The 116,809-nt window shown below is 55.0% G+C and overlaps 4 protein-coding genes across 22 annotated transcripts; 2 read left to right on the top strand and 2 right to left on the bottom strand.

The window, feature by feature from the left end:
- Window positions 1-26,937: 26,937 nt before the first annotated feature.
- LOC123651728 (basic proline-rich protein-like) lies at window positions 26,938-32,500 on the bottom strand. Its single transcript, XM_045576152.1, has 5 exons — window positions 32,476-32,500; window positions 30,513-31,149; window positions 29,287-30,314; window positions 27,470-28,611; window positions 26,938-27,007 (listed from the first exon to the last, which is right to left on the bottom strand). Exons 2-5 carry the CDS (start codon window positions 31,066-31,068, stop codon window positions 26,938-26,940), a joined length of 2,796 nt encoding a protein of 931 aa, XP_045432108.1. The 5' UTR covers window positions 31,069-31,149; window positions 32,476-32,500.
- A 19,530-nt stretch (window positions 32,501-52,030) lies between these two features.
- On the top strand, window positions 52,031-73,481 carry NSMCE4A (NSE4 homolog A, SMC5-SMC6 complex component). Of its 3 annotated transcripts, none has more exons than XM_045576159.1 (11): window positions 52,031-52,345; window positions 52,794-52,874; window positions 53,921-54,051; window positions 55,101-55,252; window positions 56,748-56,847; window positions 57,478-57,568; window positions 58,423-58,517; window positions 59,511-59,559; window positions 60,212-60,306; window positions 60,398-60,483; window positions 73,439-73,481. In XM_045576159.1, the coding sequence occupies exons 1-10, from the start codon at window positions 52,060-52,062 to the stop codon at window positions 60,479-60,481; spliced, it is 1,164 nt and encodes a 387-aa protein (XP_045432115.1). In that variant the 5' UTR covers window positions 52,031-52,059; the 3' UTR covers window positions 60,482-60,483; window positions 73,439-73,481. The 3 variants fall into 3 exon arrangements, with proteins under 3 accessions (XP_045432115.1, XP_036278892.1, XP_036278893.1); XM_036422999.2 differs by lacking the exon at window positions 73,439-73,481 and adding an exon at window positions 61,300-61,465 and having other exon boundaries at window positions 52,032-52,345; XM_036423000.2 differs by lacking the exon at window positions 73,439-73,481 and adding an exon at window positions 61,300-61,465 and having other exon boundaries at window positions 52,033-52,345; window positions 52,794-52,871.
- Window positions 64,088-74,875, bottom strand: LOC118710497 (putative uncharacterized protein ZNRD1-AS1). Of its 2 annotated transcripts, none has more exons than XM_036423001.2 (3): window positions 74,767-74,875; window positions 66,814-66,889; window positions 64,088-65,131 (listed from the first exon to the last, which is right to left on the bottom strand). In XM_036423001.2, the coding sequence occupies exon 3, from the start codon at window positions 64,793-64,795 to the stop codon at window positions 64,154-64,156; it is 642 nt and encodes a 213-aa protein (XP_036278894.1). In that variant the 5' UTR covers window positions 64,796-65,131; window positions 66,814-66,889; window positions 74,767-74,875; the 3' UTR covers window positions 64,088-64,153. The 2 variants fall into 2 exon arrangements, with proteins under 2 accessions (XP_036278894.1, XP_036278895.1); XM_036423002.2 differs by having other exon boundaries at window positions 74,761-74,873.
- Window positions 74,401-116,495, top strand: ATE1 (arginyltransferase 1). 16 transcript variants are annotated; one of them, XM_036422985.2, is made up of 13 exons: window positions 74,406-74,620; window positions 76,875-76,938; window positions 79,603-79,665; window positions 81,691-81,794; window positions 83,804-84,058; window positions 85,767-85,978; window positions 87,758-87,886; window positions 88,732-88,860; window positions 95,199-95,231; window positions 102,572-102,753; window positions 104,689-104,788; window positions 110,701-110,821; window positions 113,630-116,495. In XM_036422985.2, the coding sequence occupies exons 1-13, from the start codon at window positions 74,536-74,538 to the stop codon at window positions 113,806-113,808; spliced, it is 1,656 nt and encodes a 551-aa protein (XP_036278878.1). In that variant the 5' UTR covers window positions 74,406-74,535; the 3' UTR covers window positions 113,809-116,495. The 16 variants fall into 16 exon arrangements, with proteins under 16 accessions (XP_045432109.1, XP_036278878.1, XP_036278882.1 ...); XM_036422983.2 differs by lacking the exon at window positions 74,406-74,620 and adding an exon at window positions 75,000-75,197; XM_036422989.2 differs by lacking the exon at window positions 87,758-87,886.
- The last annotated feature ends 314 nt before the right edge of the window (window positions 116,496-116,809 follow it).

Below are 116,809 nucleotides of genomic sequence, written 5' to 3'. Positions count from 1 at the left end.
TCTCACAGCCGGGGAGGTGGGCGCGGCTGGGCAGGGAGAAGGAGACGCAGGAGCCAGTTCAGGGTCTGCACCCGTGGGGGGCACCAGGTGAGCTCCCCACGGGGACAGGGAGGCCGCTGAAGGAGGAGGAGGAGGAGGAGGAGGGGGAGGAGGGGGAGGAGGAGAAGAGGAGGAGGAGAAGAGGAGGAGGAGAAGGAGGAGGAGGAGGAGGAGGGAGGAGGAGGAGGAGAAGGAGGAGGAGGAGGGGGAGGAGGAGAGAGAAGGAGGAGGAGGAGGGGGGGAGGAGGAGGAGAAGGAGGAGGAGGAGGAGGAGAGCGGGAGGAGCTGGTGGAGACAGACCTGCCACAGAGGCCTGGCTCTGCCCCCCCCCCTCCCCCCCGGCTGGCCTGGCTCAGGGGCTGAGCGCCCACCTATGGACCAGGAGGTCAGGGTTCAATCCCCATCAGGGCACAGGCCTGGGTGGTGGGCTCCATCCTCAGCCCGGGACATGCAAGAGGCAGCCAATCAATGATTCTCTCATGATTATGTTTCTATCTTTCTCTCCCTCTCCCTTCTGCTCTGAAATCAATAAAAATATATAAAGACAAAGAGCCCATTTCTGATTCTAAATCCAGGTGGAGCCTGCAGGGGCGAACATGACACCCACCCAGCACCCACCCCCTGCTCCCGCCGCCCACGTCCCGGTCCCCGCTCTGAGCCCTCGCTGGGCTCCGGCCGCAGAGGCTGGAGGCACTTCCTCCGTCCGGCCTCAGGTGCCGGGCGCCCGCCTGGGGACCACGGCCCCTCCTGCCCCCGTCCAGGCAGCTCCCCTCGGAGCCCACACCCCGCCTCCCGCCCAAGCTGCCTGGACCCTCGGGTGGGACCCTCCGCTGTCCCAGCGTTCCTTCCCCCACAGCCCGACGCCCTCGCTGTGGCCAGAGGAAGGAAACGGAAACAAAAGCGCTCCAAGCGTTTGAACCCGCGGCCGCGATGCGCGATGCGCGATGCGCGATGCTGCGTGGACCGCCCCGAGGTGGCGGCTCCTGAGGGTGCAGAGCTTCCGGTGGCCGCCTGGCCCCGGCCCTGTTCAAGGTCGTCACCACCAGAAGGGACGTTCCGGGACCCGGCGCCGTGGCAGCTCCAGATCCCCGAGGCCGGCTCCCGGATTCGTGTGAAAATGGCCCCCACACGGGTCCCGCAGGAGGAGCTGCCGGGCCCGGGACCTGCTCGGACACACCTCCCGCCCCGGAGTCTCGCTCTGGCCGCACGAGGGAGGAAGGCACGGCTCGTTCCGGACGGGCGGGGCGGACGGCCGGCCGGACCCGCTGGGCCCGGTCCCCCTCCCGTGCGGGCTCCGGGGCGGAACCCTGTCCCCCTCCGCCTTCTCGGGAGGAATTTCCGAGGACAGAGAGTTCCGGAGGCCCCTGGGCGCCCCCGCCCTGCGAAGCGCTAAGCGCTGTGTTCGGTTTACGTATCGGGGTGCGTGCGTGTGTGTGTGCGCATGTGTGTGTGTGTGTGTGCGTGTGTGTGTGTGTCCCCGGCTCCCCCGGAGCTGACACCCAGGCTCCGGGGAGGGGAAGGCGCAGCTGCAGAGGAAAAGCCAGGTGTCAGCACCAGTGAGCGTCGGAGCCGCCGGCCCCAGCCAGGCCTGGCCGGCTTCCGGAGAAGCAGGTGGAGGTGGGAGAGGCAGGGGCCCCTCTGAGCCCTTCCTGGCAGTTCCCCCAGATGACGGCGCAGTCCCCCCAGACGGGCCAGAGCGACCAGAGCACACGTGTCAAACACGAGGCCCGCTGGCCAAATCCGTCCCGCCAGGCCTTGCAATGTGGCCCGCACCGCGCTGTCATCACTGCACTCCGCTGCGTTTCCATCACAATGACAGTTTATGACTGTTCAGTAAACCATTCGGCCCGCGATTTAGGCTGGATTTTAGATTTTGGCCCCTTCTCTGATTGAGTTCGACACCCCTAGACCAGAGGAAGCCCCTGCCCCAAGACGAGCCCCCGGGAGCAGTGCCGGCGCCGAGGAGCCGAGCAGATGGCGTCCGGTCGGCAGATGGCGGCGGCCTTATCGCCCACCTCCCCCACCATCTGGCCGGCATCAGCCTCCCGGGGCCTCTCCTCCTCCTTCTAGGATTTCCAGCGAGGATCGGTAATAGGATCGGTAATAGGGGATCAGCAATGGGGGATCAGCAATGGGGGATCAGTAATGGGGAGGCAGTGGCCAGAGGCAGCTCGGAGGAGGGAGGTGAGGCGGGGGGAGAGGGCGTGAGGTGCTGGCAGAGCCAAGTGTGGGGGTCGGAGCCTGGACAGTCCCCCCCACAGCGGCCCGGGGTTCGCCGGCGAGTCCAGCGACGGCGGACACAGCGCGCACCCCGGAGCCGCCGCGGCCGAACCAGAGGAGCCACGGAGGCCGAGGGGCTGGGAGCCGTTCCCGTCACCCATGACCACCCCAGCACTGAGCCCACAGAGGCCGCACCCGCCCGCTGGGAGGCCGAGGGGCTGGGAGCCGTTCCCGTGACCCATGACCACCCCAGCACTGAGCCCACAGAGGCCGCACCCGCCCGCTGGGAGGCCGAGGGGCTGGGAGCCGTTCCCGTGACCCCAGCACTGAGCCCACAGAGGCCGCACCCGCCCGCTGGGAGGCCGAGGGGCTGGGAGCCGTTCCCGTCACCTATGGCCCCACCGGCACTGAGCCCAGGGAGGACGGGACCGCCAGCACCGGACGCCACGGCGGAGACGGAGCCGGGACACGGCTCAGGCGGCAGGACTGCACCCTCGGTGCCCCCCACCACGCGTGCACCTGCCACGGCTGGTACCTCCGTTCCCGCCCCTCCCAGGGCTCACTCGTTTGGAACGAGGGCGGAGCAGGCTCAGCTCTGCAGGAAGGAAACGTCCCTCAGGCGCCCGGACTGTCCTGAGGGGACACGTACAGTTTACGGCACAAAACCTGGCAGCCGCCTGCGAACCGAGGGCGCACACGTCCTGAGCCCAGTGATTCTTTTGCAAATAATTTTTTTAAATTACTGTACGTCTTTATTGGTTTCGGAGAGGAAGGGAGAGGGAGAGAGAGAAACATCGGTGACGAGAGAGAGAATCACGGATCGGCTGCCTCCTGTACGCCCCCCCACCCGCGACCGGGGGATCGAGCCCGGATGTGCCCTGACGGGAATCGAACCCTGACCTCCTGGTTCCTAGGCCGGCGCTCAGCACTGAGCCACGCGGCCGGCAGCATCACTGGTCGCCGGCGGTGGCTACTGAGGGGCCAGCGGGCGGCAGGAAGTGCAGCAGCGTGGAGTCCCGGACTGAGGGAGGACCGTCCTCCGGGGCGGGTTCAGAGTCTGAATGGGCTATTTCTGGAATTTTCCATTTGCTGTTTCCAGGCCCCCATTGACGGCGGCAACAGGGCCCGTGGGAAGCGAAACCCAGGACGGGGAGGGCTGCGGCCTGGCTGTCCTCTCGTTAGCGTCAGGTTCACGGCCAACGTCCTGAGCCACTCACACCGGCAAGCTCGACCGACAGAACGCTGCCCTCGGCCGGCTGTCCCAGCCACACCCAGAAGCCCTCGCCAGCGCCCAGCACCGCCCTGGCCAGGGTGGCTCAGTGGATAGAGCGCCACCTGCGGGTTCAATTCCCAGTCAGGGCACAGGCCGGGGATGGGGACTTGATCCCCAGGCGGGGGCGTGCAGGAAGCAGCTGGTCCATGATTCTCTTTCATCATCCATGGCCGCTGCCTCCCCATTACTGATCCCCTATTACCGATCCTCACTGGAAATCTTAGGAGGGGGAGAGGCCCCGAGAGGCTGATGCTCGCTCTCTCTCTCTCTCCGTTCCTCTCTGACATCAATAAAAAATATTAGAAAAACAAACAAACAAACAAAAAACACAGCAAAACCATCAACAAAATGCACAGAATTACCAAAACGGCGAGGCCTCCTGAGCCTGGGAAGAACTCGTCCGCGGCACCACCCGGTCAGAGCGCCCGGCTCCCCGGGCTGGGACCCCCGGCTCCCCGGCCGGGCCTCGCCGCCGTCCTGCACACAGAGCCCGAGGACTGACCTTGACCTCAGTGCGAAAAGGGGAGTGCAGACTATCAGCTATCTCTGATGTCCACCGAGGGCGAGGACGGCGGCAGCTGTGGAGGCCGCTGCTGACCAGGCCGGCCCAGCCTCGCTGCTTCAGAACAGCCTCGTCCCCGAGTCCTGGCGGCAGACGCCGGGCCGTAACCTCGTCGCCTTTGACACGGGCAGCCCTTCGGCTTCCAGAACGGGCTCTCAGGCGATGATTCAGCACCAGAGCAGGGAGGCCGACCACGCCAAGGTCATCACAGCAAAACCAGGGCGACGCCGGACAGCCCACGTCCAGCAGGGGGCGCAGCGAGGCCCAGGGAGGCTGCCGCGTGGGCGCGGGGCAGCTGTTTAAAACCCAGTGTGGCTCAGTGGATAGAGCGTCAGCCCGCAGACTAAAGGGTCCCGGGTTGGATTCCGATCTAGGGCATGTACCTTGGTGGTGGGCACATCCCCGGTGGGGGGGCTGTGCAGGAGGCAGTTGATGGATGTTTCTTACTCATCCATGTTTCTAACTCTATCCCTCTCCCTTCCTCTCTGCAAAAAATCAATAAAATATTTTTTTAAATAAAAAAAAAAATAAAACCAAGGTCAACCTCCGGTGCCTGCAGGTGGACATGTCCATGATGCTTAGTGAAATATGCCAGCCTGAGAAAGATAAATATCACATGATCTCACACATTTGTGGAATATAATGAACAACATATACTGATGAACAAAAACAGAGACAGAGAAACATCCGTCAGACAGTCCAACCTCAGAGGGAAGGCAGGGGAGGGTGGGGGTCAGGGGGAGAGATCAACCAAAGGACTTGTGTGCATGCGTATAAGCCTAAACAGTGGACACAGACACCAGGGGAGTGAGGGCATGAGTGGGGTTGGGAGTAATGGGGGATTAAGGACACATATGTAATACCTTAATCCAGTGTTTCCCAAACTTTTGACATATGTGTACCCCTTCTATGATTTTCATAACGCTGAGTACCCCTCGTACTCATGAGTACGTAGAATTAGGCGCAGCTAAGCACAGTGCAGTGCATATCCCCACCAAACTCCAATGCAACGCGTACCCCCACCAGACTCTTCCCGTACCCCTGGGGGTATGCGTACCACACTTTGGGAAACACTGCTAAAGAAAAAAATAAAATAAAATAAAATAAAATAAAATAAAAAAGAACCAAGCATAGGTTTAAAAACTTCAGCAGCTCGACCAGATTTTTTGTGCATTGATATGAGTATGCGTGTGTGTATGTATGTGCATGTGTGTGTATATGCATGTACATGTGTGTATAAACACAAAGAAAGAGAGCACCCGAGGGAAGAGCCCCAAGCAACACAGAGGGGCTTGCCCAAGCTGCCCAGAGTGAGGCCACGAGAGTTTATTCTTCGTTGAATTTATCTCCTTTTTTTAGTTCTGTGCTGACATGTGCCGGTTTCAGAATAAAATAATGAAGAAAACATCTAAGGAGAATCGGAGTGCCAAGGAACAAGGTCATTCATCCCTTGGTGAGTTTTAAGAGCTGGGACAGGCACCCGGCTGGCGTGGCTCAGTGGTGAGCGTCGACCTACAAGCCAGGAGGTAAGGGCTTGATTCGCGGTCAGGGCACAGGCCCGGGTTTCTGGCTTCAGTCCCAGGAGGGAGCGTGCAGGAGGCAGCCGATCCATGATTCTCTCTCATCATGGATGTTTCTTGCCGGGAGCCAATCATTGTTTTACTGATGACAGCTGTAGGCAGGGAGTCCAGAGGACTGGTCAACCTTAACTGCTCTGAAGGGTCAGAGCTAATGACTAGGTATTGGTAGCTGAAGCAGTCCCCACCTGTTATTCCTACATCCACTGATTGGCTGTGATTGGAATTTCCTGCCCAGGGGATATGTGTGTATCCTGTCATTTTAATCTTTAAAAAGGGATGGGCCAAAACCGGAGTGGCTCAGTGGATAGAGCGTCGGCCTGCAGACTGAAGGGTCCCAGGTTCGATTCCGGTCAAGGGCATGTACCTTGGTTGCGGGCACATCCCCAGCAGGGTGTGCAGGAGGCAGCTGATCGATGTTTCTCTCTCATTGGTTTCTAGCTTTCTATCCCTCTCTCTTCCTTTCTGTAAAAACTCAATAGGCCTGACTGCGGGGCGTCTGGGGGAGATGATATTGCTCACCTAGAGCGAAGAAAGGAGGAAAAATACACGAGAAAAGGTGTGGAAAATTCACCGAGAAAAGCGGGGGAGCTAAACCGCACGCAAAGCTCAGGACTGACTGCAGAGGCACGATCTGTGAGTGGAATGGGAACGTCTTTCTCAGCCAGGCTCCTGGGGAAGAATTAATTATAAAATAATGTGGTTCCTTGTTCAAATTAAAATCCTAATTGGTATGTGGAATTTAAAGTCTGTAGTAAGCGAAACTCTATGGATGAAACCGGAGAAATTCAAAGGTGGCAGGAGAGGGCCGGGCTGTCTGCTCTCCACGGTGAGATTGCTGAAGGTGGTGTTTAAAATTATAAAAGAGCTCGCAGGGAAATGCACATTTTGGCCAAACTGGGTGTTATTGCTTCGGAAAGCGAAAAAGGAGGGGAAAATGTGAGATCTGTCTTTATTAAGCATGAAAAGAAACTTGGCCAGATCTGTTGCTGAAACTTCCCTGGAAGTAAGCAGGTTGTTATTAATCTAGGGACTCCTCAATGTTTGGCTTGCCGGTTTTAAAAGTACAAAGTGCAAATTAGATTGGGAGAGGTTATATAGTTGTGGTAATTACAATCATATATGGATATGGATATGGATATGGATATGGATATATACGTGTGTGTGTGTTTGATCGTTTCTTCCATGTTGAAATTTCTAGGCTTTGACAGAGATGATTCTTGGGAAGCCTCAAGGGCCCGGAGTAATACAGGAAATTTGTTCTCTCTTCTTCTCAAGGAAATATTTTTGAAATTTAACCGATCTAATATACTTGAAATCGCATGGACAGCTTTATCAAATAAAAATTAATAGCTATATTTACTTTTAGATGCTATAAAGGTCTTGGCCTCTAAGGAGGGAAAAATATTCCTTAAAACCAATGTGAAAAACCAAAAGGGGGGATGGAGAGATCACCTGTGGGCAGGCTGCACCAAACCTCAGCTATTTGAATTCCTTCACCTGTGATGCTGACAGAAGACACCTATGGAGCTGCATCAGTGTCTGAACAAAGGAAAATGGTCTGGTTAAACGGAAGGACCCCGAGTCTGGCTTATGGAAGGGACCCAACCCATCGTTAACCTTTGGCAGAGGGATGCTTGTATATTCCCAGAGAATGTTTCCAAACCCGTGTGGATTCCTGCTGGAAACATTGAACTGCAACAGGGATCCAAGAGAGAAACTAGCCAGACTAACGAGGACCTTGTGCCTGGAGCCACACCATGCAGCTGCAGACGATCAACAACCTCAACAACCTCAGCCCCAGAGGGCAGTCCACTGAGGATGAGGAGCGGGAGGAGGACGAGCCGGACAGCAAACAGCCCGGAGGGCACCTGGGGCATGGTAAAAAGGGCGGTACAGACCCCTGAGCACGACTTTCTTGCCATGCTAGTAGAGATCAGCTGTTCAGTAATATTACCCGGGGAAAATGGGGCAAACGGGGACGTACTTTTGACTTATGTTCCTGGCCCTTTAACAGTAAGAACCCTTATGTGGGCTGATCTCCGCCTAATTAGTCATCAATTCCAAACTCCTGGGTCATCCCGGAGGACCGTGGGTGGAGCAAGGAGGTATAATCACACAGGTGTCGCCACCCAGCTTCCCTCCTGTATGACACACAATCAAACCACTGCCCCTGTGTGTGTAAGACGAAAGAGAGGCTTCTGGCTTGCATGGATACCGAGGAAGTAGGGAACTATCAGGACTTGCTCCTGGGAGAGGTGCAGAGAATGCAACTGGACCTTGTTTTTACAAAAAGAAATCAGTAGCCAGTTTGAAATGGAATTGCCATGGCTCTGAGCAAAGAATATCCTTACATGATATTATTCTGCAATGTCATTATAATTTTTTATATATTTACAACAGTATGTTGCACAATTATCCCAAACAAATTTACAAACTAATTCTTGGAATGATTGGCAGTGATATAAAAAGGACATGAAATGATTTAATCCCTTCCACTGTGTGGCAGGCCCCCTGGGAAGGCACCTGAGCATTCTATATTGGCCCCTTTTGGCCAGAGGGACCCTCGTCTCACAATCCAATTGCCCACAGCTGTTGCCTGAGCTTTCTGTTTAGGCTGAGGTTGAAGCCTGTGGTGGCGGGTACCATGGATCTCTCACTCAGTGGTATGAGCTGGGCCCTCCCTGGGGAAGAAACCTGGGTTCCCCAACATCTGTGATCAGCGCCGGGCCCCACCCACGGCCACGGTGGGATCCGAGGCAGGTGCTGGGCGTGGAGGCCACGGGGGCACAGACTACCAAGGAGACAGAACTGAAGCTCACATCACCCTGCTTGGCCCCGGAGGATGGCTGGTTAGCCAGAGACAGGTAAGATTCCTCAGGGAAGGAACAACCTAAGACAGGCACAGTCGCAGAGGGGCCATCAGGAGAGAACTTGGGGGTCAACAGAGGTGGGGCACAGACCCTCTTCCCCCCATCTTTGCAGGGGCATGAACCCCATCCCCTTCTGAGGGAGGACTCCTTCTCCATGGCTGCTTTGCTTCCCACACCTAGCTCAGATTGGGACACAGGTGACAGACAGAGGCTTGGCCCAGCTCAGATTGGGGCTTAGGCGACAGACAGAGACTTAGCCGACAGCAGCTGCCCTACATCTAAATCCAGCCTAGCACGGGAATGCTCAGGGCCTGCTCAAGAATGCAAGCAATCCTTTTCACCAATATTTACAGGATAAACTAAGATTGTTATTAGAGTATTAAACTTGACAGTAAAATAGTAATCAAGTTTTCAGATTAATTTAATTAGCTAATTGAAATAAGTAAATATTTAGAAAGGTTTAATTGTACTGGACAAAAAGTTATCTCTAAAGTATTAACTAAAATGTTTATTGGTAGTTCATCTCATATAAAATTGCTTAACATGCAATGAACCTAAAGATGAACCTAAAGCAGTCATATTTTTGTGCAAATTTTTTTTTAAATTTAAAGTTATCAAGACTACGTTATAAAAAAATTTCCAAAAGCCTCCTAATAATTAAATCAAAAAAGGGGGGGAAGTGGAGTAATATTATGTAAGGGAAAATATCCTGAAAGTAAATTACATCGAGAAATGTTTTACTTTGAAAACTAAGTTTCCTTTGTGATGCTAACATCAAGACAACCATGAAAAACACACATGGTGTCAAAATTAGCCAAAGGAAAATCGTTTGGGCAAAAATGAAAAGGATCCCAAGTCAAATTTACAGAAAAGATCCCTTTATTAACTTTTGGTCGAGACTATGTTTGTGTATTTTCGGAAAACAACTCCAAGACTATGTGGATTAAAAGCAGTCCAGACGTGGAAGGCGCTGACGCCGCCTGGCCTGCTAGCGGTCAGCAGCTGTGTGTCGCTGCAGGTCACCCAGAACCAAGCCAGAGGGTGGGACCTGCGTCGCCCCCAGGTGCCCACCATCCAGATATCACTGCTGGCACTGAAGCTGGGACTCACACGTGTTATTGTTCTTATGTTTATTTCTAGCCTGCAGGATTCTTTAAAGACACGGGGGAGATGCCGGAAGACGATCACTGTTTCACTAACAGAGAGCTGTGGACAGGGAATCAGAGGGCTGGTCAACCATAACTGCTCTGAAGGGTCAGAGCTAATGACTAGACGTTGGCAGTTGAAGCAGCCCCACCTGTTAGTCCTACATCCACTGATTGGCTGTGATTGGAGTTTCCTGCCCAGAAGTACAGGCGCATCCTATCATTCTACGTTTTTTTGTGTGTTTTAATTTTATTGATTATGGTCTCACATAATTGTCCTCATCCCCCCATTCCCATCCCAAACCCCTCCCCACATATGCCCTCACCCCCCTGTTGTCCATGGCCACTGGCTAGGCCGATAGGCATGCACACAAGTCCTTTGGTTGATCTCTCCCCCTTACCCCCACCCTCCCCTGCTTTCCCTCTGAGCTTTGAGAGTCTGATTGCTGCTTTTCTTTCTCTGGGCCTGTTTTTGTTCATCAGTAATTTTAATCTTTTTTAAAAAATATATTTTATTGATTTTGTACAGAGAGGAAGGGAGAGAGATAGAGAGAAACATCCACGAGAGAGTCATCGATCAGCTGCCTCTTACACACCCCCTACTGGGGATATGCCCGCAACCAAGGTACATGCCCTTGACCGGAATCAAACCCGGGACCTTTTAGTCCCCAAGCCGACGCTCTATCCATTGAGCCAAACCGGTTTCTGCAGTAATTTTAATCTTAATAAAAGGGATGGCAAAGCCAAATCGAGGAGCAGTCCTCCCACTAGAGTTGGATTACCACCTGGCCCCCATTTCCCACATCAATGCTTTTCTGGTCTCTCTTCGTTTGTGTGTGGCTTCTCCAGTACCCGGACCCTGAACCGGAACCCTGAACCACATGGGGCGTGAAAGGGGCTCCCACATGTTTCTCTCTCAACCTCTCCCTTCCTCTCTGAAATAAAAAATAAAAATAAAAAATAAAATAAGACTCCCTGGGTGGAGCTGCTAAGAAAACGACCAGCACAGAGCACCGTCCACCTGGGCCTCTGCCTCACTTCCCGGGATCCGCCTCCGACCGGGGCCGAGGACGGGGCGAGCCGGTGTCTGCTCCAGGGCGGGACTCACGAGGCAGCTCCCCGGCCGACAGGCACGGCTATAAATGGCTCCTCAGCTGCTGCCAGAGGTGCTGGGACTGAAATAGTTCTCGGAGGAAAAGAATCTGAGCTTTCACCGCCGGCTGCTCCGGCTGCCGCCCCAGAGGGTGGAATTTCCGCAGGAGGGCAGGTGGGGGCCTGAGCCAACAGGTGCTTCCCCGCGGCCGCGAGTCACGCTCAGCGAGCAGAGAGGGCCGCCTCCCCGAGGAAGTCACTCACTCTCTAGTCTGAACACCACGCCTCCGCTCTCCATGGGGCCTGGCCACGGGAGGACACGGGGCTGGCCACGGGAGGACCCGGGGCCGGCGCCCGGACAGATCAGCGGGACAGAAAGTGTCAGTGATGACAGGCGGGCGGGAGGGCCGTGGGGGCGGAGGGACAGGTACGGCCTGGGTGGGTAATGGTTTCACAGGTTCATACTCAGCACCAAAGGCAGCAGTCGGTCGGCAAACCGCGGCTCCCGAGCCACAGGCGGCTCTCTGGCCCCTTGAGTGTTCCAACGCCACTTCTTCAAAATAGACTCGCCCAGGCCAAAACCGACGTCTGCGCCTGGGCCACCAAGTTTCAATCGCACTTATGTGCTGCCCACACGTGGTGTTTTGTGGAAGAGCCACACTCCAGGGGCCAAAGAGCCGCATGTGGCTGGCGAGCCGCGGTTTGCCGACCGCTGCCCAGAGTCATCCAGTTTAAAGATGAAGCAAACACAGCTTCCTGTCTGCCAGGGGGCCCGCAGGGGGTGGCTGGTGCTCTCACGGATCTGGCGTTCCGGGCCGACCAGGCAGAGCGAGGCCGGTCACCAATGCCCCGCCCTGGCCAGCTGCTCAGTGGTTAGAGCGCCGGCCGCTGCACCAAAGGTCCCAGGTCCGATTCCGGTCGAGGGCACGTCCCTCAGCTGCAGGTTCAGGTTCCACCCCCGGCCCCAGCGGGAGGCGACCAATCCCTGTGTCTCTCACCTCGTGTTCCTCTCCTTATCCCTCTCTCCCCTCCTCCCTCCCACTCTCCTCACAAACGGGCAGCCCCTCGGGCTCCGACTCTGCTCTTCAGCCACTGGGAACGGCTCGTCCTTTCTTTTCTTTTCTTTTCTAATATACTTGGATTTTTACAGGGAGGAAGGGAGAGGGATAGAGAGCTAGAAACATCGATGAGAGAGAAATATCCACCAGCTGCCTCCTGCACACACCCCACTGGGGATGTGCCCCCAACCAAGGTACATGCCCTTGATCGGAATCGAACCCGGGACCCTTCAGTCCGCAGGCCGACGCTTATCCACTGAGCCACACCGGTTAGGGCCGGTCCTTTCTTGGTGTGGCGAACAACCAGTGGGACCAGAGTGCCGGCATCTGTGTGCGCGTCCGGGTGCAGGGCCGGGCCGGGGCCAGTGCGGCTGCTCTGCTGCCATGGAGCCGTTTAACCCAATCTACCACCTACGAGCTCCAGGCGTGACAGGAAGCACCTGGTGAGGGCCGGGCGCTGGGCTCCTGAGCCTCGCACGCCCTGCAGTCAGCCCAGGCGGCGGAGTCGGACCCGGGTCCAGAGCGACGGCCCCCAGGGGAGCCGGGGGAGTGCGGGGGCGATGACGCCCACAGGACCGGGAGCCGCGGTGGTGAGATCGCACCGGAGGAGAGGTTTTCCCGCCCAGATCAAACAGTCCTCAATTGGCCCTGCCGGTGCGGCTCAGTGGATGGAGCGTCACCTGAGGACTGAAGGGTCCCTGGTTTGATTCCGGTCAGGGCACAGGCCCGGGCTGTGCATGGGGCGTGCAGGATTCTCTCTCATCATGGATGTTTCTCTCTCTCCCTCTCCCTTCCTCTCTGACATTAATAAAAAATATATTTCTAAAAGTCCACAATTTGAAGATTTAGCCTCCAGCTTTTAAAAAAAAAAAAGTGATAAAAACACGTAACTCCGAGTTTGTACAGCATCTCGGAGCTTCGCCCAAACACTGCCTCCTGTGCCCCGTGCCCGGCAGGCGGCAGGCAAACCCCTTTAAGGAACAGGAGGAAACTTGGCAAAGAAACCGGGTGACGGGAGCTGGCCTCTGCCAGACCTCTCCTCCCCGCCTGGGCCTTCCCCACAGCACGGCCCGCCAGCCCTGAGGGCGGGGGGCAGGAGGGGGGGGAGGGGGGCAGGGGGGCAGGAAGAGGCAGCAGGGAAGGACCCTGCACCTTGCTCCCCGCTCCACCCTCAGCCCGGAGTCAGCAGGGCCAGCGCTCAGGACCCAGGACCCGGAGCGGCAAAGCCCGGGAGGCTGCCGTGTTTACATCACATGACCGCCCCCAAGCGCGAGGGGGGAAGTGTTCCCACGTGAGGGCCTGGGCCTGACTCAGAGGTGTGACTGACTCGCTCCAGGCGGGCAGGTGACACGGGGCGGGTTCTGAGCCAGGACGTTGGTCTAAGTTCAGAGCCTGCCCTCCCCCTCCCTCTCCTCTCTCTCCCCCTCCAGTCCCCCTCCCCCTCCCCCTCCTCCTCCTTTCCCCCCTCCTCCCCCTCCTCCTCCTCCTCCTTCCCCCCTCCTCCCCCCCCTCCTCCTCCTCCTTTCCCCCCTCCTCCCCCCCCCCCCCCCCCCCCCCCCCCCCCGCCCCGGGGAAGTCAGTGCTGAGGGCCTGGCCTCTCATGGGCAGAGGACAGGCTGTGCCGGGGAGGGGCCGAGGGCCGAGGGCGGGAGGGCAGGGTGCAGAGTCTGCAGGGAGCGCCCGCCCGGGCAGTAAGGCCCGTCCTGTCCGGGGGCCCCTCTCCACTTTCCCTACAAACCCTCCCGCTCTCCCCAGGCCTGGCTCCCACGGGGGCCATCATGGCCCTCTGCCCGCCCACAGGGAGCCGCTGGGGAAGGAGGCTGTAAACACAGGCCGGTGACCTGGGTGGGGAGCGCAGACAGACAGACAGACAGAGGACACGGAGACACGGAGAGCAGGCCCGCCCGCCGCCTCGGCTGCTCCCCCTCACAGCTCCCTGAGCGCCCCCCCCCCACCATCGGTGCCTCGGGTGCTGGTCCGCCACCCACACCCGCTGCCCACGCCCCTCGCTCTGGGCTGAAACCCAGCCCCAGCAGCTCAGCACAGGGATGTGAGTGAACACACCACTCACACACATTCTCATGCACACGCATTCTCACAGACACACACATTCTCACACACACACACACACACACACTCACACATTCTCACAGACATTCTCACACACACACATTCACATAGACACACGTTTGCGCACACACATTCTCTCACACACAGTCACACATACACACTCTCACATATACACACGTACACATTCTCACACATGTATACACACATCCTCAACTCACACACACAATGTGCACACATGTACACTCCCAGAGCATATGCCTTCTCTCTCTCTCACACACACACACACACGTGTGCGCACATGCACAGCTCCTTGGAAGCAGGCGTGTCTGACTCCAGTTCACTGAGGATGGGATTACAACTCAGACCAGGCCTCCCGTCTGTCTCCATAGAAACGACAAACATAAACAACCGCACAAAGCGTGAGCCGGGCCCTCAGCCTCAGGAGGAGCTGAGAGCCCCAGGCCAGTGCGGGCCGGGCTGCAGCCCCTCGGCCCCTCGGCCCCTCAGCCTGGCCGGCCGGACCCTGGCCTCAGGCCCCGGTCACGCGGGAAACGAGGCCTGATCGTCCGGCTCCCGGCCGCCCAGCGGGAGGCAGGAGGGCTGGCCCGGGCTGAGGCCGGGGCGGGGCGGCCGGAGGCCGGTGCCGGAGGCCGGTGCCGGAGGCTGGCCTCTGTGCAGAGGGAACCCCAGGTGCGGACCCCACGCCGGGCCTACCTGCTCGGAGGGGCCGGTGAGTGACCAGCGACAAGAAGGAGCCAGGGAGCCGGTGCCGGAGCCGCGAGGCGGGGAGCCGAGTCCTCACAGGCGGCCTGACCTAGTTGGGCTCGAGGCCGCGCCCAGCAGAGCTGGGGCCCCAGGGACTCCACGCCCTTCCCGCCCTCCTGCCGGCCTCGGCCTGGCCTCCCGCCTTCCTTCTCGGAGGAGCCGCCCGGCCCAGCGGGAAGCCTGGGAGGGACCAGCCCCGGCCGCCCCACAGGCCCCGCCCCAGTCCTCCAGCTGGCCACTCGGCCCCAAACCCAGAACCGGGCCCAGAACCGGACCAGAACCGTCCGGACGGAAAGCCAGGCACCAGCCTGCGGCCCCGCAGACGCCCGCGTGTTCTCAGTGCGGGAAGCTCAGGGCTGCAGAGGGACCCGAGGAGAGGGACCCGAGGAGAGGGACCCCGAGGAGAGGGACCCTGAGGAGAGGGAGAGGGACCCCGAGGAGAGGGACCCTGAGGAGAGGGAGAGGGACCCTGAGGAGAGGGACCTGAGGAGAGGGAGAGGGACCCGAGGAGAGGGAGAGGGACCCGAGGAGAGGGACCCCGAGGAGAGGGACCCCGAGGAGAGGGACCCTGAGGAGAGGGACCCCGAGGAGAGGGACCCCGAGGAGAGGGAGAGGGACCCCGAGGAGAGGGACCCCGAGGAGAGGGACCCCGAGGAGAGGGAGAGGGACCCGAGGAGAGGGACCCCGAGGAGAGGGACCCCGAGGAGAGGGACCCCGAGGAGAGGGAGAGGGACCCCGAGGAGAGGGACCCCGAGGAGAGGGAGAGGGACCCCGAGGAGAGGGACCCGAGGAGAGGGAGAGGGACCCCGAGGAGAGGGACCCGAGGAGAGGGACCCGAGGAGAGGGACCCCGAGGAGAGGGACCCGAGGAGAGGGACCCCGAGGAGAGGGACCCGAGGAGAGGGAGAGGACCCCGAGGAGAGGGACCCCGAGGAGAGGGAGAGGGACCCCGAGGAGAGGGACCCCGAGGAGAGGGACCCGAGGAGAGGGAGAGGGACCCCGAGGAGAGGGAGAGGGACCCCGAGGAGAGGGAGAGGGACCCCGAGGAGAGGGACCCCGAGGAGAGGGACCCGAGGAGAGGGAGAGGGACCCCGAGGAGAGGGAGAGGGACCCCGAGGAGAGGGACCCGAGGAGAGGGACCCCGAGGAGAGGGACCCGAGGAGAGGGAGAGGGACCCCGAGGAGAGGGAGAGGGACCCGAGGAGAGGGACCCGAGGATAGGGAGAGGGACCCCGAGGAGAGGGACCCCGAGGAGAGGGACCCCGAGGAGAGGGAGAGGGACCCCGAGGAGAGGGACCCGAGGAGAGAGACCCGAGGAGAGGGACCCCGAGGAGAGGGACCCGAGGAGAGGGAGAGGGACCCCGAGGAGAGGGACCCCGAGGAGAGGGAGAGGGACCCCGAGGAGAGGGACCCCGAGGAGAGGGACCCGAGGAGAGGGAGAGGGACCCCGAGGAGAGGGAGAGGGACCCCGAGGAAAGGGACCGAGGAGAGGGAGAGGGACCCCGAGGAGAGGGACCCCGAGGAGAGGGACCCGAGGAGAGGGAGAGGGACCCCGAGGAGAGGGAGAGGGACCCCGAGGAGAGGGACCCCGAGGAGAGGGAGAGGGACCCCGAGGAGAGGGACTCTGAGGAGAGGGACCCCGAGGAGAGGGACCCCGAGGAGAGGGACCCTGAGGAGAGGGACCCCGAGGAGAGGGACCCTGAGGAGAGGGACCCCGAGGAGAGGGACCCGAGGAGAGGGACCCCGAGGAGAGGGAGAGGGACCCCGAGGAGAGGGAGAGGGACCCCGAGGAGAGGGACCCGAGGAGAGGGAGAGGGACCCCGAGGAGAGGGACCCCGAGGAGAGGGACCCGAGGAGAGGGAGAGGGACCCCGAGGAGAGGGACCCTGAGGAGAGGGACCCCAGGAGAGGGAGAGGGACCCCGAGGAGAGGGACCCCGAGGAGAGGGACCCGAGGAGAGGGAGAGGGACCCGAGGAGAGGGACCCGAGGAGAGGGACCCGAGGAGAGGGAGAGGGACCCGAGGAGAGGGACCCTGAGGAGAGGGACCCCGAGGAGAGGGAGAGGGACCCCGAGGAGAGGGACCCCGAGGAGAGGGACCCGAGGAGAGGGAGAGGGACCCCGAGGAGAGGGAGAGGGACCCCGAGGAGAGGGAGAGGGACCCCGAGGAGAGGGACCGAGGAGAGGGACCCGAGGAGAGGGAGAGGGACCCCGAGGAGAGGGAGAGGGACCCCGAGGAGAGGGACCCGAGGAGAGGGACCCCGAGGAGAGGGACCCGAGGAGAGGGAGAGGGACCCCGAGGAGAGGGAGAGGGACCCCGAGGAGAGGGACCCCGAGGAGAGGGAGAGGGACCCCGAGGAGAGGGACCCCGAGGAGAGGGACCCCGAGGAGAGGGAGAGGGACCCCGAGGAGAGGGACCCGAGGAGAGAGACCCGAGGAGAGGGACCCCGAGGAGAGGGACCCGAGGAGAGGGAGAGGGACCCCGAGGAGAGGGACCCCGAGGAGAGGGAGAGGGACCCCGAGGAGAGGGACCCCGAGGAGAGGGACCCGAGGAGAGGGAGAGGGACCCCGAGGAGAGGGAGAGGGACCCCGAGGAAAGGGACCCGAGGAGAGGGAGAGGGACCCCGAGGAGAGGGACCCCGAGGAGAGGGACCCGAGGAGAGGAGAGGGACCCCGAGGAGAGGGAGAGGGACCCGAGGAGAGGGACCCCGAGGAGAGGGAGAGGGACCCCGAGGAGAGGGACTCTGAGGAGAGGGACCCCGAGGAGAGGGACCCGAGGAGAGGGACCCTGAGGAGAGGGACCCCGAGGAGAGGGACCCTGAGGAGAGGGACCCCGAGGAGAGGGACCCGAGGAGAGGGACCCCGAGGAGAGGGAGAGGGACCCCGAGGAGAGGGAGAGGGACCCCGAGGAGAGGGACCCGAGGAGAGGGAGAGGGACCCCGAGGAGAGGGACCCCGAGGAGAGGGACCCGAGGAGAGGGAGAGGGACCCCGAGGAGAGGGACCCTGAGGAGAGGGACCCCAGGAGAGGGAGAGGGACCCCGAGGAGAGGGACCCCGAGGAGAGGGACCCGAGGAGAGGGAGAGGGACCCCGAGGAGAGGGACCCCGAGGAGAGGGACCCGAGGAGAGGGAGAGGGACCCCGAGGAGAGGGACCCTGAGGAGAGGGACCCCAGGAGAGGGAGAGGGACCCCGAGGAGAGGGACCCCGAGGAGAGGGACCCGAGGAGAGGGAGAGGGACCCCGAGGAGAGGGACCCCGAGGAGAGGGACCCGAGGAGAGGAGAGGGACCCCGAGGAGAGGGACCCTGAGGAGAGGGACCCCAGGAGAGGGAGAGGGACCCCGAGGAGAGGGACCCCGAGGAGAGGGACCCCGAGGAGAGGGAGAGGGACCCCGAGGAGAGCACAGTCCACCTGCCACCGGCCTCCCCCCAGGGCCTCCTCCAGGGACTGGGGGGTGGGGGGGGGAGGATCACGTGCCGCCCAGCCCGGTGACGTCACTCCCGGGGAATCTAAGTTCGAACTCGCTGAGCGCCGCGCCGCTTGGGCCGATCCCGGGGGACCGTCCGCGGCCCGAACCCCAACCGCGGGCCGGGGACCCCCCCGAAACTCAAGGCCGGCCACTCCCCTCCTACCCGCCCCGGACCCCGGACCCCGGACCCCGCCCCCCGCCCCTGGACCCCGTCCCCGGTCCCCGGACCCCGGCGCCCGGCCCGGCGCTGCGCACTCCCCGGCCGGACCGCCTCCCGGCGGCGCGATCCCCGGGCCGAGCTCGGGGCGGGCGCAGGCTCCCCTCCGGCCCCGCCTGGCCGCCCCGCCGCCCGGAGCGCCCGGCCGCCCGGCCCCGGCGGGAGGGGCGGCCCCGCGGAGGCGCGGCCGCGGGTTGCAGCTCCCGGTTCCCGGTTCCCGGCCGCGGTCCGGCGGGTGGACCGGAGGCCAAGCCCGGGCGGCGCCCCCTCTGCGGGCGGGGGCGGGGGCGGCGGTCCGGACCCGGTTCGGCTCGGCCGGGGTGAGGCCGCGGTGCGGGCTCCGGTCCTGGGGGCGCGGCTCCGGGTCCGAAGCCCGTGGGGGGACGGGGTGCCCTCTCCGGCCGCTGTCCCCCCGGAGGGCGCAGGCCGGGCCCGCGGACACTCCCGCCGCCTCCCGCAGCCCTCGTGCTCCTGTCCAGCTGCGGCGTGTTTGTTAGTTTGTAAACTGATCTCAGAGGAAGGAGAGGAACAGCCTGGCCCGGCCCCTCCCGCAGCCCAACCCAGGTCCGAGTGTGACCCCTGCCCCGACCGGGAATGGACCCCCAGCCCACACTCACCCGCACCCGCACCCACACCCGCACCCACTCACACCCACTCCTGCACCCCCACCCGCACTCACACCCACTCCTGCACCGGCCCCACATTCACACCTGCACCCACTCACACCGCACCCACTCACACCCCCACCCACACTCCCACCCACACCTGCACCCACCCACACTCACACCCACACCCACCCACACCCGCACCCACACCTGCTCCCCGCGGGATGCCCACCTGCGGCCCCGCAGCTCCTCGCCTCCGGGAAGCAGGGCCCTGGGAGGCGGAGGGGAGGGGCCTCCTCCTCGCATTCAGGGTCAGAGGCTCAGCTGTTCCATAGTCTTTGGGGACCAAAGGGCGAGGGACTGGGGGTGACTCAGCGCCTCCCTCCCTCCCTCCTCTTAAAGGAACAGGTGCCCGCGCCCAGGGGGCGGACGGAATGCCCGGGAGAGGCCGCAGGCTTTCGCTGCCTGCCACTGAAGTACCGCTATTTTTTAAAACAGCTGCTTCTAAGAGTCACGTGTCTGGTGGCTATTTAAGTGGGTCCCTTCTTGACAGTCTTCATGTACCCGTTTCTCAGATGTGGAACCGAGGCTCCCACAGGCTGATGTCTAACTGGCGCCACCAGCAGGGGGTGTGATAAAAGCACCCTCACCCTGTGCGAGCTCTCGCCCTCTGAGGTGGCCCGAGCTGAGAGGAGGGTGAGGCGCTGGTCCTTTCCGTGAAACCCCTGCCCAGGGCGGGTGCGTGCCCGGACACAGGAAGGCAGCTCTGTGCTTTGGAGCCTGTGGGTGTGGCCCGGCCGGCGGGCTCCGGGGCTGTGACCAGGACGTCAGAGTTCGATTCGCGGTCAGGGCCCCGGCCGGGGTGTGGGCTCCACCCCCAGGAGGGGGCGTGCAGGAGGCGGCCGATCCACGGTTCTCTCTCTCTCCCCCTCCCTTCCCCTCTGACATCAATAAAAAAGAAAAGAAAATGTCTGAGGCAGGACCCGCCTGGAAAGAGGCTCAGGCCGGAGGAGGGAGGGGGCCAGGGGAGGCAGCAGCGGACACAAACCGCCGGAGGGCGTGACGGGTGCGATGGAAGTTATCTCCGACCCTGAAAGGAGCCCATTGTACCAGCTGTATCCATCCTGCCGGTTTGACCTTCTCTGCCCCCTGGCCCAGGGCCCTCCCCGCCGGCCCCGCCCCTCCCCACCAGCCCAGGCCCCTCCCCCGCCGGCCCCGCCCCTCCCCGCCGGCCCAGCCCCCCGTCTCCCGCCGGCCCGGCCCCCGGATCTGGGCAGCGGGCCAGGCCGGAGCCGGGAGGCTGGGTGAGCTGATAGGGGTGTGATGCCGGGCAGCGGCGGACTCTCAGAGACAAAGAACACACTCGCTCCCGGCAGGGGTGCGGGTCCACGGGGGGCTGGGCACCCCGGTGGGAGCCCAGGAACTCGGGGGGCCCCGGGCGTGGCATGTTGTCCTTGGAGAACCACAGGGCACCCAGTTTCACGGGCCGATGTCAGCCACTGAGCAACCCTGGCCAGGCAAGAAACTTTAAAAAATAAAATATAGATAGGTAGATTTCAGAGGAAAGAGAGGAAGAGACAGAAGCATCCACGATGAGAGAGAATCGTGATGGGCTGACTCCTGCACGCCCCCCGCTGGGGATGGGGCCCACAGCCCGTGGGAGCTGAACGGTGACCTCCTGGCTCGTAGGTTGCTGAGCAACCACTGGGCCACCCCGCGAGGACCCAGGTTCACACGCGGCCGTGACTGCACGCCACGCGGGGCCAGCTGTGCCTCGGCTGCGGTGATGCCCCCGAACACACCAGGGAAGAGCACGCGGCGCCCGCCCCGGCCTGGAGCCAGCCCTCACGCTAACAACACGGGCGCTCGCGGGGAGGGCCGAGGAGGCTGCTCTTCTTCTGGCACATTCCAGGAAGGCCGTCCTTCCGGAGCATTCCTGAGCTGCGGCTTCGCTGAGAGGCCGAGAGGAGTGTGGGCCGGGGCGGAATGCCAGCCGAACCCGAAATTCCCCGGAGCGTGTGGGGGCAGCTGTCACCCCCGCCCAGCCTCACCCGCATTCCCAGGCAGGCCGCGGGCTCTCCCTGCCTGCACAGGCCACTCCACGCAGGCCCGCGGGTGTGTGTGTGTGTGTGTGCATGTGCGTGTATACGTGTGAGTATGTGCGTGCGTGTGAGTGTGTGCACGTGTGTGCAGCGGGGCTGTCTGGGCTGGGCTGGCCCCGTGAAGGAAGTCTGACTGTCTGGGGTTGCTCCTGTGCAGGCAGTTGGAGAACTCAGGTCTCGGGTGCGAGAAGCAAATCAAAGACTCGGTCTTTCCTCGTGTGGCCCTGGGAGGGGAGAAGGAACCAAAGGTTCGGAACCGCCCTGACCTTGTGCCGTGGTGCGAACCCGGACGATTGACTCTTACTGCTCTTCTGAGTGAACGGTCAACAGACACGCCCTCTGCCCACCGGACAAGACGGCCATCGGCAGGCCTCCGCTGGGGCCCTCCTGTGCTGAGGAACGGGACCAGGTGGAGACCCGTCCTCACCGGCAGCGGCCAGGTGCTCGGCACCTGCCCGGCCCTGGGCAGCACGTCCCACACACGCTCACACTGAGTCCTCGCCAGGGAGGCGCTGGTTTAATACCCATTTCACAGATGAGGAAGCTGAGGCCTCGAGCGGTCAGCAGCTTGGCCGAGGACCTAAGTGACAGAGTTGAACTCAGATGCATCCAGCTCAACCCGCCTGAACTGTTCGGCACTCGGTGAGCTCCTGCCTGACAGAGCAGCACACCGCCCGTGCTAACACTGTGGTCAGCTTGGAAAAGACGGGGGGGGGGGGGGGGGGGGTTTCCCTGGGCAGCTGGGGTGCGAGGCTTCACGGCCCCGCATCTGTCAGGCCTGTTCATCTCCCGAACAAGAACGTGGTCCCTGAGGGCCGACGTCAGGAGGGCGAGGAGGGTCAGCCGGAGGCCACGCATGGGAGCCGGCAGTGTCGGCCCTGAGCTTCCTGCCTCCCACGCTGGCTCTTCTCACCTTCCCCCGCGTTTCACATCAGAGGGAAAGGGATGTGGAGGAGCCACTGAATGCCCTTCATCGGAAGGAGAGTCCTGGGAGGGAGCGGGGAGGGAGCCAGGAGGGAGCGGAGGGGGTGTGAGGGGGGAGAGGGAAGGTAGGGAGTAAAGGAGGGGGAAGGGAGGGGCAGGAGGTCTGACAGCCATCCCACTCGGGCCAGTTATGAGCCCCAAATGCAAAATGCTAGGGGAGTCCTAGCTAGTTTGGCTCAGTGGATAGAGCATCCGCCTGGGGACTGAGGGTCCAGGGTTTGATTCCTGGACAGGGCACATGCCTGGGTTGTGGGTTCGATCCTTTCCTCTCTGAAATCAATAAAAAAAATTTTTTTTAAATGCAAAGGGAGCTTCTGAGACAAAAAGTCACCCCCACGTGATGCGGGGCCGTGTCCACAGGAGAACGAGTCTCCAGTGAACACAGAACAGGAACCGAGTAAGAGCATCAGGCCCCGGAGCGGGCGGCTTCCAGCACACACCCCGTCTCCTGCAGAAAACCACCTGCCCCCGATGGCCCCTAAGAGCCTCCTCCCGCCCAGGGGTCACGGCCCAGGGGTAACCTCTGAGATCCGGGCCTCAGGTTCCAGCGAACTTTCTCCTGCGCTCACGCCATCGGAAACAGCCTGCCCCACAAACAGCTCCTCCCCCCCCCCCCAATCGCGGGGAATTCGAGAATCCGCGTGTCCCACCGGCTTCCCACACGGTGCTTCCTGCAACCCCATCGCACACGCCCTCGGCCCCCAGCCCGCCGCCTGCACACCCAGAGGCCGTGGTTGAACTCACTCCACAGACAAGGTCACTTTAAGCCACAACTGGCACCCCAAAAACAGCGGGGGGGGGGGGGCACTGGGACGTGTGTAACCTCGATCCCAGGCCACACGCTCTGGCCAGCTCCCAAGCGAGCTCGCTGCTCGGTCAGGCGTCACGTGAATCACCCCTAACGGCCAGCCCCACGATCCCACGGGCCTTCTCCGCTGCAGCCCGGACCTGCCCCCGTCCCCCTCCCCCGCTCTCAGCCTCCGTGTCCCCCGGGCCCCCTGGCGCCCGCTGGCACAGCCAGGCGAGGCTGGTCACTCACCGGGGAGCGGGGCTGGCCGGGAGGGAGCAGGGCCTTGGTGGGGCTGGACCAGGGCCCGGAGCCGCGGCCTGCGGAGCACTCAGCCCCTCTGCGTCTCAGGTGTCCGGGCTGTAAGACGAGGAAGCTGCCGCCCCACGTCCTGGCTCTGGTGTCTCAGGAGCCAGAGCGGGGGGAGCACCAGGCCTCAGCCGCCGGCGGAGCAGCTCCCCCAGGTCCTCGGGGGGGACCCCCCAAGCCCAGCCTGGCGCTGGCCGCTCCCCGAATGCTTCTCTCTCGGCCGAGGCCGGCTGCCCGGCCCCTCCCCAGGCGGCCGCCTCCTCCAGCTGCCGGCTGCGGACTCCGGACGTGGGGCCGGGCCAGACAGCTCGCACCGCGGCCCCGCCCTCCAGGGTCCGGCTCCCAGGCGGCCTCCCAGCTCCACACGTCCGGGGCCAGATCGTGGGCGATGTGTCCGTGAAGGGCGCTCCAAGCGGGTGTCCCACCGCCGGCCGGCTCCCACGCCCGCACCGGCCGCCCTCCGCCCACAGATGGCAGGGTTCAGCCTTTCAGCGCCACTGCGGGCGAGAGGTTAACCCCAAAGCCCGGCTTTGCCAAGGAGGGGACATCCCCCATGGGTGCCCGGGCCCCGCCTCGCTGAGGACACAGTGTCCCCCGGAGGCCCGGGGAGCGGCTCACCCAGGGGTGGGCGGGAGCCCAGAGGGGAGGGGAGGGGAGGGGCTCATCCCAAGGAGCCCAGGGCAGACGCCAACGAACTCCAGCAAGTTCATGGTCACAGCCCAAGCGTGTGCCAGCAGCCTGCCTTCACGGCAATGCGCGAGCATCGTTCCCACGGCGATGATGACTGATGATAAACATAATCACCCTGGTCTGTACGTGCTCACACGTGGCAGGTAGGCAGAAGCAAAGCTTCTGTGCATATTACTTTGTGATTTTTTAAATATGTAGTTTGATTTCAGAGAGAGGAAGGGAGAGGGAGAGAGGGAGAGAGAGAGAAACATCCGTGATGAGAGAGAATCATGGACTGGCCACCTCCTGCACGCCCCCTACGGGGGACTGAGCCTGCAAACCCAGGCCTGTGCCCTTGACCTGGAATCTTACCACTGAGCCACACGGCCGGACACGCATGTTGTTTGTATATAATCTCCATAGTAGCTCCACGCAGCGGACACACGTTACACAGGCCGTGGTGGGCCTCTGGTCCCTGCCTGTCTCTCAGGATGGAAGCCACCCGCACCGAGAGGTACCGGTGAATTATTCAGCGGTGCCAGGCGGGCCTCGGGTGCCGGCGTATCAGGTGCCGGGGACCGAGCGCTGAGTCGGCGAGCCTATCGGTCCAGGGGGACGCAGAGTTCTCTGTCCGGAGGCCGGACCCACTCGGCTGGGAAGACCGCCGACACGCGTCTGAGCACCACGCCTGGACGAGCATGCGAATCCCCACCCACCCGTGTCTCTGTGGGCTCGAGGTCGGGCGAGGCGCTCGGTGGGGTGACAGACGGAGAGGGGCAGAGGTCAGACGCAGGAACGGCTCTGTGCCGCTCCCCTGGGCCTCGGCATTTCCTCCTCTGGCTTAGCTGCCGGGGGTTCTGATTCAGCACCTCCAATATTGAAATAGCAGCGGCCATGTGTATGACGCACTCACCACTCACCAGGCCTGCGATCTCCCCATTGCACAGGCCTGGAGACTGAGGCTGTGCCCGCCCGGGGCCCGGCCGTGGTGGGAGCCTCTGGGAGGAGCAGGCCTGTCCTGGCTCACTCCCCCGCCTCCGGCCCCTCCCCTACGCCCCCCATTCCCCAGAAGAAACTGCTCCCGGTGGAGGCCTGTCTGAGCCGCAGCCTGTCACGGCCCCATATTCCCCAAAAGGACGTTTAAAGTGACAGGAGCGGCTGATAGAGAATCAACCCCGATGGCCTCTGAGCGGAGCCCAGCCGCCAGCTCTGTCTGCTGAGCGGACACCACGGCTGCCTCTCCTTCGCTGGAATTCCCTCAGCTGCGCCTCCTCCAGGCCTGCCCTGCAGCTCCAGGCGGGCGCGGGGTGAGTGGAGGAGGAGGAGGGGAGAAGGAAGAGGCAGGCCGAGTGGGAAGAAGGCGTGGGGGGATAGGGAGTGAGGAGCAGGCCTGCTCCTCCTGGTCCCTCCGGCTCCCGGCTCCTGGCCCCCGGCTCCCAGCTCCCGGCTCCTGGCTCCAGGCCCCCAGTTCCTGGCTCCCAGCTCCCGGCCCCCAGTTCCCGGCTCCTGGCTCCCAGGGCTGGCCAGGCCCCAGCGGCTGTCCTCGGCTCCCCCCCTCCCCTCCGTCACCTTTTCACCCACCTCCCCACCGCCCGCAGGAGCCGGCCCGCCCGCGTCCACACAGACGCTGGGCACCTGGGAGCCGTCCATCCTCTCAACAGGCACTGATCTCGGAAGAGGACATTTTCCAACCATTTTCCCAAGTGGGAAGGAAAACCCTTTTATTTACTTATTAAATATGTTTTTATTGACCTCAAAGAGGAACCACTGGGTGACTGAAGTTCAGTGGCACCTGCACCAGGGTGACAACTGCTGTTTGAACTTTAACCGCTATTCCGGCTCCTGCACCTGCTTAAACAGCTGCCTCAGCTTCCAGATGGAGACGGAGGCTGAGGCAGTTTCCCTGTGCCCGTGGCCCAGGACCACAGGAGATCGGTTCCCACTGACTCAGCAGCTCCAGGAGCAGAAACTGCAGACAACCTTTAGAGATTAACCACTGAGCTCTGCTTCTGTACTGTCTGCTTTTGCAAGAGAGGTCTGTCCGCATTCCAACGTCCAGCAGGATGTGGCTGGGGACGACCCTGCGGGCTGTTCCCGGCCTTTAGAATTTAGAATTCAGAACAAAGGAAAATTCCTGGGGTTTGGACCTTTAAAAGGACTGCCTACACCTGGAACGGGGCCGTGAGTGTGCCCACCTGCGTGTGGTGCTCTCGCGGCCGTCCTGGCCAGTTCAATAAATCCTGCCTGCTTTTTTTAAATCAATCATTAGCCTCTGGTGGTCTTATTTTGAACCCAGGGTTCGACCCCACAAGAACCATGACCTTCTGGAATGGACAGAAGAGGGGACTCGCAGTGGCCTCCCCTCCCCTGTACGCCTTCCTGTACCTCACACCGCCGTCACGTCCACGGACATACAGTCCTGGAACGGAGAGCTGAGCCCCTCCCGCTGGCCCGTCCTCCAGGGAGGGGCCCCCTGAGCACGCTCCCCGCTCTGACGGGATGTCCAGGTCCTCACCAGCGAGGCGGGGGATGACACGCCGAGTCCGCACAGAGCCCGTGTGCCCGAGGCTCAGACCTGTGTCTCCCCCAGAGCGCCGCCTCGGCCGGAGGGAGGACATGGGCTCGTGGGGCCGGAGGCAGCTGCCGGGTGGGGTGCCGGGCGGAGGGAGGAGCAGGTGACGGGCATTCCTTCAGCCCGAACCCAAGCCGCCTCGTCTGCCAAACGCCGGCAGCTGTGCGGGCGGGTCTGCCAGCCGGGCAGGTACTAAAGTCCAGCCCCGCCTGCTCATGCACATCACGTGTGCACGCACATGCACATGCAGGCACACACGCATACACGTGCACACACACGGCCGGAGCAGCTCTCGCTGCACTCTGAGGCGGCAGGCACCAGCCACGGTCCAGCCCTCCACGGCCCTCCAGCCCCGTGTCTCAGCCCCGCACGCCGGCACCGGCTGCACTAACACGTGCTCTGCCTGCAGGAGGAAGCGCGTCTCCTCCCGTCCCTGTTGAAAGCCCGGGTCCCGGTTAGAGCCGTGAGCGACTACGGCCCCCCAATCCCGCGGGAACCGAATGGCTCGGCCGCCGTCGGCTGAGGAGGCGGACCCCCAGGCCGGGGCACACAGGACTCAGACCCTGAAACGGAGGCGGCCGTCGAAGGGCGCCCGGCCAGCCAGCAGCCCGCGCCTGCGAATCTGTCTGTCGGCGAGGCCAAGGACACGGAAAGAGGCGGGAGGGAGGCGTGCCCAGTGGCCCCCATGCCCCACCCCTGCTCCCACGTTCCCCCACGCTCAGCCATCCCCGGCAGCAAGCAAGGCCTCTGCGCCCGCGGCCGGCAAACTCATCAGCCCGCAGAGCCAAACATTAACAACACGGACATGTCTTTGGAGAGCCCAATTCTTTAAACTTAAACTTCCAACGCCACGTCTTCCAAATAGACTGGCCCAGGCCGTGGTGTTTTGTGGAAAAGCCACACGCAAGGGGCCGAAGAGCCGCATGTGGCTCGCGAGCCGCAGTTTGCCGACCACGGGCGCAGACGCTCAGAGATGGAGAGCTAGCTCCTCCCGCCCGCCCGTCTCCGTGACAGACAGACTGACAGACAGACAGAGCGCGGAGGAACGGGGAGGCCAAGGCCCTCCCCAGAGCCGGCTCTGCACTTACCTCTGCTCGCGGGCGGCCTCCGGGGCCGGGCGGGCGTCCCCGGCTTCTTCGGGCTCTGGCGCTGAGGTGGCGCCTGCCGTCCGGGCCCCCTGGGGAGTGGGCCCCTCGGAGCTGCCTGGGCCACCAGGCGGTCCCCAGGCGGCAGCCGTTCCAGAGGGCACGCTCCTGGCACCGGCTCCGGTCTCAGCTGTGCCCAGAGCCGCGGCGCCCTCTGGCTCCCCGGCACCTCCTGCCGCCGGGCCGGGCTCCGGGGCGGCCTTGGCCCCGGGCAGAGCATCGCCACAGGGAGGACGGGCCCCCAGGGCAGAGGTGGGCGAGGGCAGGTCCCCGGGAGCTCCTGGCAGGGCAGGGCCCTGGGCGCCCTCTGCCTGAGGCCGGTGCTGTCCTCCAGCGGGAATTCTGTCGTCCGGGTCCGAGTCCCCTTCCCCGAGGCTCCAGACGGCTGCCTGCGGGCCAGCAGCTTCCTCCACCGGGGCCTCCTGCCGGCCGCTGCCCCCCTCCGGCCGCTCATTGTCCTTAGGCACCAGCGGGCGCCCAGCCACTGCCTCGCCGGCCCGGGCACCGGACGGGTCCTGCCCCATGCCCGTCCCTGCTGGCCGGGGCGGCGGCTCTGCGGCCGGATCCTGGGGGACCGGGTGGGAGGCCTCGGCCTCGGCCAGCGCCTGCTCCGGCTTCTCTGCGTCCGCGCGGAGGCCGGCGGGCGGGGCGGGGACAGGGGCCGGGGCCGCGGCTGGAGTCCCATCCGGAAGCTTCCCTGGGCTCAGCAGCCCGTCGAGGTGCTTGCCGCCCCCGCTCCTGGGGGCCCCCGCCCTGTCCCCAGGGGCAGGTGGGCGCTGGGGCCGGTCGGCTGGGGCTCCGCGCACGGACGCCTCGAAGATCTTGGTGATGTGCTCCCTGAAGTCCGGGAGCCCGGGGGCGGGGCCGCTCTGCCGGGGGCTGGCGGGGTCCCGGGGGGGCCCCCCCGGCCGGGACCCCCCGTGCTCCGGGGCCCGCTCACTGCCGGGGCTCCCGGGGCCCGCGGGGGGCGGGGGGCCGGCGCCCGGAGCTGCGCGCCCCTCCCCCGTCCTCTGCGCGCCGCGGGCGGGGGGCGGCGTGCTGGCCAGGGGCCCCGCGGGCGGGAGCCGCTCTGGGCTGGGAACAGCCTGGGCCACGGGAGCATCCACGGTGCTGTTCACGGGAGCGTCCACCTGGGCCATGGGAGCGTCCACGGTGCTGTTCCCGGGAGCGTCCACCTGGGCCATGGGAGTGTCCGCCTGGGCCATCGGAGTGTCCGCCTGGGCCATCGGAGTGTCTGCCTGAGCCTGGGCCACAGGAGCGTCCACGCTACTGGCCATAGGAGTGTCCGCCTGGGCCTGGGCCTGGGACACAGGAGTGTCTACCTGGGCCATGGGAGCGTTCATGGTGCTGTTCATGGGAGTGTCCACCTGGGCCACGAGAGTGTCCACCTGGGCCTGGGCCACGAGAGCATTCATGGTGCTGTTCATGGGAGCGTCCACAGTGCTGGCCATGGGAGTGTCCACCTGGGCCTGGGCCACGGGAGCGTCCACGGTGCTGGCCACGGGAGTGTCCACCTGGGCCTGGGCCACGAGAGCATTCATGGTGCTGTTCATGGGAGCGTCCACGGTGCTGGTCATGGGAGTGTCCACCTGGGCCTGGGCCACGGGAGCGACCACGGTTCTGTTCATGGGAGTCCCCACCTGGGCCATGGGAGCATTCATGGTGCTGTTCATGGGAGCGTCCACGGTGCTGGCCACGGGAGTGTCCACCTGGGCCTGGGCCACGGGAGCGTCCACGGTGCTGGCCATGGGAGTGTCTACCTGGGCCACGGTAGTGTCCACCTGGGCCGTGGGAGTGTCTACCTGGGCCACGGTAGTGTCCACCTGGGCCGTGGGAGTGTCCACCGGGGCCGTGGGAGTGTCCACCTGGGCCACGGTAGTGTCCATGGTGCTGGCAGAGGGCAGCTCGGCGTGGCTGGCTTCGCGCGGGGCAGGGGCAGGAGCCTGCTCCCCAGGGCAGGGCGGCTGCTCAGGCTGAAGGGTGCCACTGCTCAGAGCGCCCCCTCCTGGCTGGTCTGGAGGCCGCTGCGTCCCTGGGTCCCCTCTGTCAGCGCCCCCAGCGGCCGGGGCAGCCGCACCGTCCACACCCGGCTCCTCCGCAGGCGGGCGGCGTCCGGGCCGGCCCGGGGCCTCTGCGTCCGCCTCCTCCGGCCGTGGGGCGCCGTCCCGGGCTTCACCCCCCACTGCCCTCTCCGGGGCGCCCCCTGTGGGTGCGGGGCCGGGGCGGGCGGGCGCTGCACCCCCCGGAGCTCCTGAGTCAGGGCCAGGAGGCGGGCTGCCCGCCGAGTCCGCACTTGTCCCGGGTGCTGTGCCCGCGCCCTGGCCCGGGGGCCGGGCCTCCGCGGCTGCAGACTCGCCCGCGCCGCCCGGACACGCTGCTCCGCGCCGGCTGCCAGCCTCGGCCTGCTGTGCGCCCGGCTCCTGCTCTGCCCGCTCCGCCCCCGGGCTCTCCGGCTCCGAGTCCCTGGGGCCTGAACGCGGGGCGCCGGGCAGCTCCGACGTGGGGGCCGGCCCCTCTGCTGGGCGGGCGGACGAGCTGGCATCCTCCTGCAGTGCCCGGGGCACGGGGACCTGGGGCCGGGCCGCAGCCAGGACCGCATGGCCCGGGTCCCCCTGAGAGGCCTCGCCCCCACAGCCACCCGGCCGAGCCTCCTCCCCGGGCTCCGCAGAGGCAGCGGCGTTAGGCCCGGGCCGGCCTGGCTGCCGGGGGGCTCCCGGGGGCCCCAGCCGGGCCGGGCTGTCCTGCTGGCTGTGCCCCGGAACCAGGAGCAGGTCCGTAGCCCCGCTCTCCCCGTTGGGGGGCTGTGGCCCAGCGGCTGGGGCCCCCCGTCCGGCCGCCTCGGGCCCCGGGGCGGGGGGTGGAGGGCCCGGTGCCCCACAGGCCGCCGAGCTGCGAGCTGCGGCCGCTGACGGAGACCCCGGCCTGTCCGAGGGCCCGGGACCGCGCTGGCCGCGGGGCCGAGCGGAGGCCGTGCCGGCGAGGAGCTGGCCCCCGTCACCGGTCACCGGGGAGGCCTCCTCCTTCTCTGTCTCCGAGTCAGGCCTGCGGCCGAGGGCCTGGGGCTGCACTCCCCCCAGGCCCCTGGGACGTGCCCCGCCAGGAGGCTCCGGGCCCGGCTCGTCTCCCCCAGGCTCGGCCCCAGGCGGTCTGCCTCCCCGCTCAGCCGCCCCTGGGCCCTCGGGGGCCGTGGCCTCGTTCCGTGGCCCCGGGGACTGGCTGGCGCCTTCATCAGATGCCCTGGGGGGCGGGGGCGGCGCCCCCTGCTGGGCTTCGGGGCTCGGCTCCGGGTCCAAGGGCCCCCCAGTGTCCCCCTGTGGCGCACGGGCAGGGCCGTCCCCCACGCCTCTGAGACCCGCCGGGGGCTCCCGTCTGGTTGGCCCCGCGTCTGCGGGCTCTTTGGCTGAATCCGTCAGCGCGGGCACGTCGGGGCCGGACGCTGTCTCCTCTGGGGGCACGGGGGCCCGGGCGGCGGGCGGCACCGGGGGCCGTGGCTCCCGGGTGCCCACCAGCAGAGCCCCCTCGGGTGGGCCCCCCGTGGCCATGCCGACGGCGTCACGGGGCGAGGCTCCGGGAGCCTGTGTCTTCGCGGGGCACTGAGCGTCGCTGCCATCTACCGTCTCCGCCTCCGGCCCTGAGCCCCCGGCCCCCGGCGCCCCCTCCATCCGCCCTCCGGGGGGCGCTGCCCACAGTCCTGGCGCCTGATCGCTGGAACCCAGGGAGGCCAACGCTGACTCTGACTCCGGCCGCTCCTCCTCCAGGCCGCTCTCCCCTCCGGCCCCCGGGCCAGAGGCAGCCGCCCCGAGCAGGGCAGGGCCGCCCCCCGGAGGGGCGGGCACCGGGGCGTCTCCCCGGGCACCGGGAGAAGGCTGAATCGCAGGGCGCTGGGCGGGGAGCTGGGCGGGGGGCAGGGCGGGGGGCAGGGCGGGGGGCTGGACGGGGGGCTGGGCAGGGGGCTGGGCGGGGGCTGGACGGGGGGCCAGTCCCCAGGCGCCGCGGGGGGGCTGCGGGCGTGAGCTTCGGGGGGGCCCTCGGCCCGGAGCACGGAGCAGGCGGCGCCCTCTGTCTCCTGGGGCGCTGGCCGGGGAGAGCCGCGGGGGCCCCCGGCGTTCTGGGGGTGCTTTCTCGGCTCCGTCACCTCCGGAAACAGGACGCCCGGGTCCAGGCCGGCCGCGCCCTCAGGGGCGGTGCAGGGGGCTCCGTGCGCGAGGCTGCCGACGGGAACAGGTCACGGTCACCGGGTCTCGTGGACGCCGAGGACGGCCCAGCACGCAGGCAGAGCCGCCCCGATGGCCCCCCGAGGCCCCCACGCACCCACTCCTCCCCCCAGAGGACCCCACCCTTCCCATGACCACTGCACGTGGCATCTCCTTCCCCAAAATCAGCCCGGGGCCCGGCCGGCGTGGCTCCGTGGTGGAGCGTTGACCTATGAACCAGGAGGTCAGGGTTCGATTCCGGGTCAGGGCACAGGCCTGGGGATGTGGGCTGGATCCCCGGTGTGGGGCGTGCAGGAGGCAGCCCATCCCTGATTCTTATCAATGTTTCTATCCCTCTCCTCCTCCCCCTTTCCCGTCCTCTCTGAAATCCATAAAAACATGGTTTTAAAAAGTAACCCCACGTTCTGCCTGGGGCTCTCAGCCGGTCGGTATGTACAGAAGCCTGGAAAGGAACCCATAAAAGCCTCACTCGCGCGCGAGACCCAGCAGCTTTCCGGTCCGTGTGGCCTGTAAGGAGGGCGGGGCCGGCCGGGGGCACGGCCAGGGCCTCAGTGTCGGGAGAGACCCGGGCAGTTGAGCTGGGAAACCCTCTGCTCCCGCTGGGCCCTCTCAGCACCCGGCTGGCGTGGGCCCCCTGACTCCGGAGCGAATCCCTGCGCTGTGTGTGCGGCCGCCCTCGGCCGGGCCCAGGGAGACACAGAGACGGTGCAGACACCTGGGCACGGGGCCCAGGACCCCGGACGCGGGCAAAGGCGGGCACCTGTGAGCCCGGGAGGATCCCTGATCCTCTCTCATCATTGACGTTTCTCTCCCTCTCCCTGCCTCTCTGAAATCAGTGAACTATATATATGTATTTATTTATATTTTAGCTGTTGAGGCCCCACTCCCCCGCCCCACATCCCCCCTGCAGTGCCGGGTGCCAGGCTCCACCGGGAAGGCCCGCCTCCGACAGGCCGCCCCCCTGGCTTCCCCGGACGGTGATGGCCGTGCTGACCCCTGACCCTGACCCCGGACCCCGGAATGCTCCATCCAGCCTTTGGCCCTCATTCCCTCTGGGTGCCCGGCAGCGCCACCTCCTGGGGGTGGGGTGAGACCCGCTGTGCTCGGAGGCTGTAAGGAGAGGCTGCCCGGGCCTGGCTGGAGGTACCCAGGAGGGAGAGGGGTCCCATGGGTGGGGCAGGGACGCAGGACAGCCTGACGCAGGCATCAGGGCCGCTGTGCTCCCGAGTGGACAGGGTGGGGAGGCCCTGACCAGCCTCCACCGGGTCTGGCCAATGCAGGGCTGAATGACAACAGCGACACCGTGTGGCCACTGGGAGGCAAGGCCGCCATCTGATGGGACTCCCTCAGCCAGTCCCACCTGCACATGGGGACTCCGGAGGGTCCTGGGCGGGTCAGAGGGAGGAGGCACCTTGGGGACCAGGACTGCCTGCCCCTGGGCCGGGCGGCCGGAGCTCCGATCCTGGCTCCCAGCAGAGGCGGCCAAGCCTGCGAGAGGGACGGGCGTGTCTCCCCGTCCTGTCCTCCTCCAGCCCCTGGGCCAGACCCCGGGCCTGAGGTTTCTCCCGGGAGCTTTACCAGCAGGAAGCAGACCTGTGAGGTCCGTGGCCCCTCCGGTCTCTGTACAAACCGGTGACACAGGGGGTCTCCCGCTCAAAAATCAGTGGTGTGCACACCATTCCTTCTCCCAGGTGGAACACTGGGATGAGGGACTGCTCAGAGTGGGCACGCTGTGGGGGACACTGCATCCTCTGGAGAGAGCGTGCTGGCTGAGGGGGGGTTGGGGGATGGCCTCCGAGGTGAGGGTGGTGATGAGGGGGGCCTGAGGGAAAGACGGGGGGGTGTCAGGGAGCCCCCACGCCCAGGGTGGCCTGGGCGCCGCACACCACAGGCCCGGTGGGCGGGGGGGCCGGACCAGGGGCCTCGCAGTGGTGAGGGAGGAGGGGCGAGGGGAGGGAGGGCCTCAGTGACCAGGTCAGGAGGGGGATCGAGGCCGGCTGACCCGGGCAGACCACAGCCGGGCTGAGCAGACTCAGAGCCGGAATGAACGGGGGAAGGAGAGGTTTGATTTTGTGCGGAGGACGATCTGGTGCTGTGTCCGGTGTCACCTGGGATGGATGTTCGAGCGATCGGCCGGCACCGAGGGCCCGCGCTCGCCCTCCGCCTGCGCCCCTGGCTCCCCAGGGCCCCGGAGCCGGCCCCTCGCCCTCGCTGAGGCAGTGGGTCCAGGCCCTGCACACAGACCCCGCGTTATGGGGAGCAGAGGCCTCTCGGAGGCACCCTGTGTGCTCAGCTCGGAGGCGGGCGACGCGTGTTCTTCCAGGAAACGTGGTGGTGAGGGAGCTGAGGATCGGGGCACCTCACTGACGCCGGCGGGGATGCTGGGCAGAGCTCCGGAAAGAGGGCCCCCTCCCCTCCCCGCCCCTCACCCTCAGTGCCTCAGTGAGGGCTCGGGGCAGGTGCCCAGGGGAGCCACTGGGCATGAGGTCATCTCTGACGTTGTTGACCCTCCCCCGAGGCTATGGTCCCACTGACTTTCAGAGAGAGCAGAAGGAGGGAGAGAGAGAGAGACATCCATGTGCGAAAGGCACATCAAGGGGTTGCCTCCTGCGTGCACCCCAATCGGGGCTGGGGGTGGACCTGCCACCAAGGTCTGTGCCCCTGAGTGGAATCGAACCCATGGCCCTTCCGTCCGTGGCCCAGTGCTCTAACCACAGAGCGACACTGGCCAGGGCTGGCATGAGGATTCTTTTGACCTAAAAGCAATGGGGACCTTGCAGGCTCCAGAGAATCTTCTGCCCCCTGCACTTCACGTGACCCCTGGGAGAGTGTAGACGAAGGGCTTTGCACATGCTGCGCAGGCAGCGGGCTGGCCACACGGGCCCAGTGGTCCTCGGGGCCTGGCTCCTACCTGGGCTGCTCCTCCGGCTTCCTCTGTGCGTCCCGACTGCTCCCGGGTGGCTGTGGGGATCCCGGACTCGGGGCTGACGAGGTCCTCTGAGCCGGGGGAGGGGGAGGGAGAAAGAGAAGTGAGAAAGGAAATCAAGCAGGAATCTATGAAAACAGAAACACATCTCTCTGTGGGCCTCGGACCACAATTCTCACAGGCTCGACCGTCTGTCTGGCCATCCCACTGAGCACACCACGTGGGCAAAGCCGTAAATGGCAGCCACGCCGAGGCAGCCCTGCCTTCCTCTCTCCGAGAAGGAACAGCGGCCCCAGGGGCGGGTCCCTGCGTCAGTGAGGAGCCGGGCGGGGACGCCTCCCCCACCTGGGGGTCCCCCACTCCCTGGCGACAGCGGGGCCATGTCATCTGAGACCCCACAGTGTCCGGTGTGTCCCTGCCACGTGTTTTCCTCCCCCTGCCCCCAACCACTGGTTTTGCTCAGAATTCAGCTGGGAAACTAGGGGGACATGAGGGACGGAGCCCTGGCCAGTTTGGCTCAGTGGATGGGGCGTCGGCCCCTGGACTGAAGGGTCGTGGGTTTGACTCCAGTGAAGGGCGTGGACCTCAGCTGCAGGTCGATCCCTGGACCCAGGAGAGGCCCCGGAAGGAGGAAACCAAGCAATGTGTCTCACACGCCAATGTCTCTGTCTCTCCCTCTCCCTCCCCCCCCCTCTCTCTCTCTCTCTCCTCTCTCTCTCTCTCTCTCTCTCTCTCTTCCCCTTCCCCCTCCCCTCCCGCTCTCTCTGAAAGCCGCTGGAGAAGATGTCCGGTGAGGGCTACGACACAGGCCCCTCCTTGCATGCGTGGCCGGCGTGCCCTCTGTCGTGACTCGAGAACCACAGCAGAGGGAGCCACGTTCTCACACCGGGGCCCAGTTTCTGGAACCGGAACCCCGTCCCTGCGTGGCTGACGGCACACGGGCCTCAGCGGCCAAGCCTCCCGCAGCCAGGCCCCCTCCCGCCCCTCCCGCACCCCTGCAGAGCGTGACCCAGTCATTGGTCAGGCACAGCCCTGCCCTCCAGCCCAAGGTCAGGCCACGTGAAGGTCATCCTGAGGAGACGCTGGCGCCTCCCGACAAGGCAGACAATGGGGGGCGGGCGGATCTCAGCTCTGACTGGGGACACGGGGCCCCAGGCCGGACTTCCTCCGTCACGGGAAGCAGGACATGGGCTCAAGCTTGTCCTTGAGAAGCAATAAGGGCGGCCTCTCCCCCTCCCAAACCTCTCCCCGCCCCCAGCCTCTCCCCTCCCCAGCCCCGCCCCCAGCCTCTCCCCTCCCCAGCCCCGCCCCCAGCCTCTCTCCCTCTCCAGCCCCGCCCCCAGCCTCTCCCCCTCCCCAGCCCCGCCCCCAGCCTCTCTCCCTCCCCAGCCCCGCCCCCAGCCTCCCCCCTCCCCAGCCCCGCCCCCAGCCCCGCCCCCAGCCTCTCCCCCTCCCCAGCCCCGCCCCCAGCCTCTCCCCTCCCCAGCCCCGCCCCAGCCCCGCCCCCAGCCTCTCCCCCTCCCCAGCCCTGCCCCCAGCCTCTCTCCCTCCCCAGCCCCGCCCCCAGCCCCGCCCCAGCCTCTCTCCCCTCCCCAGCCCCGCCCCCAGCCCCGCCCCAGCCTCTCTCCCTCCCCAGCCCCGCCCCCAGCCTCTCTCCCTCTCCAGCCCCGCCCCCAGCCTCTCTCCCTCCCCAGCCCCGCCCCCAGCCCCGCCCCAGCCTCTCTCCCCTCCCCAGCCCCGCCCCCAGCCCCGCCCCAGCCTCTCCCCCTCCCCAGCCCCGCCCCCAGCCCCGCCCCCAGCCTCTCCCCCTCCCCAGCCCCGCCCCCAGCCCCGCCCCCAGCCTCTCCCCTCCCCAGCCCCGCCCCAGCCCCGCCCACAGCCTCTCCCCTCCCCAGCCCCGCCCCCAGCCTCTCCCCTCCCCAGCCCCGCCCCCAGCCTCTCTCCCCTCCCCAGCCCCGCCCCCAGCCCCGCCCCCAGCCTCTCTCCCTCCCCAGCCCCGCCCCCAGCCCCGCCCCCAGCCTCTCCCCTCCCCAGCCCCGCCCCCAGCCTCTCCCCTCCCCAGCCCCGCCCCAGCCTCTCCCCTCCCCAGCCCCGCCCCAGCCTCTCTCCCTCCCCAGCCCCGCCCCCAGCCCCGCCCCAGCCTCTCTCCCCTCCCCAGCCCCGCCCCCAGCCCCGCCCCCAGCCTCTCCCCTCCCCAGCCCCGCCCCAGCCTCTCCCCTCCCCAGCCCCGCCCCCAGCAGGAAGCCAGGGCCGTGGCTGGGGAAGAGGAGAAGCCACAGCCCGGCCCACGGCAGGCGTCCACCTTTCCTTTTTAATGCAAACCCCCCCAATCCTGGTCTGATATTTAATATTTTAGTTCTAATTGTTTTAAGTATGTTTTATTGATTTTTTTACAGAGAGGAAGGGAGAGAGATAGAGAGTCAGAAACATCGATGAGAAACACCTATCAGCTGCCTCCTACATGCCCCCTACTGGAGATGTGCTCACAACCAAGGTACATGCCCTTGACCAGAATCGAACCTGGGACCCTTCAGTCCGCAGGCCGACGCTCTACCCACTGGGCCACACCGGCTAGGGCTTCGTTGAGCTTTTCAGAGTCCAGTGCCGAGTCGCTGTGGGCGAGCAGGCGGGATGCCACGTCCGTCTCCTGTTTCCCGGCGAGAAGCCGGGCGGCGGGGTGGCGGGGTGGCGGTCCCGAGCTCACTCCGCAGGCATAACACCCGTTAGCCAAGGTCACCCCGAAAAACGTGATAACAAGGACACCCAGAGCCTACACCCCGTCATCTGTTAGACCCATAACAGCAAATGGATCACGGTGACCGATCCGTGTGCCAAGCGTGTTCTCTCCCGTGTCTGCACGTTCAAGCTCGTTCAGGCCTCACAGCGGCCCCGGGTCCCGGGCGAGATGCTGAGCACAGACAGGAGCCACCTGCCCGAGGCCACACCGCACGCAGGAAGGGGGCGGGACGCGGGCCCGGTGCTGGTCCGGCCGGCGCTCTGACCGGCCTCAGGCCTGTCCGCCGGCAGGGACACAGCTGCCGCGGCCGCTGCCGCCTCCGGCCTCGCTCCCTCCTGGTCACTCAGCAACGGACGAGCCTGCATCACCGCCCAGGTCACTGGCCGAATAGGCCTGGCACGGAGCGGGTCCAGGAAGCTCGTCACGTGTGTGAAACACGGTCCCCCCTCGCCCGGGGCTGCGTCTGCAGAGCCGGCGAAGGGCACTCGTCCGCGGAGCCCTCCCTCCTGCCAGGCCTGCCAGGCTCCTGCCTCCACTCCCCCCTCCCGGTCCCTCTCCGGCCACAGCTGGAGGGCGCCCAGGCTGTGGCGCCCACGGCGTCAGGGCCTCACGGGGGCGGGGGGGTGGGTAAGGGGAGGGCCCGCAGCGGGCATGACGGAGCCCTCTCCCCGCCCCTCCCAGCACAGCAGGGAGCCGGGCGTCCCCGTGTGGAGCTGTGTCTGGGCCCTCCTGCCGGCTGAGCACACACGGCCGCTCCCTGGCTCGGAGCCTGAGTCTGCCCAGCAGCCCCGCGGCGTCCCCGCCCGCAGAGCACCCTTTCCCAGGAGCCCAGGTGTTTCGCCATCGAAAGAATTCCCGCCGAACCTGTTTGGCTCCGTGGGCAGAGCAATGGCCCGCGGACTGCAGGGTCCCGGGTTCGAATCCGGTCAGGGCACAGGCCTGGGTTGTGAGCTCGATCCCCAGTAGGGAGCGTGCAGGAGGCAGCTGGTCCATGATTCTCTCTCATCATCGGATGGTCGTGACCCACAGGCTGAGAACCGCTAGCAGGCTGAGACCATCGGAAAGCACAGATATTGACTTTACGATTCACTAACAGCAGCAAAACGACAGTGTGAAGTAGCACCAAGAATAATTTTGTGGCTGGGGGTCACCACCACATGAGGAACTGCATTGGAGGGTCTCTGCATTAGAAAGGTTGAGAACCACTGAGCTACAGCAACCTCACTGCCTAAACCGGTGTCGCTCAGTGGGTAGAGCGTCAGCCTGCTGACTGAAGGGTCCCGGGTTCGATTCCGGTCAAGGGCATGTACCTTGGTTGTGGGCACATCCCCAGTGGGGGGTGTGCAGGAAGCAGCTGATCAATGTTTCTCTCTCATCGATGTTTCTAACTGTCTATCCCTCTCCCTTCCTCTCTGTAAAAAAAATCAATAAAATATGTTTTAAAAAATAAAAATAAAAAATAAATAAAGCAACCTCACAGCATCATACTGTGGGAGGAGTCCCTGTACCGGCCATGGCCGGCCAGTGCTGGGACCAGGTGAGGAGAGACCCACAGGCCAGGCACGTCAGGGAGAACCAGACTCAGACCCTCTCGCATAACCCGCCAACTGCCTCCAGGGCGAGGAGAGCATGTCAGCACGTGGGACTGAGGGCGAGTGGCGACGGCCGAACACAGACATGCGAAAACACGCACCCCAGCCCGGACCTCAGAGCTCCCACAGAGACGCGCACTCAGCATGGGCTGTGATGTCACTGTGAAGCTGTGGAATTTTAGAGAAAACGCTCAGGGTGTCCGGCCGGACAGAGTCCTCAGGGGGGACCACAGGTGCCGTCCGTAAAGGGGGAGCGGACACCGCGCCTCCTCGAGCTGCTGGCCCCGAAGACCGGGTCCGAGGGTGAGAGACCGGCCCCGGGGTTCGCAAACTCACTGTCAGCAGAGCCAAATGCCAAAGTGACAGTGATCGACATTTCTTTTTCCTTTTTCTTTTTAAAAAAAATATAATTTACTGATTTTTTACAGAGAGAAGGAGAGGGATAGAGAGTTAGAAACATCGGTGAGAGAGCATCATTGATCAGCTGCCTCCTGCACAGCCCCACTGGGGATGTGCCCGCAACCAAGATACATGCCCTTGATCGGAATCGAACCCGGGACATCCCTCGGTTGCAGACTTGATCCCTGGCCCTGGTCAGGGTCGCTGCGGGAGGCAACCAGTCGATGTGTTCCTCTCACGTGGATGCTTCTCTGCCTCTCCCCCCACTTCCTCGCTCTCTAAACATCAGTGGGAAAATATCCTCAGGGGAGGATTAACCCAAAAAAATGAAAAGAAACCGGAACGGATGTCCGACCACCTGGATGGGCGGGAGGGAACCCGGGAGTGGACACAGCCCGTCCCCGAGGCCTTGTCCTCGGGCTCTGGCGGTCTGAACCACAGGCCCAGCACGGCGAAATGAGAGAGCGCGCGCACACCAGGCGGCCGGGCGTTGGAAAAGGGGGCCAAGGGAGGGGGGTGGCTTTGAGGTGATAAGAGGGACCCTCCTGGTGACGGGGCTGCTCTATAATTGTTTTAAAATATTTTTTTATTGAGTTCTGAGAGGAAGGGAGAGGGAGAGACATCCATGATGAGAGAGAATCATGGATCAGCTGCCTCCTGCACGCCCCCCAGTGGGGATGGAGCCAGAAACCCGATGGAGCCATGTGCCCTGGACCGGAATTGAACCCGAGACCCTTCAGTCCGCAGGCCGACGCTCTATCCACTGAGCCACACCGGCCAGGGCATTATCTCAGTGTCTGGCTGAGCTCCTGGAGTTTCACAAGATGTTATCCTTTGACGTTACCAGATTTAAAAAAAAGTAGGCAAAGGGTCCTTGAGATTCTGTGCCTTTTCTCACAGCAGCTGTGCATCTGCTATCACCGCACAATAAAAGCCTAATTATAACCAATTACAACTTCACGGAAAAGCAGTGTGGGCGCCCGGCCTCCCCTGGAGAATGGGGCGTCTTGTTCCAGACCCCTCCCTGGCCTGTGACCCCTCCCTGACCTGTGACCCTTCCCTGACCTGTGACCCCTCCCTGATCTGTAACCCCTCCCTGACCTGTGACCCTTCCCTGGCCTGTGAGCCCCCCCTGACCTGTGACCCCTCCCTGGCCTGTGACCCCTCCCTGACCTGTGACCCTTCCCTGGCCTGTGAGCCCTCCCTGACCTGTGACCCCTCCCTGACCTGTGAGCCCCCCCTGACCTGTGACCCCTCCCTGGCCTGTGATCCCTGACCTGTGACCCTTCCCTGACCTGTGAGCCCCCCCTGACCTGTGAGCCCCCCCTGACCTGTGACCCCTCCCTGGCCTGTGACCCCTCCCTGGCCTGTGACCCCTCTAATCTGGACGCCATGTCCCGCTCCATCCGCTCGGCGCTGACAGAGGTGAGACCCCCCTCCAGGCCCAGCTCCGTCCGGGGAGGTGTGTGCGGGGTGAGCTCCCCTCCTCTGCTGATGGGGGGCCGGGGGGCAGGGAGGGGGGGCCCTCAGGGGAAGTGCCAGCTCCCCCTGGACCGGTTGTGAAGCGCAAACTCAGGAGAAGAACAAGCTTTTGGCCTGTAACCGTGGGCGCCTTCGCCGGGATTCTGAGAGTGAAATGAGACGCATCTCCAGCGACCCTCAGTGCCCGAGTGGGCTCGCCCCTCTGGGCGGAGGGCGGAGGGCGGAGGGCGGAGGGCGGAGGGCAGGGTGGGGCCCGGCCGGGGAGCCCCGCACCCACCTGGCTGTCGGAGGCGCTCTGCTCGTTGCCCATGGCCAGTCCCGCGTCCTCGGGGTCAGAGGGGCGACTGGAAGACAAGAGGACATGACGCCCGTGAGTCGCAGCGAGGCTGCGCCGTCCTCCCGCCTCCATCCTCCCGCCTCCGGCCTCTGGCCTCCCATCCCTGAGACCCAGGGAGGCTGAGCCGTCCGGGGTGGCAGAGCCTCAGGAGAACGTTTTTGCTGCCTCGCCGCCGCTGAGCTCACCCACTGCACATGCACACGTCTCTCACATGTCTGTCTACAGACACACACACACAGCATGGCGGGGAATGGAGGAGTGTGGTGCGGGACACACTCTCTAACCGTGGGCCGTGTGGAACCAGGCACAGGACTCAGACCCAACACCAGGAGGTGTGAGCCCCGATTCTCTGCAGCCCCAGGCGGCTCAGGCTCCGCCCACGTGTCCAGGGGCAGGCATAGCCGCCACAGCTCAGCTCCTGTGCATCAGCCACCAAAACAGCCACGCAGGAACGGGCCCATTAAAACGCCCCAACCGCCCGGCCCATGAGCCATGTCAGGGCACAGGCCCGGGCTGTGGGCCCCATCCCGGGGGGGGTGGGGGGGCGGGAGGCAGCCAATTGATGTTTCTGTCTCTCTATCCCGCCTTCTTCCTCTCCAAAATCAATAAAAACATTAAAAACAAACAAATCGCCCCCAAACTGAGAAAACTGCAACATCGACTCTCTCACTCCCAAGCCCTGAATCAAAATTCCTTTAGCCCCGCGCCGGCAATCTCATCCGTCCACAGAGCCAAATACCAGCAGCACAACGATGGGAATTCCTTCTGAGAGCCACGTTTTCCAAACTTAGACTTCTTCTAACGCCGCTTCTTCCACATAGACTCGCCAGGCCGTGATGTTTTGTGGAAGAGCTGCACTCCAGGGGCCAAAGAGCCGCAGTTTGCTGACCACGACTTTGGCCCCTTCTCGCCATTGGCCGTTGTGAGATGGACCCCCCCCCCCCCCCCCCAATCACAGGCTCCCCCACAGCGCGGGGCCGAGCCGCCGACCAGCACCCTCCCTCGGGCCCCCTCCGCGCTCAGGGAGCGGGAGGCTGGGGAGAGGCTGTGTGGCCGCCGCTGTGGCCCTGGCGTGACTGCGGGTCCTGTCCCCCAGGGGCCCGGCGGCCGGGCTCCCCGCCTGCGTCCAGCGACCCTTTCGGAGCCTCTTCCTCCCTCAGCAAACCAGCTCCGTGCCCGCATCGAGAGGCAGAGCCGCGGACCAGAGGACACAGCGGGACCGTCTGCTGAGTGAGTCTCAGGACAGCCGGGCTGGTCCGGACACAGCCCGTACCTGCCCCTCCCCCCCCCCCCCCATCCCCCGCCCTGGCCCAGGGCACCTGCTCCCCGCCAGCTACTCACGTTTGGGGGGAAACTGGGACTCGGAAAGCCAACTCTCGGCAGCGGCTCTCTCGCCAGGAGCGGGTGCGTCTCTGAGGAGCTCCCACCTCCGCCTGCCAGGCACTCAGCCTCCTGCCCCACACGGGCGCGCCCAGCTGTGCCTCCTCCCGGGCAGGCGGCAGCGAGCTCTGAGCACACACACCTGCCCCGCCCGCCCCCTCCGGGCTCCTCCCCTCGGAAAGGCTGGCCACGTACACACACACACACACACACACACACACACACACATACACACGCTCCCCCTAGCCGCCCTGGGGGCAGGAGGCCGGCCTGGGCCGGTGGGCGGTGGGAGGGACAGGCCTGGCCGAGCGCTCCGGGCTCCGTGCGCCTGGAAAGGCCGTGACCCGGGGAAGACGGAGAGAGCCTGCGGGCACAGGCCTGCACCTGTACGGTGTGGGGAGCAGGGGCACTGCCGGCGAGGCCGGGGGTCCGGCGGGTGACGTCGGGAGCAGCCGCTGGCCCACGGCTGGGCTGCCTGGTCGGACATGCCCCGGCAGGAGGCGGCCGGCGCCCGCGGGCGGGACACGGGCAGCAGCCAGGCTGGGGGCGGGGGGGGGGGGGGGGGGGAAGGGGTTCCTCTTTATGGTAAACAGCTGGAGCCAGAGCAGGAGAGTCCCGCCCTGGACCAGCCGGGCGGCGAGGCCTGCAGACGAGACCCGCCCGGCCCGGCAAGGCCGTGAGGCTGGCCCTCTGCGGCCGCCCCGCTCTTGGCCTCCGCCAGCCGGGAGCGGGCAGCGGCTGGAGGCTCCCAGCAGGAGTGCAGGGGCCAGGAGCCCGGGTGCCGCTTGCTCCCGAGGGTGGAGGGTGAGCTCAGTCACCTGACCCTGCGGCTCCTCCGGACGAGCAGGGCCCTCTGTCCCTGCCCGTCTCACCCGGGGCTGGATTCCTGGTTCTGCCCTCCCCCTCCCCGCCCCGGAGCTCCGTTCAGCTCTGCCGTCCGCTCCTGAGTGACTGCCAGTGAGCATGGTGCCTGGGGGGGCTGCTGGGGTGCCACCTGCTGTGGGCTCAGGGTTGGTCGGCCTGTGAGGCGATTCCCGGTCCAGGGCGGCACCTGGGGGACAGGCTCCCAGCCCCAGTCAGGGTTTGAGCAGGAGGCCCCAATGGTGTCTATCACATCAATGTTCCTCTCTCTCTCTCTCTCTCTCTCTCTCTCTCTCTCTCTCTCTCTCTCTCCCCCTCCCCTTCCCTCCCTTCCACTCTCTCTAAAAATACCCTTGAGTGAGGATTAACAAGAATATCACATGGAAATGAATACAACACAATATTGAATGTAAACTGTGATTAAAAATAAAATAAACACAGACCTCATTTCTTGTTTGTCTGTCGGGGACGGTCAGGAAGGTGCAGAGTGAGGTGGGACGCGGGAGGGGGTCAGGCCACACCTGCCCTGGGCGGATCCAGCGGGAGGCAGTGAGGTCAGGGGCTGGGGATGGGACGCCCTGGGACAGGCCTGTTGGCAGGGCCGGGGAGCGGTCAGGGTGCGGGGTGGGGGGGCAGAGTGGGGGCAGAGCCGCAGGGCTGGGTGAGGAGGGGGCGGTGCGTCAGTGGGGGGCTGCAGCACCCTGGGCCAGAGGAAGCTCAGAGGTAGCTCTGTGCTGCCCCCTCCTTGTTTGAAATGCATTTTATTGGTTTTTCACAGAGAGGAAGGGAGAGGGAGAGAGAGTTAGAAACACCGATGAGAGAGAATCATCCATCAGCTGCCTCCTGCACAGCCCCCACCGGGGATGTGCCCGCAACCAAGGCACATGCTCTTGACCGGGAATCGAACCTGGGACCTTTCAGTCGGCAGGCCGACGCTCTGTCCACTGAGCCAAACTGGTTAGGACTTTTTTTTTTTTTTTTTTTTTTTTAATCTTTATTGATTTCAGAGAGGAAGGGAGAGGGACAGAGAGAGATAGAAACACCAGTGATGAGAGAGAATCACGGACCGAATGCCTCCTGCACGCCCCCTACTGGGGATCCAGCAGCACGGGGCCTGTGCCCTGACCCCTGACCCGGAACTGAACCCTGACCTCCTGGCTCCTAGGTCAGTGCTCAGCCCTGAGCCCGCCGGCCAGACTGAGGTGTCTTTTACGGGAGAAACATGGCAGCAAACGTGTCCTGGGCGTAGGTTCGGGTCTGGACTCTGGGTCTAGGTCCGGGACCCGCTGGCCGCAGTGCCTTCCTGTCCGGAGCCTCTCACCCGGAACCGGGGAGCCTGTGCTGGCCCAGCGGCTGGACCGCCTCCCGGGACCTCCTGGGGAAGGGGGGTCAGTGAGCTCTGTCCGTCGTTCTGTGACCTGACCCTCCCTGACTCTGGGGGGACCAGGGCGCGGGGGGCAGGGGGCCAGGGCGGCCTGAGGACCAACAGGGACACGAGTGATTGCCGGGCCTCGGGCCTCCACGCGGCCCGACCGCACGGAGCCTGGGCCCGGGACCCCACGCGGCCGGCCCCCAGGAGGGCGGCACCTTTTCTATCCTCACCTGAAGAGGAAGTATTCTTCCCAGTCATCTTTAGAGAGAGCGGGAGTGAGGAGGGGGAAGAGGGAGGGAGGGAGGGGAGAGAGAGAGAGGAGGGAGAAACACCGATGTGAGAGAAACACACTGCTTCTTGCCTCTCACTCATGCCCCAACCGGGACGGGGCAAACCTGCAGCCCAGGACGTGCCCTCGATTGGGAATGGACCCGGAGACACGTTCATCGCAGGGGCTGGAGCGCCAACCACTGAGCCATGCCGGCCAGAGGAAGCGTGGCTCCTCATGGCGGATGATTGGTAGCTGCTGGCTAGCCGGCCCACAGTTGACCCGACAGGGGAGGGCTCCCAACTGTGACCACGAGACCAGAGGTGAGCTGAGCCCAGCCCAGGGGCCGGCCCACGGAACCAACACCAAACACGTGGCTGTGGCTTACACCTCCGCGTTCTGGGGTGATTGGTTTCTGGGTGAAAACCAGCTGATAGGATCCCCCCCAGAGGGCCACGTGCTGCCCCTGCCCCCAGTTGGCACCCCTCCCTGCCGGCCAGTGAGGGTCTGCCCATCGAATCACAAAGGATAGCCTGGCCGGCGTGGCCCAGGGGCTGAGCATCGACCTCAGGACCAGGGGGTCGCTGGTTCGATTCCCGGTCAGGGCACAGGCCCGAGTTGCAGGCTCGACCCTCAGGGGTGGTACTTGCAGGAGGCAGCCGATCGAGGATGCTCCTCTCTCATAAACGTGTCTCTCTTCACTCTCACCCTTCCTCTCTCTTTAGAAACAATAAGATTATATTTAAGTCCTATCTAATAAAGAGGGGATATGCTAATTGACCATCACTCTCTCACAAAGATGGCTGCACCCACAGCTGAGGCCAAGTTCCCATCAGGAGCCTTAAGGAGCAATCAGCAGGGACCCGAGGCTACACCCTCCCCTGCTCCTGTGGGGCTTGACAGGGGACCTCAGGCCGCCCCCCCCCCCCCGCCCCCTCCCTGGCATCAGGCTGGGGGACCTCAGGCCACCCCCCCCGCCCCCTCCCTGGCATCAGACTGGGGGACCTCAGGCCGCCCCCCCCCGCCCCCGCCCTGGCATCAGGCTGGGGGACCTCAGGCCGCCCCCCCCCCCCCCTCCCTGGCATCAGGCTGGGGGACCTCAGGCCGCCCCCCCCGCCCCCTCCCTGGCATCAGGCTGGGGGACCTCAGGCTGCCCGCCCCCCCTGCCTCTTTCTGGCATCAGGCTGGGGGACCTCAGGCCGGGCCCCAGCCCTGGCACCAGGCCGGAGGACCGAGGCCACGCCCCTGACCTCCGGTGCTGGACAGGGGACCTCAGGCTGCACGCCCGCCCCCCCCCCCCAGCACTGGGCCGGGGGACCTGAGGCTGGACCCAGGCTTTACAGCCGCGGTTCTCAGCCTGTGGCTAGCAGGGTTGTCTAAGATAAGGTGACCAGATCGTCCCACTTTTGGCAGGACAGTCGAGATTTCTAACAATTTTTCCTGCATTCCATGGTGGGTTTTCTTGTGTGTTTTTTTAAAGACCCGAATCTTTCCAAAAATCAGGACTTTTTTAAAATGCCGCAGGACGTGGGAAAAATCGTTGGAAATCTGGACTGTCCCACCGAATGCGGGACAATCTGGTCACCTTAGTAAGACCGTCGGAAAACACAAATATTTACATTACGATTCATAATAGCAACATTACAGTGACGACGTAGCAACGAGAATAACGTTATGGCTGGGGGTCACCATGCATGAGGAGCTGTGTTAAAGGGTCACCACCCATGAGGAGCTGTGTTAACGGGCCTCGGCATCAGGAACCACTGCTCCAGAGTTTCAGCAAGCATCAGGCGATTGGATCATGTAAAACAGAAAGCAGCGTTTTAACACCTGTTCCTCAGGCCAGCTTATTGCAAATTTATCTCTAAAAAGTGAAGGAACAACGGAGTGGGGAAGGTTCAGACAGGAAGGAGGCCGAGGGGACGCCCAGCGCTATAGGTAAATCCCCCTCACATCCCGCCGAGCGCCCAGGCCCTGCCAGGGGTCAGCTCAGCGGAACCAGGAGAGCAGCGGCTGGAGGCTGTGCATCTGAGGAGCAGTTTCCGAAAAGCCAAGTCCCGTGGAGATGCGAGGCACACACCTCGAGCTTCTCCCGGAAACCGGAAGGACCGAGCCTTAAGAATAAGGACTCTCGCATTGCTAAGGATTGTGCTCTGGGAACAGGGCTAAATCAGATAGACCCGCCTCCACCAGGTCTAACACGGAGCTTTCACTGCTTCGGGGAATGTTACTGCTTCCAGGAACGTAACTGCTAGAGGAAATGACAATCTTGCTCAGGGAACAGAACAGAATCCAGTGTCTACAATGTATCAGCTTCTGTAATTTATCAGCTTCCTACCATGTATCAGCGTCTACACTGTATCAGCTTCTTAATGTATCAGAGTCTACAATGTATCAGCGTCTACACTATCAGAATCTACAATGTATCCGGCGTCTACACTGCAGCACCACAACATCCCAAACCCCACAGCAGACAGCGGTATGTGAGGCGGGAGGACAGTCGGTATAAGCAGACACATTTTCTGAACCGAATTTCCCTGCTGAACGTCCAGTGTGGGACGCAGTGCCTCCCGTAGACCTCAAAGGCCGAGGGCTGCCTCCCAGGCCCCCCGGTGAGCCCTCCTCTCCCGTCCACACTGGTGTGGTCCTGAGGCCTGTGCGTCTGCCGCGGCCACGGCCACCCGGCTACCAGCAAGAGGCCTGGGGACTGGGCTCCAAAGAGTAACTTCTCGGTCCCGCCCACCTGGCAGGAAGCCCTGTGGGCACCCTCTTCTCTCCTAGTGCCCCCCCCCCCCCCCCCCCCCGGGCCGGGATCTGGAGCCTTCCCCTTCCTCCTGTGCACCCGTGTGTCCCCCGGCCCTCCCTCTGCCCCGCAGGGAGGCGGGGGCGGAGCCGGGGCGGGTGAGGACGCTCCGCGGCAAATGCCAGAGGTGAGCCGCCCGCCAGGCAGGGCCAGCCAGGGCTCCGGACGCTCTTCCCGGAATGAACGCGCACGCGGGATCCTGTGCCTGCCTGCCTCCGGCCGGTGTGTCAGCGCTCTGCTATGAAGCCGGAGCCGCAAATAGCTCTGCAGGTCCCTGCGGGAGCCCTCTCCAGGGGCAGCAGAAGTACAGCCCAGGCCTGGGCTCCGGGGGACTGACCGCCGTAAACACAGAATCTGATTTGTTTTATTTTTGTTTCAATCCTCGAGTGAGCGAGAAAAACATCAGTTGGTTGCCTCTCAGAGGCGCCCCAGCCGGGGGTCGAACCCACAACCTAGACAGGTGCCCTGACAGGGAATCAAACCCGTAAGGGATGACGCTCAGCCAACTGAGCTGCCGACCGGACTGGGCAATATGGAAGTGTGGTTCTTAACCTCACTGTCACCCACAAAACCACGTCCGCCCACCCCATCACCGTCCCTGTCCCCCTCCCCACCCTATCCCCACCTCCATCCTCCTCCCACCCCCCTCCCATCAGGATCCACCCCCTGTGCGCCCCTCCCCCACACTGGGGCTTGCTAAGCAGCCCCCTCACGGGCGGCCGGCACGGTCACCGCACCCAGTGTCCTGCCCAGGAAGTCACACCTCTGGGCCGGTGGCACCTGGGGACCTGCCTTTGTCCTTTGATCTGAAAATGCTCATTCTTTGTTGTTGTTGTTTCTTAATTGATGTCAGAGAAGAAAGGAGACGGAGGGAGAGAAATGCCAAGGATGAAAGGGAATCATGGACGCCCCCTACGGGGGATCCAGCCCGACACCCAGGCCTGTGCCCTGACTGGGATTCAGATCGTTACCTCCTGGCTCCTAGGTCAACGCTCAACCACTGAGCCACACCAGCCGGGGCACGATTTTCTTTCTTATGAGCTGGGGATGGGGGCCTCTTTCCTGCCAGGGCCCTTGGACACGTGTAGCTTCACGCGGGGCCTTACGAAACAGCCAACCCCCACCAGCTCAGCCCGGCGGTGCCCTGGTTCCCTCTCCGCAGGTGTCACCGTCAGACTGCGAGAGGCACCTGGAGAGGGAGTTCCGGGCTGGCCCTGGCTGGGGGCTCAGGGGCAGAGCATCCGCCTGAGCACCAGTGGGTCACGGGTTCGATTCCCAGTTGAGAGAACGTACCTGGGTGACAGGTTTGTCCCGGCCCTGTGGGAGCATGTGCGGGAGGCAACCCTTCGATGTGTCTCTCACATCGATGACTCTCTCTCTCTCTCTCTCCCTCTCTCTCTCCTCCCCACTCCACTCTCTAAAAATCTCTGGGTAAATAGCCTCAGGTGAGATTAACAAAGAAAATATAAACGGCTTCCCGTCCACGTTTCTGTTCAGTGGACCATGCATCACACTGGACACACACGCACAGGCACACGCACACACATGTTCCTCCATGTGCCACAGACTGGCAGTGGGACTCTCCCAGCGGTCAGCACCGGCCCTTAGCACCGGCCCCACCTCACTGCCACCTGTGGCTCCTTTATACCCACACCCGGTCAGGCCCAGGACCACCCCCTCTCCCCGCCGGGTGTGTGAGGTCCCGGGCAGTGCCCCTCGGCAGTTGCAGCATTGGCATCGGCCAGGCCGTGCTGTGGGAGCCTGAGAGGCGGTGCCCCCCGCAGAGCCCACGCCGGCCAGAGGTTAAAAATAACCGTCCCCACACCTCCCAGGGCCTCTCAGATCGCCTCACAGCGAACTGAGAACCTGCAGCGCAGAGCCTGGGGGGCCGGGAGACGCTCAGCTTATTCCAGTGACCAGAGGGTCTGGATCAGGGGCCGTGGCTGCCTGGTGGCAGAAGGCTCAGTCTCGTGCTCAGAAGGTGACCTGCAGGGGGGAGGAGGGGCTGGGAGCTGCCTCTCATGTCCCTTCCGAACCAAAGAGAAATAACCGGAAACGCCGGACCCCTCCAGTCTCAGCAGCCGAGCCCGCGCCGAGCCGCCCTCCTGGAGGGAAAGTCCCTCTTCCCTCCGTATCTGGCTGACTTACCGGCCCCGGCAGGAGAGCCGGGCGGCTGTCCCCGCACCGGCTCCGGCCGCCCTGGCCCGTCGTCTGCCCGGGATCACATGGAAGCGGCTATAAATGTGCTGGGCTTGTGGCCGGGACGCCGGCCTGGCAGGCAGCGGCCGCCAGCAACCTGACCCCGGCCTGGCTTTCCAGAAGGCTCTGCCGGGGTGGAGGCAGGGGCCACGGGGCAGGTTCCAGAGCCAGTTTCCACCGCCTTCAGCTGCACCTTCAGTGACTTGGGGCAGTGCTACATGTTGCGGGGGCGGGTAGGACCGGCCACTTTTCAAAACAAAGCAGCCTTATGACGAGGAGGAGGAGGAGGAGGGGGAGGAAGAGGAGGAGGAGGAGGGGGAGGAGGGGGAGACGAAGGGCTTCAGGGGAACACAGACCAATCCTCGCCAGCGTCTGCTGGCCTCATCACACCAGGCTGTCCCTTCCCAATGTCTCTGAGCCCCGAGCGGAGAAGGAGCCAGACGGGAGGCCTGAAACCCAGGGAGCTCCCTGCAGGGCTCACAGGGTGCTTCCTCCCCTGTCTGCGCCTCGTCCCTAGCTGCGTTCCCCCAGGGCGGGGGTGGGGGGCTCCTGGGCCCACCAGGCAGGCTGCTCCGTGGGGAGCGCGGGCCACGTGGCTCAGGGTCTCCCCGCAGCTCACTCCCAATGTGGGGCGGGCAGGAGACAACCAATCGATGATTCTGTCGTTATTGATGTTTCCATCTCACTCTCCCTTCCTCTCTGAAATCAATAAAAACATATATTTAAAAAGGGGGCCAAAACCGGTTTGGCTTAGTGGATAGAGCGTCAGCCCGGGAACTCAAGTGTCCCGGGTTCGATTTCAGTCAAGGGCATGTACCTTGGCTGCGGGCACATTCCCGGTAGGGGGTGTGCAAGAGGCAGCTGATCGAGGTTTCTCTCTCATCGATGTTTCTGACTTTCTGTCCCTCTCCCTTCCTCTCTGTAAAAAAATCAATAAAATGTATTTTTTTTTTAAATGTTAAAAAGGGGGTGGAGCCAAAACTGGTTTGTCCTAGTGGATAGAGTGTCGGCCTGCAGACTGAAAGGTCCCAGGTTTGATTTCTGGTCAAGGGCTTGTACCTCGGTTGCGGGCACATCCCCAGTAGAGGGTGTGCAAGAGGCAACTGGTTGATGTTTCTAACTCTCTATTTCTCTCCCTCTCCCTTCCTCTCTGTAAAAAAAATCAATAAAATATATATATATTTAAAAATTAAAAGGGGTGGGCACGTGGGTAGGTATAGTCACAGTCTTAGTGACCAGGTTTCTCACTGTTGAGGGGGACTTTAAGGATGGAGCGAGGGGAAGGAGAAAAAGCCCGGGGCTGCCGGATGGCACGTGGGGGCATGGGTGGGAACTCCGGTCGCATCCGCCATCTGCCTCGCAGCGTAGCAGGGACAGAGGAACCTTCAGAGGCCAGGGAGCAGGTGGCTGGGGTCTCGGTGCCAGGCCGCAGCCAAGAGCAGGCGTGATGCCGAGACTGAAACGTGTGCAGGCCGCGGTGTCATGCTGCTCCTGTGGTGATGTGCCCTCGCACCAAGGAGAACTCTGGGAAGACGACATTGCAGTAAAAGCCAGAGTGCACGGAATGGAGCTCACACGTTTGTCTTCGGGACTTGCTGCACATAACCCCGCTGTGCCTCGTGTTTTCCAGTGTTTCAGCTTGAGAGTCAGTCACAAGCGGACCCGCAGGCAGAGGGGCGCTGCGTGCCCGGGACCTGCAGGCCGTGGCGGGTGCTGGGGCGCGGGGACCCTGGGAGCCTGGCCGGTGGGTGCGGGGGCTGAGCAGCGGGCCCGCGGGCCCTGCGGTTCCCGGCGTCGCCTCCAGGGGCGCTCTGGCCGCGCGCGCCGCCACGGCCGCTGCAGTGCCGGCCTCCGGCCGCGGGGAGCGCTGTGCGCCGGCGCCCCGGGCTGACCCGCGGGGAGCGCGCTCGCGGCTCGGGCTTTCAGTTTCTGGCGCGAACTTCCGCCCGAGGTGGCGGCGGCGATGTCGGGGGACAGCAGCGGGCGGCGGCCGGAGGGCCGGGGCCGGGCCCGCGAGCCGCACCGGGGGCGCCCCCGCTCCCGCTCCCGCTCCCGCTCCCCGCTCGGGCCCCGCCGCGGCGCCGCGCCCGCGCGCAGGGAGGCCCCGGAGCGCCCGAGCCCGGAGGACGGGGAGCCGTCGGACTCGGGGGACGAGCTGCTGGACCCCGCGAGCCTGGAGGCGGAGACGGACCACGGCCTGTGCCGCCAGATCCGCCACCAGTACCGGGCGCTCATCACCTCCGTGCAGCGTAAGCGGGCGGCGCGGGGCCGGGGCGCGGGGTGCAGGAGGGCGGCTCCGCACGGGGCCCCGCGTCCCCCGTGCCCCTCGGGCCGCAGGACCTTGCGGGGGCGGGTCCCGGCAGGAGGCACCGCGGAGCGCGCAGCCGGGAGAGCTGTCACCGCGCGGGTCCCTGCGCGCGTGTGGCCCGGGCTCCGGGGCCGCCGAGTTGGAGGACCGTCCCGCCCGCCAGGCTGCGGGCACCGGGGCTGTGGGCGGCGGGCGGGTGGAGGGAGCCGCTCCCCGGCGCCGGGGCGCGCCCTCTCCAAGGCGCCTTTTTGGCTCAAACGAGGCCGGCGCGGGGGCGCGGGGGCGCGGGTTGTGCGCGTCTGGCCCTTTGGGGCTGGGAGTGGAGGGGTGAAGGGGTGGGTGGGGTGAGGGGGTGGCCGGCCCACTGCCCAGTTTGTGTTTTGAAACAGAAAACCGGGAGGACATCCTGAACGCCAGCGACAGGCTGACCGAGGTCCTGGAGGAGGCCAACACCCTGTTCACTGGAGGTGGTTTCTCCTTTACTTCCTTCTAGCGCCTTTCCCGCCGCCCCAGCTCTCTCTGCCCCTCCTTTCCCTGCGGCCTCTCTGCAAACCGGTCCCCGGACCAGCCTCTGGAAGCGGGGAGAGGCGGGGTCGGCCTGTCCCCATCCCGGGAGCATCCAGTGCTGCTGTGAACGTGGCCTTGGCCCTGGGCATCGCCCGGGGCTTCCTTTCCGCTCGGCCTTGGCTGTTTCCACCGCTTCCTTCCACACCCTCTCCACCCCCGGGGCCCAGAGCCCACCCTCAGCCCGCTGCCCTCTGGTCGCTCCCCTCCTCGCCCCAAGCTTCCTCCTGTCTCCCTCCCATTCTCCTGTCTCCTTTTATTTAAATTGCTCACTGTAGCTTGTATTTTTAAAAATGTACATTTTATTGATTTCAGAGAGGAAGGGAGAGAAAAACATCAATGATGAGAATCATGGATCAGCTGCCTCTTGCACGCCCCCTACTGGGGATGGAGCGGGAACCCAGGCATGTGTCCTGATTTGGAATCAGACCCTGGCCTCCTGGTTCCTAGGGGGATTCTCAACCCCTGGCCCACACGGCCGGCATCCATCCCATGTCCTCTGTCCCATTTTTTTGGATCGTCCGTCCTGAGAGGTCACTGCTCGCCACCTGCAGGGTGCCGCTGAGATGCCCGGCCCTCACCCTGTTTCAGCCCAGGCTCCTTGACCACTACGGCTTGCCAGTCAGCGTAGTGGGCCCAGCCAGCGCGCAGTGGGCGTGCAGTCTGACCTGGCCCTGCCCACTGATGACAGTGGCAGGCTGGGTTGTTGGAGTCGGGAAAGCCCTCTGTGAAGCAGCTTTGTTAGACCGCGGTGATGGAAGGTGGAGGTCCCGGAGTAGAAGGGGGCGGCTGGCTGTCCGGACGCTGGTCGGTTTGCTTCCAGAGCGGAGAGCTGGAGCGGCCGGCGTTTGCAGCGAGACCAGTGGGGGGATCGGTGGGCAGTGCTGTGCTGGCTGCAGACGCAGGGGCCTCACGGGCGCACAGTGTGACTAACGCTGTCTCTCCTGAACAGTGTCCCGAGCCCGGGAAGCCGTGCTGGACGCCCACTTCCTGGTTCTGGCTTCCGATCTGGGCAAAGAGAAGGCCAAGCAGCTGCGTTCCGACCTGAACTCCTTCGACATGCTGAGATACGTGGAGACTCTCGTAAGTTCAGAGCGACAGGATCTTTAAAGAAGGCTTTGTCATCCAGTTGTCTGCCCTGCTTCTGTCCATGGCAGGTAGCTGTCACTTCAGAGCTATCACTCCGTGAGACTGATGGGAGGGCTGGGCTGGGCTGGGCCGGGCCTGGGCGGGAGCTCGGAGCAGCTGGGAACTGGGCTGTCCAGGCCCAAATGGCCACTCTGTCTCCTCAGTCCCGCCAGCTCATTAAGTTTCCAGTTTATTCTCGGTGACTGGGACCTTTGCCCAGGACTGCAGGGGTCAGGACTGGGGGGTGGGTGTTAGTCTGAGAAGATACTTCAGCACCACATGGATACAATTGGGATTTTTTCGTTTGTTTTTGGTGGGGTTCTTCCCCCCCTGCCCCGTTTTTTGTTTTGCTTTGCCTCTTAATGAGTTTGAGTGGCTGTTGTTACCTGAGATGGTAGCACTTAGCACTTCTCCGTGACGGATCTGCCCCACAAGCACAGCCAGACCTTCTGTCTGCTGTTCTTTTTTTATCCTGCTCCGTGCTCACCTCTGCCCAGCGTCCCTGCTGGGACAGTGACCTTCCCCATGGGTATTTTAAATGTCATTACGTGATTTAGTGTCATGAGATCTGACCAGATAAATTCATTGTTTGTGAAGGTCTGAGGTGTTTGTTGTTCTTAAAACCTTAGGATTTAAAAAAAAAAAAAATTAAATACTTAAAACTTCAAATCTTACATTTTTCTGTTTTTTAAAAAACCTTTTATTTTGAAGTTCGTGTGTTTCTTAAAAGGCACACTCAAGTACCACTCAGGAAAGTGACCTGAGGTTGGGTCATCTTTTTTACAAATTACTTTTATCAGGATGGAGCTCCGTACTTCAAATAGCACGTCAGAGTAAGCCCCAGACGTCTGAAAGCTTCCCATGAAAGCCCTAGACTGACAGTGTCCGGCGTCCATGTGGGGAAGACCTCCCGCAGTGGGACACCACGTGCAGAGCCGATCGCGGTGAAGGAAGGTGGCGTGTGCGCTGGCGCCGTGGCTTAACCGTGTCCCTTCGTCCTGCAGCTGACGCACATGGGCGTGAACCCGCTGGAGGCCGAAGAGCTGGTCCGCGAGGATGACAGCCCGGACTTTGAGTTCATCGTCTACGACTCCTGGAGAATATCAGGCAAAACGGCAGAAAACACCTTTAATAAAACCCATACATTCCACTTCCTGTAAGGCCCTTTTCAAAACCCGAGGGCCAGCCTCTGGCAGACCGTGCGTGTGTTTGAATGTAGGGCAGGAGCTATTGATGCTACAGAGGTGACGCCCGGGAGCCATTGTTTAGACTGTCACTGGCTGGAAAGCCCGCAGAGTCTGGTGTGGGTTTAGCTGCGGCAGGAAAGGCTGAGGGCAGGACCTGGTGGGGAGGGAGCCTCCAGCCCAGGAGTCCGGCCGCTCTGTCTCCTCCGTAAGGTCCTGTGAGGGACACGATGCCTCTCACAGCGCTGTGAGTAGAACACGTGTGAAGTGCGTGTCACACGCTTCCTCTCAGATGGGCACTGTCCTGTTGGAAGGCTGTTTGAGTCACGCCATGTGACCGGCCCGGTTCAGTTTAGGATACAGCTCTGACGTTGAAGTTTTTCTCTCTCCCTGAATGCACTCGTTTCTGTCTTAACTTCCTGCTCAGCCCGCACCGGAGGGCTCTCTGCCAGACGAATGCAAAGGGGGACCTTGTTCCCGGAGGCGCCTTCCCCAAGCCCCCTTACCCCCCCATTTCCTCCTCATGAGGCGGGGTCTGGGCGTCTGTCCTGAGTCCTCAGAACCTGGAGGCTGTGTGTCCGGCAGCAGGCGGAGGGCCGGGTGGGTCTGCATGGGACAGGCCCTGCTCTCTGAGAGGAAGGAGGTTGGGCCTTCGCCGCGGGATGGAGTCCAGGTCTCTGCTGCTGAGGGCTAGGCTCTGTCACTCCTGGGTGTGCACTGGCCTGGGCAGTGTCGCCCTTTAGTCACAGGCTGGCCGGCGCCTGCTGCAGCGCCCTGCACAGCCCTGTGCCCGCCACGGCTCTTCCCTGGCCTCATGTCCTCCCACCCCCCAGCGGGAGGCTTGTTCTCACCCCAACCCGGGAGCCTGCAGGACCTCCTCCGCTGAGCTGTGACTGTAGGGCCAGTGTCCCCCCCAGGGGTGCTCTGTCCCCACGTGGGACCCACAGTGCACGAGACACCTGCCTACGCTGTCCTTTGGTTGCTCAAGTGCAGGGGCCACGGGGGTCTGAACTCTTGGGGGCTTGGCCTCTGTGTGATGTATGTGTTGCTGTAGCTTCCGTCTGCGTGGGCCTTCTGGGAAGTAGTGGGACAGGAAGCCCGTGGTCTCTGCTCCAGCCGTTAGCCTGACAGTGTGCTTGGTCCCATGTGCTCCTCCCCGCACGCCCGTCCGAAGGCTCGTACCCCTTCCACACGTGCTCACCCTTCCCGGCTCTGCCGGAGTCTGCCAGACAGCAGTCGTGCAGGACCAGAGCAGGGTCAGGCAAACCGCGCAGGCGAGGAGGCGAGGAGGGAGCCAGGCGGAGCAGGAGGGGGGGGGGAGCGGGGCAGGAACGTGTCAGGCCAGGCCTGGTCTGGGCGCTCCCGCCTCGCCGATGCCGGTCTGGTCTGAGCCCGGCGGATGGCTCTCAGGAGTGAGGCAGTTCACTTAGAAAGGAACCAAAAAAGACCCGAGCGCCTTCCCCATAGGCTGGGCTCCATCCAGGGAGAGTGCCCCGTGCCGAAGCCGCGAGCCGAGCGCCCCAGGAGGATCTGCGCGTCGGAGAAGGAGCGGGAGATGCCCGTCCAGGTTTGTCCTAATCGAGCTTTTTAACAGCACCTGACGTGGAAATAGCCATTGGTGCAATGGGCATGAAGTTTGGCCACCTCTTCTAGCCGTTAGGGTCTGGAGTCACTTAAATAATCCTGGTATTTGAGCCTCTGAACCTTTTATTGGATTGACCGTCTGTCTTAGTCTTACCACAGCCGGTACTTCAGGTCCGTCCTAAGCCGGGATTTCTCAGCATCCACTGCCAGCAGGTGGGGGGAGAGTTCCTTTCCAGGGTCTGTCTGCTGCATTGGGATGTTTGGCAGCATCCTTGCCTCTTCCCCGGGGATGCCATAGCATCCTCCCCCCCCCCCCCCCCCCCCCCTGTGGTGGCAGCCACATCCTGGCACCTGTGCCCAGAGGCCAAACTACGCCCAGGTGTGACCGCTGTTCTGAAGTCCCCTTTGGGATGGGTATTTACGTTCGGCCTGAAGGTTGGTTTGGTCACGTTACTCCCTGATAAGGGATTGATGGGGAATGTTCCTGCGAAGCTCTGTGAGCTCTAAGACGGCGATAAGCACAGCTAGCCGGGGGAGACGCGGAGAGGAGTCACGTGGGGAAGGGCAGGAGGCTCGCTGCGGTCAGCCGGCTTGACGAGGACTTTGTTTTCAGCTGAAAAGAATGGAGGAATCGCAGCAGGAAGCCACGGAAAAGGAAGTGGAGAGGATCTTGGGGCTGCTGCAGACGTACTTCCGGGAAGATCGTGAGTATGATGCCGAGCTCCAGGGGAGCAGTCTGTTTGGGAGGTGTGTCCACTTCACCAAGAAGCTGTTTTTACTTAAAAGGCATTTTCTCTCCTGTTTTTATCTTTGCTGTTGAAAGGATTACCCATGTCCCCCTCTTCCCCCATTGACCCCTTCTCGCCGCCCTGTGAGAGGCGTGTGGGAGATCCTTTTGGCATACGTGTATAGTGAGGCTCCTCCCTTTAGAAGTTCCACCGAGAATGCTGGTGAAGTAACTTTTTTCTCTTTAAAAAATGGGTGTTTTTCTGTAAAAAATAAAACGTGACACAGATGTGAAATGAGTCCGTGGTACCCATCCCACTGCTCCTCACTCCCGGAGCAGTCACCTGCAGAACGTGCTGGGTGGATCCTCACATGGTCTCAGTCAGCCCAGTCCTACGAATAGGCACGCAGTAGGATGCTTTGTGGGGTTTTCAAAGCTGATCACAATGCACACGTTCTGCAGCATTGTGGACACGTTCCTCTCAGTGCACAGGGTCCCCTCAGTCCTGTCCGTGGTCCCCACGTATGGCTGTGTCATAGACACCTTGGCCAGCCCCTCTGCAGCAGGCGAGTGAGTCCCTTACAGCCTTCACTCCCTGAAAATGGCGAGAGTGAAGAAGCGGGGCCTGACTTTGTCCTCAGATGCTAATATTTTTGTAGGACAGCTTTTGGGGGTGGGGAGCGGGCCCACAGGCCATGCCTGGTTTTAACAGATTTGCCAAACTGCCCCCAGAAGGGTTGTGTCTGTCACGCCCCACAGCAGGCACTGACGTGGGGCTTAGTGTGATTGGCAGCCACGCCCCATCCTGAAGAATCTCTCCTCTGTCTGCAGCTGACACTCCCATGTCCTTCTTTGACTTCGTGGTCGACCCACATTCCTTCCCTCGAACAGTGGAAAACATCTTCCATGTCTCCTTCATCGTAAGGGTAAGACTGTTTCTCTAATTGCTTTTATGAGTTTTTAAGAGAGAAATAATAACAGCAGTGGAGGGAGCTGGCAGAAGGGTTTGTACCAAGCAATGTGAATGCAGACCCGTTGTCGAAAATAGGAACTGACCTGGCGGCAGAAACAACGGCTAAAACAGGTTCAAAGTTTAGGTGCTTGCTTTCCCATTTGTAATTTTAGTGAAAGGATTGGCAGAGTGTGAGCGTGGAACTATGGGTAGAGCGCTCTGTGGTGACCCCGGTACACGCCCTGCATGCGAGAGCTGTCATGTCATGTAAGAATCTCCGTGTCTCTGGTCGCCTCGGGAGGGCCAGGGGCCTGTCCGTACTCTCCTAACAGCTGGTGATGTGCGAGGCGGGCCGAAGGAGGCTTATGGCTGTGGGCGCCCTGGATTACTTGTCTTTTCCACATAAACACTGCAGCCTGCTTTTGCCCATCCGGTGTCTACAGAGAGTGACGAAGTGGGTGTAGTGGAGTGAGGGGCAGGGAGGAGGTCTTACAGCAGTCTGTAGCTCTGAGCAGGAAGTTATTCTAAAGTAGGTAAAGTGCTATGGAGATCAGACTGTCTTTGCCTTGTCAGATTGCTGTCCAGCACGTGTAAGATGAATGTGATCTTAACCTGAGACAGAAATCTTGCATTAACTAAAGTTTCCCCAGATATGGTATCAGGCATATTTTGTCAATGGTAAATGATAGAATTATGCACAAAACATGTGAGTATGCAAAAAATACACATCGGACAAAGAGGCAGACAGTTCAGTTCACGAGGCCCTGGGGCGGAGGCGTGTCGGGTAGGAAAGCTGAGAGGCCGGGAGATGTGGAAAGAAGAACGTTCTGGTCTTGTCCATGTACTCGCCTCACTGATCTTACAGTTCCCTGTCTGAGATATAGAACTTTCTGAGTAATTTTTTTATCCAGTGGCTATGGGCTCTAAATTGTAGTCTTCTAAAATCATTTTTTTGTGTGTGTTTTAGGATGGTTTTGCAAGAATAAAACTTGACCAAGACCGACTGCCAATAATAGGTAAATGATCCTATGTTCAGAAAAGTTAGTTTTAGAGAAGATTTATTTGGTACTAGAGTTTATGCATTTTACTAAATGTGAGGGAGTTCTCACTTAGGAAACAAACTCTTGTCATGCTGCATCTTGCTCAACCAACTGAAAATACTGAAAACATGGCCAGTTTAAAACAGTGGGTTCACCTGTATCATTGATTTGGTTCAACATCTAGTCCTGTCAAGATGAACAAGAAATCATATAATTTCCCTCAAATTCTAATTTAGAAAGTCGGTAATTGCAGTTATTTTTGTAGTTTCTTTCTCTTTCCTCTTGATGCCAGCTCCTCCTCTCCCCGAGAGGATCTTTCACTCTTAGTTGAGTGATTGCTCCTGTTCAGGACTCGGGTAGAGTGAAGACCGCCAGGGCGCAGCTCTGTGGCTGCTACGCAGAGATGCAGGGTTTCCCTGCTGTAGGCTGCGTTACTTGACTGCATTTCTTTAATGGAAACGAAGGGATGGATGACTTGCTACTATAACAACGTTGTAACTCAGTGATGCAATCAGTAGGTAGTGTTAGGATCATCTCGATACCGGTTTCGTTCCTGTTACTCATCCATTCCTGTGTAGCTTACCTCTTCTGATTGAATAACCTTTGAAAACTTTTGTCTTTCAAACAGAGCCTGTTAATATTAATGAGGAAAGTGAGGGCATTGACCAAAACACCCAAATCAGGAATCAAGGGATTATAGCTTTGAGTTACCGCGACTGGGAGGTAAAGCTCCGCCATTGCCCACAGGTGGTCCCGCCTCGCCTCGCCCGCCCTTGCTCGTAAGCCCGGTGCCCACCTGTTCTTTGCTCTGCAGGAGATTGTGAGGACCTTTGAGATCTCGGAGCCCGTGATTGTCTCTGGCCCCAGCCAGCAGAGCCTGAGTGCTGACGGCAGCTGAAGGTAAGGCTCCTTGGGGCAACCGGGGCTTTTGGCACGCGCTCCTGGCATCCCACCTTCCTGTCGGGCCCGTTCTGGAGAAGTATGGGTCTTGCTGCTCATTGCCTCCCTGTGTTGGTGACAAAGGCCGGGCAGGCCCTGTGGCGGGTCCCCTCTTTGGACCGGTGGCCTTGCTGATCTTCAGGTGGGCCGAGGTAGAGGCAGAGCAGTGACCTCCTGCTTGGCTTTTTTAACCCTGCATGACACATCGGTACATCAGTGAATATGGAAGTCTCCCATCGGTCTGGTCCAGGGTCCCGTTAGGTTTGCTTACTTTGTGGGTGCAGAGCAGAAGAGGAGGATCACCTCAAAATGCAGTTAGGAAATGAGCGATGGGGTGAGGGAATTCTGCCTTTCTGTGAAGGAGAGCATTGCAGCATGCAGGCTCCGTGGTGACCTGGCTTCTGCAAGCAGCTGTGGGGGCCTTGGAGACCGGACTCCACCGGCTCCGCTCCTTTACGATGGCAGGCAAGTCACCTGCTCACACTCAGCCACAGTTGCCTTACCGACAGATCTATAAACCTGTCCCTGAAGTGGGAGGTTTCTTTTTCTAGCTCAAGTATTCTATGCTTTTGAGAGTTAAAATGTGCCTCAGTTAACTGAGCGGCTTTTGTTCTGGGATCCTGAGGGAGAGGGGAGTATGGACGGGGAGGTAGGTGTGTGATGGGTGAGCCGGGCCTAGGCACTGAGGAGGGCTAGCTGTTAGGCTGCATTCATGTAAATTAAGTCACCCTTTGATTTATAAACTGTTAACCAGCTATTTCCCCCTCCCCCTTTTAGGACTCAAATGGATAGTGACATCCAGAAAGGAGAACAGCATGCGTTGTATATATTGTATGATTGACATTTTTAAAGGCAGATTGTTTTTAGTAAACTGTAGCTTTTGATAGTTGATGGATTTGTCATGGTTGTCTTTGATTAAAGGAATTCACTGCCATGTTCACAAGTAGTTGTAATTCCTCTTTGTTCTGCTAGTTCCTTCTCCAGGCCCACGGGAAGTTCTAGTTCGGTAGGCAGTGGCCTACACATCATTATGGTCCTTGTTACAACCCGAGCTGTGATGTCAGCTGGTCAGGTCCACACTCTTAGGTGGTGCCACAGAAAGTAGTTTTGTTGCTAAAACGTGGTCAAGTATCAGCAATGTCACATGACTCAGCCCGATTTATACACAAGCAGCTCCTCCGTCCTCACCAAGCCAGGCTGTACCACCTTCCCAGCAAGCCAACCGTAGGTCTGTCTTGCCAATCCTCTGTCCACGAGACTACTGGCCACTAGAGGGAACCACACCCGGGCGGACACTGCTGCTCCAGGGCATGGTCTTTGCTGGGTCTTTGGGTCTGTGCCCAGTGGTCTGAGTCCATAGTGGGCTCCTTTTCCCATCCCACTTTCTGCATCAGCCCTTGCTCACTCCTCCCGTGTCACAGCTGGAGGGTCTGTCTGTGGAAGGCTCAGGGCGAGCTCCCCTGCTCCTCGGTCTCCGCCTTGCCAGTCATCCCTCTCCCTCTCCACACTCAGTGCTTTCCCCTCCACCATCTCATCTCATCTCATCTCAACAAAGTGACCAGGACCCGTAAGTTCCTGTCCTGTCTCCTCTGTAAGTAGGACCACTTTCAAAAGCGTCCAGTCCTAACCTTGGCCGCTCAGCACCTCCTCCCACCACTCTGCTGACGTTGGTCTAGGCCAGATTTCCCGGCGATTCCTTTCCAGCTAAGATCCAGTGAACACGTGCTGTGCGTTTGACACTTGAAAAGCGCTTCTCGAAAATCACATCCTTGTGTCTGATACTTCCCTGGTTTTCCTTCCACCATACACTCGTTTGATGGACACATCGCATCCTGAAGCTTCCCAAACGGACTGCACTCTCCACGCAGCTCCAGGAGCCGTGGCCGAGGCTCTGACATGCGGAGAACAGCCTGCCTTTCTGCCCACAGCCTGCTGGTGCTCTTCCCACTCGACTCCCTCGGGGGCTGCGAATTCTCTTCTTTACCCCACAGCCCCCCTCAATGGTCACTCCATTTCATCCCTCTGGTGCCTGCTTCCTGTCTGCCTTCAGATTTCTCCCTCGTCTTCCCACATGGGACTCCCCGTGGCCTCCAGGGTGAAAGGCCCGGGCTCCTGTGACAGCCTAGCCCCTCACGATTTGGGTTTCCGCCTGTTACCGGCTCACTTCCTCCTATAAAGCTAGTCCTTCGTCGTTAAACGGCCTGGATGAGAGGATGGCATGCCATTCCCCAGTGACAGTGCATTTCCCTCTTTGGTCTCCTCCCGGGGCTCAGTCACCCCGTCAGCACAGCCAGCCTCAGAACACTGTTACCCTGGCCCTCCTCACCCTCAGCCCTGACCCCCGCTGACCCACTCTGTCTCTATGTCTGTTTCCATCTTCAGGAATTTGCCAGTTGTGGACATTTCACGTAAACAGAATCACGTGTGTGGTCTTAACATAATTTTTTGGCTATTGCCTTCCCCATCCCCTTCATTTCCATTCTGCTTGTTTCAGACACTCCCCACTAAGAGACGTGAGTGGCTACTTTCTTCAAACCAAGGTGGAAAAGCTGCTACTTGGCATTTCGTGCCTTTTGGTAATGACCGAGTTTCCTAACCATGTACTTTCTCATTGTTTTTAAAAGTTGTCAACAGAAGTTACCTGGGCAGATTGATTAGGGACCACTTTTTCGTCTTTCAACTTCTAAGTTGAAAAACAAAACAACTGATGGATGCCATCTTTTAAAAAGCAAACTGAGGTAACGCCTAAAGCCTTTTTCCCTCCAGAATTTGAATAGCACCTGTTCTTGCCTTAGTCACCTGTTTGTGCCACCCTGTTCACCGCACCCCTTTCCTGTGGGACTCTCCCAGGCCAGGGCTGTGCCCTCCTCTGTGCGCACGGTGGCTGCTGGGGTGCAGGCCGCTCTCCTCACTGCCCTGCTGCCTGAGGCACTCCTGTCCCGGTGCATCCTCAGGCTCCAGGCCCCATCCATTATACCCTCCTCCCTCATCCCTGTTCTCCCACTAGAGCTTGTGCTGCAGAAGTGGAGGTGTTCTGCCTTGTTCCTTCTGTGGGTGACGTGAGATAAAAATGTGCTGCACACGTTAGAGAGGGAGAGCCTGTTTCCTCCCTTCAGTCTGGGCTGGCATGCCACCTTGTTGAGCAGCACCGTCTGGCAGAAGGGATGCTTCGAGGCCAGGTCCGGAGAAGCCTTGTAGAGTTGGGCAGGCCTGTCAGAGCCCTGAATCACTGTAATAAGTTCAGCCACCACGAGGCCCTGCATCTACACAGGATGGGACGGAGGGAGAGGATTAGCCCAGCTACTCAGCCTTCTGGCCGTTCCTGCCAAGGGCCTGTAGGGGACGCATGGGCCCTCCAGACTAGCCCAGCCATCACCTGAGTGTCCCCAAGTGGCTCCGGTGGGGCTCCAGGGGCAGAAACTTGCCCAGCTGAGCTCTGCTTGAATTCTTGATGCAGAATTGTGAGCTATAATATCGAATAAGATGATGGTTTTAGGTCAAGTTTTGTGTTTATGATTTAACTCCTTCCCCCCTCCCTCCATTTTGACGCACTTGGAAACAAAACTAGGATATGGGGTTTTACTGCACTAAAACTGTGCACGTATGCTGCCTAAAAAAGAAATACAGTTGTCTAGAAAGCTTTGATTTTATTTTCTAGTTGACTCCTCAGAAATGGTGGTATCCTCAAGAGCTGTCTTCGAAGTGGTTTTTTACTGCTGCTCTCTCCTCCGGACTTCTGCATCAGGATGGTCACTTCCAAGGGAGGCTGGATGAGGGGGTAGGCTGTGACCCGCTTAAACTCCTTCACTTCCTCTTTCCTCACCTGAGGCTTTAGGGAAGGAGGAGCCTGGGCGCCCAGTTTCTGAGCCTCTCGTTTTTTACTTCTTTGCTCCGTAAATTCTCGCCCTCGAATCATGCGATCTCGATGTCTCTGCATCTGCTCTTGCACCCAGGCCACCTGGTGCTGTCTGGTTTTAGCTTTGGGTCTTCTCTGGATGTTTTCCGTCTGTTCATCCTCCAGGGTGAATGTTCTGGGGGTAAGTATCTCACGTGGGCTCTTCTGAGGAAGCAGCTGATACTTGTGGTCTCGGAGGCCTCTAGCTCGCTCTGCCCGGTGGATGTGTTTCTTTATCTGGTCCAGCTCCTTCTCAGACACTAGATAGTCCCATCTTTTAGCACCATCTGATTTTTCAGTTTGTATTCTGTTTTCCTCTCCCTTTGTGTCCAAGTCCTCTTTTGGAACCATAATGTATTCCCAAGCATCTTCCAGCATTTCTTGATGTTGTTGACAGTAGTGCTCCTCCACTTTGGCAAACCACAAGTCAAAGACAGTTTATGTTTATGAAGTGTTTTTCTCTCCTGCTGAAACTGGACTGTTTCCTCACGTCTACAGAATGGACGCCACCCAACCGCTGGTCAGAGGGACGTATCGGAACTGTTTAAGTCGGCTGCTCTCTGTCATAGTCCATGGCACGGATCTCAAGTGGCAGCCAGCCCGGCCTGGCACTCCCACACCATGCTCACTCGGTCTCTTCGCTGCGTCCGGTCCTGCTCTTCACCCGCCTCTCCCCTCCTCAGGGTCCCTCCTAGTTGAAGCCTTGGCCTTAGACTTCCTCGAGGAAACAGAAGCAGTCACTCAGGAGCACCCTCCCCCCACAGCCACCACCACATTCTCCCAGACCCGTCTTCCAACACTGCCCTCCTAGGCCAAAGCCAGCCTTGCACCTGTGCTCCCTGAGCCTCCAGAGCTTCATTTGCAAATGCTCAAGTTCCCTTTCCTGCTTCAGCAAAACGTCCGCTACTGGGTCACCCGTCAGCGTGACGCTAGCCTGCCTCGCCTTTGGACAGAAGAAGAACCTTCTGGACCACCTCCTCTGCAGCCTCCGCTGCCTTTGCTCCCCTCCACAGCGCGACTTGAAGCACTTACCTACGACCCCCTCTACTTCCCCGCCGCTTATGTTGCTCTCAGGCCTCTATGGCTGGGTTTTTGGCCCCACTCTAGGTCACAGGTGACTGCCACCGGACAGATTCGGTGCTCCCACCCCTGTCTTGTCACACTGACCTCTCAGCAGCTTTCTCTGGAGGTGACCATGCTCCTCCTTGAAATTCTTTCCTTCTGGCTTCCAGGCTGTGGACAAGGGCATGTGACTGAGGCTAGCTTGCATCCCTCCCTCTCCCAGCTATTAGCTGAGTGTCCCTAAGTGACTGACTAACCCTCATTCTCTTCCAACTTCACGGCCATTCCCTCCACCTGCGTTGCTGGTTCTGTCTTTCAAATGGGATGCCGGGAGGAGAGCAGAGAAATTGTCACCGGAGGTAGAGCAATCACAGAGAGGGCTGCTGGGAAGGGACGGTCTAGAGTAGGGGTGTCGAACTCAATCAGAGAAGGGGCCAAAATCTAAAATCCAGCCTAAATCGAGGGCCGAATGGTTTACTGAACAGTCATAAACTGTCATTGTGATGGAAACGCAGCGGAGTGCAGTGATGACAGTGCGGTGCGGGCCACATTGCAAGGCCTGGCGGGACAGATTTGGCCCACGGGCCTTGTGTTTGACACATGTGGTCTAGAGCATGAACCAGGTGGCCTCACAGGGGTCCAGCTCGAGGGGGAAGAGGAATGGACAAGGCTGCTGTGCCCGCCTCAGCCTCAGGCCTCATACCCTTTACTTGTCTCTCCCTGCAGAGTGTTGTCTTCAGTCTGCTCTTCTCAGTCCTATCACTTCTAACAGAACACCCCGCCCTGGCGTGGCGGCCTCCCTGGCTTCCCCGACCCCACACTTCTCTCCCTCTGCCCCAGCCGTGTCTACAGATCTGAGATCTACAAGGTCACTTTCCTGCCTTGACCGTCGGAGTGGTGCTCTAATCTGGTCCCTGATCGCCTCTCAGTCACGGATCGCTCCCCTGCCGCAGCCACACGACTTCCTGTTCCTCAAGAGCCATGCTCTTCCCCATCCGACTCCTTCCACCTGTTTTCCCTGCAGTCACACACGAGCTCGCAGGTCTGACTGCGGCACTTACACCTGTCACTTCTAGGTTTCAGCTTACCCGTCACTTCCTCAGACCTTCCGCATGCGCATTCAAATATAACCCCATCCTTTCATGACACTTAAGAGTTGCGGTAACAACACGCTTTATGTCGTGGTCCCTCACTCGCCAGCCCAGGGAGGACACAGGCCTGCAGTGGTGCTCAGTGAACCAACAGGACAGGCAGAGCCCCAGGCCCTTTTCACCTTGGTGATAACTATCACTGTGTTACTGGCTCCCAAATTCATGGTAAAAGTATTTCCTCACCTTAATCTTCTTTTCTAGTGGGGACTAGGAACCTACTGCAATTCGAGGATCTTGAGTTCTTTTGGCCCAGGCCAATCTAGAAGATCAAAAAGAGAAGTTATGCTAGATTTGGAGAAGGGACTCGGGAAACAGGCTCCAGCGTGAGTTGTTTCGGGAATTGATTTGGGACTGACTTTTCATGTTTCTCTTTCCCTCTCCCCTATTTCTAAAAAAATTTTTTAAGAAAAAAGTTATAAAAGTAAGTACGGATATTTTATGCTTAAATGAAAGAATTTCAAATATTAAGTTATGAAAGTGGTTCCTATTTCATAGAAAGAACTGAATGGAAATTTCAATCTGCGTTTTAATCACTTGTTTCCTAAACCCTAAAAGATACTGTAATTTGCCATTCAGATGTCAAATTCATGTGATATTAATTCGGTCAAAACTGTTACAATACCTAGATGTGACTGCATCATCCTACCATACAAGTGCCTAATACAGGACAGGCACACCTCATTTTAGTGTACTTCACAGGTGTGTTTTTGTACGAACTGAGAGGAAGACCCTCCACTAGCAAAAGACTCAGACTTGCTTTATGACGGTGTCTGGAACCTTACCAGTGTCGGAGGTGTGCGTGCCTGTGCCGACTGTGAGCCAGGCACTGTGTGAAGTGCTAAAAGGCTCCTGTGAAAGCAGAATAAAAGTCTTTGGTTTGACCAAGAGAACTATGCATTTCTTTTTTATATACATATATTTTTATTGATTTCAGAGAGGAAGGGAGAGGGGGAGAGGGATAGAAACATCAATGGTGAGAAGCATTGATTGGTTGCCTCCTGCATACCTACAACCTGGGCATCGAGCCCACAACCTGGGCATGTGCCTAACTGAAGTCGAACCCGGGACCCTTCAGTCCGCAAGCCAATGCTCTATCCACTGAGCCAAACCAGCTAAGGCAAAATATGCATTTCTTAATTAGAGCCTCTCTTTAAAGAATCAGCTTAATGAAAATAAAACTTATATAAAGAGAATCACTTGGACTGAAAAGTACTTGTCACTTAAATACTATGTTGTACATTGTTTCTCTTTCGTGAGAAGAGAAACTGGGAGGATAAAGAATGTTTATAAGCCGGGGAGATAAAGAATATTTTTGATAAGCAAATCAGGTTGAAACAAATTGAGCAAGACTAGACTTTGCCCTAACATGAGCAAAAGATGGCTTGAGTTGTTTTTCAATGATAAATGTAAAAAGAACTTTACCATATTTTATCACATACAGTATTTTATCATATACCTAATTTTAAATCTTTGTCAGAAATCATGAAATAGATTTAAATACTTATGAGAAGTCCTGCCTGGGAAAGATGATGATTCCTGAACCAATATTAATATGTTATTATTAACCAAAGCCTGTAGTTTAAGATTCACTCGTGTTGTACATCCCATGAGTTTTGACAAGTTTATGACAGGTTCCCATCATTATAATTATACAGATCTCCTGGCCATTTCTTTTCTTTTTTAAAAAAATATATTTTATTGATTTTTTACAGAGAGGAAAGGAGAGAGATAGAGAGCTAGAAACATCGATGAGAGAGAAACATCGACCAGCTGCTCTTCTTGCACACCCCTACCGGGGATGTGCCCGCAACCAATGTACATGCCCTTGACCGGAATCGAACCTGGGACTTTTCAGTCCACAGACCGATGCTCTACCACTGAGCCAAACCGGTTTTGGCTCTCCTGGCCATTTCTAATTGGGTTTTTATTATTGCTGAGAACTGCAGTTGAGGTTTTATTTATTTATTTGCTTAGGATCATTTTCATTTCTGTGGAAGGTTAAGGTCTGTGCTTACCTTACTTTGCATGTGGATCCCAGTTGTTGCAACACCATTTGTTGAAAAGACCATCCTCTCACTAGTGACTTCCCTTTGCTCCTTATCCAAGATCAGCTGACTGTGTATGGATCTGCTTCTGGGCTTTGTGCTCTGTTCCCTTGTCTATGCCTGTTCTTTCTCCACCGTGCGATCACTCTAGTTTCAAAGTTTTAAGGTCTGGTAGTGTCAGTCCTCTGACTTTTTCTCCTTTAACACTGTTTTAGTTATTCTGAGTATTTTGCCTCTCCAGATAAATTTCAGGATCCTTTTGTTAAGATCCACAAATAACTTGCTCAGCTTTTGATTAGGATTCATTGACTCGAAAGAGCAAGTTGGGAAGAAATGACATCTTAACAATATTCATCTTCCTATAAATGAGCATGGATTATCTCTTCATTTATTTATACCTTTGATTTCTTTCATCTGAGTTTTGTAGTTGTCCTCATATACTAGGTGTATCGGTTAATAATGCGGATATTGTAATTAAAGAAAACACGATAATTTCAAGAGAAACATTGAAAGTGCTTTATTCAAAATAATGTCCATTGCTAGCTACACGGTAATTTATGGATACCGTCCCAACAGAATTTTTCTTGTTTGGAGGCAAATCATTCAGTGACCCAATTTTCCACTTCATGTATTTTGAGGTGCTGCTCAGAAAGTGCATGTGCCATCGATCAGAACAAGTGGTCATCAGAAAGAGCAAGATCTGGTGAATACGGTGGGTGGGTTAATACTTCCTTGGTTTTGAAGTGTGTGATGGTGCGTCATCATAAAGCAAAATTACTTTGCCGTGTCTCCTGGCACATTCTGGTCATTTTATCACCAAAGTGTGATTCAAATTAATAATTTGTTGTCGGTAGTGATTAGTATAAACGTTTCACCTGGTTGTAGAAGCTAATAATATAGCACACCTTCCTGATCCCACCAAACGCAGAGCATTGTCTTCTTTCCGAAGCGATTTGGCCTTGCAGTCGATGTTGATGGTTGACCTGGATCAACCCATGATAATGTGCATTTGGAATTCTTAAATTCACTTTTCATCACCAGTCACAATTCCATGCAAAAAAGACTTTCTTTTGTGCCGTTGAAGCAACATTTTACTGATGACTTTTCGGTTTCCCATGTGTCTTTAGTTCAGTTGATGTGGCACCCATTTCCCTTCCTTTAAAATTGTCCCCATTGCTTGTAAATGATCAGAAATTGTTTGCTGAGCAACGTTTAATCTTTCTTATGTTCACCATAAGCTTCCTGAAGTATTATACTCAGCAGCACCTTTCTTCAAAATAATGAATTAAAACTTCCTGCAAATGCTTTTTGGCACAGAATTCGACATTTTTAAGGAAAAATATCTATAATGTTAACACTTTTCAGAAAATTTGAAGTTTTGAAGCTTGTCAATACAACAAAATAGCATATATATCAACATATGTGTAACTCCATCTATTGAAAATAATCCACATTAACCTGTATACTTAGTACCGTGGTTGGCAAACTACAAGCCACATGCGGCTCTTTGGCCACTTGAGTGTGGCTCTTCTACAAAATACCATGGCTTGGGTGAGTCTATTTTGAAGAAGTAGCGTTAGAAGAAGTTTAAGTTTAAAAAATTGGCTCTCAAAAGAAATTTCAATCATTGTACTATTGATATTTGGCTCTGTTGACTAATGAGTTTGCTGACCATTGACCTAGTAGATTTTGTACATATTGTGTTAGATTTATACCTAATTATTTCTTGTTTTTTCCTGGTGCTAATGTAAATGGTATTGTTTCTATTGTAGTTTCAAATTCCAATCAACATTGTATCTTGCAACCTTGCTATCATTGATTAGTTCCAAGATACTTCTATTGATCCTTTGGGATTTTTCATTTGGCCAATTATGTCATTTGTGAATGACAATTTTATTTTTTCCTTCCCAATATTATACCTGTATAAAAGGTATTATTCCTTTTATTATTTATTGCATTAGCCAGGAGTTCCAGTTTGATGTTGAATAGGAGTTATGAGGGGACATCCTTTCACTGTTCCTGATCTAACCAAAAAAGCATCTAGTTTCTCCCCATTAAGTATGATGTTTGCTGAGATTTTGTAATGAATGGCTGTTGGATTTTGTCAAATGCTTTTTCTGCATCTACTGATATGATTTTCTTCTTTAGCAATTAAATTAATTGCTTTTCTAAGGTTAAACCAGCTTTGCTTAACTGAAATAAGTCCTACTTGGTGGTGGTGTATAATTCTTTTATACAGTGTTTGATTCCATTTACTATTTCATTGAGGATTTTTACATCTGTGTTCACTAGAGATATTTGTTTAGTTTTCCTTTCTTGTAATGTCTTTGGTTTTTGTATTGGGGTAATGCTGGTCTCATAAATTAGTTAGAAAATTCTCTCTTCTGCTATTTTCTGGAAAAGATTGTAAAGTTGGTAGAATGTCTTCCTTAAATGTTTGATAGAATTCATCAGTGAACCCATCTGGCCTGGTGCCTCTTTCATAGATCATTATTGATTCCATTTCTTTAGACATAGGCCTATTCAAATTATCCACTTCTGTGGAGTTTGGTAGATCAGCTTTCAAATAATTGATTCATTTCTTCTAGGTTATCATACATATGGACTTAGAGTTGTTTGTACTATTCCTTTATTAGCCTTTTAATGTTTATAGGATCAGTAGTGATGGTCCTTCATTCATTTCTGACATTGATAATTTCTAGTTTTTTTCTTGAGACCCGGTGCGTGAAATTCGTGCACTTGGGGGGGTGGGGTTTGTCCTCAGCCCGGCCTATATCCTCTCCCAGTCCAGGAGCCCTTGAGGGTTGTCTAACTGCTGTGGAGACAGGAGAGGCTCCTGCCACCATTGCTGCACTTGCCATCCATGAGCTTGGCTTCTAGCAGAGTGGTACTCCCCACGGGAGTGCACAGACCACCGGGGGGCAGCTCTTACGTTGAGTACCTGCCCCCTCGTGGTCAGTGCACATCATAGCAATCGGTCTTTCCACTATTTGGTCAATTTGTGTATTTGCCTTTTATCATATAGGATTAGACTTACTAGAGTTTTACCAACTTTATTGGTCTTTTCTTTATTGATTTCCTATATTTATTCATTTATTTTTGCTTTTTGTTCTTTGCTTATTTTGGATTTAATTTGCTCTTCTTTTTCTAGTTTCCTAGGGGCTTAGATTTGAGATTTCAATTATATGCATTCAGTATTATAGATTTTCCTCTAAGCACTGCTCTTGCTGTATTCCACATTTTAGTAAGTTGTATTTTCATGTTCATTTAGTACAAAATATTTCTCAAGTTCTCTTGAAACTTCTTTGACTCAAGTGTTATTTAGAAGTGTGTTGTTTAATCGCAAGCATTTTGGTATTCAGCTGTTACTAGTTTTATTCCATTGTGATCTGAGAGCATACTTTGTATTATTTCTATTCTTTTAATTTAAGGTGTTTATGACCCAGAATATGGTCTGTTTTGGCCAATGTTCCATGTGAGCTTAGAATAAAATGTATTCTCCTATGTTCAATAAACTATTCTGTGGATGTCAAGTTAGATCCAGTTGATTGATGGTATTTACTTTCAATTATGTCCTTATTGAGTTAATGCCTAATGGATCTGAATTACTGAGAGTGGTGACATTTCTATTAGTGAACTCATCATTTTCTCCTAGCAATTCTATCAGTTTTTGCCTCACATATTTTGCCACTCTGTGGTAAGTGCATATACATTAATGATTGTTAGGTATTCTTGTAGAATTGATCCCTGTATTATGTATGCACCTTTTTATCCCTAATTTTCCTTGCTCTGATGGTTTCCATTGTCTGAAATTAATGTAGCTACTCCAGCCTTGATTAGTGTTAACAATATATCTTTCTCTGCCTCTTTTATCTGTTTATAAATTTAAATGGGTGTTTTGGGTAGATAATATATAGTTGGGCCTTTTTAAAATCTAGTCTTATAGTCATTTTATTAATATGTTTAAAGTGATTGAAAATCAATTGGAAGAATTAAAAACAAAGTTAACTGTCTGTTACTGGCAATTTTAAAATAAAAAGAAATTATATTAGTGCTGCCACCCTACCCCGCAAGAAGGGGGAAACTAAATGAAGGTTTGTATTTTCTCATTTGGGCCTCAAAGATGAAAACTGTCTTTGATCTTTAGCAAAATAAAGATATTCAGGAACTGCTGTCCTACTTAAGTCCAGACATATCTTTTCCTCTTCAATTCACTTTAACCACCTTTTCTTCCTCCTGTCTTTAATTAGTTGTATGACCCTGGGCAAGTTATTTAGCCTCTCTGGTCTGTTTTCTTTTCTTTCTTTTTTTTAAAAATATATTTTTATTGATTTTGTACAGAGAGGAAGGGAGAGAGATAGAGAGTTAGAAACATCGATGAGAGAGTCATCGATCAGCTGCCTCTTGCACACCCCCTACTGGGGATATGCCCGCAACCAAGGTACATGCCCTTGACTGGAATCGAACCTGGGACCCTTCAGTCCCCAAGCCGACGCTCTATCCATTGAGCCAAACCGGTCTTGGCTCTGGTCTGTTTTCTATGCTGTGAACTGTAAGGATCAAATGAGTAAAACATATGCCTAGGACTTTGGACATTATCATTATTCAAGACTTGGGGTATGCCCTGGAGTGCCCTGGCTGGCGTTGGTTTAGAGTGTGGGATAAGGTTGGGCAGAAGTGAAGTGGGACAAGAATGTAAGACTGAAAAGCCCCAGATCTCCTCCTTTGTCTTGAGCATGGCATTCTGCTGTTACATTTCACAGGCCCTTTCATTCAAAATGAGAGCCGAGCCAGGAAAGAACTGGGGAAAAGCAAATCTGTTGTAATTGAACAAGATGGATGAAGTCTGTCTTAAGAATATGGTTATCTAGCAAGGAGCCTTCAAGTAAGGAGCTGGAGTGGAGAAGCTTAGAGGGGCCCTGAAAATTGGCTGTACCCCACATACCTACCACCCTTTGTTCTGTCCCCAATATGTGCGGCACAAGTGATGCTGAGCAACCTAACAGGTCACTGGTCACCAAGAATCTCTTCACTTTAACTAGGCACATACCCAGCAGGGTGGGCCTTGGGTCAGGAATGTTGAAACTGATCTCAAAGGTTTACCTCTGTTTCCCCAAGTTTCATGATTTCACTTTTTTTTTTAAGTGCTGCAATAAGAAAATGAGCTTTAAAAAAATGAGGTTTATTACGGACTCGGAAGAATAGGACGGGCAGGCTTAAATGGCCTGTGCGCACAAGGTACAGGTGAAGGAATATTACCTTGTTGGACACATTTTTGGACAGTGCTTGCAACTGGAGGCCCGCGGGCTGAGTATAAGTTTTGTTTGGCTACACTGAGCAAGAAAACTCATTTAAAGTAACATTTTAAAAATCGTATTAAAAACTCTAAATTTCGAGCTTTTCTTCATGGTGACGTTGGGCTTCTGGTGGCCCGAGGCCGCGGCGGGCTCTGGCCGGTTCCTTTAAAAGCGTCACCTATCCGGCCAAGGGCAGGTGCCCGCAAGCGGACGAGCCCACGGGCACCGACGTGAGTGCCCGCTGGTTTGCAAAAGCTCCAGGTGGTTCCATGGCGGCCAGTGCCCACCTGCGACGGTAACTCTCAAACCGAGACCGACAGGCCTCCGCCTCCGCAGACGGGAGCTGTCGGGGCGCGTGATGCGGTCTGCGAGGGCAGCGGGTGCGGCCCGGCCGGCGGGGACGGCCCCGGAAGAGGCGCCGGCGCGGGCTGGGCGCGGGGCTGCGGCCGGGACGCGCCGGCGGCTGCGCTGCGCCGCGCTCTCCGCCCCGCCGCGGGCCCCGCGCTTCCTGAGGCGGCCCAGCGCCGGGAGGCGTGGCCGGCGCGCCCACCCCGGCGGCGGCCATGGCCTCGGTGGTGGAGTACAAGGGGCTCAGGGCCGGCTACCACTGCGGCTACTGCGACTCCGCGGCGGGCAAGGCGTCCTGCGGTGAGTGTCCCGCCTCGCGTCCCGCCCGGGCCGGCCCCGCGCAGGGAACGCACTGCCGCCCCCCCCTTCACCCCGCTCCCGCCTCCCCTTCCCGCTCGCTTCTCCCCAGACCGCCTCCTCACGCTCCGTCCCCGTCTCACCCTCACCGAAGATGGCGGCCCCTGTGCGGGAAGGGGCAGCAGTCGCCGAAGACTGCCTGCCCGGGGCCAAGATGGCGCGGGCGACGTCAGCGCCTCGGCCCGCGCGAGGCGCGGTGCTCTGTGGGGCGGCTGCGGCGACGCGGTGCATTGTGGGGCATCAGTGGGCAGAGGGGGAGCGGGCAGGGGGAGGTCCGGCCTGAGGCGCCCGGTCGGCGCGCTGCATTGTGGGGCGGCGGCTGCTGCGGGCTGCGGGGCTGCCGGCCGGAGGCGTCCGGGCGGCGGCGCGGTGCGTTGTGGGGCGGCGGCGAGTCAGGCGGGGGGCGTCGCGGCCATGGCTTCCTGCGCCGCGCTGTCGTCCAGCCTGGTGGAGTACTTCGAGGGCGAGGACTTCTACCGCTGCGGTTACTGCAAGGATGAGACGGGAAGCCGATCTAACGGTGAGCGGGGCGGGCCGGCCGCCTCGGCTGCGGGGCGGCCTCGGGGTCGCGGCTCCTCGGCTCGGCGGGGCCCGGCCGCCGCCCCCCGCGACTGTCAGGGTGAACCCGGCCGGTGGCACCGGCTTCCGCGGCGGAGCCCCCGAGCGCGTTCCTCCGCCGCCCTGACGCGCGGGCAGCCCGGGCGGAGGACGGGCGCCGGCGCGCCGTGCGGGTCTGTGACGCGGGCGGGGATCCCCGCTGACAGGTGCCCCCGGGACCAGGTCCGGAGGGGACACGGCCGCCGGCGCCGGCGCTGCAGGGAGGCCCGGCGTCGCCGCCTGGGACGCTGACGGAGCCCCTCGCCCGCCATTCCCCCGCCGCCTCCCGGGTGTTGTTTGTAAACAGCGAGGCGGCTGTTCCTCCGCGCCCTCCTCGCGGGGGGAAGCTCGGTCCCGGGAACCGGCTGTGGGCCGGGCCCCGAAGACGCCCTGCCGGCGGGGCCGCTGGCCGAGGGGCGTGGGTGCCCGCGGCGGGCGGCGGTCGGGGCCCCGGCCGCCCTTCTCCTCCGGGAAGGGGTGTGAGGCGCCCCCGGGGGCGGGCGGCGCGGCGGGAGGCCGTCACCGAGAGAGAGAGGAGGAGCGGAACCCGGAAAAACAAACGGGGTGCAAATGACAGGGGACGCGACTCCTTGGGAGAAAAACGCCCGATGGTGACGGCGTTGGCCTGAGGCTGTTAGAGATCCTCCCGGGTCCAGGGCTTTACAATTGTGACTGCGACGGGTGCAATAAAACTAACATTTTAACAGGTTACCCTGTTACCCTGGCCATCCCGCGGAGAGGAAATACTGGGTGAAGACGCCCCATGTTTACAGTCGGGTGGGAGGACCCTGCTATCGGCCTTGCACCTGGAGAGGAGACCGCGTTTTATGGTCCCGGCTTCAGTTCCCATCCCCTTGGCCATGGGACCCGTCTGGGGGGTCAGGCTTTCTTCCCGGGTCTCGTAGGGTGACGTCAGGCTGCGCCGGGCTGTTGGGGTTCTGAGCGCCCTCTGCCCCCCACCTGTCTGCGGGCCGGATGCATTTACTGTTACAACAGAACTCCCAGGCTGTTGCTACGCTCGTTTTAATGGACCTTCCAGTGTGTTCTCAGAGGCTTCGTTTGTTAGGGTTGTGTGATTATTTCACCATCTCGGTAACCCGTACATCTGTAATCACTTTCCTGTTCCTAGGCACTAGGCTTACTTTTAGTTTTTGTAGCTAAAAGGAGTATTATTACATGTTTTTGTCTTGTTTTCAGTGTAAACATATATAAAAATCGGGAGAATTCATATGCACAAGAAAACACTTGCTTTCTAATTTTTCTGAAGAGACTAGCTTACGTTATTGGGGATATTGTTTAACGATGTGATGTAATCTGGTTGCACTAAGAAGCTGAATTTATGATGTCACGGAGACTGTGGACTAAGCCCGAATTAAATGGGATAGCTCTGATGTGTGTTTTTTTTAATTAAGGAGAATATATCATAATTTCCATTTGTATTATGTCAAACCAACAAGTACAAAACATGCAAACTTTTGTTCCTCCTGTGTGACCTAGATTGTCTTTTTTTGCTTCTGTATTCACGTTTTTAAAAAAAAACTGCTTTGAATTTAAGAAGTGCAGAGTGCAGTCTGCAAGGTGACACGTACTTGTCTTTCAGGCATGTGGGCGCATTCCATGACAGTGCAGGACTACCAGGACCTGATCGACCGAGGATGGCGGAGGCAAGTGCGGAGCACAGGCGGCTCCTCTGTTACTCAGGTTCTTATGAGTGAGAGAAAAAATACTGTTTTCTCTTAAAATGTTTTTCTGCTGTTGGGGAGAGGTTTAAGACCTTTTTTGTCCCTTTATGTAATGATTTTGTTCTCTCTCTTTTTAATGATGTTTACCAGGAAAACTTCAAATATATACAGATACAGAGGTACATTATGATGAAGCTCATGTATCTATCACTAGGCTTTAGCAGTTGTCAACATTTTGCCAGTCTTGTTTCCTTGATTCTTTTTGTGTTTTTTTAAGTACGGCATGTTTTTAAATATTTTTTATTATAATTTTATTGATGAGAGAGAGGGGGAGAGAGAGAGAAACATCAGTGGGATAGAGAACATTGATCAATTGCCTCCCTCCCATACACACCCCAACAGGGGATGGAACCAGCAACCTTTTGGTGCATGGGGTCGATGCTCAGCCAACTGAGAGCCACACTGGCCAGGGCTCATCAATTCTTTTTGGTCCCTGCAATGGACTGAATGCTTGTATCCGACCAAACTTTATAGCTTCAATCCTATTCCTGTTACAATGGTATTTGGAGGGGTAGCCTTTGGGAGGTGATTAGCATAAGGGTGGAACTCTCATGAATGAGATTCAGTCCTTTAAGAGAGAGCTCCCTGCCCCTTCTCCCATGTGAGGATGCACTGAGAACAGGAGCCAGGAAGCTTGTCTTCACGAGACACTGACCTGCTGGGCCTTGGTCTTGGACGTCCCAGCCCCAGACCTGTGAGGAATACACTCCTGTTGTTTAGAAGCCACTTAGCCTGTAGCACTTCATGATAGCAGCCCAAGCCGCCTTCTCCCCTCTCACCCCCCCAAAAATAATTTAAACCAAATTTCAGGTGTCACGCCATTATGCCTGTAATAAGTGTGTTTTCTAAGAGAGAAGAGTTCTTTTCCATTTGCTATACCTTACAAAATTAATCTTTGTCTGTGACCTAGTTTTGATTAGATTTTCTGCTCATCTCAGATGTGTGTGTTTTTTTAACAGTTGGTTTATTTAAATTAGGATTTCTTTAAGGCCCACACAGTGCATTGCCTTCGATGGCTAAGATTTCTTTGGTAGTTATTTTTATGTGGATGATTTTAAAGTAACTGTTAGGCAGTTCCTTACACAAGTAGTATGAGCAGTGTTAAGTGCCCTGTGCCAATCAATAAACCTGGGATTAAGCACAGATGAAACTTAACAACTTCTCTTAAACTCAATAATGACGGGGTTCGAAAGCAGACACAGGTCAGGTGCCGAAGGACTTGGTGTCCCCGATGAGGAGCCTTTCCAAAGGCAGAAGGGACCGCTGATGCTGATGGACAGGAGTGTGATGGCACTTGAGATTTGGGAATCGTTGTTTACATAGCAGAGAAGTGTCTGAGGGGTGATCCGAGAGGCGAAGACTGGTTCCAGGGTGATGCAGGGCCGGGCTGTAGGCTCAGCAGTGGCGAGAGACAGGAGGGACAGATTGGAGGTTTATTTATTTTACTTCTTTTTCAAAATATATTTTTATTGATTTCAGAGAGGAAGGGAGAGAAAAACATCAGGGATGAGAGAGAATCATTGATTGGCTGCCTCCTTCATGTCCCATACTGGGGATCGAGCCTGCAACCTGGGCATATGCCCTTGGCCGGAATTGAACTCAGGACCCTTCAGTTCGAAGGCCAATGCTCTGTCCACTGACCCAAACTGACCAGGGCTGAAGGTTCATTTTAGAAGCAGAAAGATTGCTGACAGGAAATAGAGCTCATTAGAGGGAGGAGTCTAAGATAACTCTTCGGTTCCTGGCTCAGGAACTGAACTGAACTGAATATTCGTTTGGGCTGCCATAACAATATGCCACAGATGGGCCAGCTTAGCAAAAATTTGTTTTCTCTCAGATCCGGAGGCTGGAAGTTCAAAACCAAGGTGTCCAGAGCTCTGGTTTCTACTGAGGCCTCTCCTTGGCTTGCACATGGCCGCCTCTCCCTGTGTCCACAGAGGATCCTTCTTTTTGGGTGGACTTCCCTGGTTCTTCATTCCTTTGTTTCCATTTTCTTTTCTTATAAGGATGTATATCAGACTGGATTGCGGCTCATTTTAATGGCTTCTTTTTAACCCAATCACCTCTTTAAAGGCCTTCTCTCTAAGCACAGTCATCTTATGGGGTTCTGGGAATTAGGGCTTTAACGTAGGAATTTCAGCCCACAGAGCCATGGCTCTGCCATTAACTGAATCTGGAAAGCATGAAAGGAACAGGTTGATGTGGGAGTACTTTGTGCTGTTGCACCTGGAACCCCCAAGAGTGGCTATTCAGGCAGCTATGTGCCTTGGTCCCACCGCCTCCAGGGCAGTTGTCTCCGCCCTGTAGTGAGGATCTGGGTGGTAGCTCAGGCATGGAATGGGTGGCAGTGCTGCTGAGGAGGTGACAGGATTGGCCTGGGAGTGCAGGGTAAAGTCTAGCAGGAGAAGCTGGCCTCAGCACACCCACATTGCAAGATGTCACTTAGGAAGAGTCACTAAACCTACATGGGTTTCTGCGCTATTGATTAGATTTTTTCCCCCAATTAAGTTTGTGCTTCTATAGTAATCTATTTTGGTATATATGAGAAATACATAAGAAACTAACAAAACTATTTTACAATTTTAGAAGTGGGAGATACGTGTACAAGCCTGTGATGAATAAAACATGTTGTCCTCAATACACTATAAGGTAAGAATTTGGTTAATAAAAAGAGGCTCCATAATATGAAGATTGTGTACTTTTTTAGTAGAGTCTTGCTTATTTTAAATGTTAAATTTCATTCTAAGTAGGCCAGACTGAGGGACCCCGAGGATCAGGCCGAGACGGGTGAGTCCTAGGTTGCTAGCGGGCACAGGCCAGTCCGAGAGAGCCCACTGGTGCGCAAATCCATGCACTGGGCCTCTAGTGTAAAAATAGATGAAAAACTATCCTCTTCATTTGGCAGTGTAGTCAGAGAATCCATGGAATATTGGGGAAAGATTGGTAAATACTCAAACTACTTTTAATAATTTATTTATTTATTTATTTATTTATTTATTTATTTTATTGATTTTGTACAGAGAGGAAGGGAGAGAGATAGCGAGTTAGAAACATCGACCAGAAAGAGTCATCGATCAGCTGCCTCCTGCACACCCCCCACCGGAGACATGCCCGCAACCAAGATACATGCCCCTGACAGGAATCGAACCTGGAACCCTTCAGTCCCCAAGCCGACGCTCTATCCATTGAGCCAAACCGGTTTCGGCTCAAACTACTTTTAGATATCAAATTTTTATAGGATTAGCTCAGGGCTTTCCCCTCTTCTAGCATGTAACTTCACATTGCATACATCCTGGCAGTACGAAATTGGATTTGGGGGAAGAGGAGCAGCCGGAGGGCTCAAACCTGAACTGCCACGTGCATTCAGAGGCCACTTTCCTTCACTAGAAAGCTTAATCTGAAAAGCCTTATTTTCCTACAAAGTATTCAGTTTTTCATAATCTTTTGGGTTTACCCTCTGCCCCCTTCACCACATCCTAATATGAAAAGATTTTCTCTCTCTGGCCAGGTAGCTCAGTTTTATTGGTACCTATCTTTGTAGCAGGCCCTCCTCAAGTGTCTGGCAATTCCAGCTTTCCAGGGTCCCATTGGGAATCCCGTGTGCCATGCGGGTCTTGCTTACTGTGGGCTTTGAGCAGGGGATCTGGCTGGGCTGTCCCCCATTGTCAGTGCTTTCAGGTCTGATCACGTTGGGAGAGAAGGCCTCACCTCCGGGAGGTCTCAGTACAGTCCGTCGCTCCCCACATGCTTGTGGCCCTCATGTTGGAGGCTCTGTCTCCCTCTCATGAAACTGCAGTTTTCTACTGGGCTGTGAGGGAGTCCTCTGTACAGGGCCAGGAGGGCACCTGACATCCACCTGCTTCCAGAACCTACTTTCAGGGCTCTTTCTAGTTGTAGATGCACCTTCTTGCACATCCCCTGTGGTGTCTGACACAAGTAGCAGCAGCCCCTGAGACTGGTATGGGTAATGCAGATACAATGGGTATCCTTTGGGCTTCTCTCACTGTTGGTTCAGGGTTAACTTTCTTTGGCCTGCTCAGTCAGCTACCACTTGTACTTCTGCTTTCCAGCTTCCGGCATTTCTCCCATCCTCTTTTTCCTGGTATATTATGTCTTTTCCCCCTAATCCTTAGTTTTAGTGAGATTTGAGGTGAAGTTAGAGCAGTGGTTCTCAACCTTTCTAATGCTGCAACCCTTTCTTTAATACAGTTCCTCATGTTCTGGTGACCCACAACCATAACATTAGTTTCATTGCTACTTTATAACTGTAATTTTGCTACTGTTATGAATCGTAATGTAAATATCTGTGCTTTCCGATGGTCTTAGGCGACCCTGCTAGCAGTTCTCAACCTGTGGATCCCACAGGTTGAGAACCGCTGCTGTAGAGCCTTACAGATACTTACATTACAATTCATTAACAGAAGCAAAATTACAGTTATGAAGTAGCAATGAAAATAATGTTATGGTTGGGGGTCACCACAACATGAGGAACTGTATTAAAGGGTCACGGCATTAGCAAGGTTGAGGACCACTGGTTAGAGGCTACATTAAGCCTTGCCTTTATCCAGAAATCCCAGGCATAAACGATGTCTCAGTATACTGGATACTGTCCATAACTGGCTCATTTCTTCAGCGTTTGAGTTCATTTTTTAAAAATTTATTTTGCTTTCCTAGGTGCCAAGCTTTACAGTTTCAGCCATCAAAATCTCACAAGAAGGTTTTGAAAAAAATGTTGAAATTTCTGGCTAAAGGGGAAATTTCCAAAGGAAGTTGTGAGGGTAAGATGAGATGGGGTTAAAACTGTTGACTTTAAAATGATGTCTCTCTCCAGGGTTCTTACTTTCCGTCAGGGAACAGGGTCCTCACCACAGTCAGGTACCACTGTTTCTGTGACAACATTTCCTCGGGAACAGCTGTTACTATTCCCTGGCTCCACATCAAGGGTGTGGGAAATGGATGTGAGAGCAAGTCTTGCTTGATGAAAGATTGAGGGTCTTTTTCGAGGTACAGTGTTCTGGAGTTTATGGAAATTGTAGCTTTCATGGTTCTTTGGCAACTCTTCTCTCACTCGATCCCAGTAATATCCTTGTGAAGGAAACGGGAAGGGGACCGCTCTGGAGACCAAGTGCTCACATGCAACTTGCATGTGATTGCAGTCCCTTTGGCTGTGAAGTGAGACTGACTTCAGTAGCTACATTGCCTCAAGTTCTGTTTCTCACTTGTCTGGTCAATTTTGAATTATGTGGGAATTTTTTTTAAATGCATGATTTTTTTTTTTTAAATATATTTTATTGATTTTTCACAGAGAGGAAGAGAGAGGATAAGAGTCAGAAACATCGATGAGAGAGAATCATCGATCAGCTGCCTCTTACACACCCCCTACCGGGGATGTGCCCGCAACCGAGGTACATGCCCTTGACCAGAATCGAATCTGGGACCTTTCAGTCCTCAGGCCAACGCTCTATCCACTGAGCCAAACTGGTCTCCGCTAAATGCATGAAATTCTTAAAGATAATTAGTAACATTTAATTAACTGTGGTTACGGATACTTTGCATTTTCAGTTTTGTTACTTAAAAAACAAACAAAAAACCCTTTTCTTATAGGCAGTGCCTATAAATACATAAATAAGAATTGAGAGGGCACCCATTCTTCAAGCCCTTGCTTCCTTCTGCCCTAGGAAATGCCTTATGTTAGGAGCCTCCCACCCCCATCTTAGCTTGTTACTTCATTCCCCAAGTGTGTTTTGATGCCTACAATGTCCCAATCCCTTTTTTAAGCACTGGAGAGGCAGTGGCCCGCAAGACACTCTCCTGTACTTTGCCCCCCTCATGCACTGTCCATATGGACCAGGATTCAGGCAGGTGGGAGCTAACTGGGCAGAGCCGGACAGCAAAGAGGCCAGAGGCTTGGGTCACGGAGGGTCAGGAGCAGTTGGAGCTTTGGGAGCATCAGGATGTTGGCCGAGCTCTGCTTATTGTCCACTGTGATCTTACAGGTTAAATGGATTTTGTTGGTTAGTCAGTACAAACTGTTCAGTGGCTGAGAATCATGTTCTGGGTTTCAAAAACTATTTAGATAAGCTTTGAGAACGCTGTTCATTTGCAAAGTGATGGTTGCCTGCCCTTTTTATTTTTAATATATATTTTATTGTTGGTAGTATTACAGACATCTACCATTTACACACACACACACACACACACACACACACACACACACCAGTTGCCTGTCTTTTTATGTAGCTTTTATGCTAGGTTTTTTATTTGACTTGTATAATTTTCTGAATTACTTACTGCTACAACTTAGTTAATAGAAGTGATGTACTCATTAGGGTGAAAGCTGTAACACAGAGACACCAAAATGCAGGGACTAAACAGTGATAGCAATCTATTCCTCCCTCACACAGCAGTCGGAGTGGTATGACAGGCTGGCCATTTTGGGCTGCCCTCCTTATGTTCCCAAGGTTGCTCTGGTTCTTACTGATCCTGCCAGTGGGGAGGGGAAATGATGGAAGTTCAGGGCACATATTTCCTTTAGAACAAGGGAGGCATCTTTAGATTATCCGTTTGGTTATGTTTTGTTGGTGGGAACTTGGTCCCGACTGACAGGAGGGCAGTGCGGTCCCTTGCGGGGCTGCCCGGTCCTGGCTGCAGCTCTGCTGCGCGGGGGGCGGGAGGGTGGATCTGTGGACACACAGGAGCTTCTGCTGCGGAGGGTAAAGGGACATTGCTCCCTTCGGGTGCCTTCACTGTGTCTGGCTGATGGACTTTGCTGCTTTCTTATTTGTAGATGAGCCTATGGAGCCCAGCATGGAGGATGCTGTTGCCGGGGACATGGCGCTCATCAATAGATTGGATCTACAATGTGACCTTAAACAGCTCGGCGATAACCTCAAAGACAGCTTACAGAGGGAAGTGAAGAAGAAAGGAAAAAGCACAAAGAAAGAGGAATCTAAGGAATGTATTCAGTCACAGGACAGGAACGAGGAGCAGGGCTCCGGGGAACCGTCTCACGCGGTGGAAGTGCACGCAGTTCCTAAGCCAGGTACCGCCGCTGTCCGACGTCCTCTCAGGTGCCCCTGGTGGTGGGAATGTGACCGGTCAGCTGGAAACGAGAGTCACTCCTGAATCCACAAAACCGATCTGTTTTAGACAGCTTACTGCCTGGGTTAAAACCAATGTCTAATAACCCTGACAATAGCCTCATTATCCCCAAACTCATTTGAAAAGAGCTCCATTTCTTCTTACTACCTTAGGGCCCTCGAAGCTTGAGAACCAAACCTTTTTAGTGAAAATATATGCTAAGCATTTTTATTTTTGGTGTTAAGTGAGACAAAGTAATTTTCGGTATTATGTCCACAGTATAGACATCGTAAAATTCTTGTTTATCATTAGTTTTCTTTAGGCAATCATAATAAATTTTAATTTAAAAAATTTTGGATTTTGATATTTAATTTCACTTTTAAAAAGGAAAGATTTTCTTCTATATTTTCACTTATAAAATAATTAAGTTTAAAAGTTTTATTAACCATTAAATGAGTATATAATGTGCTTGTGTGCAAGAATGTGTATACAATTCTTTTAACATTTTATAAAAATAATTTGGATTGTTTTTATGCTTCATTTCTTAAATTTGTTCTTATGTTTAAGAACAAGGGATTTTTAGTACTACTTAGTACTATTTTAGTTTTCTTTGCTACATATATAAAAGCACAGAAAACCGTGTTTTTGTTGAATAGAGTGTTTTTTATGTAAGACTTTAGTGGCATTTAAATTGATGTTGGTCTGAGATTTTATCCTAAAAATGAGAATAAGCCATTAAAATATTTTGAATGATTTAGGTAATTTCCTTCAATTTTTACTAGAGTGATAGGGTTAGTTCTTTTATTTTCAATTTTTTTATTATAAAAATTACTTGTATATCAGATTAAAAAGCCATTTTGGAGAATTTCAAACAGACACATGAAGATAGAATATTATAATGAACTTCCATGTACCCTCCCCTCATTTGAAAGAGTCACTGACTTACAGTTGACTGTTTTTGTTGTATTGATAGTATTACAGATATCTCCCATTTTTGGTACTACAGTTTCTACTATGAGGATTACTTGTGAACTGCTGTTACTATAATATTATACTGGCCCATATCAAGGATATGGGAAATGGATGCCAGGAGGAGTCTAGCTTGGTATAAGGTTAAAAGTCATTTTCCATATGTGATATCCTGGAATTGTGGGGTCCCAGATAGTTAAAATTTTTATCTTTTAAAAAGGTTTGATTACAATTCTGGTTCACTAGAGTTAACTGATGCGACTCCTCCGGTGGAGAGAGACACACTGTCAACTGTATAAAAGTGTTTTTGGTTGAGAACCCGCCCAGTGTGCTCTGGGAGCAGCACATCTTTCCACCTGGGGCTGAGCATGTCTCTGTCCCCAGTGCTCAGAAGTGTGGGCCAGAGGCAGCCATATCCTGAGCAGAAGATACTTGATTGTGTTCTGTCACTCACAATGGCAGAGAGGAAGTAAAATATTTGTTTAGAAGAGAGATTTTCAACAATAAGAGATCTGGAAAGTTCTGTGCCTCTTGACCTTCTTCAGCAATTCTTGCTTCAAAGGTAGAATTTTAAGATTAACTTTGGGCTTCAAACCAGGACCCTCTCAGACACCTGCCCTGAAACTCACCTGACAGCTGCATCTCTCTGGCATCTTCGAGAGTCAAATGTGATTGGTTCTATATTCTGAAATTCTTTTTAGGCAAAGGGGCAGATTTGAGCAAGCCTCCATGTCGGAAAGCAAAGGAAATCCGGAAGGAGAGGAAGAGGTTAAAGCTCATGCAGCAGAGCCAGGCCGGAGAGCCTGACGGCTTCCAGGCTCCACGGGAACCAAAGACCAAACCCAACCAGCCCAAATCGCTGGAAGAGTTAATTTTTGAATCTTTACCAGAGGATGCGTCACATAAGTTAGAGGTACTTTGGAGAACATACAATGTTTTGTTTTGCTTTGTTTTTTTGTTGAGTCCCTCGTATATTTTCATTTTAAGTTATATTAATCCATTGATACATTGTTTAAACTGGGAAATTAAAGTGGATTGGATGGAGTAGCATTTGTGTTTACTAAGTCAGCTGCTACTTGAGAGAAATTTAAGATAAAAAAAAACAGGCAGTTTGACTCAAGTTAAAGCAAATCCAGGTTTTTGCATGTTTTGCTGCGTAAAGTTTCTGGCTTTCTGTATCCTTTGATTGAAATTTAGTAGTTAAAGTAAAAAAAGCAAAAAACACCTATTTGAATTTCACGTTTGGCAGTTTTGGTTTAGATAGTGAAGGAGAAGAGGTCAGTGAGGCGCATCACTGTTGTTCTGTCCTCCTGATCTTGGTCAAGCAGCAGCATCACCTGTGCAGGCCAGCATTTAGGGCATAACGAAGTGGTACTTAGTCGTCCTGCTGTAATAAACCTCTCATTACTTTCCCCCAGCCAGATAAGCATGGTAGAAATACTTTTTAAGTGTTCCTGTCATTTTTCCCAAATTGATTTACATTCCAGATTAAGTCTAGATTTTTCAGTATTTGTTTGGTATTTATACCTTGTTTTCTAAAACATGAGCCATGATGATACTATCATATTCTCATACGTGATTAGTAACTGCTCAGCCTTTGAGTTTATAGTTTAATGTCACCTAAGAACATTTCTTATCACTGAAGATTTGATATTAAAAGCTAACTTTAATATAGTGTAATGTAAACCTTAGGACAATATGTTGTCAGGTGTAACTTTTAACAGCTTTCACTCATACTTCCTGGCTACTCTGATTTTGTTCTTGATTTTCTCCTTCCCAACTTTAAGAAAGGAATTAACACTCTAAACATTTTATGAGGAGTCATTATTTTTTATAAATAGTAAGGTATTCAGGGCACCAGGCACATCTAACCTAGCTGTTTACAGTAGACAGCTTTTGCTTTTTAATGTAGTGGCTCCCTGGACAGATAGAGACCTGCTGCCCACCGTCACGCTTTCTTCGTAGGAGAATTACTTCTCAGGCCTGCCTGACATGTGCCTTTTTATTAGATTGCTTTTGATTTTCTGTTTTACTATCCTGTTCTGCTAGCCCATTTTGACTGGTTAGTAACTAATTAATATTAAAGTAAATATTAGCTATTACTGCTTGCAATTACTGTTTTTAACTCTTCCTCATTTTACATATGAGTAATCTAAGTTACACTGGTTAACTTGTATATTGAGCACGACGGTGACGTTAAGATCTGAGTTGGAGTCTCCATTTTTAGCCATGTCATAAAATAGGAGCATACTGTTGTCTTTTACACTCATAAAAAAGGTGGTAAGTTTAGCATTAGCAACAGCTCATCAGTGTGTCCAAAAATATATTCACATTTCCAGAATTGCTGACTGACTAACCGCAGGTGAGTTGCTCACGGCTAGGCTGGAAGAGTGTGTATTTGTGTTTGTACCCTGAGTGTCAGAGAGCAGCTTCCATAGTGGGGTCCCAGACTTCAGCTAGTCTTAGAATTGAGGCAGGGTCTTCTGCCTTCTTACTGAGCCTGTATGTTGGAGAAATGACATTTTACATTTATTTACTAACTGGTAGATTTTTAATGTTAAACTGTTACATATTTATGCATTAATGTTTGTATTGGAGCATTTGGTTCTTTTTGGGTGGGAGTAATTGTTAATGCATATTCCATGGAATAAGCACATGAATTAATGGACATTGTTTTTAACTCCTTCTGAAGGTGAGGGTGGTGAGATCATCTCCACCAAGTTCTCAGTTCAAAGCCACAATGCTGGAGTCGTACCAGGTCTATAAACGATACCAGATGGTTATTCACAACCACTCACCTGATGAACCAACTGTCAGCCAGGTCAGCAGGCCAAGCACACGGAACTCTCCCTTCCACTCGATGTCCCTGTATGAACTCTGGGTTTACTTGGGATGCATTTTATTTATATGCTGTTTGCAGCATATCTGCCAAGAGACAGAACTGGATTGACGGACATTCTGAAAGTGCAAATTGTGCCTAGTGCCAGTCGTATGATTTCAAAGTGGAAAAGGAACACACAAAATGAATTATCTTCAATTAAAACCACTATGTTTAGATGCATTTATCTAAAAATAATAGAGGTCTAAGTAAAAATATTTGAGAAAAATGCAAAAAGCCTTTGCATTTTATGGTAGACATACTTTGCACAACAGGTTAATACGCTCCCTATTTTTAAGCCACATGTAGAAGGAATCATTCATAGCAGCTGCCTTACTCTGTTAATATACTGCCCAGACTCAACTGAGGAGAGTTAGAAAAGTAAGAGTATTTGAACAGAAATCCTCATTGCTTATACTTTCATAAATCAAATCACTCAGGAAAAATCTGGATGAGAAAAAAGCTTATAGCACTTGCCTTGTGGTGGTGACAAAAGAAGCGGCCATGGCCATCAGCAGCCGCATTGACTTCAGGGCGTGCAGAAAACTGCGTAGGTGGGTCGAGGGAAACCCCAAACAGAGGAAGATCCAAGTCTTGGCCTTTGTTAGTGTGAAGTTAGTGCTTTGGGTTCTATGCCCGTCACCTCCCAGGGTCACTCGTTTCCTGGAGAACCCAGTGCTGAGCTTTGGAAGGGGAATTGCGGAGATCTTACTGGGCCTCACCTTCAGAAGCGCGTCCTCGGGCGGCGTGTTTCAATAGTGTGTGCTTGTATCTTCCTTGCTCTGAAGGTGAGGTTAGTGCCTGTCTCCTTTGAGGACCCAGAGTTCAAGTCGTCCCTCAGCCAGTCGTTTTCTTTGTATGTCAAGTATCAAATGGCCATACACCAGGATCCGCCCGAGGAGTGTGGGAAGACCGAGGTACCTTTGTTACACGTTTCCTATGTGATGGGCGTGGGTGTGAAGAAGTAATATAATTTCTTATGCCACTTAATCTGTTCAGTGGAGTATATAATACTCTACTTTCAGTGTGAGATACTGAATGTTATGAAAATGCGTTATACATGTCGACATTTTAAATCCTCCTGGAAAAAGATGTGTTCTTACGCGATGTTCTGCCCAGGAACCGGAATGCAGTGTGTGTATCTGTTGTCATCAGGCCGAGTCAGCAGACATCACTGTGTGCTCGTTACCGCCAGTCTTCGTACCCCAAATCCTGTCTGTGCCATGTTCTTCCTGCACATGCCTGCGCACAATTTAATCTTAGGTCAGGCACAGAAGAGATGGACAGCAGTGACTAGCAGTGACGTGGTGCAGTGTAGCAGGGAATATAATAAAGCTATGTGAGCTTGTCTTTCTCATTACCAAGGGAGGAGCATGTACGCCCGGATACACTGGACACGGGTGATTGGCGTCCTGGGTGGGCGGAATGGCATGGCAGGAGAGTGCCTCACACCGCCCAGAGTGGTGTGCTGTGTAACACCTACCAATTGTTTATTGCTGGGACTTCTCATTTGATATTTTTGGACTGCTGTTGGCAGTGGGTAACAATTCTTGGGGGTGCTGAGTAGCTCTCTGCTCCTACGGCCGCTGCTCTCTGGCTCCTTTCTCTCCGAGGGACATCCTTGCTTCATGAGCAGGATCTTCTCTAAACAAGATAGTAAATTGGGGCTCACTGGTAGGCAACAGCAGGCCTGTGAGCTGCCTAGCAACCCTGTGTAAGGAGGTGTCACTGCTGCAGATGTTCCTACCGCGATGGAGGCTGTTCCAGGGTCCTGTGCTTTGGTGGATACTGTTTGCTACAGGAGTTCAGAGCATTACTGTGAGCGATGCAGAGAAGGAGACCTGCACGCCTCAGCGGTGCTTGTTTAGGGGAAGGCTGTCTTACATGAGGCATACGTGGTCAGACAGTGAACGTGGTCATGAAAAGGGAAGGTCACCCTGGGTCCGCCCTGACCTGGAAGAGAAACACAGGATCTAATGGAATACTGGGTTGTGCATGGCTCCAGCCAGCAGGTGGCGCCCTGGCTCCAGAACAGGTCTAGGCTTTGATCAGGGTCAGCCCTGCCAGTAGGGGATACATCCTGGGAAGGAGGATAAATGCTTTCCTTCTGCTGTTGGGTAGAAGCAGTTTGCATCAAGGCGTTGAATATGATAATTACAGATGATTGGTTGCTTGTGAAAGATTTAATTTTTTTTGGAATTTAACTTACACATTTTCAGCTTCATTTCCCCTCTTAGTAGTCTTACTCTGTGTGTATGAAAATAATAGCTTACGTTTAGAAAGTTACCACTGTATCAGACTGACAGTTCCTTCAAGTATGCAGACAAACCTGTCATGTGCATAGGCATGCACTATTTTATCAATATCTAACTCATAATGGAGGCAAGCTCTGAGCATTTTGAAATATTTTTCATATTTTTTTAAGGTCAGGGCTAACTTAGCTGAATAAAGTAGAGGGCTTAGGCAATTGTTGGTATTTTAATTCAATTAAAAAAAAACACTTTTTATGAGCAACTTCTAAATCAGGGTACTTTCATATTGTAATCCGTCTTAAGGCGTGTGAGACATTTACTAATAGTTAAATTACCAAAGTTTTTGAATCACTTAAATAACTTAGAGTAGCAGCTCTATTGTATTCTTAGCATAATGTTAATTTGGGTGGGTGGAGATACAAAAGGGTTTGTGTTAAATAGCACTGGGAATATTTTTCCTTAAAGTTTATTTTGGTCAGTAATTTCCAGAAACTCATCTCGGATCATAAAGCATAGCATCATACTTTAGAGACAAAGGGAACTTAGTGGTTGTGTAGATTGACTTCTCCTGTTTGGAGAATTAGGCGATTTGTCCAAGATAACATGGGGAAGCAATGGCAGAGTAGTGCCTCCAAATTTAAGTGCTTTTTACTGGGCCACATTTTACCGTGCGGCTAAGTTACAGTGGCCTAAACAATGTCTATAGAATAACTGACACCAGTGAATGAGATGTTCAGCATAAGCACATTTTCCAGGTAATTGAAACATCTGCACTGCCAAGATTTTATGTTCTCAAATCATGTGCAGTGAGAGTCCTTCACAAATGCATGGTCATATGCTCCACCTCCTCCCAGTGCTGAGCAGGACTGTCGTTTCCTGTGCAAGTGCCTGCAGGTGACTGCCTTTTTCTCTAATGACTCAGCCTCTTTCCCTTGGTCTCCCCCCCCCCCCCTTTTATTTTCTCACAGACTCATGCTTAGCCTGTCCCCAGGGACGCGGCCCGGCACCTGTAGATTCCCCCAGCCTCTTTGGACACAGAGGCTCGGCAGATTCTCCTGCTTAGATCCTTGATTTTACCTTCCAGGGACTTCTGCCCTTCCTGGGTGCAAACTATCTCACCAGCTGCGTCTCCTCGCCAAATTCGGGCTGAATTCCACTCCTTTCAGCTGCTCCTTCCACCCGCTCCGGGACAAGGCCAGGACATGTCAGTCTGTTCCACTGCCATCTTCCCTCCCCTCTCAGCCTCTTATCCTTTCTCTTTTAGATGTCATTTGTTAGTTTGTCTAGTTTTAGCGCATTCCCTCTCTACCTTGTGGTCTCCTAACGTGTTTGTTAACTATGTATTGAGCACATAGTATGTGCCAGGTACTGTTGGAGAAGCCTTTGGTAGGTAGCATGTGAGTCAGCAGTCGAGATCCTGCTCTAGTGGGCCCTTTGGGGTGGCAGGTAGTCAGAGATTGTCATTAGCAGTTGGCATAGAGAGTGAGTAGAGATGGTGGTTGGCCCACAACCAAGGTACATGCCCTTGACCAGAATCGAACCGGTGACCCTTCAGTCCATAGGCCGACACTCTATCCACTGAGCCAACCCAGTCAAGGCTGTAATTTTAGTCTTGTAAGTTGCTTTTATATCATATAAAACCTAAAAAAGGTATCATTTGTGAAAGATTTATATGTGTATTTTTCAACGGCTTTATTTGGAGCTAGAGACAAAGGAACTGAGGATATTTCTGAGTTTGTGCTTTGCTGATGGCAGTTCTTGCTTTTGAAGAACTCACTAGGTCAGATTCCCATAGCCTGTAGTGTTCCTTGTGCTATTACACCAACTTGTGAAAATACTCGGCTAGAGTCAGAAGAAAGGCTCGGTCGGTGCCTGGAGCAGGGCCCAGGAACTCGTGGGGAGACCCGCCGCTGAGTTGACGGTTCCTAAGAAGCAGCTGGAGACAAGTCCGGCCAACGGAAAACTACTCTGAAAGAAAACTGTGTTCTTGAAACTTGGGACATTGAAGCAAAAGGAAAATTCAAAGGAAGTCAGGAGCTCTTGGCGTTGTTTCTCTATAAGTGAGAGTTGCTTTAGTTTCCTGAGTGTTGAGAAATCCACCTCCAACAAGTAAGCACTGTTTAGTGCTTGCAAAGCTCATGTGATAGGAGTCACCTTGTCCTGAGCGCCTGGGGTCATGCTCTGCTGTAATTTAGGTCTGCTTTTCCCATTAAACCTGGAGCCTCGTGCTTTACGGCCTCCGAAGGACTTGACAAGTGAGCAGTGCTGCCTGTGATGGCTAGTCCAAACAAGGAGAGCTTGTGGTTTGCAGTGGTAATTCATTTAATACGCCAGTAATTTCAGGGAGCTGTTTGCGTGATGAAAAAGCAGTCGGTTTTATCCAGTTAGTAGTAATACAAGAATATATTAACATACATGATTATTTACCCAGAGCATAATTCTGTCTTTAAGAATGTGTAAAAATAGGAATATATTTGTGTATATCTAGAAAGGTAAGCTATAGGTATATATGTGTATGTAAACATATTGACACATATATTAATATGTAAAAGCTTTTCTGTGACATTTTAGAAATAGTTGAAAAATTTTATTTTTAAAACGACTCCCATATTTCTTTCCCCTTGGCTATGGATGAGTGTGATTCTTCTATTCAACCAATTGTGTAAACATTTAATTCCTAGCATGTTTCATCAGTATGGTAGGTTTTGGGGACACAGAGATAAATAAGACATCGTCCTTGGCACATTTTAGCTAACAAATCTTAAAATATTTTTAAAGTTATTTTTATAGGTTTGCATTCATATTAAAAATGATAAAATACTACTACTAATATTAACAGCTTTTGGCAATACCTGGACCTGGCTTGCTGTGGAGATGTGTGGTCGTACTTGGAGCCAGTCTAAGTGTGTAAGCGGTACCTATAAGTGTGCAGTCTCTGTCTCATGTTGGGCTCCTGTAAAAAGGACCCCAAACAACAAAGCTTGCACTTTAAATTTCAGTAGAATGACTTGTTTCATATCAGCATTTGAGAATTTAAAATTTTGTTAGACCTTGCACTTTCAGAAAGTTCTCTTAACAGTTAATATAATCGAATTGCATATTGATACAATTTAAGAAAACATTCTAATAGTCTGTATTTTGGTATTCCCTGGCATCGAGAGCCTATAGGATATTAGTTAATTACGTGGCTTTGGAGTGTACTAGTAATATTTACTTGAGTATTTGGGGGAGGAAGTGTCTGATATAGGTTTTTAAATTTTTATTTAAAATTTATTTTTTATTGTTGAAAGTATTGCAGATGCCCCCTTTTTTTCATCATTGACCCTTTCTAGCCTACCCCTGCCTTCACCACATGATACAGTTTTTTAAACTTTATTATGGAAACTTGAAACATTCGCACAGTAGTGAGATTCTTATAATGAATTCTCAAAAACTCATCTCCTGTCCTTACTGGTATAATGACCAGTCTTGTTTTGTCTACACACTTACCTCATTACTTCCCCCCTCAAGTGATTTTTAAGAAAATCCCAAACATCATGTAATTTCATCGTGCAACATTTCTGTGTGCATCTCTAAGAGGAAATAAAATCATTTGTGTTCCCTGTGAGTGCCGGCAAGGGGGGTCCAGCAGGACTTGGAGCGGCCTAACTCGCTGTACACATAATTTGCATTTAGAAAGATCAAGAGTTTATGCTACTTGGGTATTTCATCATTATTGTAACTCAAGGGGTTTGAAATGTTGATTTTGTAAGGACATCTAAGAAAACATGAATTACCATTATGAATATGTATGAGATGAGATGGAATCCTCAGAGCAAAACTGCACTTTGCTTTGTCATTTGTGCATGATTGCCTCCCCCAAAATGTATGCGTCGTTGTTTAAATGCTGGGAGGCAGCATTCTTAGTTCCAGGTGAGATTCTGTAAGCTGCTGTGGCATCTGAGAAAGAGCAGAGAGGAAAGATATGTGAGTGGCTGGGGAGGGAGAGCTGAGCAGGGAACTGCCACCAAGTGGAGCAGTACCTGCCCTCTGTCACTCAGGCTCACCCAGCCTGCTTTGGGGACGGGATATGGTTGTATTGATTACAGAGGGGAAGGGACAGGGAAAGAGATAGAAACATCAGTGATGAGAATCATTGATCAGCTGCCTCCTGCACACCCCCTACTGGATATCGAGCCCACAACCCAGGCATGTGCCCTTGACCGGAATTACACCGGGAACCTTTCAGTCAGCTAGCCAATGCTCTATCCACTGAGCCAAACTGGCAGGGATAGGAGGGGAGCTTTTATTAATAGCTTGAGATATCATTCACATACTACAAATTTCACCCCTAAGGTGTACAATCAATGATTTTTACCACCACCATCCAATTTTAAAACATTTTCGTAACCCATTAGTAGACACTCCCCATCCCCCCCCACCCCAAGCTCTAGGCAACCCTCATCCACTTTCTGTCTCTAGAGATTTCCTAGTATGAATATTTCATGTAAATGGGACTATTATAATATGTTGAATTGCTTCTTTTTGCCTCCTAAACCCAGAGCTTCTGGGATTTAATCAAATCCAACCTCCTCTTTTGCTCTTGACTTTATTTCTCTCTCTTCTCGGTTCCTCTTGATTTATACCTTGTCCTTTGCTTGGCGTTTACTTGACTTTGGTCAGGCAGACGCTGACTCTTCCGTTAGAGCGGGTGCTTTCTTATACAAGGGTTGTGAAATGAAACTTTAAAGAAATGTTTTAGGACTTACTTGTTTTTATACAGATTCTTTAAAAAAGTAGTTTTACTTAATGTAATTCAAGTAGTCAGATGCCCACTGTGGGCCACATTGACCTTCTCTGTGCTCTGGATGGCTATCTAAGTATGAGAGCATTGATGTTATACGTAGACTTTGGGGTTACTTTAAGTGTTCTTGCTGAAAATGTGTGTAATAAGTTTTCCTTTTATGTTCTCTTTTGCTGCTCATTTACTGGATGAACCTGATTCTATTCAAATGTGACTGCAGTTCACAGGATTCCTTTGCACCTCACCGTTGGAGGTAAGTTTACACTGACCTGAGCAATAGCATCGCTGATGGACATCTTGTGTGGGGCATCTCCCGCTGCCATAACTGTTTTAACATCAGCCTTACTTTCTCTGAACTGCCGAGGTGTTAACGAGCTGGAGAAGCCTAGGCAGAGGCTGACATAGATGCTTCATTTGGTTCGAACGAGCTGTTGAAAATCTGTGGATTGATTAGGAAGGAGCAAAGGACTTCCTGTGCCGGAGGACTCACCTGTGACTGAGCTGTTCTCGTAGTATAGACCCTACCCTAGGTGCCTCATTCACTTTCTCGTTTAGTCCTCACGGTGTTCTGCAGATGAGAACTGAGAAGCTAGGGATAAAATGGTGAGATAAAGAAAAACTTAGCTCTTCGGGGAACCAGGAGTCATTGTGAGCTGCAGCTGATACGAAATAGCTTGCGGGAGATGCGTGATGAGACTTTGGGGGGAAATAGAAAGGTGGCCGAGAGTGTAGAGACGTCTGGATTTAGAGCCGTTGCGGGTTCGAGATCATGCCTTCCCTTCCTGGCCACCTGGCCAACTCCAGCTTCTCGGGCCGCTCGAGGCCAGCGAGAGGAGCCTGCTCTCCTTGCTTCCTGGCTTAGCTCGGTGCAGTGCACAGAGGCACCGAGGAAAGAGTTGGTGGGGCTAAGGCGGAGAATGGCAGTTGTGACCCATAGAAGCACAGCAGGTTTCCCGTTTGTATCTCACTGTGGGCGATCCTCGGACTCCCAGCTGGGTGTAGCCCCGCAGCCTCGGATCTGTCGTCTCCGGGATCCAGGTGTAGGTGTGACATGGAGTGCACCAGCCACACACCTGGAGCTGCACCAGGCATGCTGCTTCCAGTGCCTCTCTCTCCCTGGGACGCTGGGCTTCAGGTGGGGAAGCTGCATCTTCGGGGAAAACAAGGGAAAGCGTCAAGATGGAAGCTTAGTGATGATTTCTGTCATTTTCTGTGTGATTCGCTTTTTCCACTTAATGATTGGAGATGTATCGATACTTTGCCTTAGCTAAAGTGATTTATTTCTGACTGGACCTACGGACATGGGGAGGGGAAGAAATAAAAATTTAACATGGCCAACGTGCTCTTTTTCCCCTTAAAGTATTTGGGAAGTGGTTGAGGGATTTCTGTTGATATTGTTTTAGCCTGGAATTTCCCGGGAGCTACCTGATGACAATTATTGGCTGCTCCCTCCCCCCTTCCCTCAGCCTCCAGCTCCCCCTGCCTCCCAGTCTCCAGCTCCCCCCAGTCTCCAGCTCCCCCTGCCTCCCAGTCTCCAGCTCCTCCTAGTCTCCAGTCATTGAGCTCAGGACTCGGCTCCTTGGCCCTGCGGAGCCTGAGAGCCCAAGCAAAGCTAAGGCAGGAGAATGTTGGGAGTCTAAATGTTTGATTTTTACATTAAGCTTTGGTTTAGCTGTAGAAGAGACACCTTGCCTAATCTATATATATGTATAAAAGCCTAGTATGCTAAGTGTCTGACTATTCAACCAGTTGCTATGATGTCCACTGACCACCAGGGGGCAGATGCTCCAACCAGTAGGTTACTTGCTGCTGGAGTCTGGCCGATGGGGACTGGTTAAAATGGGCCAGACACATCCTGGAGCCATCCTATGGTCCCTCCCCAGCCCCGATCATGCACCAATGGGGTCCCTTGGCCTGGCCTATGCCCTCTTGCAATCTTGGGGGTTGTCAGAGAGCCGGTTTCAGCCCGATCCCTGCAGGCCAGGCCAAGGGACCCCACCAGTGCACAAATGTGTACTGGGCCTCTAGTTTCAAATAAAAGAAAAATAATTCTGGTAGAGAATGAAATACATGAGACTTGCAGTTGGTGGAAATGAAGGAGACTCAATTTCACTTTGTCCACAAAAGCTGCTCTGAATGAAGCGTGTCCTTTGTTGCAAGTCCTACCAGTTACCTGCCACGGGAACTGATGAGCTTGTCTGGGTAGTAACTCCATCAGTAATGGGATCCGCTGCCGCTTGAGTGGAGCCATGTGTGGAGTGTCGTTACTTCCCTCTGTGGGGCTGACCCTTCGCGTTCCTGTGAGCTGAGGACTAATAGAGCTCATTACGCTTTATGGGAAAAGAGCTTTTATCACCTCGTCAAGTCAGGCAACATATTTCCATTCTAGTCCCAACTTTGTGTGGCTCTGTGGTTGCCGATGTGCGCTCCCTGCTAAGTTTACACCGGCCTCTCCTTACAGACGTTTTTATTGACGTTTCCAAACCTGAATTACATTTTGTGTGGCACCACCCACAGATGTCTTCAATTAAGTGTAGGTAAGTAAAGGGATTATATATCAGAGGCCGAGAGATTCTTGAAATTCTCCTCTGAGTCAAGCCCTGCCAGCCGGTGTGGTAGGGGGCAGCTCAGCACCATTCTGGAGGTGAAGCCCCAGAGGGGCCTCTGGAAGGAACTGAACTGAGTGTGACTGCCGGCTATGGGGCTTCTCTTCAGAGGTGTCCTTCCAGCCCTTCATTTCAGGTCAATTAAGTCTTCAGTTGCAGTTACTAAAAAGAAGTTGGCACTGACAGTGTGGCTACTGTGCTAAGCTCTGCTTCCCTTGTTTCAGTTCTCACAAAGTGTCCATGAGGTAGATGTTCCCCACTTGCTCATGAAGCACATTGAGCCTGGAGAGGCAGGTGAGGGGAGGTCCGGATCACAGCTGTTTACGTGAGCAGCAGCAGCAGGCAGGAGTGCTGATGGCACTGCTCTGAGCCTCGGGGCTCAGGAAGTGACGTCACTTATTGGAAGGAAGACAGTGATGAGTGGGAGATGGATTCTGTAAATGCTAGAGCAAGCTTTCCAGCCTCGGCGCTGTGGGCGGGTCGGTTCCGTCTTTGTTGTGGGTGCTCTCCTGAGCAACACTCCCGTCTCCTACCCACACCAAGGCCAGGAGCACCCTCGGTCTGAGCTTGGGAGGGCGGGGGACACTGCCCTAAAGCAGCCTTAGAGAAAGAAAAAGGAGACAGTTCACAATCCAGTAGTGAAGACAACACGAGAACACAACTTTCAGTCTCTCAGGTCTGGGAAAAGAAGGAAAGCTGAACAGAGAACAGGTGAGACAGCTAGCAAGATGGCCCGCTTGAACCCACTGCTATTGATTTTATATTAAACTAGAGGCCCGGTGCACAAAATTAATGTGGGAGGGTCCCCTCAGCCCAGCCTGCACCCTCTTCAGTCTGGGACCCCTTGGGGGATGTCTGACTGTCAGGATGGAGCCTAAACATCCCTCTCACAATCCTGGAACACTGGCTCCTAATCACTCATCTGCCTGATTGGTCCTAACTGCCTATCCCTAAAGGCTTGGTCACCCCTAACTGCCCCCTGCTGCTGGCCAAGTCCCCCAACTGCCTCCTTCCTGCTGGCCTGGTCGCTCCAACTGCCCTTCCTCTCCCTCCCCCCCCACTGCCTGGTCACTCCTTGCTGTCCCCTCTTGCTGGCCTGGTCACCCCAACTATCCCCCTCTGCCAGTCTGGTCGCCTCTAAATGCCCCCCCCTTACCGGCCTGGTCAACCCCAACTGCCTCCTTCCCCCCACCCCACCCCACCCCCGCCTGTCTGGTGCCCCCATGCAGCCTGCTTTTCAGTCGTTTGGTCCTCCCTCACTAACCCCCCTGCCAACCTGGTCATAGGCAGCCATCTTTGTGAGGGCATGAGGGTCAGTGTGCATATTACCTCTTTATTATATAGGATATAAATAGTCTAAACCCGTGGTCGGCAAACTGCGGCTCGCGAGCCACATGCGGCTTTTTGGCCCCTTGATTGTGGCTCTTCCACAAAATACCCCGGCTTGGGTGAGTCTATTTTGAAGAAGTGGCATTAGAAGAAATTTAAGTTTAAAAAATTTGGCTCTCAAAAGAAATTTCAACCGTTGTCCTGTTGATATTTGGCTCTGTGGACTAATGAGTTTGCCGACCACTGGACTAAACCAAAGCTCAGCTGTGTGGAAACGTTCTCCATCTGCACTGTCCCATCATGTATGTTGCTAATGTCTTACATAGCTATGTGCTTGTTAGGAACCAGATTTTAAATTTCCTTAAATGTTAGTTAACCTATGTAGCTGAAACTTGTGTGGCCAGATCTGCATCAAAAGACACCCAGTAATTTTCCATATGATGGGGATCATATTTTCCATTTTACAGTGTTATATTTTTACTTAACTTGGAGGAATGTTCATGTTACTAAAAAGTCTTGGTAAAAATAATTTTTAATTATTAACAGTTGCTCATATGAATGTACTATAATTAGCTTCTTTATTGTTTTGTTTAATTTGGTTCTTTAGTGTACTGATTGCCAGAAAATTAGGAATTTGTTGCATTTGATTTTTAAATCACTTTTACAAAACTTGTTAACCTAACCCTAAGTGTTGGTGTTTGCAGTTTCCAAATTAAACTTATTTTTAAATTTCTTACTATAGACTATTTCAAATTTTCAAGTTTAGTTTTTATTTTTCTTAAATAATGTAGATTTTGATGCCATAATGATTTAACACACCTTTGGGTTTCTATTTTTAAAAAATGAATCCAAAGTTTAGTATATACAGTATTTCATGAAACTATTAACGAAAGGCAAAACAGTGACTGAGTTCTTGTGAAGCATTGCTTACTTTTAGTCATGCTTAGAAAGAGGTCCTTTGGAGGCCTCCAAGCTGTTGTTTAAAACGTTCAGGGCGCCAGGTGTCTGATCGAGGCTTGTGGTGAGCACCTGTTTGGGGAGGCCCTTTTGGTGCCGCGGAAGGAAGGAAGGAGGACACAGACTCTGCTCCCCAAGCCCCGGAAGACGGAAGACATTCCCTGTCCCATCTCTGGGCCCCCTCCCCCCCACCCCCCACAGAGTCACCTCAGTGCTGGGCGGGTGACTCCCCCTTTGAGTGTGAGGAGTGTGTTTTAAGCATAACTGAGAGACGAGGAGGCAGAGGGTCAGGACACAGGTGCACTTCTTCAGAGGGAATGGTCACTCACTGGGGAGCAGCTGGACCTGAAGCCTGAAGCGGCCTGTTAGCATTGGTGGCATCCGCCAGCGCCCGGGACACAGCGTGCTGCTGCCTCAGTAACCACAGCCGCCCGCCATCCCCCTGGTTTGAGGCGGGCTTCCTTTTGTGTAGCTGGTGGTGAGCTTTATTGTACTTTTCCTGTTGTCAGCTAAATCCTAGAAATGAGGAACTTTTGAGAAATAACTTTGCTTATTCTTTTACACAATCAAATCTGTATAAACTGCAGGCATGAGAAAGATAAACTATTAAATAATTGCTATCACATCACTTATGTATGAGGAGACTGAAGTTAAATGCTGTTGTTAGTTTAAATAACTTTGCTATTAAATGAATGAGCCACAGGTGTAACTTCATAGACATAATCTTTTAGAATATGCCATTCAAACCCTTAAACCAAAAGCTAAAACTGACCCAAATCTGCAGGATGCTTTTGTTTGTACATTATTTGTTTCTTACAACTTCCTTTGAGCTTGATGATTCCTATTTTTAAAATGTAGAAACAGACTTTTAAAATAAGTTAAATTATTGTCTGGGATCCGTTTATAACTCTATGGTTTCGTGATTATATTGCTTGATCGACTCCTGGATTTCAGGTTTCTCAGCTGTGATAGGATGGGGGTCAGAGTAGGTCGCTCTCTGGCTTCCTTTTCAAGGATTTGAAGGCAGCCCACATCTGCAGATGGGGAAGGTCCCTGCTTTCACATGAATTGAGAGAGGGGAATGATGCCCGTGGCAGGGCAAACTGCTCATTGAAAGCAGTGAAATGAAATGGAAGCAGATTATTAAAAGCGAAGTCCAGGGAATGAGAGAAATAATGGTTTTTGGAAACTGAGAAGGTAATTGCAATTTTAAAAACTATTTCAAGCTGATACACAAATTTGTCTAACTAGCTCTTTTTGTTTGTTTTGTTACTCCTCACCTGAGGATATTTTGATGATTTTTTTTTCTTTTTTGAAAGAGTCGAAGGGAGGGGGAGAGACAGAGAGAGAAGCACCGATGTGAGAGACATTGACTGATTGCCTCCTGCAGGTGCCAAACGAAGGTGAGCCTGCAACTGAGGCACAGGTGCGTGCCCATGACCAGAATGAAATCCGAAACATTTCAGTCTGCGGGCCAGCTCTGTCCACTGAGTCAAACTGGTTATGGCCTCATTAGCATGTGACTAGGAGGTTTCTGACAGTACAGCGCCCCCCTTATCATCTCCGGGTCACTGCAGGGCTGCTCTCCTGTGCGATTATTTCTAAGGACAGGGAGCTGCTTTCCTGTGGCCCTCAGGGCTCACCTCTGAAAGACGGTTCTGGTAAAATGCCAGGACATGCAGGAATTTCTTTCTTTCTTCTGGCATAGTTGGAGTTTTCTAGCTTCTGAAACAGGTGGTTAGACTTCAGCCTTACAGCTGTTGGTGTCAGTTCAGGTGGTGCGGCTAAGACAGGTTCACTCACCTGTCCTCTCGAAGCTGCTAGGGAGAGAAGAGGCACTGCTAGGAGCAAAGCTCTGTGTGGCAGGGAGTGCTGAGACCGGGGTTGGCATCGTTCATCACAGCTAGTGGAAGCTCTTAAAAGTTTAAGATGTGTTTATTGCCCAAGCAGTACATTAACTACAGCAGTGGGCGTTAGAGACACATGGGTACTGCTGGCCCCTCACTGCGTCCTCGTGCTGGTGTGGTCGACCTTGGTCACCGGTGCAGGGCTTCCCCTTCCATCAAACGGCCTCTTTGGAAGTGGCTCTGTGCAGCCACACTGGAGTAGAGAGTTAGGCTCCCTGCCTTCAGGTTTTCATTGATTTTTAGAGAGAGGGGAAGGAGAGGGATAGAAAGAGAGACATCTATCAGCTGCTTCCTTCACACCTGAGCATGTGCCCCATCCGGCACTCAGACAGGTGACCTCTTGGTTCCTGGGTCAGTGCTCAACCACTGAGCCACACTGGCTGGGCAGTACTACTTCATTTTAGTATTTCAGCCCAGGCCTTCGGAGCTCTTTCACTTGCCGTGCCGCGCCCCCCCCCCCCCCCCCCCCGCCCCAGTCCCTTTGATATACCGCCACTAATCGGGGTTTCTTTTTCCTCTTTTTGAGTCCTTCCTTGTTTTTGGCACTACAAGATACTTTAGGCTCATCTTGTACATTTCCTTCCTCAGTCCTGGACTCAGGCATTCCTCCAGAGATAAATGGTTCCTTTTATTGCAGAATGGAGAAACCGAGATCAGGCGCTAGGTGTGCTTGTCACTACTGGGGGTCATTTCTCTTAGGCCTCATCTCACAGAACAAGTGCATACATGTGTGTATGCTGACCCTTCCATGTACATATCGGTGACAAACTGCTCATGTGTGTCTGTTTTCACAGCCAGAGAATCCCCCGAATGGACCCGACTGTGGCTATGGCTCCTTTCACCAGCAGTACTGGCTGGACGGGAAGATCATCGCAGTGGGGGTGATTGACATCCTTCCCTACTGTGTGTCGTCTGTGTATTTGTACTATGATCCTGATTATTCGTTTCTGTCCTTGGGTGTCTACTCGGCACTACGGTAAGATTGCCTTAGACAGTTGTTAGGGTCATATAGAACTTCCAGCAGTTCCTCATTTGATTATGTTTCATCACAGAACAGTAGAAATCCTATTGTGATAGTACATGTAATTTGTTGCTACAGTCGTCTCTTTACACTAGTATGTTGGTATTTAGAAACCCCACTATGAGAACTAAGGCAGTGTCTGGTGGTACTTCCCAAACTTTTGAAGGTCTCCATCCATCTGCTCTAGTGCATGAGAAGTCATTGTATTTGAGGGATGCTTTTGTTGTTTAGTTTATGCATTTATTTAAGCTCCCCTGTCAGAACCACTTAATGTTCCTTAAATGTGGTATTATTTATTTATTTTTCTTGTCATCAGTGTTGTATACAGTGTTTTCATAAAGATTAAATGAATCTGGCACAATGAATTGAAATATGCAGTTATATAAAATAGATTAGGCCCAAGAATCCCTCATCGGACAATGACTTCCCATGAATGTCAGGTGCAAATACGTGCAGCACAGCACACATACCTTCAGTGCATTATCCTAAGGTAAAGGGATCGGGACTTTATTCCATGAAAATACTTGTTTCGTTTTTATTCTTGCTGTTCCTGTGTGTAACGGGTGGGAGGGGATGGAGAATAGCTTTTCTGTTTGGGAGGTCAGGCCTCTTTGGTCCTGTGCAGCCCTGCCCGCCTTTCCCTGAGAGCCCTAGAGGTGGAGCTGCTGAGCTTGTGGAGGAGAGAGACCTAGAAGATCAGTATTTCAGAGCAAAATCCGCGCCAGTAGATCACAAGTTTCACTTCTGTCCTTACCGACTTGAATGCAGTTCAGTGAAACCTGTTCAGGTAGCTTTTCCCTCCAATCATTTAATAAATACAGGTTTTTGTATTTATTATAGATTTTTCTATAATCTAAATCAATATAGATTTTTTAAAATACATTTTATTGATTTTTTTACAGAGAGGAAGAGAGAGGGAAGATAGTTAGAAAAATCGATGAGAGAGAATTATCTATTAGCTGCCTCTTGCACACCCCCTGCTGGGGATGTGCCCACAACCAAGGTACATGCCCTTGACCAGAATCGAACCTTGGACCTTTCAGTCTGGAGTCCGACGCTCTATCCACTGAGCCAAACCGGTTTTGGCATCAGTATAGATTTTAATGTAATCTAGTCTGCAGATTTAAAAAAATGTTTGAATTGGCGATCTTGAGCATGGCTTTTTTTTTTTTTTAAAGATGTATTTTAGAAATGTAATTAATTAGTTTAGTAGATGCTTACTTGAGTTCTATTTATGGGTTCAAAAGCCAAGAACATAATTCTAGGCCCTCTGTTGTGCTGTGACAAACCATGGTGAGTGAGGTGCAGTTGAGGATCAGAACAAAGGAAAGGAGGCAGCTATGTAAAACCTGGGGTAGAAGTCCGGGTGAAGCGGCGGCAAAAACACCCTGAGGAGGTGGAGGAAAGAGAAGAAGGTGGTACAGCTAGGGTGTCAGTAACTATGGACAGTGATGTGCAAGGGGGCGCTGGCCACGGTGAGGAGGGCAGTGGAGCAGGGCTTGCAGGTCATGGTAAAGAGGTTGGACTTTTAAGTGTGATACCAGCCCACTGCCAGCATGAGGTCACCTGATCTCCTTAATAAATAACAACAAGAAACCACACTAAATAGATCTCTTTAACTTTATGGTGTTTGCATTTTAGATTAATCACTATCTATGTCCAAAATAGTGTAAAACCTGAATTTAGATGCATTTGCTCAAAAGAAGTTAGAGGGTTTTTTTTGTATCTTTGTATTAAAAATCATTTCAGTGTTTTTAAAATAGTTCTTTCAACACTTGGATTTTTTTTGATAGCTTAGTATCAAATTTTATCAAATATTTGGCATCAATTTACATAGTACTTTCACTATTGGAACTAGGTATAATTGTATCTTCTTTATTCTTTTGACAGAGAAATTGCTTTCACTAGGCAACTTCATGAAAAAGCATCTCAGCTCAGCTATTATTATATGGGTTTCTACATTCATTCATGTCCCAAGATGAAATATAAGGTAAGATTGATTTCACACGTGTCTGCTATAGGTCCAATTTATGAAAATTCATGCTTTCATAGTTTGTCATCAGAATAGCTTCACTTTCTTGTACATTTCTGATGAACATCAACAAATTATTGTTAAGCATCTTCAGTCTTTCACAGTGCCTAGCCTGCTCATCGCCTTGCATAGTACTTACCCATAGGCACTTAGTAGTTGTTTAGTGTAGTTGATCTGCAGGAATTTGCTGACAATGTAGAAATCCTAGCTATTCTGGGTAAATTTACATGCTTTTTCTGAATGAAGCCTGGGGAAAATCAGTTGAGAATTCAGGAAAGTGGGGGAAAGTATAATAATTTTGCCACAAAAATTAAAGCTGAGTAATCCCCATAGAACTGTTACTGGTTGGAAGGATTCACCAGCATCAAATTTAAACAAGGGGAGCAGTGACATTTTTAGGAAGAAGACAGGTGTGGGGTTGCTCTAGCAGCTGGTTTTGTGTGTAGCTGTGGCCGTGTTGTTGGGGTTTTGTGGCCTTGTCTGCTATTAACACTGTGAGTGTAATATTAATCAGTTTTATCTCCTGAGTACATGCATGGTGTTCCAAGAAATAAGTGTTGGAAGCAAAGTAAGTTTATAAATCGTTCATTTCCACTTGGGAGTTCTTGTAGTGCTACTAATATGCTAAGAGATCCAAACCTTAGGCTTTTGGAAATAGTGATTTTGCTGGCGTTTTCCAGAGTTTTAGTATTCTCTATAGGCTAGTTCGTTTTAATGCTGCCAGGCCTTAGGGATCTGAAGGCAGTGTTTTGGCTGAGTTCATTATCCATATCTGTCTGTGGCCAGAGTTAGCAGGGATTGCAGGCAGTCGGCGTGGGTGTCATGGCGTGGCCATACATCAGATGGTTGAAACAGCAGAAAGGTCTCGGAAATATCAGTAAAGAAACAAAAGGCTAATTAGCTGTGATGAATCATCTTAAACTCGGTGCCTCCACTTGACCATGGTCTAACAGCAGGGGCACACGCAGTGCCAGCGCTGCTGCTGGTTGGAGGGAGCGGATGACCTCACAGTTTCTGCATGGACAGAGCCCAGCATACAGCTTCCTGGAGCTAATGCCCTGTGACCATAGAGGCATTGCAGTAGGGCTTCCGATGCCTCCTGCTGGCGGTGGGGTTAGAAACATCACACACTCATCACAAACTCTTATGCTTAAATTGTTAAGTTTTAGGTTTTGCTGCGTCAGAGTCAAAGGCAGTTTCCTCAGGGCCTCGTGTGCTGAGCTTGCGTCACTGATGTGAGCGAGTGGGAACTCCGTGGGGCTCAGGGGCCCAGAGTCTGGAGGGGCTCACATCTTTTTCCTGGGAATCCTGAGGCTCTGCGTGGCATGGAGGAGGTGGGTCTCTGGGGGGTGGGGGGAGGCGGATCATGGCAGGGGAGGGCAGTTAGTCAATCAGGCCAGCAGGGGAGCAGTTAGGCGTTAATCACACTGGCAGGGAGTGGTTAAGGGGTGATCAGGCAGGCAGGCAGGCAGGCAGGCGAGTGGTTAGGAGTCAATGGTCCCAGATTGTGAGAGGGATGTCTGACTGCCCTGAGGGGTGGGCCTAAACCGGCAGTCAGACATCCCCTGAGGGGTCCTAGATTGGAGAAGGGTGCAGGCTGGTTTAGGGACACCCCCCTTGTGCATGAATTTTATGCACTGGGCCTCTAGTGTTCTTCATAATCACGTAGATGAGCATTGAGAAAGGAAGGAAACAGTTATCCCTTGAGCTTGCTGACGTGTGGGTCCTCCCCCCGCTGTCATAGTAGCCTTCTCCAAGCCCTTCCTTGCTAAGACATAGAATCCTGGTGACATTAAGGCCATAGGATGTGATTATACGGGACTCCTGCTGCACGGGTGAGGAGGAAGGTTATCCTCAAGCCTGAAGCATTTAAATGCCTGTGATGAACTTCCCATCAGGCAGGAAAAAGAATGATTACCAGAGGTCACACCCTGCGACACAGGGTTCAGCTAACTTCTATTTCCCTCGGGAACACACAGCCTCAGGAGTAAGGCCTTCATAATCACTGAAAATGTTTACGGGAATACCAGCTTCAGATGGAGGCGTGGGGCGAGGCAGCTGGCTCGGTGTGGAGCGGTGCTTCGTGGCGTGGGCAGCAGTTGTTTGCCGGGTCCTCTCAGCCTGAAAGCTAAAGCCGCCAACGTGTTTCTCTGGGTCCAGCCCCCGAGGGCGCTCCTTGGCAAGACTCCATGAACAGGACACGGGCCTTGCTGGTGCACTGGAGGGGTTTAGTCTGAATGTCTGGTTTTAACTGAAATTTTAACAGATTAAGCTCATCTTGGCTTTGCCAGTGATCGGCCTTAAGTCACTTGACTTTTCTCTCTCCCGCCCCTCTTTTAAATATTAAAATGAGACTGGAGACTGCGTCGGGAGACCTAAGGCTCTTCTACTTTTAAAATGGCCTGATTTTCTATTTTTAAGGAATACAGTGTGACACTGTTTAGTTTAAGTCAGCAGTTATTCACTAAGTATTGAGAGCTCAGTCCAGACAAGGTATTCTGCCCAGGCACAAGGAAGGCAAAGAAATGCTGCACTTCAGGTCTCGGGGAAACTCTTGGTTGGGGTATGTGGGGGCAGAAAGGGGGGCACAGCGGATAGCAGGACCCAGGTGCACTGCGTTCTAGGATGGGCTTCCCGGTGGCACTCGCTGTGTGCTGTGCTTTTCCTCGCCTGTTTGCCAGACGGTGCCATGATGTTTCTGTGATTATAAAGTTGCCTCCCTCCTGGGAGAGGTCCCTGAGAACTGAGATGGGCGCGCTGTTCCCCCCGGCACACCCAGGACGCTGGCTCGGAGCCCGGCAGGTGGTGGTATTTACTAGTTACCTGCTGCCCTGCAGGAATGAGAGCCAGGAGCCAGGTCCTGCCTGAGAGGAAGGAGCAGGTGGTGTGAGGGGATGCCGAGCCCAAGGTGCAGTGGGCATTCGGACAGTGAGCGGTCACCGGCCCACAGCCGTGCTCCGTGCTTAGAGCAGAGCCCTGGGCAGTGCGGGTGAGGAGGCGGCTGGCACACGCAGTGCCCGGCTCAGCCAGGGAGCAGCAGCGCCGGGTCCACGCAGCTTTGGGTGTGGACTGTCAACACAGGGCAGACGGTCACTTTACACACGAGGGTCTGGGACCAGTAAAACCTAAGCTCGTTTCAAAGCCGAGGGAATTGGTCGTGCCTTTTCATCTTGGGTAACTTCTCGTCAGCTGTAGCTAAGATCCCTGGCCTCTGGAATGGTTTCACTTTAAAAAGGAGTGATTCTTCTTACTGTAGAGATTGCGGAACCCGGAGGGGTTTCGTAGAGAGTTTACCCTGATGGTGGCAGGGAGCTGGGCTCATCAGGGAGAATGTGGAGTCAGCTCCCAGGTCTGCCTGTCACCCGAGAGGAGTGTCAGAACCAGTGACTGGAACCGCTCCAAGCAACAGCTGAGAGAGCAAACACACAGCTGATGCCTTTCCTCCGTGCGGCGAAGGCCAGATTTAATATGCACACACCTACATGCAGACACTCACTTAGCACCTTCACCTGCAACAGAAGTTAGAGACTTCCAATTTTACTTTTCATTTTCTCTTTATTTTCTTTGTCTTCATCTTTCATCCTATTTCTTTCTCTTTATCTTCTCTATCCTTTTCAACTTATGACCCTTCAGGTTGAAATTAAATTTGGGCTGTAAGTTGACTCCTTGAATCTTTTCTTCACAAGCTTTCTTTGTATTTTCTAGAAGAAAAAAAGATTAACCCAGGGTTTTCAAAATAAAAGCAAAGATTGTGATTAAAGCTGAATTAGAATCTTTATTCTGTATTACTTGCTACTAGTAAAATAAATAGCCCCGTCTTAAGGAAGCTTTAGAGCAAGTCCTGGAGCCTTTGCCAGTCCTGGATTTTAATTAAAGAAACACAGAACTCCATCACTTCTGTTTGTCAGAGGAAGAAATATGTAATTTTAGGTTTTCAAAGCTTAGCCTGCAGCACATGGAGCGCATCTGCTGCCTTTCAGAAATGGGGAGCACAAATGGATTCAGATGTTTGGGCCCTTTGTCTTCCCATCTCGGCTCCCCTCGCCGCTGAGCGGGCGCAGCCTGAACACCGTTTCTGAAAACAGAGCGGCTTGAGTTACTTCCCAAGCACTCTCCTGGGGACCCACAAGTCAGCCTCTGTTTATGTAAGGAGCCAGGGAGCAAGGGTCTGCGCGGGGCTCCTCGACGGCTCCGCGGTGTTGTCTTTCAGGGGGAAGACTGGGTTTAATAACCCCGTCCCCCTTTCTCTGAGGTGCTGCCCACTCTAATGGGTTGTTTTCAACTGGTTCTGTTTATGTAGTGTTAGAGCGTCTCTGTAGGCGAGTGGTTTAGGTAAAGCCAATTGGTTTGTTGTAGAAAATGGGATACCTGTCAGCTTTACCTGAGGGAGGACTTTAATCTTTCTTTCTGCTCAGTGCTTCTCTCCCCCTTGCTCCCTCCCTCCCTCTCTCTTTCTCTCTTCCCCCTCCTCTCTGTATTTAAACAATATTGCCTTTTTTGTATTCTTACATTTTTATTGAACTTTCAAAACAAACTGCTGGTTTATCCTTTTCTCAAATACTCACAAAATCCTTCGAATTTTTCAAAATGTTTATGAAGTATTCTTGAGAGTGAAATCTCATAAAGATCTTTGCTTCAGGACCAGAGTTCAAAGGAAAGTCCGTTTGGTTTTAATTTGAAAACTGTAAAAACAAAGTTCCCTCAAAATGGCAGGGTGCGAATTGGGAGCCTCAGTTTTATTGCAATCGGCCAAGCCCATCCCCAGATGTTTCCAATTAGAAGCCAGGAACGCTCACTTGGGTGGATATCATATGAAAGCATTTCTTTGCTTTTCTCTGATTATTTTTTTTTTCTGAGAAAAATAACAGTCTCAAGTTCTTTAACTTTAATTAAAGAAATAACTTCTTTTTTGCATGTTTAAACTTGCGCAAAGAAAAATAATATTCAGAGAGAATTCTTACATGTCAGGTTTGTAAACATATATAGACCTGAATACATAAGGGTTTACATATATCTTATGAATGCCAAAAAAAAAAAAAAAGTTTGTAAAAGATGCTAAAGCCTTTTTGAAATTAAAGTCATGCATTTCTGGATTTACTATAATCAAAGAGTAGACTTTTTAACACTTGACTTTGTTTGAAAGGGAGTAGTCAGTCATTCCATTCAGGATCGTTACAGGGAATTTTCCATTTTAATATAAAGAGCAAGTTTTTCTCTCATTGTTGATCAGCTGTACATTCAGTTGTAAGAAGTTCTTCTGTAGGAAGATGGGAAGATGTAATCAGATAAAAGAAACATCCCAGAGTTCCTCTGGAATTTCTATAATGCTTTTTAGACTTCTCTTTATCAGTTTAGATTGCTCATGGAAGTGGAAGTATATTGACAAGACAGTACTTTTTAATTTATTAGAATGAAATGAAATTGTCAACTGAGTCTACAAAGTGAGAATTTTGTGACTAAGGATGATGAAATTTTATTTTGGGAAATAAGTTCATTTCCTATATAAACTATATAAAATACTCTCATACATGAAAATAAATTTCCCTGTGTTATTAGCTAGCATTTAAAAGACAACTTGATTTTGAAACTGGGTATTTTTAGCAATTAGCTCAGCAAAAATCATATGTCAATTATTGCTCCCAAAAGAAATAGAAACCCAAATCTTCCAGGTTACACAGGCCTCCCAGGTCACTCAGGCCCTGGGATGCCCTGTGCACTGTCGGATGGGGCGCGGGCACTGATGGAGTTGCTGAGCCTTGACAGGAAAGCTGCTCTGGCCACCTTTCTTCCATTGTGGCTAAGCCCTCCCCTGAGCCTCGCAACCAGGGCGCCCCTGTGGTGGTCATGCCTTTTCCCTCGTGTCTCCTCAGGGTCATTACAGACCTTCTGACTTGCTGTGTCCTGAGACCTACGTGTGGGTGCCCATCGAGCAGTGCCTGCCTTCCCTGGAGAACTCCAAGTACTGCCGTTTCAACCAGGACCCTGAAGCAGGTATGTGAGCAGAGCTGGATGGGAAGCCGTGGCTCCTAACAGGGTCCAGAGAGCTTTCTACTAGTCTGTATTGTAGAGTGTGCGTGCATGCGTGCATGCATGCGTATAAGGAGCCATGTGCACACAGAGCTTTGCAGATGAATGCGGAAACTCGTGTGTGTGCTCCTGGCTAATCGAGCTCCTCATGCGACTGATTAGCTTTCACATCTGCTTGAGGGCTGACTCAATCACCCGTTAGTTACTTTTACTCTGAGAGGGCGTAAGAGTTCTTCCCCATATTTCTTAGCCACCAAGACAGAAATGCTGACCAGTTGGACTGAGTGAAGGTGTGGAGTGGTTTCAGGGTGGAGCTGGGCACAAACAGGCTGGGGCAAGTTTGGTTTTGTGGTATTTTGTTGGCTTTCTTCTTGCATCTCTGTGCTGCTCCTTTTCTGTCCCTTCTCTTATATGTGTGTCATTGATCTCTGTTCCCTTTTCCTAAAGTACTGACAGTTTTAAATATTAGTATGTTTTTTAAATTGATTTTAAAGGGAGAGGAGAGGAAGGGAGGGGAGGGGAGGGGAAAGAAGGAGAGGGGAGGGAGACATTGAGGTGAGAAAGAAACATCCATCGGCTGCCTCCTGTATGCACCCAACCAGGAGTTTAACCCGCAGCCTGCACATGTGCCCTGACTGGTAATCAAACTAGTGAAAGGTCACCCAGCCACTGAGCCACACTGGCCAGGCTGTATGAATTTTTTTCAATACATATTATATTGGGGGATTTTTTTGGAGATTTGTGACAATTTGAAAAAAGATAAAACACGTAGCCTAGAATAGGAAAAAAACAAACAAACAAAAAAAAAGCAACCCACACACAAGAAAAAGCTATGTCATGAATGCATAAAATACTGTGTATAGGTAGTAGTGTATTTGTGCCATAAAATATGCACAAATCTATTGTAAAATATGACATAAAATTAACAAAGCTTACACACATAACTGCAGACTACATGGCACCATTTGCTGTGGAGGAAAATGTAAACAAACATAAAGGTGCATTATTAAATCGTAACTCTGTGGAGAGCTGGGAGGGGGGATTATGATCATGTGGAGAGCTGGGAGGGGGGATTATGATCATGTGGAGAGCCGGAGGTGGTGCGATGTGTGAGCATAATGTGCTCGAAACGAGAACAGGAACCAGGTGCTCCTTTCCCTTTGCTGTCGCTTCCCCCAGGAGGGAGGTGGTGACCTAGCACGTGGTAAGTGTTTCCTGTTTTAGAGCCACGACTTTTCTGCTTCAGTGGGATATGAAGTTATACAGACAGCACACTGTGAAGTCGGTGGTCCAGCCAGGGCTGCAGAGCACTGCAGGGTTACCACGGAGAGCAAATGCCTGATGCGGGGCACTGGATGCGTGTGTGTGATGTGCGCCCCGCGGCACCGAGAGGCGGCCGGAGCTGGGCAGCAGCAGGAGGCTGGCCACTGCCTGGCTGAGAGGAAGGCGCCAGGGGCCAGGCTGTCCCAGAAGATGGAACCTGACAACATCGAGAGCAGCAGGAGCCGCTGGCAAAGCAGAGTCTGAGAGGAGAGGGGAGAGGTTGGGGAGACGTCCTGGTGTGGGCAGAGCGAAGGCCCTGGGATGGGGATGGGGATGGAGCAGCCTTGAGGAGACTGCCTCCTGCCACGCTGTGCTTCCACTGATCTCCCCTGAAGACATCCTGGACCGGGGAACCTGAAACTGCGCCGGACTTCGCTCTGTGGAGTGAGGGCCTCTGGCTGCGTCCTGGGGCTCCCTGGTCCTCACCCATCCGCGCTGCCCAGGCTGGTGCTCAGTGGAGGCTTGGTCTCCGGCCTGTGGGACCTCTTTGGGAAAAGCCGCGGAGGCTGGCACTCCATCACGGGTACCTGGGCAGGCTCAGGAAGCAGTCAGCCTCCAAGACCTGAATTTGCCTTCTCAGAGGTGATGGAGGCAGGCAGCCCTGGCCTCTCAGGGCTGAGGGGCTCCATGCGCTGTCTCCCCGACACGGAACTTGATGGATCCTCGTCAGCCCGTGGCTGTCTCGTGGAGGACATGGTGTCATTTGAAGAGTCCATGTTGATTATGTAGAATTAGGAGCAGCTGCCAGAAATGGACACCTAAAGCAGGTTGGTGCAAGCAGCCAGTTTGATGTCAAGTTCTGACATGGCCGTCTGGTTCCACAAAGCCTCCCGTACCCAGAGTCCTTCGTGGTTTTGCTTTGGTTGAGCTGAGGGAAAGCTCTTCACCCCAGGCTCCCAGGCAGAGACCAGGTCTCCTGTGACACCCGTGTTCCTCTGGCACCCAGTGAGCTACTGACACCCAGAAGGTCCTTACTGGAAAAGCAGACCGACAGTGGCAGCCACAGCAGGCTCCGCATGTCCTCCGTGACCCCTGCCACGACAGGGTGCCCACTGCCCTGATCCGGCCGCGTGGGTCCGCCAAGACTGCCCGTGGCAGGAGGCTCGGTGCAGAGGGAACCCTCCGGGGTGGGCCGACTCGAGGATCGGCATGTCCGGGTCAGCCTGCGCAGGAAAGACCCTCCTGGGAGTGAGTGTGTGAGACGGTGACAAGGCGTCGGGCACAGTGTTTCAGGTGCACACAGTTCTGTCTCCCTGACGGGCCAGGAGCGCACCCTCTCTCGGCGTCGGGGTGGGTCTGACCTGCCTAGGTGGGTGCTCGTGCTGTGTGCCCTCGCCTGAGCCCTCTGCTCGGAGGGGGCGTCTCGGTGCTTCTGTCTGTGTGTGCGTGTGTTGCGAGTTAGGAAGAGGGTGTGCTCTGTGCCTTTCTAACCGTGTTTTGTTGTTGCAGCGGATGAAGGTGGCAGCACGGACCCCGACCGGCTGCAGGTGCTGTACAAGAAGTCCATCCTGCCGTACGGCGTGTTCAAGCGGCAGCAGCGGGAGCCGGGCGAGGAGGCCGCCGTGCTGCAGTACGCCCGCCTCGTGGGCCAGGCCTGCTCCGAGCGGATGCTGCTCTTCCGCAGCTGAGCCGCCCGGCCGCCCGCCCCACGCCGCGCAGGCTCCCGGGCCGCCCCGCGGCTTCCTTACTCCGACTCTCGTACGGCTTTTGTGAACTCTTTTGTGGCAATGTGTTTGTGGAAACCTCATGGTTAATTTAAAGACTTAAAAAATATGTTATGACCTAGCTCCATAATTGAGATTTATAATCTCGAAAGTTTGTTTTATGAACAAGACATGGTAAACTTCTCTCACTGTCAGTATTTTAGAAAGTAAAGTCAATCCGTGAATCATAAGTAATGTTAATTGCAGCTGTGCCTTTTTCTGTTAGAATTCAAAGCAGACTGTGTCCTTGGATCCATTTAAAACGTTAGTTTACGCTAAAAGACAGACAAAACCCTTCCGTGTGGGGAAGAGGTGGGCGTGCTTCTCGCTTAGAAATGTCTCAGGAGAAGAACTGCTGTTGGTTTCCAGCATTGTCACTGCGAGTGTCTCAGTGGGGTCAGGAGGGAGCGGGGAGGCAGGTGCGAGGTTGAACAGGTGTTTTGGGCCGGGTCTGTTTACCCCGCGGTCCTGCTCATTGCCGGACTGGCGTGATGTCTTCCTGGAAGTTGTTGCGAGTGCTCCCCTCACTCTCCAGGCGTCCCTGTTGGGTTTACCGTGGGTCCATCATTGGCTCTGTTTGTAAACGTTTAAGAAGTGAGTTTCTAAAGAAAAACGTGGGCTCCTGCCTTCACTGGCTGTTCATGCCTCAGGACCGATAATGCTCGTCTTTGGCTCTTGATTGAGAATTGGTTCCTGTCCGAATGCGTTCATCGCTCATCACTGTGGCACAGCCCCATTTCATTACGAGGAACCATTGACCTCCGCTCCAGGGTGGGTGACACTATGGCTCGCCCTTCGGGGTGTCACCGGGGATGCCCCGCTGGCCACTGAAGTGAAGGCGCCCCTGCCCCTCCCACTTCCTTTTGTTTAAGCAAATGCCCCTGTGGCCACGGTCAGGGTGGCTGCTGAGGACGAGGGCAGTCAGCTGTGGGAGCTCCAGGATAGGTGGTTTTCTCGGTGCTCTCCGCTGACCCCTCGGTCCTGGCAGCCCTATTCTGCCTTGGGTCTGTGTTGTGTTGTGGGAGCCTTTTGAAAATTGTGCTGTAAAGTGCAGTCGGCTGACTCTCACTGCTGCCTTTACATGTTTCTTCTACACGCAGTGAGTTCAGATCAAACATACAATAATTTCAGCCAGTTAGAGCAAAAAGGGGGCTCATAAAACAATGTTTTTGAAGTCAGGTGTCTAGAAATTGAACGTCCAGGTAAACTGCATATCCACTCAGTGCAGCACCGCCGGCCGTGCGCGGTACCACCTGCTGTATGCGGCCACGGCCACCGGGGACAGTGGTGAGCAAGCCGTGCCCTCTGAGAGCAGGGATTTCACGTCCTTCTGGAATTCCCCAAAACAGTCTCCAAGGGCATTCGATGGGCTCTTACTTGTAGCTGCCTTCAGAATCTATAGAAAATTGTTTGTCTCTCGCCCTCTGAAGTGAAAGTAGCCTAATTTTTCTTGTGATTATGAAAGTGATACTGTGAGCAATTAAAACATTAAGGAAAACATAATTGAGAGTAAAAGTAATCTGAAGTCCTGCCATACAGAGAAAGATTTGTCCTGTGCGCACACATAACTTGAACATAAATAGGATCCTGTCTGATGCTGTGTTCTCCCAGGTTGTGGGCCTCGGAAGCTGGAGTTTACGGTGGGATTCGGAAGTGGTGTGAGTGCTCCGGGGTGAGGGCAGGGACGTCCTCGGAGCCCTGGGCACTCGATGTCAGGTCTGGTCGTCGGCCGCCTCCATCCGAGTAGTTGGCAAGTAGAATGCTGTTCGCAAAGACAACACGAGTGTCCGTGAGGAGAGAGCCTGAATCTGGGCACAAGCTGTTTCTGCAGGGTTCCCAGGAGGCTCCTCCGGGGGGCGCCCCCCCCCCCCCCCCCCCCCCCCCGCTGGTCTGCCTGCGGGACCCAGGCTGACCCTGCGGGGGCGCTGTGGCTCCAGGGAGGCCCCGAGGGCCGGGCATGAAGATATGCTGGATTGCTCACGTCACGTGTTGGGGTTTTGTTTGCTTGTTTGTGAGAACAGATAGCAGTGTCCTGATCCCCGTGAGCAGTTTCTTGAGCAGCAGCCATGTGTTGGTTTGCGTCCGGCTGCGTGCTGGTGGTGGCTGGAAGGCGAGGGCGGTCGCGGCCAGTGGCCGCCTTGTCAGGAGATGCACAGCCCAGCTGAGAACTGCTCTCACGCCCTGGATTCCCCAAAAGACAGAACCTGTCAAAGCTGGTGGCTCTGGTCACACCCACCGTCCTGTCTTGGGCAGAAGGTTCTAGAGGTTCCCCATAACCATCGTTCTTCACATTAGTTCTGTTCTGTGGACACTTTTGTTCGCTTATCTTTACAGAGTGTAACCTGAGCACTTTTGACATTCTAGAATATAGAGGTTATTAGATAAATATTTTATCATTTGATTAAAATTAGATAAGGAATTACTGTTCATTTTACTTTCCAACAAGCATATCCTATTTTTTAATCTATTTTGCAAAATATCAGTTGTGTATGGTTGCTTGACATAGTGGAATCTGTTATGTAAATGAACCTTTTCAGGTTTTGAAGGATGTATGGTTTGGTTTTATACGCTTTCTATTATTTCCGTGTGAATAAAGGTGAAAAAGAATATGATGACCACTTACCTAAAATGTGTCTGTCTTTTGCTAACTTTATAGACAAGAAAGGGAAATACAATGGATGTAATTGGGAAATGGTTACATTAGAAGTTGTTCAAACATGTACTTTTGTTCCAAAAGAGACCCAGTACGTGGAAGGCAGGCAGGCTTGCTTGCGTGTTGTATTTTTGCTCTGTCTATTCCTTCAGAGCGGCCCATTGGCTAACGCTGAGTGGAGGAAATGAAGCTGCTCTGTCCGAGGAGGCTCCTGTGGTTGATACACAAAAGACACGTATTTCCACCTGCTCACTCCTGGAGTCCTGTCACTGC

Source organism: Pipistrellus kuhlii, unplaced genomic scaffold (assembly GCF_014108245.1).
Source record: "Pipistrellus kuhlii isolate mPipKuh1 unplaced genomic scaffold, mPipKuh1.p scaffold_m20_p_75, whole genome shotgun sequence".
Lineage (NCBI taxonomy): Eukaryota > Metazoa > Chordata > Mammalia > Chiroptera > Vespertilionidae > Pipistrellus > Pipistrellus kuhlii.
This window is presented reverse-complemented; position numbering and strand designations above follow the sequence as displayed.

What these genes read in the sequence shown, in the direction of transcription:
- NSMCE4A (XM_045576159.1), top strand. Translation starts at nt 52,060, where the DNA reads ATGTCGGGGGACAGCAGCGGGCGGCGGCCGGAGGGCCGGGGCCGGGCC. An exon ending in TGAGATACGTGGAGACTCTC is followed by an intron (nt 54,052 to 55,100) that starts GTAAGTTCAGAG and finishes TTCGTCCTGCAG; the next exon opens with CTGACGCACATGGGCGTGAA. An exon ending in AGACCGACTGCCAATAATAG is followed by an intron (nt 59,560 to 60,211) that starts GTAAATGATCCT and finishes TCTTTCAAACAG; the next exon opens with AGCCTGTTAATATTAATGAG.
- LOC123651728 (XM_045576152.1), bottom strand. Translation starts at nt 31,068, where the DNA reads ATGGCCACGGGGGGCCCACCCGAGGGGGCTCTGCTGGTGGGCACCCGG. An exon ending in GGTGACCGGTGACGGGGGCC is followed by an intron (nt 30,315 to 30,512) that starts AGCTCCTCGCCG and finishes CCCCCAACGGGG; the next exon opens with AGAGCGGGGCTACGGACCTG. An exon ending in GAGGCCGCCCGCGAGCAGAG is followed by an intron (nt 27,008 to 27,469) that starts GTAAGTGCAGAG and finishes CCTCGCCGACAG; the next exon opens with ACAGATTCGCAGGCGCGGGC.
- ATE1 (XM_036422983.2), top strand. Translation starts at nt 75,092, where the DNA reads ATGGCTTCCTGCGCCGCGCTGTCGTCCAGCCTGGTGGAGTACTTCGAG. An exon ending in AGGAGTGTGGGAAGACCGAG is followed by an intron (nt 88,861 to 95,198) that starts GTACCTTTGTTA and finishes ATGTGACTGCAG; the next exon opens with TTCACAGGATTCCTTTGCAC. An exon ending in GTCCCAAGATGAAATATAAG is followed by an intron (nt 104,789 to 110,700) that starts GTAAGATTGATT and finishes GTGTCTCCTCAG; the next exon opens with GGTCATTACAGACCTTCTGA.
- LOC118710497 (XM_036423001.2), bottom strand. Translation starts at nt 64,795, where the DNA reads ATGCTGGAAGATGCTTGGGAATACATTATGGTTCCAAAAGAGGACTTG.